At 46.7% G+C, this 134,490-nt stretch overlaps 1 protein-coding gene across 1 annotated transcript; it reads right to left on the reverse strand.

Moving 5' to 3' along the window:
* Positions 1–1,104: 1,104 nt before the first annotated feature.
* Positions 1,105–119,537, reverse strand: LOC144154934 (uncharacterized). The gene is made up of 15 exons (XM_077686070.1): positions 119,376–119,537; positions 116,918–117,064; positions 114,044–114,178; positions 91,285–91,413; positions 62,924–63,049; positions 58,299–58,369; positions 48,508–48,621; positions 46,127–46,261; positions 28,807–28,969; positions 18,612–18,869; positions 14,465–14,668; positions 13,608–13,754; positions 9,873–9,966; positions 3,077–3,291; positions 1,105–1,131 (listed from the first exon to the last, which is right to left on the reverse strand). The coding sequence occupies exons 1-15, from the start codon at positions 119,391–119,393 to the stop codon at positions 1,105–1,107; spliced, it is 1,983 nt and encodes a 660-aa protein (XP_077542196.1). The 5' UTR covers positions 119,394–119,537.
* Between the last annotated feature and the right edge of the window lie 14,953 nt (positions 119,538–134,490).

Consider the following 134,490-nt stretch of genomic DNA (forward strand, 5'->3'; position numbering starts at 1 on the left):
ACCAGATGTCTCGAAGCCAAAGACGACGCAGTTGTCTTCAAGGAAAACAAGTTTATTGGAGCGACTTGTGCGAACATGGTACTAAATGTAGCCTAGTGAGTTTACTAACTGAATCAGGTAATATGCACCACTACTTTCAGCAGGAATGTCCTAGCGAATAACATTCCCATTAGCTACATGGTTTTACTAAATGGCCCTGCATAACGTAGTAATACGCGCGACCTTAATATAGTGTCTACACACTAAACTTTTTTCCATACTTTCTGCCGAAAAGGGTGTAAAAATCTTGCTACCCGCGCACACCTTAAGATGGAACGTGTTTTATCTACAAAGGGTGTGAGGATGAAAATAGGATGTGCCTGTGATCACCCTAAAGTAAGGGGGGGAAGCAGCGCAGATACGCGGGACAATATGGATCGGCTAGGCACGCAGCACGACATAGAGACACATTAAACACGCACATATAACACTTAGACCATACATTGAGCAAGAAAACCAATAGTATGCTCGGGGAGAGCGAGTATAACTTAGTTAACTTAGAAGTAAATCTACTCTTCTTTCTTTTACAGCCAGCAGCAGAGGGTCCTTTTGATACAGTCGGTGGACTTGCAGGAAAAATAGAATATCTTAGCGATAATTTGGGATTATGCATTTTATTGTAAGCATACACAAGTCAGCGTGTTGATTTGCTAAAACGTTAAAATCGCGCAGTTGGAGGGACAAAAGTGCTTTTGTATGATGTTCAATAATAGATGGAATTTTGTTCCTAGCAATGAATGTTAATATAAAACAAGCAGGAATAACGAAGTTTAGTCTAGAATAGTGACGACAGCAGTGAGGATCCAGCCTAATTGGCAGAACCTACGCACCGTTCTCCGGGGTTGTAGATGGCTACTCTGACAATGTGACTGCATCACCCTCCTACATAGAGGGTGATGCAGTCACCCTCTATGTAGGAGGATGATGCAGGAGGATGATGCATAGAGGATGATGCAGTCATATAGAGGGTGATGCAGAAGCAGAAGTTGCAGCCATCCTCTTGGGAATCCGACTAGCGGATGGATCAAATCGAAGCACGACATCATTAAAGACTTTAAAATGGTATTAAACTGTTGGCTGCAGGCACAATACCTGCAGGCAGGACAACCGGGCACAACGCTTGGAGAGATCGAGGCAGCGACTAAGATTCACGCGAATTCACACACCATGCTCCTTGCGACCACGACTACCTTAATCCCCTCCCCGAAAAAAGTGAACGCCTCGTAATCCTACGCCTACGAAGACGATCTTCCGCCGTGCTACAAGGAGCCGAAGCATTGAAAACTCTGTGGAGAATACATAAACACAAGTATCTACAAATAAATGTTAGTCAAGATGTTGGGTGGGAACATCATACATTAACATAAAAGTATTCAAATATCCGGGAAACATCCACCCTCTTCTACGTAACCTAGGCTTGTACAAAAGTATGCTCATGCGAGAACAACTCGAACATTACATATTCCACTTTCATCAAAACATGGGAGGCAGCTTTCATCAGCTCTTGACCTCAAGATCAGCGCGAGCTGATCTGGAGGACAAGCTACTGGATCGATGGCCCTACACTTCAAGTTCCACTTTGAGGTCTCCAACATCTGGTTACCCTCTTTTCCAGACCCCCAGTATTTCTTGCGCAACAAAGATCTCTCTCTCTCTCTTCGCAATAAAACAAAAACATTGAATCCAGCACGGTCATTAGAGGATAAACACTTTGAAACACTGGCAAGGACACCTTCTCGCTCAAACTGACAAACATCCCTCAGCCGCAACTTTTCACGCCAACATTTTAAGCCATAGAAGCAAAGAGGGCCTAAGTCTCTCCTGGGGCATGGCGATAAAACATCCTTGCTGCTAGTCTTTCTGTTTGCGCTGACCTTTCCTCCTTGTGAACATAGATCGTAAATGCAGCAATTCCGTTCCGAAATGCTCCCTGGGAGTCGAAGTAACACTATCGCGTCGTACGCCTTAAGACCCAACGTAGATGCCATCTGCAACTTTTTTCAAGCTACGATTCTTCGCACTTATGAAGCATAGAGCTGCAAAGTTAACTGCAGTACTTCCGAGATGTGAAAAAGCGCGATAAAATATAGTTTATGAAGGACCATAACCAAAGTTGTGTCAAGGTGCTGAATACATTGGCTTTTACTTATTGAGACTAAGATTGGGGTTCTACTTTATATTATTCAAATGAGCAAAACAATTTTACCAGAAACGTGAAACAGTAAGTTGTTATAAGTTTGGTGATAAAAAACGATTTGTAAACAACACAAATATTCTGTAAAAAAGCTGATAACAGAAACGGGAGGTTCACAGATTTTTTGTGGAGGAAAACTGAACCTTTAATAAGACAACAATTCTGTAAAAAATCACAAAAGTAAAAACCGAAGACGGGGAATTGACATATATTTTCTGTAGGGAAGATAAGAAAATGCTTGTAAATGAGCACAAACAAGAAAAACAGAACACATAACTTTACAGAAAATTTCTGGAATTACTTTTTTCAAAAAAAAATTTACAGTGTACCTATAAAGCCGGTCACGGTACAAAATCATCTTGTGTACACAGAAGTAATGTGTTCTCAATTGATGCATTTGTCTTTTTATGTATCCTTCATTATATATTTCAGCGCATATACTATATTTATGTACTGTATATTTCAGTCGATTTGTGGCAGTGTGCAGTATGAATCAGCTTTAGGTGCAGTGCGTGAAAACGCTGTCGGCACGCCAATGTGTCGTGGCGCATCTTTTCAGACCAGAGAACATATGGTTGACGAGAGGTTATTGTTCAATGGCATTAATAAGGTTCTGGACAAGTCTATGACATAGTTAAAAAAACTTAAGAGGATTGCAGGTAATCCCGAGATATTGACGCTTCTGTATCGACAGGTTTATAGGAAAAATTTAGATTTGGAGTGCAGGTTAGTTCCAAGTGGCCAATAGGCGCTCAGGATGCCACATGCTATTGTTTCTTTTTTTTTCGCGAGGAGCCAGTGCACTTCAATCGTGCCAGACGTCTCCCTAGAAGTAAATCTTGCCTTTGTTTGGCGGAAGCCGCCGACAGTAGTCAGATCTCCCTGTATCGCAGCCAGAAAAGCCGTCTTTCCGCTGCCTACGAATCCCGTAACGCCAATCAAGGATCCCGGCTTCACGGAGAGGTTTACGTCACGCAGAACAGTATCTTTCTTTTCGGACCCAGGCATTTCTGGGGAGCTCCAGGCAAAGCTGCAGTCCTTCATCAGAATGGAGCCGTCTGTAAGAATAACCATGAAAGCTTGTGGACTGGGTCATGTGCAAGAGCCTCAACAGTCTTTATAGATAAAATTGAAACAATATACGGCAAAACGTTTCCTGAGTTCCACAGAGAGCAATCGTTGATATTGGGCTTGAGATGTGACACACTTTACCAATTTGTTGCGTACTTGAAGCTAAAAATATGTATGGAATACTCATAGGTGAAATTTTAACCTAACAGTGGTCAGTAAAATTTTGCGGAAGTAATACATAAAATTGAGCAAGTGTGAAATAAATAAAGAGCTGATAGTTTATTAGTTTTCAGTTATATGTATTTCATCATAACCAGGGGCATATCCCGTTTTTTATTAGGGGGGTCAGCTTCTATCAGTGATGATGATAATGGTGATGAGGAGGAGGAGCAGGAAAGAAGACTTTTTCATCTAACAACTTACCATCGTTCTACATACATTTTCAAAGTGACTTATAGATTGACTTGGCAGTCCTCGAAGTAGGTTATGAGAAAGTAGTCTTAGATGTCTGTTACCGGCCTTAACGCACCCTCCCACTTTTGTTAACGAGTTTCATGATTTTTCTTCCAACCCGCTATCCGAATCTCCCCATATTTCTGCTCGGTAATTTTAAATTTCCCAACATAACCTGGCACACCAATTTACCCTATTAGCCCCCTTACTTTGCTAGCTAAAAATTTCTGGACTTTTGCACAACATTATCATTCACCAAATTATCAAGCAACCGACCAGAACTACTCAGACACTGACAATATTTGTGACCCTGTATTAACCTCCACACTGGACCTAATATCAGCAATTACTTAGCTACCCGGTTTGAGCGACCATTCTTTATTAACGTTTATTATTGACATGCCACGTCCAAAAGTGGCAACATCAACCAAAATGATACGGAACTACAAGAAAGCGAAACTTTGAAGCTACCAATAACCATTTATGCGCTTTCTTAAAGGAGTACTGACACCAATTTTCGGCGTTAATATTATTGCACAGTTCGCTTCCTTTCCTCAACAGAATACCCTGGGTGAAATATGGGCGGCCTGCGACACGAAGAACATACTTCAATCGGATCTCATTTATCGCGCCGACGGAGCAGCACGTGGAGCGGCACCCAGCAAATGGACATCAGTGTGACATCATCCCGTGATAGCCAAAAGAAGTGACGTGACAGGACTCGTCAAAAACTCGTGACGTCACTTTACATACGCAACCCTGTGTGCGGCGAGCGGGCGCCGGCGCATTCACAAACGGGTGCACGTAGCCAGAGCTACAGGCATAACCGCTGCCCAGAAACGCATTGTTGACAAAAATAAAGTTCCACACACGGGAAAGGAAGCGATGATATAGCCCAGAATCGCAGTAGAAGTCGCCATCAGGACTTTTATTAAACGCGGTCATCGAATTTCCGCCGTAAGGGTAGGCCAGCATTTTCAGACAGGTCAGCCGTTCAGCTCCGGCGGCGGCGCGGTCGAAACAACGCCCCCACTGGCCTCCGCAGTGTTTTGATGTCCGCACAAAGCGGTGAGGTCATGCCGGGATTCTGTCATATGCGCCTTTCGGGATGAAAGCACGGGAATTTGAAACAGACGATTTTCAGGCCGTTCAATGCAAATAATTATTGCGCACTGAAGTATTTAAAATGCTGTTTCGGTTTCGCCAGACCATTAAGCATCGATAAAATCAATAAAAGTGGAACATACAATTTTCGTGTCAGTACTCCTTTAAAAAATTGTTGATGGATTTTGAAAAACAAAGCCTACAAAAAAACTGGGATTTATTGCAATTGCAAGCAAAGGTAAATGAGCCGAGATAAACATTCATTCCTACTTACATTGTCCTATCCAACCAAAAAGCGCTGTGGTGCAATGCTCGTTTAAAACAGTTATATAACAAACAGAAACGCTTTAAAAAATAAGCGAAGGAATTTTCCTTCCGTGTGCCCTGATCTTCATATGAAGCCCGCATGAGGCTTACGTAGCAGCAACAGAAAATGCGAGGAATAACTTTCTACAAAGAACGTTGCCATGCCCATTACAACAGACACAAAAAGTTTTGGCGCACTATGAATGCCAGTAGTAACGACTATTTTACACCGGTTGATTCTCATGGAACAAACAGCTATCCCCCCTCACCATTGCGGAGCAGCTATTAATGCCGCATGAACAAGAAAATCATGCCGAAACACGAATCCTCCCTTACCTGTCACCCCCCGTTACGGCTACGTTACAATTGCACCTACCATTATCGATCTGGGTGGCTCAGAGGAACTCATCAAATCACTGAAACTGTCCTCTGCTCCAGGTTGCGACGAAATGTGCCCAAAGGGTTCAACTAATACTTGTACCTACTCGTCAATTATACTAACAAAAAATTTTCAGCAAATCCTTGACAAGTGTATCCTTCCCGCTCAATTCAAAATCGGGAACGTGGTTACCGCTCAATTACAGGCCCATTTCACTTACCAGCATTCCGTGTAAAATCCTGGAGCACATTATTTTTTCGAATCTGAGTGAATTGCGTGAGTCACATTCGTTTTTTTATAAATCGCAGCATGCCTTCCGAAAGAAGTTTCGTGTTAAACGCTGCTAGTTTCCTTTACACATTAACATAACCTAATTTTCAACAACTCTTCCTTTTGTGATTGCTCTTTTTAGACCTTTCTAAAGCTTTCAAAAACGTTTATCGACAGTATTCTTATATAAACTGCGCGTGCTTATTAATGTGGATGACAATCTTTTAACGTGGCTAGAAGGTTTCATTACCAACTGCTCGCAGTTCATTTGAGTTAACAATTATGACTCAGAGCCAAGTGGTGTTCACTAAGGTGTTCCCCAGGGATCGGTGTTGGGTCCTCTTCTCCTGCTAATTTGCAATAATATTTCTTGCGTTTATTCCTACATTAATTTGTTCGCCGACGATTGTGTGATTTACAGACATATAATGTTTGTCAACGACGTCATATCATTAGAAGCCGATCTAAACGCTGCAACATCTTGATGTAAAATGTGGTGCATGCAACTAAACACTAACAAGTTCAAATACATGCATGTGTCCCGAACTACTCAAGAACTACCTTCGTACTCGATTATTAACTCCCACCTAGAAAATGTGTCAAGTTATAAATATCTTGGTCCTCACCACTGAGCTAATCTTACCTGGTACATTCCACCTGATTATGCTGTCAATAATGCTAACCCGAAATTCGAAAAACTTCGAAGTGACGTTTCCAAAGCACCTTTTTCATTTAAATTACTGCTTTACCAGACGCTGGTTCGGCTGAAGCTTGAATATGCAGCATCAATCTGGTATTCAAGCCAGATCAACCGAACCCAACAGCTTGGAATAGTTCAGAATAATACTATCCGATTATAACCGCACCGCCAGTGTCGCACGCATAAAATCGAGCCTTCATCTACCATCCCTGGTGTCTCGTAAGAAAGTTTGTCTCTGTCTTTCTCATAAAATATTCTATCACCTCGAACTATGTAGAAAATTAACCCTAGGGCCTCATTACATTTCTCTTCGCTTAGACCACACAGCTAAAGTCAGAACACCACATGCACAGACTAACGCCTCCTCTCAGTCAGTTTTCCCCGGACAGCCCGAGATTTGAACCACCATCCCGACTCTATTGCCTGTATAAAAAATACGATATTGTTCAAAAACGCCTTAGCTAACACTGCGTACTAAGAATGTTTTGTAGTTTACCTGCCTCTAGGTACTGCTTGATCGCGGGTTCGATTCCCGGCTGCGGCGGCCGCTTTTCTGATGGAGGCGAAAAGCAAAAACGCCCGTGTGTACGAGATTTCGGCGCACGATAAAGATCCCCAGGTGGTCAAAATTAATCCGGAGCCCTCCACTACGGCGCGCCTCATCGCCTGCGTTGCGTCGGCGCGTTAAACCCCACAATCAATCAATCAATCAATCAATCTAGGTACTGCTTATTATGATTATTTGCACATTTAACTTAGTTTACAGCTAACATTTTCCAATTAGGAATACTTTGTACTTCATATTCCCTCTAATGTCACGCAATATTGTTATTCTTGTTACTTGTGTCTCACCGACTTCTCTCAGTAATTACCTGAGGCCGTGAGGGCGCAACAAACAAACAAACAAGCAAATAAATAAATAAATAAATAAATAAATGCAAATACTGTCGTCACGTCAGCGCACACAAATTTAGAGAGATTTCTGATGTTTCTAACCTAGTTTGTTGTCGCTGCCCTCCTTTGTCAACAGATTAAGTCCGAAACATCGTCGAAAGAGTTGGCGTCACGATAAAAACACAGGCAGTAACGCACTCTTTTACGCCATCCGGAGGAACAGGCAGCTGCGATGATGACGCGCAGGGGCAACTTCCGTTCTAGCCCTTGTGCATACGCAGTAGAAATTCGGTAGCAAGAGGAGAGGGGTGTTATAATACCGGCATTTTCGTGCCCATGACCAACCATAGAAAACTAAGTAGAAGGTGAATGAATCAACAGATTTAGCAGTTTTCTATGTATGTATGTATGTATGTATGTATGTATGTATGTATGTATGTATGTATGTATGTATGAATGCATGTATGTATATGCATGTATGTATGTATAATATTGAAGTATAAAAGCATGATGACGGTTAATTGTGTGCCGGCCGATATTATCATGCTGAAGTTTGTATTCTAAGATTCTGCATGGCGGGAAATGATTGCTTTGCTGAAGATAGAGAGACCGTTAGTAGCGAGATAAACCATTATAGCTTTGGGTGGTAGTTATGATAATACTATATGATTACAATATTTATCATTGATAAAATTTGCAAACAGAACATCACGCATCAGCTGAAGTGTGAAGTAAGCGAACGTTGAATAATCGCAGTATATGTATGTAACGGTCTGCCAAGTGCAAAAACTGCGCTAGGTGAATAAGGTTTCAAGCAGTAATATCAATCTGGAGCCAATTAAGCACAGTTAAGGTAAATATGGACGGCGGGTAAATAAACTGCAACACACACATTTCTTGTCCCGTTGAGAACACCTTACGGTAATTGAAATTGAAAGCACGGCTTAGATATTTTTCGAAAGCAATTTTTGGTAGCGCAAAACTCGAACGAAAATGTTCCCTGCCCTAGTTCATGGAATTCACACCGGGGATGCTAGAAATGACCTCAGAAAAAATAAACAAAGCTCTCTGTCATAATAAATCGTGCAGTTCGGCTTGTGATAAGGAGAAAAACACCGCTAAAATTCGTCAGTCAAAGAGGGAATGAAAAACATCAGGGTAGCCTAAAGCTGCTCTAGTTGCGAGGTTGAAAGGCATATCAATCAGTTCTGACACATTGTCGCACAGTTAAACCTGGGTGTAACGAACCTCTACATAACGAATTCCTGTATTTAACTAAGTTTTACAATTCCCTATTACCAACCCCATTGAAACTCGTGTGTTCGCGACCGCTACGTAACGAAGTCGTTGCGACGGTTAACCTTGATGTAACCAATTTGCTACGCTGATGAGCCATTGTTTTCGGCACTTTTTGCGAAAAATCGGCGGGACAAATGCCCTAATCTAGCGCCCGCACCACAGACTACCGTACGTTTCCGCGTCTGCGTGCGGGGTCGGTTGGAGACTTTTAAGAATTTAGGCCCACCTGTCGGCGTGTAGTCACGCCTCTCCAGTGCTATCTGTGGTATCGGTTCGTCGGTGATGAGTTCTGCTGTCAGAAAACGAAAAAGTTTGTCTTTTCAACACAAGCTCCCAATTTTAAATGCCGCCTACGCCGGCGAGAAACGAGAACATCGCCTCCGGGTACAGTCAACAACTGTCTGAGGAAAAGATCATCAAGTTCGCGAAAAGGCCCCCTCTGAGAACAAGTTTGGTTCTTGAAACTCGTTATGGCACCAAAAAGTGTCAAAAGACAAGTGGTACTTAAGTTACGTTTCTGAATACGGGAGTAAGTGACCTCGCTTCTTTGCAGCGCTGTGCAGCGGCTAAGCTCGTGCGAAAGCAGCAGGCGCAAATCGCGCAGTTTCTCCCTGTGAAACAAATCCTTGAAGAGTGAGTTCACCTTCACTGACTTCCAGCATTCTGGTTTCATTCCTGCTTCCTTCACGCGATCCTAAACTCGAAACCTGTATGTAACGAAAACCTGCATGTAACGAGAAATTGCGAATTTTTGTCAACTTCGTTATATCCGGGAGCGACTTTATAAATGTCCGCATTATAAAAAGAGAGAACCAGGCGATGAGCGTACGTGTGCTTGGCAAACACGGATCAGTCTGTATGCCAGTTTTCAACGAATTTGCTTACAGTGTCCTAACTATTTTATTTTTTAATAAAAAACTGCGTGCTCCATGGGTTGTAAGGATCACTGCAGTTCATGAGTATCGTGCCGTTCTCCAGCGAGCGGCGCTACTAAAAACACAGAAAGGCAGTGAGGTGCCCCTTACGCAAGACGTCAGCGTAGACACCTTAATCCTTGCAGGTGAAATAATGTTCAAAGGGCCGGTTTTGTGTGTAAAGTTTCTCGCTTGCAGAACCGTTTTCCTGTGACTCTTGGGACATAATAACGTTCGTGTACAACTCACTTTTCAACTGGTCTTTGTCATCCGGAATTTCGCCATCGGTGTCCCTGTCCGGTTCGGTGCACGCTCGTGCAATCCGCTTCACTCCAAACGCCGCCTAAAGTAAAAAAAATGATTAGCAAAAATCAGCTTTCGGCAATGCACAATTCAGGGGCAAATTACAAAACGTCCGGAAAACTGAGCACATGATGCAAGTGGAGCTGAGCCCGCTACAAAAGCCGGGGCTTCACGAAAGTAGGCGGCCTACTCCTTTCAGCGATGTGTAAACGGACGAAGATCATTTATAAGACTCCAATATGGGATATTATGTTCCTAACAACCAACCGCGTAATTCGCAAGCCATTTTGGATAAAACCCAAAGAAATATGAGCTGCCGAACAATCCGCATTTTCCATTGTGCTTTGGCGCCCTCTGGTGGCACCGCCGAGAAGCGATATGGCAGGGGTGCAAGTGGGCTGCCACTGCAGCGGAAGGGGAATCGGGGCTGCATTGCTGGTGTTTATTTGTTTTACGTGAATTTTATAGCCAGGCTAAAGCTGCAAAAGGAATAACTATGCTGGCAGACGTACGTTTTAAACGTGGAAAACATCTGAAGAAGCCTGCGACGCTCGTTTCTATTGCAGCGGTTCCGCAAGTGTCAGTACCGGAGAGTGGCTATCTGAGGCTGTAGAAGCGATGTGACCAAGGCATTTTTTTTCTAGCTCTTAAAAGGGAACGGAGGGGGGGCATGGGCATCTGTAAGACAGCAGCAGAAAAGCAGGCCCTTCATGTGGCCTTTATATAAAAATCATTGTTTGAAGTTGATGCTGATATGTGGTCTTCAGCGATGCGAAACATTATACGTGGCTGCAGATTTATCCAATTCCGCCGTTCTTTTTTTCTCTCTTTCTGATCACAACGATCATAAATGCATGTGCGTTTGTGAGCGTTGTGATCGAAGCAAGCGAAGTCTAAAACAACCGATGTCCCGACGTATCTCAGAAAATTGCTTTTTATGGTGGATTTTATTCGTAACCGCACTTGTTCATCATAGTCGCACGATTACAGTTTTTTTCTTTAGAAGAACTGTCAGTTTGAAAAGTTGGTATTGGTTCGTTTCTTTTAAACAGCTCCAATATCACGGGCGAAAAAAGTGGGGCACAGGAACTACATTTCTACTGAAATCGCTAGCACCTCGTCATTTGGATGGATACATTTCCCAGCAGTGGAGGCCTGTACGCAGATTACAATGAGAAAAAAATGCATCACGTTCCACAAGCATTTTAGAACAAAAAAAAACCCGCCCGCATCTTCCCACGGGGGGAACTCGAGTAAATGCGTCGCAGAGTGGTGGGGGTATCGCGTGAATGTTGCGTAATTGGGTATGGTTTGGGAATGATTAATTGTTATTTCGTCTTTATTATTCTTATTTTTTGAATGAAGGAGAGGCGAAGGCAAGGAGTGTAAAGTTAAAGTCTGTCTTTATTGCTTGGTGCCGTCAAGCAAAGCGTCAAGTCAAGCGAAAGCCAAGCAAAGACGCCCTTGATTGAATTCCGAACGCGCGCTCCGCCACTTATATATACACCGCCTGCGTTCGAGGGAGAGGAGTACGGGGTAGAGACGCGCATGCGAACACTTCCGTACACAAGCGCGCGAACTTTCCACGCACCCACCACGCCGTTATCACGTGTACACGCCCTACCGCCGTTACTGTTCAGCGCGACGCAGCACACGGGTAGCTACGACGCATGCGCGCACAGACGCGCTCCCCCCGCACCGCCGCAGCTGTTGTTGAGAGCGACGGAGCGCACGGGATACACGCGCTCCTCCCGCACCGCCGCACCTGTTGTTGAGAGCGAGGAGGGTACGGGGGAGAGACGCGCACCTGCGCCTCGACGCGACGCGCATGCGCAGTGAGCTTGTGGACGGCGCCGACAACATCGACGAGTGACATCGCGAGCCTAAGAAATGCTCCGCAAAAAAAAAAAACGATCCCCAAGAGGATTCCAACCACCACATTTGATCGGGGCGGTGTTTCAGACGCTCTAACGACCGCCCTCGAATGCCGCGGACACAAAGCTGAGGCTTAGCTTATGTTTTTGCACCTCTCTGAAAAAGTTTTTTGATGTTATTGCTAGCACAGGAACTGATCATCATTCTATAAATAGCGATTGTCCGCTAAGGGTCTCTTGACCTCCCCCCACGAATACCTGATACTAATGGACTGCGCTTTTTATTGCCATGAAATACGATCGCAACGTTTAGCTCGCAATCAGATCGCGAGTCCACCCGTCGCAAAAAATGTTCTCTTCGTACTTTTGTTTCGCGCTTTATGACAGAAAGATTGGTTGATTTTGGTTCTTCGTTTCCTAGATTGAGTTGAGTAACTCTTCTTCTGGATTTAGCATGGCTTACATTTTCTACAAGCGTACCAAGCTGTGTACGCATATGGAGCTTCAGTTAAGCCAAGACAGCGAAGCGTCGCTAGCCACGAAATACGGATCGCACAGATAGTGTGAAGGTACGCTCGCTTCGTGGACTTGACGACGTTTATTACACTTTACGAACTAATAAAAATAGAGGCACATTCATCGCGGCCCGAATCTTCTCGGGATCTACTGGCCGCCTTGGTCAATGAACCTGTCGTACTAAGGCAACTTTCGGTCGGCTGGTGTGTTCGTATCGTCGTCGGAGTAATATAAAAAGGAGATCTCTGGATTTGGTGGGCCACCAGGTTGTCGTCACCGGTGATGTGAATGCCTGGTGTGAATGCGACGGGACATCATGCATGGTGCCGTAGTGGATAGCTCTTGATTTTTTTTACTCCCGTTTCGGGGTTGGCGAGTCGATAGAAACAGAAATTTCTGCCTTCATACTATGGTTTGCGCGACAGTTGCATTCGTAAAACGTAGTGCATTTTGTTTTCTTGATGGGCCGAATTCGTTCGCATTCTTTCACTACACGGGCTCAGTTACAGCCGCAGACAGCAGTGGGGTCACCGCGGAGCAGACCGGCCGACCCCTGCCAGGCTGTTTCTGGCCTCCTCCGCCAGGCCCAGGCGCACGCACATTAGCGTTGTGAAAGAGGCGGATTTCCTAGGGTGCGGTTAACTTCCGTACGGGCCGGCTTCTGGTATTTACGGTTGCGATACAAAGGCCTCGTAAGGCGAGCTTTTTTACGTGTACTTGGTATTAAGTGTTTCTATTGTAGGCTCATTATTTGGTTAGCATTACAACTAAATGCTATAAATCACCGCTCAAAACAATAATTGCACCGTTATTCATTGATGTGACAGCAAATGTTTCAGTAAAGGTAAGGAAATGGATTACCTCGTGCTTCCCGCATCCTGTCGCTCGAGGAATAATTCCTTCACAGCTGTACTCCCTTTTTTACACTAAGATAATTTATAACTTGATGAAGACGTCTTGAAAGATATAAATATAACAATAGACGATAAATATAAGTGTCAGGGGGAACAAAAAAATTCAGAAGAGTAGCTAGTACGTGACTGCAGAACTGTTTCAAAGTTATCCGTCCTAGGTACAACATTTTTTCGCCGAATATTGACCTGATGTGATGAATAGTTCGCTTGATCAATAGTTATTACTACTTCGTACATAGCTCCAGATAAGTCTTTGAACATGGTGTATTTAGCGTTAGTTATATAGCGCAAGTAGACTGCGCACTAAATCTGTTTGAATGGACTGAGCAAAAACATCCTTTTTGTTGTCGCAGTGACTAGGGAACCTAGTGACTCACCGAAATAAAACCTCTCATCGCAATCACTACCGTGGTAGTGGTAGGGTCCACAAGAGACAGCGCGTAGAGGCATGGAAAGGATAGCGAGGCTGTCAGAGTTGTTTCGGTGTAAAACCATGTCTGCGTTCCGAAGAGTATGAGGGTCATCTGAAAACGTATGAGAACGCAAAGATTCTTTGCAGGCATTGTTCGCTTAACATATCTGCATAAATGATATATGGTTTCTGCTGAGATAGCGAAAGAGAATGAAAACATTTTGGCGTTTTGGTCTACGATAACAAACGTTTTCTTAATGCCGATTTTAAAATGCGATTGCGGAGATAGTCGTGCAACGACAAGGGACAGAATATTCTGGGAAATATGTCGTTCGTTGCAAGTTCTATTCTGTGTCTATGATACAAGAAAAAAATGGTAATGTTGTGAATGAAACTGATAATACCAGCTATGCAGACATTAAAATACACTGTTCTCGGCATAAAATGTCAAACTGTTAAACAGGACTACGAGTGTGAAGACGGGCTAGTTCATTCATACTGATGGCAAAAAAAAAAAAACAGCGCAAATAAACTAAACAGAACACGAGAAGGAAACAAACACGGGCGCTGAAAGTGCGGACGCTGAATTCACAGGGCTGTGAAAAACAAATGGCTAGTGCAAATGAGCGAACTCTACGTGTACACTTCAAGCAAAGTTCACATAATCCGGTGCAAAATATACGTGCTATCTTTACATTTACGAAGTCTACAAGTTGTTTTTGTGCACTACCACTGCCAAGTGCACTACCGCATGGCATGTCCGGAAGTAAAAATACCACAAATGAGTACAGTATCGGTATTCCGGAGACATTTATCTTTTACCACCGAGCTTGAAGAGGAGAAGAGGGTGTCCATGAATCCGTCCAACAAGTTGGCTATGAACTGCTGGCTGATCTCACGGTGCCTGATTTCCGCAATGAAGCTTGTGAAGGGCTCTTCCCAAGCATAGAACTTGACCAGTCGTATGGAAGACAGTAAATCAGCCATCCTTTTCAAGCGCGCGTCACGAAGCTTCATAATCCTTGCCTAAAAATAAAAAAGAGAAATGATACCAAGCTGGTATTGTCTGAAGGCTCGAAACACTTTCCGACGAACATAGAATCAACCGTTACAGTCACATGATTATGGTGGGTCTAGTGAAGGGGGAATTTAGAGCAGACCACGCCTGTTATTCTAGATTACGGGGACTTCACGGGTTTTGTTTTTCTGTAACATTTTTAATCACGAAAAGTATTTACTGAATTCAGAAAAAGCAGTGCAGTACAAGCTGAGGTGACTTTAACGTAATGCTCCGGAGGAAATGCCGATATGTCGTGTGCCCGTACGCGGGAAGCTGTAAAACTAATCATTTAATTCAAAGCCTCTGGAAAAGTTCTCCAGCTCCTTTCTAGAGCTGGTGGCGGTTTTCTGGCCATGTGCGCTGCTGAGACCAAGGCCGCGGGTTCGATTCCCGACCGCGGCCGCCCCTTTTCTGATGGAGGCGAAAAGCAAAAACACCCTTGTGTTCGTGATTTCCGTTCACGGTAAAGGTCCCCAGGTGGTCAAAATTAATCCGGATCCCCCCACTACGGCGCGCTTCACCGCCTGTGTAGCGTCGGTGCGTTAAAACGTACAATCAATGAATCAATTTTATAGCCATGTAAAAAGGAAGTAAGTCAAAAGAGATAAGGTACTAACGTCGGTAGTATTTTGTTTCACATTTTGTAAGAAGGTACGTTTCCAGACGGTAGGGTCAAGCATGCTGGCGGCCTGAGGTAATTCGTTCTTTGTAACTGTAGGGAACCACCAGCAACAGTATACAAAGTGGCTTCTTTTTTTTTCTTTTTCTTCTCGTTTCTTGTCGTTGCGCGTACAGCAGAAAAAAAGCGTTTAGAAAAGGAAAAAGAAAGCCATCTGATGTGAGTGCTGCTTGGGGTCGAACACAGCCACCCACTGGTGAAGCAGCCGAGAAGGCTCCGAACCGTTGCGACCACTCCTAATAAGGCCCTTGGTTGGTTTATTTGTCTTTTCCTGAAGTTTAACCCAACCACACAGAGTTCTGTTGAAGCTATTCACTTTCTGTAGTCATTGAGTAATAGCGTACATGCTGTGGAGTAATTGCTGTCGGTAAACAGACGAGTCGGCACACACTTGGTGTAATTAAAGCTGACAGTTTGCTCAGCGTGAGCCCTAACCTGTTCGTGAGCGCTGACAAGTATTCATAGGTACGATTGTTGGGAAGTAAAAAAAAACGAGGTTAAAGTATCGAACTAAGAAGATAGTCCGTTTAACCCCCCCCCCCTTCCCATAAGCGAATGCCGCTAACGATAGCACAACAGAGCACCGCCTGCGCATTGGCAGCTGGCGCGGTCGAGGGGAGGAGCAGTGGGTTATTTCTAATAAAATGTGGCAACAATGCGAATACAACGCAAGTAACCAGCAGTGCTGTAGCGTCTTCGCCTTTTGCAAATATGCACGGGCGTACTCAACACGCATTGAAAACGCGGCGCAATGTATAGGTTTGCCTGGTATCATTCGAGCCGCGTTGGTCACAATATGTCACGTTCTATTGTAAACAGTAATTGGGTGTAGACACACTTTAGTAAGTGGTTTATTTTTACTTGTTACACCAGTAGAAGGAATTATTCAGTGGTTGTTAACATTTACACATGTTATATTGTAACGGCGTATTTTGGTTCAACACTTGCCGCTACGGTAGCATGCCGTTCGGAGGGAAAAAGTCGAGGCGTTGACGAAGTTTTAAAGTTAACTGGTTTAATTTACCGTTAACATTGATGTCATTTAGCACATAAGAATCAGAACGAATACACTGGTTACATAAATGAGAAAGACAGTCAATAGATCAAGAGTACTTAGCGGGACATGGCTGACTGGATCTCGGTCTCCCGGCGGGAGGGCACGACGACGAGCAGCAGAGTTTCTGAAGTGAGTCCTGGTCCAGGCCGCCCGCTGCGCCCCTCTCAATAGCCAGAGGGGCCGCGTTATATTCGCTTAAGCGGTCTGGTGGGGGATGTATTTGGGGAAAAGTGCATCCTGGAGAGTGCGGACGCTAGGGAACAAGGCTTTCTGCAGCCAATCGGGGAGACGGTTCTTAGCTCCAATCAGACATGTTCCCGCCAAAGTGAAAAGGAAGGAATCAAACACAGAAGACACCAAGTTCAAACTCGAAGGCGCCCGCTTGGAGAACCATGCGTGTAAAGAAAGTAGTTCAGACAAAACGCACTAAAGTAAACAAGGGAAAAACAGGAAGGTCGTCTGAAGAACACTGGGGACACGGAGCCCGAAGGCGAGCAGCGCACACGCCACAGGGGGAATGGAACGCCGCGGTAACACAAGCCGAGGCGATGGCTCGCCCCCTCAACAGCCGCGCTCTCGGTCGGTCAGCGCGCAGAGACCCACTCCTCATGCGCTTCTTGGAAAAAACGGGGCTAGGCGTCCGGAGAGGGATGTTACAGAAGAGAAAAAGCAAAGGAACCGGGGGCTTCGCGACAATATTGTTATAGTGGTGTTGTTATAGGTATTTTACATGTTACGTACCATGTGAATTTAAATAAGCCTGAACTATAGCAGTTTATGCAAAAAATCAATGCACTGTTTTGGATACGAGAGGAATGTTTTGTAGAATGAGACTCAATTTGTTTATCATCTGTGCTGCTTGTCGTGGACGACGCTTATTTTTAAAGGTTTGAGGAGAGTTCCTCTTGACAGTCTAATTTCTTGAAAACGTCGGCCACCTTTTGCATAAAATGGCACGACGCATGTGTGGCTCACCGAATCTCCCCAAATTTGCTGATCTGAAAAGGAACATCTTTGGGAAATACCTCATGTTTAGTGGCTGCGCGATGTTGTGCGGTTGGGTGCAAAACATTTTATTCCGCTGGATTCACGGGCGTGAACATGCACATTCCAGGCGAACTGCAGATATGATTTAGGATGCTCTCACCAGAGGTCTATATACCCACACTTTTCGGACTATTTGGCCGCAAAAACGGACAATGTCTGCTCCTCGGCTATCAAAAAATAGTCATCATCATCATCAGCAGCAGCAGCAGCAGCAGCAGCCTATCTACGCCCACTGCAGGGCAGAGGCCTCTCCCAGAAATTTCCAATTATCCCGGTCGTGTGCTAACCACGACCAATTTATTCCCCAAAAATTTCTTTATCTCATCTGCTCATCTAAATTTCTGACCATCCGTGCCACGCTTGCCTTCTCTAGGGATCCACTCTGTTATGCTTAATGACCAATGGTTTTCTTGCCTTCGCATTATATGCCCTGCCCACACCCATTTGTTCTATCTTAATTTCCACTAATTTCTACATTAACAAGCGTTTGTTCCCTGATCCAATCCGCTCTCGTCTTGCCCCTAATGTTACACTTATCATCGTCCATACACATTACACAAACTAGTGAACTGCGGTAAATATCGCTATAGTTGAAAAGACACTCGAAGGGAACAGTGCTTTAACGTCTGTTATCACCCCAACGATGAGCCATTTTTCCTGCCCTGAAGGAAAATAAAACCTCGAAAGACAATCCACAATTCTGAAAAAAAAATTTGGAAGTTCTGATTTTTTTCATTTGAAGCTATTTTCCCCAGGATACAGTTGTTATGTCAACTGTGGTACTAAGTGCAGCAGGAACGGCCATTTGATCTGCGGTCTCGTTCCCTGCGCTCCCAGAGTGACTTGGCACCCAGCACAAGGTCACTTTGAGGCCTAACGCAATAAAGACATAATTGTATTAATCAGAAGATTGGCTACATGTGTTTTAGAAGATTTGTGTGATGACAATGTCCGTGTAACTCTTAAGGAATCAGTATAGATTATCGACTGGGGAATTTTAGTTTCGAAGATATGGTTCACGACAAGGAGTATACCGTAAGCCTCGGCTGTGAAGACACTAGTATACACTAGTAGAAAGAGCTTCATCTCCGTCCAAAAGTATTGAACGAACGCACTGCACCCTCACCCAGAGCTTCGTCTGGAGCTTCACCCAGGGAAGGAATACCAGGAAGGGCACGAGCTGCCACGATGCACAGCACAGTGTTTTCAGGGCTCCGACGTGGGCGGATATCGAGTAAAGCACGAAGGGTATGCAGAGCATGCCAACAGCAATCTTGGGAGAGTTGCATGAAGAGGCAGGTATGATTGTGCAATCTACAGCGACCACTGAGACGAGGTATGCCGCAGGATTCTTGGACAGGGCAGAAGCACTCATGCGCGTCATCTGAAAGTAGAGGATGAAAGTATCAGATAAACACCGCGAAAGCATGCATAGTGAAGCAACGCTTTTGCTTTGAAATGTATGTTAGCATATTAGAAATGTATATTTGGCTTGCAGTAAAATTATTGTTTTGACAATTGTTAACTGCGCGGCGAGAACCGTCCTTACACATCGTGCGGCCATCCGATAAAATAGTATGCAAAATTCGGAAAGGTAGCTTACCAAAACCGTGCACTGTGCACCGCACAAAGATGATGTTAGAAGAAATTAATAATTCCTTTACTCCAATTCTTTACTCCCGGCAGAATAGTTATGTGCTTTGAAAGTCAGAGAGACGAAACCTTAATAAGCTGTGCGCCTGTCCGCGGCTTCTCCTCGCCACCGCCGACCGTTCTTTCACTACTGTTATCATCCTCGCCACCACCGACGCCACTTTCACAAGTTGCAGAACAGGCTGACAGCGGCGGTAGCGCCGTTGTCAGGTTATATCGGAGGATCAACAGAAGCACGAATGGGCTTAAAAACGACCGAAAGGTGCCGGCGCCGAACATGTAGCCGCCGGCGTTGCCGCCTCAAATGCAACCTCGCCGAGTAGCTGAGAATCTCTTCCCGTTGAAGAGAAACTTGCCCGGTTGAAACGGCGGCATCAGCACATAATTCTTTTAAACGTGGAAGCTTCATGGCTAAATGCGCCCTGTCAGATGTCCTCCGAAATCGAGCGATTTGGGTCCTGGTTGGTGTGGTACATAAAGAGGAGATGCTACGATCGGGAGAGAAATGGGAAGACAAGTGTTTGTCCGCTAGAGTAAAGATCGAAGACTTTCAGGCTTTAAGTCGCTATGCGAAGGATGTCTGTCGTTCGCATGGAAGAAGACAAGCGGGAATCGAAGAAGCGTCACCCCGTACACAAGCGGAAATGGGGGCAAAAACAACGGGAAGTCGCTGCCACCGCCGTTGCCGCCTCAAGTTCCACCCCGTCGAGTAGCTGTGAATTCCTCCCAGAAGAACAGCAACTTGTCGGCTTCGAAGGCTGACTTGAGCCAATATTAAGTTTCAGCTTCAAGGTCTTTCGGAGCGATATTTTCGACGCTGTGGTTGACTTCTAAGACGCGCGCATAACCAATATCGGTTTATGCTTGCATGTGTTGGGAGTAGAGGGTGGGAGAGAGACGTGCACGCACAGCTTTAGGTTTTATGCCCTTTCTGGTGACATGTCGTTTGTGCTGGCTCGAGGTAAAAACGTGGACATCAAGCGGCCCAATGCCACCTGTCCGGTGCCCTCAGTGGTCGAGCGGATTGGGTTGGTGTGTTATATAAACAGTAAGATGCCTACAACGCGGGAGTGAGTCAGACAGCTCCGAGTCTGTCCGATAGAATAGAGCTTGGGTCCTTACAAGTTTCATTTAGCTTATTTGCTAGTAAGTGCGCGGTATTCCAAATTATAACGAAAATATGTTTTGTTTCGCGCATTGCGTGGACTCTGTCCCTTTCTCACGTCATCCTTTCTCACAGAGTGGAAGGAAATTAATATTTTACTTCTAGGTTTACCTTCGTTGCACATCAATCGTGTTTTGCGACGTCGGTTATAATTCCTTGGGATCTACGTTCTCTATGCCGTAAAAGACGACAATGCATTCCGTGAGCCGTGTTCAACGTTATGAAGCTTTGATTATAAATTTTCTATATGACATGTTCTTTTCTGTAGTCTTGCTTAGAGTCATTCACCACTGCGTGAAAATTTGAATGTGCAGGAATCTCACAAAGTTGATATTCTCTCATTCAAAGAATGAAGGGCAACACCCTGCTCTACCTGTATTAACGCGATATTATAAATAAGGTTTCTATTAAAAACTTTGTGAACATCAAAAATATTGGCACGGCAAGCAATTCATCACGTTCAGGTTTTATTTCGCATTACTACAACCAATTAACAACACAAATATAAAAACGGCAGTTGTAGCCCTAAAACGCATCTCCACTAACATGAGACCTGAGGACAGGCAATATAAGTGTGTTCCCTGCGCCTTGGCATTTTTGCCCACGGAGATGAAACCGTTGGTGGGTAGAGGTATACAACTTTGCTGTAAAAGTCTCGTTTCTTCGAACGACGAAGCGTTCTATCGCGAGGCGTTGGAAAACGAGTGTCCGGGGTGTTCTTTTTGTACGCGTTTTTTGCCCAAAGAGAGGAAACGTTCCAGTGCGAGGCGTTGGAAAACGAGTGTCCCGGTGTCTGAGTACCGTGACCACATGAAACGACGACGACGACATCCCGAGCCCCTAAAAGACACAACGTGACTTCGTTGGCGAGTGTTTCTTGATCCAGTCATGTGCTACTTGTGGTAAAACCACCAAAATAAATACAAGAAACTATTCGCGCAGAAACAAGTCAGTAGCCCGCCACAGCAGCAGAAAATGAGTGAGCGGTATCGCCATTGTTCGATACCACGCCACGCAGAGCACTGCCGATTTTCGCCTTCTGTAGAACGAAGTCACTGTCTTGCGTCCCAGGGTTCACAAACTGCGGATGAGCATTCCCGAACAGGTCGAATTCCAATCACTTAACGTAGAATAAACTGTATTTTATGGCCGTGACCTCACTTGAGGTTTTCCTGCGTGGTGATCCCGCGTCGTCCCGCGAGCGCCACATCATTGCAGCGGTGGAAGGCAGTAAGTAACCCGTAACGGAAGCAAAAATTTCATAAGTGGCATCGCCATGGCTGCGCCTGTTCTACGCTCCTGCAAGCTTTGAGCACCATGTTTTCCAACATACGTAAGTGTTAAGATCAACAGTTGGACGGAAGACCATCTGGTCGAAAAAACAGATGACATCAAATAAGCACTGAGTCTTAACATGAAGCTTCATAAAACAAGGACGTTTTAGTTCCCTTAGGAAGCCTTGTTCTCAATATATGAGGGCAAAAGTGATGCGTTTAAGTAGCCTTCAAGATGTGACGTAGGCAACGTGCGTGCTCGTGTGGAAAGTTGCTGTCATTTCCATTAAATTTGGGCTGTGTGGTCTGGATTGTAAGGGATTCAAGATGAAGCCGTGAGGTCCATTTCTTTTCTTTTTCCCATTGATTCCCCGTTGGCCCAGGCTATTTCACAGCGGTTTGCTTCTGCGTGGTCACGCCAGAGCGTTAGGTGGTACGTTTTAAGTGCGAATGCACTTTATAAGCGACCCCAAACCATCCACCGCCGGCGGCGGCGGCGGCGGCGGCGTCGGCGTCCGCAGTGCTCCTCTATATTTAAAAAAGAAACAGCATCCGGCGCCAGGTTTCGATCCGAGGACTTTGCGGCCGCAGCGCGACGCTCTACCGACCAAGCCACGGAGGCGACGCTGATATCAGTGTTAGTGACGCGCCTTATATCTTTAACGCATTCAAACTACGTCGTCAGCGGCGTGCGTTGGCGACTCAGCGGCGTTATAGCGGCTTGATGGTGGGCGGTGGGCTGCGGGGCGGTGGGCGGTGGGCTCCGGGGTCCGAGCGCAAGCGCCGCAAGCGGGCCGACAACCGTGCATTCGCACTTTCACATTCTCCCCCTCGGGGAAATGCGGGGGAATTTTTTGTTTCTCACGTCGCACATTTGCTGCTTGGGTCTGCTGAAAATTGCCTGTCTCGCGACTTAGCTTCGATCGCAGTCTGCGCTGGGAATGAGTTAATGCATGGAATTTTTTTTTTCGGTAACTTATCCTAGAGGCTCACCTGGGAGTGCCTTTGCGCGTGCTGCGACCACTTGTAGGGAACAGCGCAACACACTTCCGCCACTGCGGTATCTTCATACACAAGGTACGTGACTTTGCCCAAAAAGATTTCGACTTTCCGGTGTCTTTTGACGTACACTCCCCATTCACGAGCATACCAACGGGCTTGACAGTTAACGAATGTTCAGACCTAGAAAGGGACGCAAATTTTCCCGAACTTACACCTCTTGATGTTCTGGGTATGCGGCGGCTCCTGTGGCTCTGCCTCGAGTGCATCTACTTCACGTTCGAGCGCTCTTTTTAAAGGCAAGTACACGGGACAGCGATAAGCGCTGCCGTATCGGTCAAGGCAGCAATCCTTACGATGGAGTGGCTTGAGCGATGCGGACTCAATTCGTTCGGTCCTGCGTTGAAAGCTTTTCTACCGTATGTAGAGGATTGCTTGGCCGTTATCGAGGAGGAGGCATTGACTGCATGCACAGCCCACCTGAACAGCAAGAATGAAGCAATCGTATTTAGCGTACAGGAAGAGCACTACGGCCAGCTGCATTCCTTGACTTCCTCACCAGGCGAGAAGGAAAACATGGTAAAAAGCGCACTAGACGGGGACAGAAGAAGAGACAGTGACACGGGACTAGCGCACGTCCCGTGTCACTATCTGTTCTTCTATCCCCGTCTAGTGCGTTTTTAGATGCAAAGCATCTCTTGCTCAGGGCTATGTCCGTCCGTCGGCGTCCGTCCGCACCTCTCCCCCTCTCCCCACCAGCTGTGCGATAACGCCGCTCTCCTCCTCTCCCTCTCTCCACGCCAGCTGTGCGATAGCCCGCGCGCTGCTCCTCCTCTTCTCCTACGCGCGCCGCTCCCTCAGTTGCTGCTTGTCCGATGAACTGAATGGACGCCAACAATTCTGTCAGCGAACTGGCGAAAGTGAAGCCGCTTCGAAACGCCAGTGTCGAGCAGCGGATCCCACACCGCGAGAAAGCGAAGCCGCTTCGGCACGCCAACGTCGCCAAGCCGATCGGGATGCGGTTCGCCAACGAGAAGCCGCTTCGAAATGCCAGCGTCGCCAAGCCGCTCGTCAACGGATCCGGATGCCGCTCGTCAACGCGACCGCGCCGCCGCGAAAGCTGCCGCGCGCGCGACGGGGGGGGGGGGGGGGGGGGGGGCGGAACTCCGGGATGCTTTGCATCACTACATAGTTTCCTTCGGGGGGATGGTGTAATTTTTTTACCATGTCGATATCGTATCACAAAGTAGCCCAATTTCTGCGTTCAGAAGGAAAACCTTGGCGTTCGGCGTATACATAAACAGCACCCATACGGGCCTCTACCTGCAGTTCAACTCTGTGAACCCTACCTTTCACAAGAGGTCTTCAACCGCCTCACTCTTCAGTCGTACGAACAGGGTTTGCAAGAAACGGGAAAACATCGCTGCCGACAACAGCACGTGCGTCGCGACCTCTCTGCTAGTAGTTACCCTTACTTGTTTGTACGGTCCGTGAAGCAGCACATAGCCCGCCCTCCACCGTCCGGCGACACGCCTCCCAAGAATCGTGCTCGGATACCGTATGTAGTACCTGGGATTATCGAGCACTTGGCACGTGTTCCACGCCCTTACATTGTACAGGCAGCGCGTGTGCCAACACAAAAGCTAAGGCACACCCTGCCGAACGTCAAGGACCTGCGGCCGAAATAAAAATTCCCTGGTCCCCCCCCCTCCCCCCCCCCTCCCCTTCCCTCCGCAGTCCCCTACGGAGACTGCGATCGAAGCTATACATATGGGCTCGACAGGCAATTTTCAGAAAGGACTCAAGCAGCGTATGTACGACGTACGACAGAAAATTTTATCACCTAACGCTGCGGCTGAACACGCAGAAGAAAGACGCCATAAAATAGACTGGATCAATGCGAAAATAATGGAAAAATAGAATACCTGGAGCTCACGGTTTTATCGTGAGTTCATGGCAATCCATACCACGGAGCGCACCCTTAATAGCAATGACGGCAACTTCCCACACGTGTACGCTCGTTGCCTACGTCCCATCTTGAAGGCAACATAACCGGATCCGTTTCACCCCTTCATTTCATTGTGAACAACCCGTAGGGAAGCTGTAATGTTGTTTTGATAAACTTTCATGGTCGGAGTCAGTTTTTAATTGCTGTCATACGTATGAGTTATCCAACTGGAAATTTTTGTCAAGTAATTTGCCTTATTTTCTGTTAAACCGAATCATTTACAGTTTTTATGCAATCAAAAATACACCCGACACGGGCCTGCACTGCCTGTACATAAAAAAGTCTACCGCACAGCGTTCCTTTTACACGACTGGCCTGTTCTAAGTCAAGTCCAATGAATGACAAATTTTCACCTTTACAATGATCGAGGAGGGGGGCAGTGCCTGCCGTGGTTTTGTGCTCCCGCCAAGTGACGTTGTGTGAGTGGTAGGTGGAGTGCATGTTGCCGTGGAGGAGAGAGGGATAGAGAACATCAATATACATGCGTGGCGGAAGGGGTGGGTACGTGTATCTTGAGGGAGGATAGGACGGCTCTTTCGGTATGAAGTAGGGCGAGGTGGTATGTTGGGCCTTCCGGTGGACATTTATAATTTTGGATGGTGTAATAAATGTACACGTGTGAAGTAGAGCAGCGGAAGCAGCACTTGGGGTTGCAGAAGCTTACAGCAGCATAATGTGTGTTGTATGGTCGCGGTAATGTGAGCGTTGAGAGGCCGACGACGAGGTACTCTTGGTAGCACGTGCGCCCAGGGTAAATAGGGAGGGCGTGTGTGTCCTTAAGTCGATGTGACTCACAATAGCCTCGTCCTCGCGCAGGGACATGCCGCACAAGTCGCGATATTTGGCCGGTGTGAGTCTCCAGTAGGTGGATGTTGTGCGGGTTAAGTCTGTTCTGTTGAACGTCCTCGTATTTTCAGCCGGTTTGCGAGGAGAATAGCAGAGCCCGACAAAGTAACTTGGAAGTGAGGAGTTAATTGCCTGGTGGATAGAAGGAGCCGTTATTTTTCGTAGAGGAGGATTGTCCTATTGCCGTTCCTCAAATTCGAGTTTGTTTTGTATATCAGCGTCGCTGCCTCGTGACACCCACACTGTATAATGCACTGTGTAGCGCAGATCATGAGCGCGCCTAGCGTCAGATCCTCCAGTTTCTGTGGGTACGGAAGGTCGAGGTAGTGCCTAGTCTGAGGCGGTGAAGCACCAGCGAGTACTTGTTCAGGGAGGCTTTCTTCGCCCTGAACGCCTCAATGAAGAGAGTCACCGTGTCGTAAAAGGCCCGAAGCTTTGCCAATATGCACAGAGCTATGCACAGGTTCCAAGGTGAGAAACGTTTCTGTGTTGTCAGCTTGGAAAAGATTGTTTCACGCGCACAGCTTCGTAGGAATTTTGACGGCACCGGCCTAATTATCGTCAATCAGTGTTATCATATCGATTAAGTTGTTCGCGGGATTCCTCAGATAGCATGACAAGTAGCTGCATTTATCGATGCATGGCAAAATAAAGCTCAAGTGCATTAGGCCCGTCATTTGGTTCCAGAAATCTTGCCTGTCGAGTCGGCCGCCCGAGAATTTTGGTACTTGGAACTTAGGCAGGGCGTAGAAACGGGTGTACTGAGGGATTCCACGTGGATGCGCAGGCATAAACTCTATGTGCGCCAACAAGGCCGAGTGCTGGGGCTTCCAAACGCACTGAGCTCGTTGCACAGCGCACACGCGTTCGAAGAGCGCATATCGCTGGCCGTATTCAATTGGGACCACGTTTGCGTCATAGTTGTTGGCAGACTCGCCCGAATAAGGCTGTGAAGCTCGTGCGTGTGAGCTGCTTCTCGAGGATAAGGTCGAGCACAGTATGGAGGTCGCGGTCGTTGCTGCGTGGTTCTGCAGAGGTTTCGACGGTTGAGGTGTTCCCGCAGGACTGCTGAACTCGGGACGTCTCCACGGCGAAGTTGATAGTACATAGTGTACGTCGGCGTACCCTGACCGCCAGGGGCGTCACAACAAACATTATGAAAAAAATTCAAAGCACCTTGCTTCTGGCTTCTGGGTGCCAAACAGCCAATTGCCTAAGTGGTTTTTGCGGATCAAAGCACGAAATGCGCTGCTCCGGCGTAATCCCGGTATAATACGTTGAAAGTACTTTCTATGATCATACTCCTGTGGTCTCTAGCTTTCTGTGCTTGCACAAGGGTACATTAAGCTGCAGGTTTTCTCCACCGTTAGACTCTGAGTCGGGCCTGCGTGCGGAAATCAGGGTGACTACATGCAGAGACGAACCCTTCCACAGCCGCATGACCACAGCTGCTTTTAAGCAGGTTCCAAAAATTTGGCCAGAGTTGGGACAAGGAATATATATGCATCCATTGGTAGAGAGTATCAGTAAATTTTTAATCTTATCTTAAGGCGCCCTTGTCATTATATATCAGGCTAGCACAGTAGTGGGTGCTACATAACGGTTGTCGTTACGGTCGTGCAGCAAACGAATGACCGCCCACCTAAATCTGTTTCACTTTATGGGTAGTTCGCCTCTACATAGTTGCAGCTTATTTCGTCAAAACGTTATTTAACTTGTACTTCATTGCAATTTATTTATGTGTTAAAATATTATACGGTAAGTGAGCGGCTGTAATTCACTATTTAGGAGTTATATAAAGCGATTGCAGCCCTCTATCTTTCGGTGCCATTGCGGCATTAAGCCTTTTAAGAATCCGCTAAATGATTAACGGAGTCTCTTCACTGACCCAGTAGAACGAATAGCTATGCATTTCAGAGTAATTCTGTGCATGCAAAGTGCCTATCCTTGGAAAGCCAGAAGTGCTTGTAATTTCGAAGTGTTTGCATAAATGCAGGAACATAAAGCACAAAATTGCTTAAAAATGTTAGTTGTACCATTTTATATAACTACAAAGCGTTATCCTATATCGGAAATACAGGAAACAAAGCAGCGAAATCTTGACGCCATTACATGGTTCAATCCGTGTGCATAAAACGATAGATAGATGAATACTAGGAAACAATCAAAAAGATTCACTTTTGTTTCTTTCCAGCTTACTTTTTGTTATATTTTTATACCTTTCATTTTAGCCTAACATTCTCTGAAAGTATGCGTTCTTGTTCTCTGCTTCACCCCTAACTACCACTAAACGCTAAAATGCGCCATTATGTGGGCATAGTGCATCATGCACAGATTCAATAGCATCTGTATATCCATTTACTGGAAAGGCGCTCTTTCAGGCCTCTAATTGTGGCCGTTTATAATAAAGAATGATACTCAACATTGAAAAGAGTAACGTAGTAATAACCGTGGAGATAATAATAATAAGAAGCCGTGGAGACAAAATGCAAGCTTGGGTAATTCGAAAGGCTGCCTCGTTAGAAACAGTGACACTGTTTCGCTCAAACAAATTCACTGAAATAAGCTACATAATTAGGAAAAAAGAGAATGGCCATGCGACCGACTAGCTCATTTCCCGCACTCGAACCTATGACGCATAATGGGCAGCTGTGCGAGTGGCTGCGGCCGGCAGAACAGAATGCGAATTAAACAGCGGTTATAAGCCTGCAGAAAAGAGCTGTTTGCGCTTAAATTTAATGTTTATTCTTTTTATTGCAGTAGTAATTACGGGGTAAACAATGGAAGTTACGAACGCACGCGTCAAGATACAAGCAGTGGTGCGAACTGCGCGCACTTTCCGGTTATAGCTGCACAGCCTTCTGGCGCGATGAACAAACGGCATTGTCTTCTGTGGCTCTGCTTGTCGAGCACACCCAGTGTTATATGAAACGAGTACTATCAACCGTAACAAAGAGTATCCAGGCGCAAATCCGGTAAAAAGCAAATCAAGGGTGGACAGCGGTATACAGCGGTATGGTAACGCCATCTCGAGTACTTAGAGCAAACAAAGCGCTCCGTCATTCGCGGATGCAATTGTCCGCATACTTACGTTAGCTTCAGTATTTGATCTGAATACGTCATCGCAGACGTCACGACACACTCGATTCAGCGAAGGAATCGAAATTATGGCTTAAATTGCTTAATATTTCAGCGAATAACGCATCGTTTGCTACCGGACAAGCGATGGGGGCATTACAAAACACCAAATCTTTCGAATAAAACAAACTTGTGTTTCGTCTGCATTGCCCCTTTAAAGCAGGAGTAAAAACTTGTGACTAAAATAGTTTTGTTCGCCAGTTCACGGCAACCGGGGTCCACTGTTTTGGCTTCATACCTTGGTAAAGATGGCGCCTACAGCCAAAGACTTCAGTCGTGAGGACATGACATATGAATAGACGGCCTCGACGCATCCGAGGAAGTACTCAAATGAACAGCTGGCCACAAACAACACCGTCAGCATAGATGCCTCTGTAGCACTTTTCGCTTGCAGTAGTTTCCTATAAGAATGGGAAACGTCGTTGTAAGGTCTCTGGGGCCCAATTACGCTGTTTTTTTTTGTCTGCCAACAATAAATGACTGATAATTCTGATGAAATATACGTACTCTAACATCAGAATACCACCCTCCCCCAAGGAAGCTTAGTGTTATAAAACTGATTTACGAACTTCCGTGAAGTCTAACAGGCATGAAGCTTCAGTACCCCACTGAGAGCGAGATTTAAGCCCTCCCCACTTTAAACGCACCCTTTGCATCTTTGTTGTTATCCTTTGAAATGTTCGGGGCCTGAAAAAAGACAGCCCTGAATCCTCTTTTGAACCATTGTAAAACACAGTACACACAAACAGCAATCTGTGTGCTTTCTGGTAAGGTAATCACTTGTCAAAGGCGCGACTGTACCCAGTGTATATGTTTTGCTAATGTCAGGGTTCACTAAAAATGCTGTTGGAAGAAGGTCGGAAGCCAAAAAACTGACACCGGCAGAGTAGCTCACATAAAGGAATAACAACGAATGTAGTGCGGAAAGTTAAGAAGTCAGTTAACTGAAGTAACCACTAGCATCACCTCTTCACCCAATCCTCAACATCTTTTGAAGTGTGTTTTTCCCACTAAGTTATGAGTACTGCAGGCTACAATGTAGGTCCAGACAGGAGGAAAAAAACAACAAAAACGACTAAGCAAATCGAGACTAGCACCGTCAGAGACAGCGCAGGAAGCACATCAAATACATTAGAATACATCAAAGTACATCACACAATGATGAAAAAGACCGCAAGGAGCTTCATCAGCAGACTCTAATTCTAAGCAAACAGGAAGAAACAGTCTATTTCTTGTAAGAGATTACCAGATTCAAAAGCACCTGGTGGCAGTAACTTCCGCTCTGAAACAGTGGGTGAGAAAATGCTGCATTTAAAAGCAGTTCTACGAGTGAAAATTGGTGTTATAACGCAATTATGACTGTGTTTTGTGATCCTGGTAGTCAAGGGTTTCAGAAGTTTTGGAAGAGCTATTTTCAACTTCCCAGTTATACAGTCATGTAAGAATGATAGTCGACTACTTTTCCTGTGAACTTCTACAGTAGGAATGTTATGAAGTTTCATCAATGGCGTCGGAGGATCACACCTCTTGAATTTAGAAAATTTATCTTACAGCCTTTCTCTGAATATTTTCTAGGTGTTGGGAATCTTTTTTATTGAAAACGTCCCGCACAACTGCGGCATATTCAGGTTTTGACCGTGTAAATACATTATATGCAAGCAGCTTTGTTAGTATTGGGCCTTTTTTCAATATTCGTTTTAGTAACCAAATCCTTTGTAGCACAGATTTTGAGATGTATGATATGTGCTCAGACAAGGTGAATTTATTTCTAAAGGTGACACAAATATTTCAATTTACTGTCTCATAAAACCCGGTTTTTATGCAGTAAGTGGGCCTGAATACCGGGTTATTTCTTTCTTGCAACACGAAGATGCATCGTTTTATCCTAATTTAGAACCATGCCCCTGTGCTCACAACACTCATTAATACCATCTAGCGATTTCTTTAGTGCAGTATGGCTATCTTCCAACAATATTCCTTATAAAATATACAATCGTCAGGAAACAACTTAAGGGTTACATCTTCAGGCACCACAACAACCAGGCCATTTGCGTAGATCAAAAACAGTAATCGTCCCAGCACACCTCTCGGAGTTACCCTGGAAGTTAGAGAAAGCACTTTCCATGTGAGGTTTTTTATTTCTACAAGCTGCTTCCCATTTCTACGTATCCACCGAGTAATAGGCAAATACAAGTCCAAGCAGTCAAGCTTGTAAACTACTTTCGCGTGAGTAACTTCATGGAATGCCTTGCTAAAATCCAGACATGACATGTCCTCCTGTCCAGACCACGACCGGCTTTATAGGTAGCGAACTGCCGTGAATGCGCGCCCTACTTGTGTAGCCAAAGGCGAAGATGGCCAGAGACTGCTCGAAAACGAGTGGATATCGTGTTTCACGGCTTTGCGTTACCAGAGTTGACACCCCTCTTTTCCGGAAGGCGCCGTTAAGTCGGGTGCACAATGGTTGCAAGCAACTGCGACTTGTGAATCGAGCACTCTACAGTGCGCACAGGGCTGGGCGAGCACAGGCCGCGGAGAAACTCCCCGCGGCGTTTTATGAGCCCACGAACGGGGCTGCACGCCGCTAATCAGAAGACGCGCCTTGACCGGAGTTTTCCGGGCTTCCGAGAAAGTGCAAAGGTTTCCGGGCGTTGTGTGGTGTTTGCGGATATTTGCTTTCCCGTTCGTCTTCGTGTCAAACACTTTTATTTCGTTGCAGATGTGGCGAAAAAGGCGCAGCCATGCGTCTTATTCTGCGTTCGGGCTCCAAAATGCGCCCACGTGCGTTTAGGGGCGGGTCGCAGCGTTATTTATGGCCTAAGAGAGAGCGACATCGCGCTAGGAAAAGACTGCACATGGACGTCGAAACTGTGTATTTCCAGACATCAAACGCCCCATATCTAGACACAAAACTAAGCGCCTATCCTCCGACGCGCAACCTGTTGAAAGCACTGTGAAAGGTAGCGCCGCCCCAAGTCAATCATGATAGACCGCACTACATAATTGTGCTCCTAAGCACCTGTTGCCTCCGTAAATTTGACAGGTGTCTTTTTGACCGGTTGTTTTTTGGAAGATCTGCAAACGACGAAGGTTTCTGCGGTGGAACTCTAACGGGCCACAATGTCGTTGTCCAAGCAGTCTACAAAACGCAAAGTGGAAGACGAGAAGAGGTGCTTTCAGGAGCGATGGGAACTTTCCTATTTCTTCACGGAATCAAGAGACAAGGTGTTGTGCTTAGTCTGCCACCAGACTGTGGCTGTGCCGAACGAGTACAATGTTCGACGCCACTTCATGTCTTGCCATCCCGAGAAGTATGGTGCTCTTACTGGCAACGTTCGCGAGCACACCGTAACTGAACTGAAGGCGGCGTTGGGAAAGCAGCAAAACCTGCTCAAAAAGGCGGCCAAAGCAAGCGACGAAACGGTAAGGGCAAGCTTCGTCATTTCTGAGCTTATCGCCAAATCATCCATGCCCTTCACTGAAGGTCAGTTCGTGAAGCAGTGCCTGCTCGGAGTCGCTGATGCTACCTGTCCCAGCATGAAAAAGACATTCTAAAAATAAGCCTCTCTCCAAACACAGTCGCCCAGAGAATTAACGAGATCAGTGGAGACATTGACAAAAGGATTAATCAACCGATGCCACGAGTTTGAAGCATTCTCTATTGCAGTTGATGAAAGCACTGACATTACAGACAACAATGTGCTATTTTTGTAAGGGGTGTCGACAAAAACCTGAACGTCACTGAGGAACTCCTGGACTTAATCCCAATGAAAGGCACGACCACAGGGGCGGATATTCTTTCTGTTCTCGAAAGAGTGGTCGAACACACTGGAGTACCGTGGGAAAAGTTGGTTTGTTTGGCTACAACGGTGCGCCTTCAATGGTGGGATGCAAGAGCGGGCTTGTTGGCCGATTGCGGACGAAACTCGCTGCACTCGGAATCACCAATCAATTTGCCGCGGTTCAGTGCATTTTGCACCAAGAAGCGCTGTGCGGCATGTCTCTGCAAATAAAAAGCGTCATGAAAATTGTGCTCAGCGCAGTAAACTTCATCAGTTCAAGAGCTCTTAACCACCGCCAATTTGTATCTCTTTTAGAAGCGGTTGGCAGCGAATATGGTGAACTTTGGTACCATACAGAGTTGCGATGGCTGAGTCGTGGAAGAGTTCTCAAACGATTTTTTGATCTCCGAGACGAAATTGACGCCTTCATGAAGAGAAGAACCGGGCCATTGTTGAGCTGTCAGACGAAACGTGGCTTCTCTCCCTTGCGTTCCTCACTGATATCACTAATCATTTGAACTGCCTCAACGTTAACCTTCAGGGAAAAAACAAACTGATCACAAAAATGCGTGACGACATTCAGGCCTTTCAATTCAAATTGCAGCTTTGGGAGAGACAGATGAGAATTCAGAAGTCTGATCATTTTCTACCCCTGAAGTCGCTGGAGAACGTGGGTAAACAATCATGTGATAACTTCGCTGACCTCCTCTATGATTTCCAAAGAGAATTCGAGGGACGCTTCCAAGACATCACTAGCCTCGCCGATGAATTCCGAATTTTTTCGTTGCCGTTTTGGGTGCGGGTGGATGACGCCGCGCCCGGGCTACAGATGGCACTTCTTGAGCTGCAGGCTAACACCCCGTTGAAGCAGACATTTCAGGACGTGGCTGTACCAGACTTCTACGGGTTTCTTGACGACGCAAGTTTCCCGGCGCTACGTAAACAGGCTGCCAGGATCATTGCCATGTTCGGAAGCACCTACTTGTGCGAACACCTGTTTTTCTTGCCGAAAGTGAACAAGTCAGCTCTCCGGTCGAGGATGACTGAGGAGCACCTGCGATCGACCATGAGGATCGTTTCCCCGCAAGAAGTTCTTGCGGACATTTCTTGTCTAGTCGCAGCCAAGCTTTGCCAGCCATCAAGCCAGCATGTTTAGAACAATAGCAGCTGTGTTGTTCTTCTCAAGGAATATAGTTTTGTGACTTTCCTAAATGATACTCGCAATATTTTCTCGTCTATTACTATTAATAACGCTTTATTCTAATAAGATACACAGACACAACTGCCTTCAAGCCTTTTTTTTTGCGATGCACCCAATGCGGTCACCATGTGTTCAAGCATAACTGTGGAACAAATATTTTATATTTCAGAATCGGCGTCCCCATTTTAGTCATCCTGTAGATCGGTATCGATATGTGTCTCAAATTCTGACGCCAATTCTATTCAGGAATGACCAAGCGTATGTACAACATGTGGGAAAGACGGGAAGACCTACTTGTTTCTTTCAAATGGCAGCGTTATCTCACATTTTGTTTACACCCTTCGTTTCAACCTTCTTGACTATCCCGGCCCTTGCGGGACTGAAATTTGTGACTACGGCCCGCTAACTCATGTGAGTTTGAGACCCCTGATTTAGATAGAGAAACTGGCAGGGAAAACAAGAAGAGGGCAGACGCAGAGGCGCAGAGGAGCAATAAAGCTTTTGAAACGCGCATACAGTCCGCGTGTTCTAAAAGTAGGGAGACAGAGAATTTCGCTGAGAGTTGCAAAAATGCCAAGCTTGTCTTTCACGTCGTAGGCCAGAGTAAGGACAGCCGGCAACTTCTGCAACCTTACGTAAGCGAGCTTGTAGTAAACAGTAAACCGTGTCAAGTACTGCGCTAATCCGAGGCGCAAGTAGACATGTTAGACTTGTCATACATCGAGCCGGATCAGTTTGACGAGACAGTGTTTGGGTGAAACAGGACGTAGCAGAACGGAGCGTGCTCCCATCGTTTGCTAGAGTGAGCATCGGAGGTCCGTTTGGTGAACTGGTCACCCGGGAGCCCGTTTCGACACGACTTATGTCCCAATTTCCGTACCTGTTCTCGAACAGGTCCGATCAGCTATTGCGTCAAAGGACCTCGTTTTTGAAGAGTTTGTAAAAACACCCGCTCAAGATCGTGCAGTGGAATTGTTGTAAATCGGCTTGCTTTGTTATCTCCCGCCGCCTGAGCCAGGCGTGTGACGTATCAATAACTCAGCGTCATGTCTTTCCTCGCCCTTTCTTCCTTCCCAACTCCCTCTCCCTTGCTATGCTTTAAATACTGTGTTCACGGACGAATAAATGGTTCAGTCACGGGGCGGCCTCTCTAGCATCCACCGTGGTCCCGCGTAATTCCCAACAACAGCGCCAAATCCTCCCCTAGTGGTACGTGGCGTCTGAAAAACGTTGCACTTGTCGTCATGGCAACGAGTGGCGAGGGGAGAAAGGAGGTTGGTGACGTTGCGGACGCTACTGACGTCATTTTTCCCGCGGCAGCCAGGCTGGGCCTCCGCGCGCCGGCCCCTGAAACCGACGCTCGCCCAACTTTCGCGCCTGCCGCCGGTCGCTGCCTCATGGGCCGCTCGGCAATGGCACCAGGCGCGAAAGTTGGACGAGCGGCGGCGATGACTCGAAATGGCCGCCGCCCATCGTTTGTTATGTGTGCAGTAACGTGTTTAATAATTGAACGAAGAAAACATGTAGGTAGTAGTATGTTTCCTGCTGTCGAATTGTTGTCTTTGTGGCGATATTAATTGGAGTGTTACACAAACATTCTTTTGCTTTGCGTTTATTCAAAATTCACATGAGGACGTCTTTGATTCGAAGTCATGAAAACACATGTACTACACTCATATAGTGCACATATATTTTGTGTACACAGTATTGGACTAAGCAAAAATATGACATATGCAAATTTAGGCATACAATATTGTACAATAGGGAAAAAAACGTGCTACATACACATTTACAATAACATGGTTACGCGGGCTAGTTGGTATTCTGAATTCATGGCTGTAACTTTTGAGCAACTTTAGACGGAGACAGATGCAGGTCTTCGTGTCCCTTTTTGTATCTGTGTCCGTCTAAAGTTGCGCAAAAGTTACAGCCATGAATACACATTTAGGTACACAATACTTGATTACGAAAGAAGAACTTCGAAAGTTCTAGACCGTACACAGATTTTTTTTTTCGCGCACACCTCGGCGGGAGAAGAAAAGAACTTGAAAGTTCCACTCAATGTATACTTATTCCTTGGGGTCACCTGGAGACAGGAATGTTCCTTAGACATTAAAAAAATTCATTTCAGTTCAGAGACACAATAATTGGGAACCTATAAGTTAAAAGAAAGCACGCACACGTATGATTCAAGCCCTGCCTTTCGGGCGAGATAACGAAAACTGTGAAAGAAAGCGTTGAGCCGCCCATTAACCTGCATACACTTCCGAAAAATCATGTCCACACCAACAAAATGCAGCCATAAAAACTGTTGCAACACAATGACCGCGCTGTAGACACTCATTGCTGAAATATATCTACGTACAAAAACAATGCGCAACCATGTGCACGTCGTAGAACATATAACAGAAATCGAACGCACCCGTCTTTTCTTTTAATGGCGCGTGAATTAACAGTCTGCTTACCGGGGGTGGGTGGGAAGGCGGGGGGGAGGGGGGAAGAAGACACCCAGAAAAAAAAGCTTTCTTGTATTGTAAGCTGCAGATATCGGCCAAGTTGTTGCAAGCTACCCCGTAGCTCGTGTCTGGGCAGTGCCTCTTATCTCATCCTGTCCGATACTGCATGAACATTCTAACTTCAGAACTATGGAACACCAAACCCACTCGCGATAAGATGACAAAACGCGGGCGCGCAGTTTAGATTGAAGAGCAAAACCGGCAATGCTACATGGGTTTATTTATTTATTTTTTTAATGAGCGAAACGCTTGCAATGGCGGCTGCAGACAACGCTTATATTTCGGTTTGGCCTTCCACTGCTTCATGTGAAAGTCGACTTGCATTGAACACCGCGGTGTTACGTCAGATTTTTCGGAGCACTGAAGCAACGCTTGGCAGTAGTTTCGCCGCAAATATACGTTTTGGAGCAAGACGGCGCAGGAAAAAAATGCTTAGGGCGCAGCACCTCCACGCCACCAATCGCTGTGGTAGTAGGTACGCCGTGAAAGGCAAGAAGCGCGTACAGTTGAGCTTGCCTTCTTTGTGAGCAAGTGCGTCGTGGTGATATTGGAAGGATTGAGGAGAGTCACCGGAAGAAACGTCCAATGAAGTCGCAAACCGTCCTCGACTTGGGGCCCAAACCTAGACTGATACCTCCTGCACGAAACAACAAAAAAATACCTTGATAAGTATACTGAATCAACGTTCCAGCAGTTACTAAGGCAATCAAAAAACGGCAATTCCACCACAAATTGATCTTGCGAGCAAGAGTGTGCGTGCCAAAGACGCGTCTTCTACTAAAACTTCGCGTACCTGCACAGTTGGGATATATTTGCAGATTAGTTTCCACTCCAAGACGAGTGACATGTCTCATTAACATGCGCGAATTATTTAAAAAAAAAGAGTGCAGTCGGTCGGCTTTTAAGGAATTCACTATAACTTGTACAAAGCTAATTTGCTTACCTGTCGTCTTTGGAGAAGGCGAGAAACTTGGCCGAACTGTACCGGCCTGTGTTGCTGCACCACAGAGCTGCGCAGGAGTGATAACGCTCCTTCCTCCGCTGCCACTGCCATAGAATACATTCGAATATATTTTATAATGCAGCAAAACTTTCAGCCCGTGGAGGCGTTTAGGCAACCCGCGCAACCCTTCGCACGCCGGATCGCTCACGCACGCACCGAACTGGCCCGCCGTGCGCGCCGACAGAAAGAAAAAAAAATATTGGCGCCGGTGAGCTGTTGCGCATGCGTGAGGAGGTGCGGAAGCGGTGACGGTGTGGAAAGAAAGAAATGCCGAGGGAAAGGGAAGGGCCACGCCGCAGCACCGTGCCGCTAGGATCGCCACAATTCCGGAAACCGAAACTAGCCAAAGTCGCCGACCAGTGGTTCAGTCCCCAGCGCTGTCTCGTCTCTCGTCCACGCACCGTGTGTACGCCGGCTATGTAACAGGAATCGGCCGCCGCCGGCTCACAGATAGCGGTCGCCGAGGTAGCGAAGGGTGTTGCCATTTTGTAACGGAACGGGATGACTAAAAGCAATGATGACGCATTAGCTCAGGCTCCCGAGAGAGGGCAGCACGACTCCACTGAGCATAACACCAAAACACTGTCGGCCTCGGTCTCAGCAGCCTCAGTAGAGGCTGGGTAGGCTTCTGATTCACGTAAGGGCTTCGAAGCGTCTAACGGCTCCAATGGGGTCATTTCCAAAAGGGGATTGGGGCAGTCCAAAGCGACGATGTTGCTACAGAGCACGACGTGCCCGTTTCACTCCCAGTTGATGCTCCCGACGACGGACCACGGTCGGCTCAGCTTGTAGGGATTCCGGCGTATAGTGTGGCTGAGCTGAATTTGGAAAGCGAGCGGCTGGTTCCTAGAAGAGAGAACGATAGCGCCTCTCGGTGTTTGCTTACCGAGGGTGTTGGTAGAAATGCGAGTGGCGACAAGAGAGCAACAGCGTTCGAGCACACATGCAGCGAGAGTTCCAGTGCGGGCGAGTCGAGTGCCAGTGCCGTAAGCTCGCGTGGCGCGGTGCCTCCGCGAAACTTGCCTCCAGAACGAATGCGGGTGCCTTGATCGAGCGGTGGAAAGTTGAAAGACGGGGGTGAAAAGACGGAGCGGTGGAAAGACGGGGACACCTAAAGGGCAATTCGAAAAAAGTTGCACATAACATGCACGTTTTCCTCTTAAGATGTACGAGGCCATAGCGTTACTGAAACACCCAGTGGGCGTTTTGGAACGGTATTGCTGTATTTATTATCTATGCTTCACGAGAACTGAAGGTCCGGAAAGAGGGAAAGACTAGCAGCAAGGGTTTTTAATCGCCTGGCCTAGGTGAGACAGAGACTCTGCGGTGCTTCGCTCAATATGTGAGAGTGGAAGGTATCGGCTGAGGGGTGTTGGTCAATTTCAGTGAAAAGGCGACAGTGTGAGGGTTTCTAAGTTATTATTCTCTAATGCCTTTGCCGGGCTGAATGTTTTTGCCTTTTTGCTAGGAGAGACAGAGATAGTGAAGATCTTTGTTCAGGAACACTTAATTAGGGTAAGAAAGGCGGTACAGAGATGGTAGGGATCTCAAGGTTGGAACTTGAAATCTAGGGTTCCAAATGCAGCCCCTCCTTTTTTTCACCTCCCAATCAGCTCACGTTGAACTTGACGGAAGAAGCTCGTCAAAGCTTCCTACCATGTCTCAACAGAACTGGAACACGTTATGTTTTAGTTCTCCAACAAGCATATCTTCGTCATAGCTAGATTGTCTGGAAGAGAGTGAACGTTTCCCCAAATTCAGCACAGTTTTAGTTTATTGTCTGATGCTATAATCAAACATCTTCCCCACGTAGAAGTGTAGATACGTGTGTTGGTGTATCCACCCCGGAGTTTAACATTTCTTCGGTACAGTGATCCCTTTTGGCACGGGAAGCATCATGTTTCTCGGCGTAGGATGAGGAGACATTTTGACGTTTTTCAGGAAGGGTAGCGTGGTAGTCGCAGCCGCAAGGACCCTTTATGGGGGTTCGCGCGGCTCTTGGGCGGTGCCTCCTTCGCTTCCAGACCCTTGTGTCCGGGTGTCCAGGGGACGTTAACTTTCTTCATGCTGGATGACAGTATACCACTGAAGCGTTTAGGTGTTATGCCTGCAGCCAACAGCCCAATGCCTTTGAGAGTGTGTAATGATGTTTACCCTTCTGTTCGACATTACCCGTAGTTGGATTGCCAAGAGGGTGGCTCTAAGTTCCGCTTCTTCGATCATGCAGGTAGGCGGGTTATCCAGTGACAAAGATTGTCACAGTCAACAACAACGACAATTGCGGCCTCGTACTTCTGTAAATACCGCAGTCGATGTATGCAGTGTTCTCATGATTTCATAGATTTCCTCGAATGAAATTCATCTTCCCATTTCGCCTGTCTTTGTGTAGGAATGTTTCCATGTGTTTGCTGGGCGACAGTTTTTATGCAGAGTCGCTCGATCGGTGACCTGTTCACTATGGCGTCTAGTCGTACCTTTTCCGGGGTGCCTCTCTTCCAGACAATGGCCCGTTCCCATTTTATTTTCCCAACCTGTCCCTTTGTGCTAGGTGAGAAGTTCCGTTGATCGTAAAACAATTTACGAATGCCACATTTATGACCCTTTTTCACCATTCTCAGTATTATCATCACCAACAGCAACATCACCAACAGCCTCTTTAGGTCCACTGCAGGATAAAGGCTTCTCGCATTGACTTTCGCCCGGTGTTGTCCTATGCTGCCCGTGTCCATTCTTTGCCCCACGAACTTTTTTATTTATTCCTTCCGTGGAGTTAATTACCTTCCCGTGCTTCCAGCCCCGCCTCTGCGTATTTGTTTTGTTACCCTGCAGGACTGCAGGTTGTCAGTTTGGCTCGCTATAAAAGTGGGAGATTCAAAGTGCCTTTTACGCGGTCCTGATCACGGTGTTGGGTTTCCTTCGATGCGGGTGAGTTTGTGGTACGGTAACCTCTGCAATATGTCGCTCAGAAGCAGTGGCTGTATGAGTCATAGTTTCTTTGTAGTCCCTCCGCTTCTATTGGTCATGTGCTTTATAATGTAAGCAATTGGTTAGATTGCTGAATTTTTTATTCGGAGTTCGACTTTTCCGCTTCTCTCTACAGCCATGCTGAGCATGTTTACGTGACTGTTGTCTCAGAGGACATTCGTACCTATTTTCTGGGTCATTTTAACTACAGTTCCTGTATATAGCTCCCCTAGGGGAGCAGAGTTGCGCGTCCACCCGCCATCTTGAGTTCCAGTCGTGCGGGAAAGCCACCCGTCTAGCATGCAGGAGCTGCAGCCGGGCCGCCGCGCCAGCGGCAGTGGCGAGGAGGAGTGGCCAGGAGCGGCGCGCACAAAAAAAAATACCCGCGCCTTCCTGCGAGGGGAACACGAGTAAATGCAGAGCATTGGGGCCTCAGTACTGATTGAAGGCAGTGTTGCTTCCATCGCTTCTTCCGTGATGCTGGAGTAGCAGACACGAGTAAACGTGGGCACGAGCGTCAACCAAGGAAGGAAGGAGCAACGCAGTGACTGAGACACGAGCGACCGCTAGCCGCTATATTTGCAGCGCGCGCAATACAGGGAGAGCAGTACGGGGGGGAGAGCGCGCATGCGCAAGCAGCGCGCGCCCTTCCACGACCCACCGCGCTGCTATCACGCACCTGTTAGGCCGAGACCGCGACGGAGCGAACGGGCTGACTACGACGCATGCGCGCGCCAGCTGCTGTTCAGAGAGAGGAGGGAAGGAGAGGCGCACCTGCTGCGGACGCGAAACTGTTGACACCGTCCGACGCAGGAACAGGCGAGGCTAAGAAATGCTCTGCATTTAAAAACTGGCGCACTATAGTCGGCTGGTCGGCTGCTTATCAGCTGAGCGGCCGCCGCTTCCTCCGCTTCTGCAACCAGCGATGCTCAGTGGAGCAGAACTGACTGAATACGGGGTCTTATGCGCACCACTTAAAGCGGGCTTTCCTGGCGAACTGGAACGCGCGGCATGTGGCAATCAGACGCGCAACTCTTGCGCTACGCGATATACAAGAACTCTAATTTTAACTTAGCTGTTGCGCCATCTGTCACTTTAGAAGCAAAGCTTCAGGCGAAAGCAGAACCGCGGGAATTTCGAAAAAAATCTTTGTAAATTCTTGTCATCACACGCTTTATACTGGGTTTTCTTTTAATTTATTTCGACTCACCAGCTATGCCCTTCCGGATTTTTGTAGAGACTGGCATTTATCTTTTGTGCCTCTTGTAGCTGGTGACCTAATGTCATGTCAACATCAGTTCCAGTGGAAAACAAGCTGTGGTGGCTCAGTGGGTTACGTTTTCACGGAGTCCGTAGACTGCACCTTTCTGTGGGATGCGTTACAAAGAACGTTAATGATGGGTCTACCCGTTTCACCAGAAGACATGCGGCTTCTTTATGCACCTAGCGACAACAGTGGGCCATATGACCTTATCATGGCTCTATAGGCTTGCATGCAATTCGGATATCAAGGGTAGTGGTGAGCCGCGCTGACCCACACGCCTTCACTGTGAGAAAATACTTTGCGCAAGGTATTAGATTGCTTTCTGAAGTGTATAAGTTGCAGACACAGATATGGAATTGTTACTTTGTCTAGAAGAACTGTGTGCGCATGATGCTTATTTTAAGTTTTCCCGTCAGCCGAAGTTCGGTCGTCGGTTTTTAATATACCCGTGGCATGTCTTGTGTGAAACCAAATGGTAATAAAGAAAAAAAGTGGTGGCTCAGTGGGAAAGGCGTTGTGCTGCTGAGCCCAAGGATGTGGGTTCGATTTCCGGCCATGGCGGCTCTTCTTGCGATGGAAGCAGAAAACAAAAACGCTCGGGTGACGAGATTGCCGCGCACGTTCGTGATTTTTAGGAGGTCGACAGTGATCCGGAGCCTTTGACTACGGCGCGCCTCATATCCCGTGTTGGTTCACCACCTCAATTACCCAAAATTTAAAATTTCTATCTTCCGCTCTAGATGTACCTTGTGGGATTGGATCAGTTGCGGAGACGGGTGGCGATCGTGTCTGCCGAGCATGATACCACCGATAAGGGCTAGAGCTTCACTGCGCAGACCTGGCAGATGCAGAAAGGCGCATCCTTTCTTTCGTCTACGCTTTCTTTCTTTCTTTCATCAATGTACTCCTTTGTACACTTCAGTTGCCGCTGCGCCATATCCGAGATTCAGGCGAGCCCTCGCCTCTCGCTGTCTCAGTCGTAGCTTCCTGGTGGCAGTGATTATGTATTTCCGCGGACGCTCGATAAACAGGGCTCATAGCGGATGGCTAGCAGCCACGGGAAAATTGAAAAAACTAGGCTAATAACGGTATCGCGTTAAAAGGGGAAAGCTCAGGGCAATGCCTAGAGCTCACATCGGAGCCCTCAATGCGAGCAGGCGCCAGTAGGCACCTGTCTTTCTCAACTGCTTTGTTTTTGCTGGTGTAGGTTTTCGCCCGTTACGACTGGATTTCTTCTTGTCTTAGAGATTTCCGTTGGCCTGAGATCTCAGCCTTTCAAATCTGTCCGCTTGCCTAAGGTGCTGCTGGGCTAAAAAATTACTTAGTGTCTTTATTTCGCTTCTTTTTGTCGCAGTAAAGGCCTGGTAGAGCTGCAGTGTGGATTTGTCTTCGCGCTCATTGGCAATGCGGTTGTATCTTCGGTATTGTTCTTTCGCTTTCCTGACCAAGCCACAGACCTTCATGGGAACTACTTTTTGTCCAGTGACCAACCCGGTGGTGCTCTAGCACAGCCTCTTCCGCAGTCACCTGGGACTATCACGGTGTCATTTGGACCAAGCCAGGAGTCCAGCGTCTGGCGAGCACTTCTTTTCAACAGCATCCCCCAGGACGACGGTTGATAAAAGTTATCAATCCGGATCTATAACCCCTGGCGGAGAAGCTGTTACGATTCAGCGCGCCGCTACCGCAGGCGCGTACGCTACATGTTTGCTGTAGTGCGGGAAAGCTTCGTGTGCAGGAGCAAAGCCCGGCCTCCTCAAACGAGCTACAACAACCGGGGTAGTGTTGAGACTAGACTATACGGACACATTTCGCTCACCGAAATCTCCTATCTCTCCTCCCTCAGACGCAATGTGCGCCGGCTATCATGAGACCGGGAAAGGGTGTTATTGCATGTCTGTACTTTGTTTGAGATGTGCGCAAAGCGCTGAAGGCAGAGGAATGGTTGCTGCTTCTGTGAATAAATTCCTCCTTTTAGCGGATCGGGTCAGTCAATATTGGGGGCTGAACTAAGAGTGCCGCTCTGCCCGTCGACTTTACGCAGTAATCGTCGCTGTTCAACTTGCCATGAAGTAAATCTTTTAGGTTTTGCTCCAGGCTCTTTGTAGTCAACGGCAAGGCATCTCTTCTGCTCGCCGCCCGCCCACCACGCTACCACTACTTGACGGTGGTGACAGAGCTCGTTACGGGTATGCCTTCGCCAATGGAACAGCGCCTACAGCATGAACAAACGAGGTCTGGGGACATTGGCGGCGCTCCCACCCACCACACCGGCCACGGGGTGTCTGCATTAGCCATCACTCGACACAGGGACGGATATTGTGGATTCACAAGGGCTAAAGCACGACCGCTTAACGTCAGCGTTATATAACTGAAATATAGCTTTTTTGCACGCCCGTAAAGTGCGAATGGCGCAGGTTGAGAATCGCTAACTTTTGAAGATGTGCGTTTTCAGCGAATCTCTTTTCCTGGAAACTCTCCCATTTAAGAAAACATGTCGTGTTGTCCAGTTGGAGTAAAAACAAGTTCCAGCCTTTGGTTTCCAGTTGAGTTGCAAAAGGTGCAAACTAACAATCTCTAATAGGGCCTGGTAGATGTCTACTATTCTACATATTTTCGTTTTGAATTGATAGTTTTGTGAATTTCGTGAAGCTGTAACACTAGCCTCTCAAAGCTTCCGATTTATGCCGGGTTCAGACTGTTGCCGCAACTGTCGTAATAAATTAAAAAATGACGTCATTTCAGTCTCAGCCAACCGGACTGCGTGACATGCCGTTTTTTTACGTCCCCAGATCACGATAGGGTATTTGCGTCGGTAGTCTGAACATACCCTCAGGGTGATGGGCATGTGTTACGAAGAAGGAAACAACAGCAAGGACAACAACTTTTGTTCCAGTGCTCATGACGTACTGGGATAGCACAGTTGGTCGAACACCGGAATGCTTCTGTAGCGATCCCCGGTTGTAATCCTATCACCTGACACGTGTTTTTTATTGATCTACTCTTTACAGCGGCTGTCACTTTCCTGGTTAACAAAAATAATGGCGCTTTTTCGCTGAATGGTTTTAGCATTGGTTCTCGCACTTAAAGGTTTTTTGTTAATATGCTTGGGAAGGCGTTTTAGACACATAGTTGAGGGAAGGAAAAACTGATTGAGGACGTTGGTACGCCAAAATTTTCACTGTACTTTGCTTGAATGATCTACACGGGCGGAATTGTTTTGCACTGGCTTTATTCTCGAGGGAGTAAGATTCTTGCGGCATCGGCAACGGTAAACCGTATGAAAGTACAGAAGACGGCACATTTTGCGCCCTATTTGTCGAGCTTGAAGAAAGAGGTTTCTTGTTAGCAATGCAATGCTTGAATCCGGTGGGTGTTGACGCAATATGAAGCCGGCGCTCTTGATTTACAAAAATTCAATTTTTTTTTTTTGGCCAAGTGCGATTGTCAAGGAACCCAGGTTATTTCAGCTTATTCAACTTTTCATCTTATGATGCACAAGTCTCACAGTGAGCTATCGCTCGGCCGCGCACACTGAGCAGTCGTGGGCTTATAAAGTGAGTTTGGAACGAGGAAGCATACAGCTTCAGGTTGGACGATGTATCCGTGAGGTTGCGCCAGCTTTGACGACGTTTGCCTTTTGGATACCCAGGTGCGTTCAAACCATACCGCTCCATGCCCCCCCCCCCCTCATCCCGTCCTTGGCATGGGCCTTGCAGTAGGCGTGTTGGTATCACTGATTCTGTTCTGTGTGCGGAAGAATTAGCGCCCCATTGATCGAAAAACCCGGCTTCTTCAGCGGCTTCGAAATTCCCAGTGTCTGCACGAGTTCTATAATACATACACGTAAAAAAACAGTGTGACCATGTTGATGCAGCCCCACGGCCCGGTAGCTGCTGAGCGTCTTACTTTCCAGAATATTCCACTCATTAGCAGCGAACGTGAGTGAGCCCAAATCTGGCTTCTAAATTTGTGCCAGGGGTCTTGTCGCTGCGATTGCCACACATAGAAAAGGATTGCGGTGTTGAACATCTGCCACCTTTCCCGATAGCCGATTAAATTTTATGCGGTTCTGCGGCAGCCGACAGCTTATGTTTCTTTTTCCTGTGGGGTATGAAATGCGGTAGTGGAGTTTATGTGTTCAACTTTTATACTGGTTTTCAGTTTATTTTGGTTCACGTGAGAAATTTTTTGCAATAATTTGTAGGCGCAGGATTTGACTTCCGAATAATTTGTCTATTGCCTTTCTTCTCCAGTTTGTGAAGAGAGAGAGAGAAACAACCTTTATTAGAGCCTGCTGTGAAGACGCGGCTAGTACGTCGCAATAGCTGAGCCCCTGCCAGGCCTGCTCACACAACCTCCGTGGAGGCGGCGCTTGCAGGCCGTTGGCGTTCGAGGCCAGCCATTGCTAGCTGGACAGCCTGGAGTTGGTCTTCGTAGTTTCCATTCTCCATGGCGTCCATGAATCTTGGCGGAATTGTAGTGTTTCTGGCTTCTTACGGGTGATTTTCACAATCCCATAGGATATGGGCCATGGTGGCTCTCTCTCTGTTGCATAGTGTACACATATCACTAACATAAACCTCTGGGCAGATGTGTTTGTCTACCACTGACTCCAGTTTGTGAAGCTGCACGCCGGAATTGAATCATCCTACACTGCCCTTTGGTGTAACAGTTTCTAAACTATGTTTTGAAGTGGAGATATCCGCTCCTAATCATTACTGCCAATTTTCTTTGCTATTATTGTGTCGACGATAAGTGACGCCATGCCGGCACGTAAATTCAGCAAATAGATGCTTAGACATATAAGAGAGCGACGATGGCTTACCCTAGCAAAGGAACCCTGATAATGAGGGAGGCATAGTAGGCTAAGTTTGATCCCAAGCATCCTAGAACATCCTTCCAAACCACGCGAAGAGCGCACCAACAAAAACAACCTTGTCCAGGGGCAGCCCTTGGCTTTCTGCAATAAAGAGAGAAGATAGGTTACGTGGAATTTGTGTCTGAGCACGCCAATTTTATTTGGGCCGGACTAATAAAAGGCGAACAGAACATGGATATCAGTACTCTGGCAAGCCAGCCGTCATAATTGTGGCCGTAAGCGTTGGTGTGCCTAAGCTATATGAACGACATTATCATTTCAACATATTCTTAACAACAAAACCAGTGTTTTCAAGCGAGTCTCGAACAAGCCTGAAAAACGGGAAAAACGTTCCAGTCGATTTTATTAAGCTCCATTTCGTGGAACGAATCGTATGGCCGCGGTTCACGTGAACATCAGCGAACAGAATACATTCATAAATATGCTGGGACCAACTTCCACGAAACAGCAAGAGGCAGCTCATCACCAGTAACGTTTGCAGCCATATAAAGCGATGAAGCGAGGCCCCCTTTCAGGGACGGCAATGTGCGAATTAACTAAGAAATTGCCACCTACCCCTAAAAGAACCTCGTTATGCTTCTGTACGTCAAGAAGACGGAGACAAGAGTTCGGAAAATTATCATAACTGGGGGCCCCAAAAATTTGTAACACGGAAGAATGGGACAAAAACACTGGTAGCCCAGCTGGCACATGTTTACTATAGAACAACATGTTGCTATTAGAATTCGATAGAGCATTTAGGTATGAGCAAATGCTCTCAAGCACCATTTCCTGATTCCGCCGCTTTGCATACGAATCCCTAAATATTAAACAGGCATCCTAGGCCCTGTCATTTAGCTTGGAATAATCACCGCGAAGGTAATGAGGCACAACATCATTGTGGAAAGGGTTTTCACTTCGCAAAAACAAGCAGGTATACGAGCTATAGCTTGTGGGGATCACCACTTTCACGCGAACCCCTTTCTGGCTAGCTTCCCATTGCGGCTGGCGTTGCACAATGCGCCTCGCTCCCGCAACGGGAACCATACGGGAGGGCGCCAGCGACCGGAGGGTTCGTTGTCGCCAGGGTGGAGGCGTTGACCCTTTTCCCGTATGCCTTACCGGAGAACCAGTTCTTACTCTCTACTAGCGCCACCAAATGGCGAGGTCTGGTGGGTTGTCGCGTGACGAGAGGACGGCCTCTTGTCTGGGGGGATGCGGTAGCGTGCGAGACGTTTCGGCGCGCTGGTCCGAACCTGGGGAACGCGCCACGAACGGACGCTCTCGTGCGAGCTCGGAGACTGCACCCACGCTCGCACGCGCGGCGCCCCGCTGCTCCGGTATTCAATCGGTGAGTGGAACCACCTCGATCTCTAGCGTTGTTTAATGCCTCGCTCCCAATGTTACCGTTATGGCCTACGATTAGTCTGTATGCAGTGTATTTGATTAGCACGTTGCAAAAAATGCTGCCATTGTTGTTTTGCCATTGTCGCCTCCTGCCTTTGTCTGTCTCCGCAAACAACGGACCCGTCCGCAGCCGGCGCTCGCAAGGCATATTTGTTGAGCGTGGATGGCTGCGGGGTGGGAAACAACTAGCGCGTGAAATGTAGAACCTCGCAAGCTCTTACATAAAAACGTTTTAAATTGGTTATATCTATGTCTCACACAGTCAATCCGTGAGGTGGTAACATATTAGGCACTGTGGCTGTTTAAATGTCAAAAATGTGTCACGATAAGTCATATTTTGTCATGCTGCTTATTAGAAACATCATGGAGCTTGCGTCTTGTTCTTATTATAAAAGGCAGCGTTAAAAAAAGCACTGACAATCAGAGCACTTCTAGTGGTTTTCTCACTGAATTGGCGCACGTCTAGCCTTGCGGTCGACAGAAAACAAGGCCGTTTAAAGTGCATTGCCGGCGGCTCATAGATTCTACACGTATTTTTAAATATCTATCTACTACACTTGTTTGTAACCTAAACCTCAGATTTGCCAGATGTTTATGGCATATGAAATTCAACATGTGAACGAACGAGTATGAATCAATACTTGAATTAGTATACGAACAGTAGGTAGGAACTGTACCCAGGTATAATTTTTGCATCTGAGACAAGGTGCCACCGAGCACTGCAGCTGGCGCATTATTGCTTTGGGCTGTTTGTCGCTCTTCCAACATGGTAGCCCCTGAGTACTGAACAATTTACACGCGCTGCTCATTATATGTTAGTGGGCTTCGTAACGTTGGCACTGCTGAGGAGCAACTTAAACTGTGGCAGCGACTTTGGAAAAAGAAAGATCACTGCCAACATAAACTACTAGAGCGCATGATTCCTGCTGCGTGCGCCTTACGTTTTTAGCAGCCTCCACAGCGCTTCATTCATTCGGTGGCATTGCATGGCTTCCCCAAGAATGGGCAAGTTGTTTCGAGTCACCTTCGAGTGCCACGCAGCATTCCATACGTGCCTGCACGGAACAAAATACATTCAATGAAGCGCTGTCTCACTGTCAACTGCTACGGTATTTCTCAGATTTCCGAGCAAAGCATTTGAGTTGTTTGGCGCCGACATACTCGTGGCTACTCACAGCTGCCGATTTATATGGCTGGGAACTGATTTCTGTCAGATTTTTATTACATTTCTATCGCCCGATTTCTATTACACCACCATCAAGCCTGTGATCAAGGAACACACCGTAGATGACTGCATTGAAAAGGACAATAAACAATTTAACCAAGCCAGCTTCGAATTGCCAGTTTTGTAAATCGAGTAGGTCGGATTTGGTGCTTGTAGGAAATTAGCTGAAGGGCCAGTTGTGACGAACAAATACATTTCTCGAGTGAAAAGAAGACGAGCAAGATGGAAGATGCCCACAGGGATGCAGATATATGCCTGAGCACGCCTCGATCACTCTTTCAGAAAAAACGTCACGCTTCTTACAAGGGTGCGTGCGCAATACAAAGCTTGGCGTTTCTAGCGTAGTGCGTAGCTGCGGCCGGAAACTTGTGTTTTGTTATCATTCTACCTTTCCCGTGTACAAAAAAATATTTTCAGTTGAAATTTAGCGTGTGCCCTTCCATCTTTCTTTGTCCTCATCTGATTTTTACGAGGGAAATGTATTGAAGTAATAACCATCTTGTCCAAATTTCTCCCTTAGGTACAAAACTTAAGGGTGGAGCACTGCTACTTGCTAAACATTCGATTCATGGCTAATTGGGATCATGCGGGCAGCGTATTCTCGGGGCTGATTATACAGTTAAAAGTCGCTACAACGAATGCTTCTACAACAAAAAAAGTCTGTATAACAAAGCAAGTCATACCGCCTGGCCAGAGTCCTCTGTTTCCTATGTACTATGAACCCCACTGCAGCGAACACTACTACAGCAAATTTGCCGGCTTCACGTAGAAATTCATGCGTTAGGAATCGCTGAATTGTTGCTTGGTAACGAATACGTCTAGCCTTACATGTGGTAATACGCCGCTGATAGGTGTACTGACGACCGTGAGTAATCCTGCTCGGCAACGGAGCTGCACTAATCGATGAACACGTGCAGTGCTTGTTGCGGAGCAGCATTGGTTGTAACGGTCGACGATTACGTCGTCTCGGTGGACGACCAGATCTTGGTTTTCTCTGACCTGGCAACTCACAACATGGTGGAGGCCATCATAGAGAAAAGGGATGGCACAAATGATCAGGCGAGCAGTGATGAAGAACTTGCAGAGGAGCCAAGCGTTATGACGTATACCAGCGAAGCGGTAGCAGCATTTCACGCGCTGCAGATATATAGCTGGTTTCTCCCTGGTCTCGCGCCGCAGCACTTCGTGAACCTCGAGAGTATCAGGTCGGCGCTCGTTGCGCATTGAGTATGGCACGCTAGTGTAGAGAAGAAAATCGTTGCCTTTTTTGCATATTACAGTTCAAATCTGATTATTGTTTCGTTCAGTGTGCTTATCCGCTTTGTAGAGGGTCAGTGAAATGCGCGACGCTTATAACGAAGTGACATGTACAACGAACAATTATCGCGGTCTCGCACGCTTCGTTCTATAAGCATGTGAATGTATATACACAGAACTATCTCGATACATATAAGCGGCCAAGCGGAACTACCGCTTTAACGGAACAATCGCCTCACAATAGGTCAGTTTTGTTTTACTGCAGGGTAAAAAATATGTTATCCTAACTCAATTTTTCGGACACCGAAAAAACGGAACCGGAAACAAACTCAAAATGACAAGTAGTACCCGCCGCTGTGGCGCAGTGGCTAAGGCGTTGCGCTGCTGAGCACGAGGTCGCGGGTTCGATTCCCGGCCGCTGCGGCCGCTTTTCTGATTGAGCCGAAAACCAAAAACGCCCATGTGCGCGATATTTCGGTGCACGTTAAAGGTCCCCAGGTCGCCTCATCGCCTACGTTGCGTCGGCGCGTTAAACCCTGCAATGAATCAAAAAGGCAAGTAGTTGGACAACCGCACCGAAAACCGACTCAACACCACATGTAGCTTCGCGAACGCAGTGGCATGGATGTACGTATCCAGGGACTCCGGAACCGGGGGGGGCAGGGGGGGCGGTCGCCCCCCCCAACATTTTTGCACAGGGGGCAGGGCCCCCCCACTTTTCGACCGCTTACTCTGAAATCAAATTTTTCACAAAACCTATAGTTAAGTGTTCAAACTGGCGGTTGTGTGGTCCAATGCTTTCCAAAAGTCTCTCTTTGCGAGCTTTGCGAGTCTCTCCCCAGGGTCCAGAGGCTCTCGCACTGCGCACTGCCGCGTGAGGTCGTTCTTCACAAACGACAGCAGTAAGTCAAAAACCCCCGGTGTCACCCTGTAAAACTTGAAAAAAAAAAAAGCGTGGTCGTCCTCCCGCATGAGCCGCATCTGAAAAATAAGGAAAAAAGATCTGTCTGGAGGGTGGGAGAAATGTGCGGCATCGTAAAATGCACCCCCTTTCAAAATGCAGAATGAGAATAGGTCTGCATAGCCGCCGGCCAAGTTTTTTTCCGGGCAAAGCAAGTGCGAAATGTAGGCGAGAAGATACTCATGCAAGGCAGAATTGGATGCATAAAAGGAAGTTTATACTAGTGCCGTCCAGTGGACCCCTTCCCGTTTCCTGGCAAAGAAAACCGGTCGGACCCAACAGCCCGGCAGATCACGTGTGACAAAGTCGCATATCCTTCGAACTGACGTTGTTGCTTCGAGCGTGCGACCATTAAAGAAATTCGCGTCTAAACACCTATCAGATGCATGGGCTTACAAATAACGAAGCACAGCAATCAAAATAATTGCGGAGGGGTGCAGCCCCAGGTGACGGCCCCCCTCAGCCCCAACCACGCTCAGCGCAAGGGACGCCAAAGCCACGCGTTTTCGTTTGTAAGGTGAATTCCTTGTACAGAAAACTGCAGTTTTCTGTACAAGGAATTAACGGAATTCAAGGAATTCAATGTGTGGTCGGGTAACAACATACATGAAAACAAATAAATATACTCCAACCAAATACCTCTTCAAAGCTTCATAGGTTCCCTTTATCAGAACTGACTAAATTTGGCCATGAACGGCAGTTATACAGAAAATGTTTCTTTTAAAAATTTTTTCTCCCCATGGCGCACCGAAGGTCGTGCGTGGCCTTGGAGGGGGAAGCACCAAGAAAACTACTATTCAGCTTTCCCCGACTTGGCCTGAGGAGAATGCCTCGAAATAACTTCTCTCGGTGTCAGTCACCTGCGCCCTTCCGAGGTATATGCGGTGGTCTTATGTTTCGCAGCGTTAAGCTAATGGGCTGCGCTGCTTGACATCAGAACGTCATTGTATGTCGGCGGAGTCATTCGGGGAAGTTTTGGGTTTCACCGCTGTAAATGGTATGGCATTGCCCAAAGGAATTTCGCAAATAACCCCTTTTTCTTATGGTTTTGTGGGCTGCAAGAAGGCCTTCCTTTTTGGGAATTCGGGATATCGTCTTGCTTTCCGCTTCGGCGTACACGTAAAGCAGACGCGGGGAGGTCGTCGGGAGATGGGCTTGCCTGGGCGTCATTTCGCTTTTCCCCGCTTCTTGTAATATGTTGTGCCCGTACTGACCGAGACCCGTCTGCGCCTGCGCGGGCGGAAGGGCGAGGAGGCGCGGGCATGGCGAAGGCAGGCCCGCGGAACTAATCCCCCAACCGCGACGAATGCCCTCCCTAATACCACACCTCGGCGACGCTACATGCCACCGGACATGCCCGGAAGGGAAACGCAAGGCTTCATCTCAGCGGGGAAAATTGGCGCGTCACGCTTTGGAGGGGGAAGCAAGGAAGCACTGGAGTAATTTGAGGCGGGGAAGAGAGGGACGCTTGTCATTGATTGCTGAAGAGCGCTGTGATATATTCTCCGAAGGGGACAGGTAATCTTCCCCTGTCTATGCAGCACTGCGTGAAGCACAAGCACACTGCAGCACAGGCACGGGCAGACTTCTACAATAAGTGGCCAATTAGCTCTCCCAAGCAGCAGAACAGTGATGGGTCAATGTATCCTGCAAATGGGTGCTTTAGCTGGAAGTGAGTCGAGCGCGGGCAAAATTCATGGAGATTTTGCGGAATAAGCACGCAATAAAAGATGCCCATGTTCGTTGTGTGTGTCACCCCTGAACCCCTCTCTCCCGTTTCTTACGAACCGGCAAGGGTGCCGTGCCCGTGTTGACTGTACCATGCGGTTCCCACATCCCCGTATGGCGGAACCCCTCCCGAGGACGGTTTTGCAGAAAGAGGCATTTTCATTCTTGCGATTGGGTAATTTTGTTTTGCTGCGTTTATCCCTAGCCTAAGAGTCTAGGGAACGGTGCTATAAAATGGCAGTGCCGAGGCTCTCCGGACGCAACAACGGCAATGTCTAAAAAACAGAAACGCCTCTCCGAGTTTTGGGAGAGCAACATCATTAAAGCGTCCACGTACAAGCGATGCCTCGACCTGTAAGTCAATTTCTTCAACTGATCTTACTTTACATTGTAACTGATGTCTTGTGTTGGCTGGCAATGTGCACAATTTTTCTGAAATATATGCATGTTGACTTCATGATGTTTACGCGAGTTCATAGTAATTTTGAAGTTCATTTATTTTGCCTCATTTTACTTGTTTCTATTCCACCACTTCCACATTCTTTTGTATAAATATTGCCATTTCCTCTTCGGAGAGACATCGCCTTTCCTAACAAACTATTTCAATGGCTTTGTTCGCGCTTTCGTTTTCGTACATGCATTTTGTATTTTTCCATGACATATCGCCCGTATACATTCTTTCACAACCTGTTTTACGATGTAAGAGGTTTTTCTCACACTTGTTTGTGTTGATGGTCATGTCTCGCCCTCAATTTTTAACTTTAATGTCGTATCTTTTTGTTACACATCGCATAGCATTGTATTTATTCTTTTACTTATCTTTTAAAAACTGCATTATTTTTGCCATTGCCCCACCACCTTCCCCTAGTGGCTTTTCCACATGAGCGGTGCCATGAATGTTTGAATTAGAACTTTACAATTCTTTTCTGAACGATCGCCATCTGCGGGAGATTACAACTGCGCACGGCAAAATACAACCACAATAATCAACGTCACTAGCATAAGAGACCCGAAACGCGCTTTATAAACCCCCGAGCGGACGGTTGAACCTTAGCCCCCCCCCCCGAAAAAAAATCCTGGCTACGCGCCTGTTCACAAGGTATATTGCGTCACATTTTTTTTTTGTCGCCAGTTTGATTATTAATGTGTTTGTAATGGCCCTTCGTATTTGTGCTTGGGCTGGCAGCAGGAAACAACTGTCCTGAAAGTCAACCAGATGACCATGCGAAAGGAGCAGCGAATATTGACGGTACGTCTTTGCGATGTTTTTTTTCTACCATGCTATTCATGTGCTTTTCATACTCTTTTGTGCGTGTCGCGCATTTTTAGCACTTCTCGCTATTTTTTTTCAACGCATTATAAAAACGACTCATACAGTGTGGATCGACTAATAATTATTTTTATCTCACTTGTTACAGAGACCCCAGAAATGGTGGCACCAGGTGGTGAGGCCCGCTCGGCAACAGACTTCAGTCAGGCAACCTCGAATTGCGGTGCCTGCGCTCCGATGGAAATGGCAAGCCACAACGACTCGCCCCCGCATGTTCGATCACTGCCGCCAAAGAGCTACAAATTCCCAAGCAACCACAGTGGAAGGTCCTGTAAATATGCATGGTTTGAGAAATTCACGTGGCTCTCGTACGACTACGAACGCGACGTCGTGTTTTGCCATTTATGTCAACTAGCCTTCAAGGAAACAGGAGAAAAAGACGTTGCAGCAGTGGAACAATGTTTTATTCGCAACGGGTTCAATAATTGGAAAAAGGGTATTGAAAAATGTCAGCGCCATGAGAAGAGCCAATTTCACTGCCTCTCCGCGAGCCGCCAACTGTCGAGAGAAAAGGGAATCCGTGTAGTGCAGTTGTTATCTCAACACAGCAGCAGACAGCAGGAGGAAGCCAGGCAGGCTCTCCGCAAAATAGTGAGTTCAGTGCGCTACCTATGCCGTACGGGACAAGCTTTGCAAGGGCAAACCAAGGATGACGGAAATCTTCTTGATCTGCTAGATGAACGATCACAAGACGTGCCTGCTTTGAAGAAATGGCTGGAGCAGCGAGATAAATGGCTCAGCAGCGGCATACAGAACGAGCTCATTGAAATCATGGCGCACACTGTGCAGCGGTACATCATCAAAGACATCAAATGCAGTCCATTTTATGGAATCATAGCTGACGGTACTACTGACGTAACAGGGAATGAGCAATTCACATTTTGTGCGCGTTGGGTAGACGGAATAACACTGGAAGTTCGCGAGGAATTTCTTGGCATGTACAATGCACCCGACAGCAGGGCTGAGACCTTGTATAAAGCCGTGAGGGACATGATTTTGCGTCTGGGCTTGGACTTCCATAACCTAAGGGGGCACTGTTTTGATGGGGCCGCGAACATGGCAGGCAGATTTACTGGCGTGCAGAAAAGGATTACCGAAGCGGAACCACGGTCAATATTTGTGCACTGCAGCAACCACTGCCTAGACGTAGCACTCCAGGAGGTAGCAAGGAACTGCGGTGTCGTCGGCGACGCCCTGAACATTGTAAAGGATGTTTCCAATGCAATCCTGGAATCGAAAAACAGGAAGACTGTTTATTCAAGCGTCGTACTTCCTCCGGGTAATGATGGCGGTGAGCAGGATTGTTCCGGGCCAAGCACCCTACTGTTACCACTGTGCCCAACGAGGTGGACAGTAAGAGTAAAATCAATGGAAAGGTTCGTTGAGAACTATGAAAGGGTGCAGGCGACTTTGAAGAAACTGCTAGAAGTTCAAAGCTCTCTAAGTGGCACAAGCAAGACAGCCATGAAGGGATATGAGAAGGTATTAAAGAAGTTCGAAACTTTACTAGGGATTAGCCTTTCTGTAGCACTGTTTGGCCCATGTGAGCAATTAGCGAGGATTCTTCAATGCCCAGTTTACCGCGCTGCAGGGCCAAAGAAGCAGCAGAAGTCCTTTGTGACCGCTTGGCAAAGTTACGGTCTGACGCATCATTTGACGTCCTACGGCAGCGCACAAACTCAAGGGCAAGGAGTTAGGTCTAAAGGAACCTAGTGTGCCTAGAGTTTCGCAGCCGCCCAGAAGGCTTCAGTTCACAGACAAGCCTCGGGAGCCTGCAGCGCTTGACACCAAGTCGTCATAGAGAAAAGAGTTTTTTGCCGCTATCGATCGTATTACCAACGAGATCCGACGGCGATTCGAACAGCCTGGCATGGAGCAGCTGATTGGCCTCGAGCGCATTTTCGCCGACGCTGCTGAAGGTCGATACTTCGCGGCAGACGACCTAAAGGATCTTTTAGGAGTACACGCTGCAGATTTTGACATCAGTAGGTTTTCAGCGCAACTCGTGCTTCTCTCAACGCCCCTGCGTGACGAGGGTCCGGCCGCAAGTGAACGCATTCTACAGATACTGCAGGGTAAGTCTGCAGATCTGCGAGAGATGATGGACCTGGTTGTGCGGTACCTGCAACTCGTGTTTTCTGTGCCTGCGTCAGCTGCTTCAAGAGAGCGATCTTTCAGTGCTCTGAGGCGAGTAAAAACATTTTTACGCAATTGAATGACGCAGAGGAGGCTGACGCACCTTCTTCTGCGACACGTGCACAAGAAGAGAGCTGCGGAACTGCAATTGGATGCCGTTATGAGAGAGCTTGTGTGTAGAACGGCAGAACGAACCTCAACCTTCGGCCGCCTTTGAGAGCCTCCCCTGCCCTGTCCCTCCCGTGCCAGCCATGAAGCTCGTCTATCAGCGCTAATAGCTTTGTAACTATAGTGTCTACTTTCTTGTTTATTGTAACATTTCTGGAGTTTCGCCCGTTCAAATTTACTTCACTGCAGGAGCGAATGCTGAAATATTAAAAAACATGTTTTTTCCAGCTTTCGAACCCGTTTCATCATTTGCGCAGTCTGCGCAAGCATTCCTTACTTCTGAAACAATTTTAAGTGTATACCAATGCAGAATAAACGAGTACACAAACATGTGAAATAAATACGAATAAATTTAAACAAAAAATAATAGACGTCAATAAAATTATACCAATTAATAAAATAATGAAATAAAAATATATAAAATGGCCAAATATGAGAAATAAAAAGAAAACAAAACATACAAAGCCGACAGATGAGATCAAGAAGCTTGCGGGTATAAATTGGTCCCAGTTATGGGAGAAGCGTTGCCCTGCAGTGGGCGTAGACAAGCTGATGATGATGATGATGATGAAAAATACGGCAGTACTTGCCCCCCCACTCCCAAAATAGTTCCGGAGTCCCTGTTAACTCCCCGGTCTCAGGCCCTGCCGGTTTCCGGTTTTCTCGCGCGTAACCCACACTGAACCCGCACTCTTGTTTCTATTCACGGCCTGGGTGCAGTTGTGCTCAGGTAGGTAGGTAGTTGTATTCAGACTTGGAACTCTCTTAGACAGTAAGGACCACTGACTTTGACTATCCGTTGACCCCTACGCTTGTGGAATGAGCGGTCCAAATGCCGAGAAAATCAGAATCTCTTCCCCCAAAAGGTTCCGAGATGTTTATCTGCACCATACAGAGCATGAGTAGCGTCACTAAAAAACGACGGCGAGGGGTAGAACAAGCAAATATAGAGTTGTTTTCCACTATCCAATTCATCGAAGATCGCACAGTATTTTACAGGCGGAATGGGTAATTCGCTCAGCCACACTTCGGAAGTGTGGCTGAGTACTTCTGGAAGTACTTCGCATAAATTACCCTACGTTGACTTTTGTGCAACGCCTTTGTGCCCTACAGTGCATTGCTTTCCTTATTACCAAGGTTTCGCATCACTCAGTACCAGTGGTATTCTCTTCGCAAATGTAATTCCTGATCAAGGTAACATGTTTTCCCGGTTCCTTGGAATATTCGTTAAAAGGGAACCCACTGTATTGAAATGAAGTCTTACCCGCCGCGGTAGCTCAGTGGCTAAGGCGTTGCGCTGCTGAGCACGAGGTCCGCTTTTCTGATATAGGCGAAAAGCGAAAACGGCCGTGACTACGAGACTTCGGCGCACGTTAAAGATCCCAGGTAGTCGAAATCAATCCGGAGCCCTCCACTACTGCGCGCCTCATCGCCTGCGTTACGTCGGCGGGTTAAACCCTTCAATCAATCAAATCAGAAATGAAGTCTTGAAATTTTTTCCAAACGTTTATCTTTCACGATGGCGTAAAGTCGCTACTTTTTAGTATAAGCTGGTAGTCGGAGAGCCATTAGCCAAAATTAGCAGCGGTTTATGTTACACGGCAAGGTATCAGCCCCACGCCTACTATTCGTTGTAGGCTTCCATCGGCTGAGCCAATATAAGGTTAAACGATGCAAACAAAAGCAAAAAACAAACACAACAGATCTGTCATGTATGGTGCCGTTTTGTTGCCCTTTCCGCCATTAATCTCTACTTGTGCAGTTTTCCTGGCTCACTAGTCTGACCTTACGATGATTATGATAAAAAGAAAAGGCTTATAAAGGACGTCAAAAAATATGAGTGGTAGATACGCAAACTCAGGAAGAGGAATTAAGAGGAAACCCATGAACATGCACTTGGTGACAATTAGAGCGGACCCTGGTATACCTTATTCCCGCTTTGCAGGCAAGCCTTTCAAGGACGGAATGCATATGATCGCTTTTCTTGCTGCTTGCCACCTGCGGAAAACAATGCATACACTATGATCAGTGAATAGTTTTACCCAGCACAGTCGGCGGCTCTCAATCTAAGATAAAGAATTCTTCTGGTAATATATTTGGACACAGACCGAAGATAGTGAGCTAATTTCAAGACATTTTTTTCGCGTGAACATTAATTCTTTATATCTCGAGAAACAGACAACAAGCGTATCCCGCTCTCACAAAATATCCGAGAAGAATAATTCATTCCCGTTAAGTCATTACTGGCACCAAAGTATTTTACGCTATGTCAGCGTGACGTTGTGTAAAACACTCGTGTGAGGTTTTTACTAAAGTAATTACCTTTCCGGAGCCAAATACAAACAAGGCACCCTAGAGCGCTTAACCGTTGAATAATGTTTGTGAGAAAGGTATGAGTACCTGTGCGCGTTTCGGTACCGAGCAAAATAATTAGGCTAATTTTTTGTTACTTGAGGATTTACAAAATACTAGAGCGTTCATTGCTCAAAGCGATGGAAATAAAAGTTTGTGCAAAATAGCGAGAGACATTCCCAAACCCTAACACGCAATCAGTAAATCATAAAGCGCTGGCTTTTGGTGTTACAGCAGTCCCAAAGGGAAAATTATTTAGGAGAGCCAAAGAGAGTCAAAGTCAAATCTAAGTCATTTTTTCATCCAGCACAACATGGTTTTCGTAAGACATTTTAATGCGAGACGCAACTTCTGCTATTCACTCACAAACTGCATAGTATTCTTGACCGTAGTTGTTTTGCTGATTGCATCTTTTTAGATTTTGCGAAAGCGTTCGATAAGGTTTCGCACCGATTACTCCTGCTTAAATTAAGAAATTTGGGTCTTGATACTAATACACTAAAATGGATTGAAAATTTTCTGACTTACTGCCGACAATTTGTAGTCGCTAACGAGACAACCTCTTCATTTGAGCCTGTGCTGTCGGGTGTCCCCCAAGGCACAGTATTAGGGCCACTACTTTTTCTCATCTATATTAATGATTTGCCAAACTGTATTTCTTCCCCAGTCCATTTATTCGCTGACGACTGGGTCCTTTTCCGTGAAATAATCACAATTAATGATACGCATGAGCTACAGGATGACATTAATGCTATCTCTTCCTGGTGTGGTAAGTGGCAGATGACCTTAAACGTAGACAAGTGCAAATCCATGCGAATCTGTCGTGCCGCTACTAACCCGTTTTTATATCACTTAAACGGCACCCCTCTGAAATCTGTTTCATCTTACAAATATTTAGGCCTTCATGTTACATCCGATGTATCATGGAAAGTTCACATCGAATTTATCGTCAACAAAGCTAACCGCATGCTTGGCTATTTAAAACGCAACTTTCATTCCTCCTCGTCGTCCGTAAAACTTCATTTTCACAAAAGCATCGTACGCTCGCATCTTGAATACGCATCATCCATATGGGATCCTTCCACGGAAACTATTCCTCATTTGCTGGAACTGGTTCAGAACAACTCGGCACGTTTTATTAACTCAAACTACCACCGAAAAAGCAGCGTAACCACAATGAAAAAAATTTGGGCCTTCCACTACTAAGTTCACTTCGCAAAATCACACGTCTCTAGCTGCCTCTTTCATAAAGTTTTTTTCCACGGCACTTTGCGAGATTGTTTAATCACTTCGCCATCATATGTATCATCGCGTCTGGATCACACGCGCAAAGTCGGCGTCATCAGTTGTATTACTAAGGCTTTTTTTTAATTCATTCATCCCGCGTACGTCCAATGACTGGAACCACCTTCTAAGAGACATTGTAGATATTAACGATGTGATTGTGTTTCGCTCTGCATTGTGTAGTGTTACTTGAATAAGTCTTGTTTTGTGCACGCGCAATTTTTTACGCGTGAAATGTATTTAAATTACTGAATTACTCCCGAAATGTATGTACGTGTACAAATTTGTATGTCTGTAGAAATGTGTTAAGTATTTTCTTCTACATTGCTCGAGCCAGCTTGGTAATTGTTTTTAAATACCTGCCTGTTTTCATGCTTTTTTCCCCTTAAACCCACTCCCCTCTGTAATGTATTACCCTGAGGGTACCAATAAATAAATTAATAAATGAATAAATACGCGTCTGCAGGTTTTATCGACCAACTTTAAAGGGACACTGAAGTCACTGGTAAACATTGCGGTATTACTCAAGGAAATTGTAGGCTGCAGTCCCAAGGACATGTTCTGTCCACTCTTGCGGCGTTTACGCGACTTTATTCAGTAGACAAATAAACTCGGAAATTCTGTCCTCCTTTTTGTATCCTTCTTGCCGATTTCCTGTGATGTTTCGTATGACATCAAAACAAAATGGCTTGGATTGACTGTGCTACTGCATGGTTCGCCGACCCTCCGACAGAATCAGTCGGCCAATTGTTTAGTCGGCTGGCCGCCGCGGGCAGTCGCAATTTCTTCGCTCACTTGGAACCAAGTCACGACACGTTTGTGCGTGGAAGGAGGTAGCTTTAGTTAGTTAGTTTGTGGACTATATCAAACTCCAAGTCCAAGTCACTCCACACAAGCGCACATGCGACGCTTCACTGACTGGTTCGCTACTAGGAATATCTAAGGCCAATTGAAGGCGGGAGGAGAGTCAGCGAAGTTAGTATAATCAACCGAAACTTTTACCTTACAGTGTAAAACCAAGGTGCGGGCAGCACTTTTCGCGCGGTCAGCAGCACAATCATACATCTGCGAACGCTTTTCGACCTAATGAATGCAGTCGCTGGAGACGAGATATTTCTGTAAATGTGGGGGACGCTTACGGCACCAATGCTATTCGAGAAATATGCATCTAAGCTGCTTGGAGTGCTAAACCTAAAAAAATTTAAACTGGCTATGCACTATATACTTTATATTTCTGCCTCGAGCGGCGCTTGCTTGGGGCCGAGTGATTTGGAGCACTAGGTGTATTGTTGTACGACTCTGAAGTTCGAATACCCGATGGCGCGTGTTTGTGGTTTCTTTCTTTTTTTTTTTGAAGTTCGTGTATTTGTTTTTGAGCAGTTTTCTATGCTGAATTCTCTATTTTTGCGCTGTACCGTTCATTTCCCGACGAGCGAATTCGGAGAACGCGTGCCGACTGACACTGACGCGCTGGCGAGTTCTCGTTGGCGTTGTGTTGCCATAAGCGCCGACTGCTTGCGGGCACAGTCCCGAATCAGCAGGCCCTTGTTCTGGTGCGAACACGGCACTTAAAATACAGGCACGAGCCATGCAAGCTCCAAAAGGACGGGAAACGCGCATCGCAATTTGACCGTCTCTGGTGATGTGGAGGGCGTTCAATCAGTGCGTACGCCTCGGCTTGCGATTTTTACGATTACAAGCCGTGCTGGTAGTCTTATCTGACGCATTTTACAGCCGACAACGTGGCAGAAGCCCGGTGTGCCGTTTACTGAGATATCCAGAATGCACAGCCAATGATAACGTCATATACCTAACAGGTTGCACAGAAACGAAACCGAAACTGATTTGAGATGTAGTCTTGGACATCGTCTAATCACGTAGCACTTTGTACGGACGTCACTGCGGCCACCGCGAACCGCGCATGGTAGTTTTTCTTCCAGGATTTATAAAACAAAAACCGCGTTATCGCCCGGATAAACAATGAAAAAGTGCACATGTGTTTATTTGAGCAAGTTTACGCAGAGCAGGCAAATACAGGAGCTTGACAAATTAACTTTAGTGTCTCTTTAAAGACAAAGCTTGAAATTGTATATTGTACCGATAATTGAAAGCAGAGATGGTATACATGAGCTTCTGTTGTGTAGGAGAGATGGTGTGCAGCTTTTTTGTTTGTGTACTACGCTTGTAATATTGCTTTTATCACCAAATCAGACCACATGTGTTGGTAGGGGAGCAGTTAAAATGAAAGTAAACAAATTGTGCAGGGACCATGGAGAAGCACAAAAGGAAAGCATAACAGAATAAGATAGACGTACTGGACTCAGAGCAGCTGTTTTTAAACAATGGTGTCGAGAAAATTTGGAACTTTAGACGGGAGTTTACTTTAATTTGTTCTTATTAGATCCCGTACCTCACGGCATTAGTGGAATTGTTTTAGTAGACGGATAACGCTTAATTAGCGATTTTTCGGTCAGTTATTTAAAATTAAGGGAGAAAAATCTTGCCTAACGCTCCGCACCATGAGTCACGTTACTAGAGATCATCCAGGAGCCCTCACGGCACATTGCAAAGTTAGCCTCGCATTTCTTAGCTGCAGTTCTTATTTCATTTACTGTGTTGCATTTCAAATCTGTTTAATAATGCAAAGCATTCTTCGAGAAAATACTGCGTAGCCACGTGGCCGTTGTTTTGTGTCCCCACTTGGCCATGCAATTTGGAACAGTGACGACAAAATCAATGTCGCCTTGTCCTTGCGTGTCCACGATGCCAGTTAGAGGGGTATTTGCTGTCTGTTGAACAAATTCCCATGCTTTGGATCGTATCACCACAAAATGGCGAGTTAGAGCTGCTATTACGGTCTACTTGCAGCCGATATGGACTATGGAACAGGCACGCTTGAACGGTGATTAAGTTCACCTTTTCATTATTCGTTGCGGCGGTGTCTTGCAATGCTGAGAAGAGAATGCTCCCGAAACCAGCAATGATAAAGCACATGGCCGACGTTATGAGCCAAGTGCCATTCGCAGCAAGACGGAGTGCGCTCTGAAAAAAAAGGACATCTAGGTAATGCAACTGTAAAGGCAATACGCCTTTGAAAACTGCTTATTTTTACTTTTAAAAAGCCCTAACTACATAAAGATCATTGGTTGCATGAGTGAGCATTTTTCTCTGCCACCCGCGGCAACTTTCGGCAGTACGGCTTCGACTTTCCGTTCGCCTGGTAAGAGACATGATTTAGTTTAATGGCATGGCACCTGATATAACGATCAAGAGGGCACTACAAAGGACTTTTTGGTTAGCGCGATTCCCGCTTTTAGGAGAAGTTCGTGGTGTGCTGTGGGTTACATAACAAGAGGCCGGAAGTCGAGCCTGCGACCTCTTGCTCAATATCCCTACATGTTTGTACCCCGACCCTAACACCGAGGCCTTCGAGTCATAAACCTCTTAAGTTGCGACTTCTGTAGGTATATCAGGGCGTATTGATGAGCGTGCATTTAAATATTTATTAACTTTCGCAAAACATTCAGGTGTTTTTTAAGTATCTCTACTGAAATTTGTATACATGTGCTGTGTCAATGATGAACAAATGCCGTCCTTGCAAACCACACGTTCTTATGTCACATGTATAGTAAATATAGGCAGTCATTTGTACCAAATGTGAACGAGGTGTACCATGGAGATTTAGGTTTGTTTCGGGATATTTCTCATTTTGGATGCATTTTTTCGCCCTAAAATTTTGGTGCCGGTAGGTCTCTGCATAGGTCGGCAGAACAGAAAGAACTCACTCAAACTCAATCACAATTTTTTTCATTCACGCTGTACTCAATCAAACTCAGACTCAAAAAGTTCGTCTGTTCACAAAATCACTCGTACTCACTCATCTAATTCTCATTTGTAATCGTACTCACTTGTACTCAAACTCATTTGTCCTCACGAGTATTCGTACTCAATCTGTACTCATGAGTACTGAATCTGTACTCATGAGTACTCACTCTGTACTCATGAGTACTCAATGAGTACTACTGCTCATGAGTAATACTCATGAGTACTACTCATTTTTCACTCATGAGTACTAGTCATTCTGCACTCATGAGTACTACTCATTCTGCACTCATGAGTACTAGTCATTCTGCACTCATGAGTACTCAATCTGTACTCATGAGTACTCAATTTGTATTACTCACGAATAATTAACTTATCTGCACTGTTAGCTAGGTCGTAGCTGGAATGAAAGACTAAGTAGAAAAAAATAAATTGTTTAATTGATTAGAAAAACACAGGTTACATATAAATCAGGACAGAGGAAGAAAACGTCTGACGCGGTGCACTGTCGTTGGGCGACTTACTGTGCGAAGGCAAGTACATGTGACAAAGCAAAACGGAACGTAAGCACTCGCGTTGCGTCTGGTGTCTCCTCTTGTTCTCAGGCCGGGTCGGGCTCAGGGGAGCTCGGGGGTTGTCGGTGCAGCCGTGGCCGTAAACTGCGTTTTTCTGCGTGTCTTCGGGTGGCAGCTTTTGTCGTCCGTTTTCTTGTTTGCACTACTGTTTGCACTACGGTACGCAGGAGTGCATATACTCAAGAGTGCAAGCACTCGCAAAAACAGTATTCATGAGTATTGTACTCATGAGTGCTGTGTGCTCATGAGTGATGTGTACTCATGAGTACTGTGTACTCATGAGTGCTGTGTACTCATGAGTGCTGTGTACTCATGAGTACTCATACTAATTAGTACTCAAACTCATGAGTACTCATACTCATGAATACTGTACTCATGAGTACTCATACTCATGAGTAGTGTACTCATGAGTACTGTACTCACGAGTAGTGGACTTACCCCTATACTCACTCGTCATCGTACTCACTATTTTTTTCTGGGTGTGTGATCACTCATCATCGTACTCACTCGTGAGTTTGAGTAGAAATGAGTACAAATGAGTGTACTCACGAGTGAGTACGCCGACCTATGGGTCTCTGTACGCAGTTCAGTGCTGCAGTGCAGCCGAACAGCAAGTGTGACGTAATGAGAGCTTTTCTAGGGGTGTTTACGGGACCTAAGTGACCACCGTATGGTATGATCTCCAATGAGGCTACATTTGAGGAGGCACCGTAGCAAGCTAGTACGTAAGAACCCGATCAATGAGCTAACAGTAAGGCGTAAAGTTGAATAATTCAGGATCGCGCTGCATAACCCATATTCTGCTCTTACCGAGGAAGCAGAGTTTACGACACAGGAAGCCAGCGACAATCTTACACGCATTATCACGGAGTGTGCAGTATAAGTCGGGGCCACGATGGCTAGACAGGATACTGGTAAACTTTCCCAGGAGACGAAAGATGTAATTAAGAAACGCCAAAGCATGTCGATCTCCACCGTAGTTGACAGAATAGAACTGGCGGAGTTTTCGAACTTAAAGGGGTGCTGAAATACCTTCCGCCGATGCATGGATCTACATGTAACCAAATAAGACAATGTATTAGCAATCTCCTCCCGCAAGAATTTTGTTAAAGCGATGAGTATTAGCTGAGAAATCGTAAATCAAAAACCGCGCATTATCGTCGCGCCGCGTTTCCTCCTCTTTTCAACTGTTGACGGCGCGCGAGCACTGCCTCCCATGATGCTGCGCTAGTCAGCGGTGACGTACTTCCGCATTACGCTCCTCCGACTGCCGTCTGCTACGGGCAAGTTTTGTTGACACCATGAATTCCGCACTCCGCTCAAGGATGGATAAGCGAACGAAAAATCTGGCCGCATGTGTGCGGTGGCCTGGCCTTGCCCTTTCGCGGTGTGCTTTGCTGCAGTGCAGCACGTGACTTTTAATCGGCGGCGAACTCGCAGCCGCTGGGGAGGATCTTGCGCTCGGTCCCTTTCATGCACCGCGCACTGTTTATCCAAAAAGCGCCGTATCAGATGTGGCCCCGCTGGTGCCGGGTCTTATTTTGCGGTGGTGGTAATTCCTGCCGGCGCCATGTGAAAAAGACATTTTAAGCCGATACAGAACCCGTGCACAAAACGCTTCAATCATGTGACCAGTTCAGCTTGGGGCGACGCGTGGTGGAGAGCGGCAACGTTGGCTAAACATGCTCCGGCGCGGCTCTGAGCTTTCTAGCGCTGGAGGGCTGGAGCGAGCGCCTTTCTTTGCGATCTCAAACATCGGTTGCCTTGGCAACAAGGCACAAACCGCCCCAGAGGTCAGTTACGGTTGCGTGATCCCGGTTCATCTTGGGGCCCCACCTCGCGGCATATGGGCACTGTAGGCATACTACTGACTCTCATTTGGAAGTGCGAGATGCGTTTGGCATTACAGGAGGCGATGGTGTGTGTGTTGTGGACGCCTTTGTTTCGCGATGAAATGCGACGTTGTGCTTCTGCGGGTGGATAGTGCTTCCCATGGCCTGGATTATCTTTCTCGAGCGACGTACGACTCAACCTCGCATGGGGTATGTGCAGTGTGCGTGGCTAAAAGCCATCTCGGCTTGCGCGCCAGAGTTAAGTGACTTGCTGTTCGTCCCCGCAAACCGCGCGCGAGGTGAGTGCCGAATTTACGAGGGGCAGGAGGAGGCAGCCCATCGTCTGTCAATTGTGGTTCAGACTTGCAACGCATGTTGTGACGTTGTGTTCGTTCGAAACGCATCTCTGGATTGTTTTGAAGTGGGAAAAAATGTATCCGTCAAACCTGGGCATTCGGCTCAGGGCGTTCTCTGCGATTGCACGAAAGAAGTGCCACGGGGCTTCAACGCTTTCTTTATGGGACGTACTCCGGTAAGAGAATATCCATGTCGTGTTATGGCCGTGTTGCATTCAATACGAACGGTTAAGCGTTTGTTTACACTTGTTTCGTTTGTTGTAAAATGTCCAAGCACCCCGGCACTACGCTGGCAGATCAGCCGGCGAGTCGACGCTGAGCAGACGACTCATCTCTTTGCCGGAAGTGCGTGAAAAAGCCGCCCAATAGCAGGATGTCTAGCTCATGACGAACATCGGGGAATCGATGATGTAGACATGTGAAGATGGCGGCGTCCAAAAACACGAAGGAAAGGGTGAGAAAAAAGCGACAAACTTTGCAACAAAAGTGTGAGCTTTCCGCTGCGCGTAAAAGAGTAATACTTGGCCCAGATGACCTTGACGACCCAATCTAACGATTGCGCTACTTCATTTAGTGTGCTCAAAATGCCTTTCAGGGCCCCTTTAATAAGCGTGAGACAGCTGACATATGGAAGTATAATATGGAGAGGATCGAATGTACTGTAAAGAACGGAGGTAGCCTGAAACCAGTGAGCAGGCGTTTAGGCGTAGGGAAAAATAATTTGTATTTACTTAAAGACAAGCAAGGCATCATCCTCATCATCATCATCATCATCATCATCACCAGCCTATCTACGCCCACTGCAGGGCAAAGGCCTCTCCCACTATTCTCCAATTATCTCGGTCCTGTGCCAACTGTGACCAATTTATCCCCGCAAACTTCTTCATCTCATCTGCCCATCTAATTTTCTGCTGCCCCCTGCAACGCTTGCCTTCCTTAGGGATCCACTCTGTTACCCTTAATGACCAGCGGTTATCTTGCCTTCGCATTACATGCCCTGCCCACGTCCATTTCTTCTTCTTAATTTCTACTAATATATCTTTAACACCAGTTTGCTCCCTGACCCACTCCGCTCTCTTCTTGTCCCTTAATGTTACACCTATCATTTTCCGCTCTATTGCCCGCTAAGTCGTTCTCAGTTTAAGTTGAACCTGAGTCGTTCTCAGTTTAAGTTAAGTTCCTGAGTCGTTCTCAGTTTAAGTTAAGGTTGGCAGCGCAGTTGCGGCGGGTGAACATCACCTAATCTTCGTGCTGCATATTTGCAGGCTGTCATCGCCGTGCCTTGATCTAGCGCCGTGGATTTGTCGCCAGCATCCCTGCCTGGCCCGCCACGTGACCCTTTCCTCAGCATCCCTTGCGGCTGCGCGGACGGCACGTGACCTCACCGAAGGAGACATAAAGGCGCATCAAGGCCCAAGATCGACAGTTGGCAGCGCAGTTGCGGCGGGTGAACATCACCTAATCTTCGTGCTGCATATTTGCAGGCTGTCATCGCCGTGCCTTGATCTAGCGCCGTGGATTTGTCGCCAGCATCCCTGCCTGGCCCGCCACGTGACCCTTTCCTCAGCATCCCTTGCGGCTGCGCGGACGGCACGTGACCTCACCGAAGGAGACATAAAGGCGCATCAAGGCCCAAGATCGACAGTTGGCAGCGCAGTTGCGGCGGGTGAACATCACCTAATCTTCGTGCTGCATATTTGCAGGCTGTCATCGCCGTGCCTTGATCTAGCGCCGTGGATTTGTCGCCGTGCATTTGTCGCCTGGCCCGCCACGTGACCCTTTCCTCAGCATCCCTTGCGGCTGCGCGGACGGCACGTGACCTCACCGAAGGAGACATAAAGGCGCATCAAGACCCAAGATCGACAGTTGGCAGCGCAGTTGCGGCGGGTGAACATCACCTAATCTTCGTGCTGCATATTTGCAGGTTAGTTGTTCGGTACTGTATAGTCTACTTCTTGGCCTTTCCCACGCCGCAACTGCTGCCCCATCAGAATTTTTGTGTGTACCTTGAATTGCAAAATGCCCACTAACGCGGAACTTGCTAAAAAAATTGAAGAGCTTGAGACGTTGGTTACAGACCTCGCTTCAAAATTTGAGGCGAAAACAATAGACAAAGATGTAGATGTTGATGAAGTCGCTGACTTGCAGGAGAGTGTAAAATTCATAAGCAAACAGTACGACGACATTGTGAAGGAACGGGATGAGTTGGTGGCGTCCAACAAGGCGCTCGTGGCGTCTAACAAGGAACTCGTGGCTAAAAATGCAGCGCTGGAAAAGCGTGTCGCTAACCTGGAACAGTACTCTCGACTCAATAATGTCGAAATCAAGGGCGTTCCAGTCACCAAAGGCGAAAACTGTGCAGCCATTTTGACAGCCATTGGGGACGCTATCGACTGTCCTATTTCTTCAGCTGACTTGGATGCCATTCACCGGGTCCCCACGAAATCTGACGATCTGAACATTATTGCCCGTTTTTGTTGCCGGGACAAGGAAAAATGATTTCGTCCGTAAAGCACGAAAAGCCCGTTTGAGGACCAATCAGATTGGCTTTTCTGGCGAGGAACACGAGCCGGTATACGTGAATGACCATCTGACGCACGAAAACAAGATACTGTTTGCTATGGCCCTCAAACTGAAGAAAGAACACTCTTGACAGTTCCTCTGGACTGACAATTGCCTTATCAAAGCTAGGAAAACATGCGATAGTAAAGTATACCGCATCTCGTCCGAGGCTGACCTGCGGATTTTCAGGTAAAGTGTTGAAGAATGTCATGTGCTTATCAAATCGAGATGTCTTTGGTGTCCGCGGGTGTCTGCAAAACTCTGCTCACCGACGATCACCGATCAGTCATTCATTTTAACACAAGAAGCCTCCCGAAAAACATTGATGGTATCACTAACTTTATTTCATCACTAAATCACTCTTTTTCGTTTATTTGTACTTCTGAAACGTGGCTCTGCGACAATGACTCTGATTTGTATGGTTTCCCATCTTATGTTCCTGAATACTGTCACCGCGAAAAGGGTAGTCATGGTGGTGCTGCCATTTTTGTTTCTTCTGGCATTGCGTACAGTCGCAGGCATGACCTTGCCATTGACGTCAGTAACTGCGAATCAGTTTGGATAGAGACCGACCATTCATTCATTCCAGATAGTGGCAAAAAATTCATTCTCGGCTGCATTTATCGGTCACCATCATCTTCGGTCACTGAATTTCTATTAGCTCTGGATCAAATTCTTAACAAATTATCCTTTGAAAAAAAAGATATCTTACTTGTGGGCGATATAAACATAAATTTATTAGATGAAACTTCCAATATGTATGCAGCTTATACCGATTGCTTTACTGGCTATGGCCTTGAGTCATTAATTACTTCTCCCACAAGATGCAGCATTCATGGGACAAACAGCTTATTAGATCATGCTCTATCAAATGTTACGCCACCCTCAGTCTCTGGTGTAGTTGAAGTTGACATTACCGATCATTTTCCCATTTTTGTTGCTTTCCTTGGTGAGGCCTCTCCAATGAAGTCCTCGTATTTTACAACGGTCTTTAATAAGAATAAGTTTGTTGACGCCATAATTTCCACTGACTGGTCTAACGTTAATTCATCATCTGATCCCGTCGAAGCAGTAACTGAATTCTGTAGCCTTTTCCTTGAAGCAGTTTTTGTCAGCTCGAGGAAAGTGAAGTGCAAAAAACAACATAACTTTCCTAGTAACCCTTGGATGACGAGTGCACTGTTAACTAGTTTAAGAAACAAAGAAAATTTGTATAAAAAAACTAAGAAAAAACCTTTCAACACAACTCTAGCGGAACGATATAAAAAATACTGTAACGTATTGAACAAACTATTGAAAGTGGCCAAGCAACGCTACTATAGCAATGCATTCGTGAATAACAAAAATAATCCCAAATATCAATGGAAGCTCTTGAACGAATTTTTGAAGCCGTCCTTTGCTCCTAAGACCATACCTAAAATTCGATTTAACAACGAAACATACAGTCAGCCTGGCCACATAGCCAACGCTTTTAGTGCCTACTTTTCATTATCTCACGTACATAAACAAGGAACGTATCAAATAGACTTGCCTCGTCCCACGCGTTCATTTTTTCTTTTTCCAGTAACGTCTGAAGAAGTATATCGAACAATCCGCAACTTAAAAAATACGAGTCCCGAATTAGACAATATCTGCGCACGTCATCTAAAAATAGTGGCGGACTTGATCTGCGTACCCATGAGCCATATAATTAATCTAATTTTCAAAACCGGCATTTTTCCCCCCCTGTTAAAACGCGCAAAGGTCATTCCGGTGTATAAAAAAGGTGATAAAACGGCAACTTCAAACTATCGACCTATTTCAATTCTTTCTTCCTTCAGCAAGATTATTGAGAAGTTGTTTGTTAAGCGTTTAACTAATTATTTAGATAATTTTAGCCTATTAAAACAATGTCAATTTGGTTTTCGTTCGGGAAGTTCTACTAGTCTAGCCTTACTTTCTTTAACTGATCACATTAAACATTCAATTGACACTGGTTACCTAGTTGGCTCAGTATTTCTGGACTTCACCAAAGCTTTTGATACCATAAATCATAGCATCTTATTTACAAAGCTTGAAAGCTTTGGAGTAACTGGCCCTACCTTAACACTTCTAAAAAACTATCTTTTAAACAGGGAATACGTTGTGTGCACTAACGGTGTATTTTCAGAATCAAAAACTATCAATCAAGGCGTGCCTCAGGGGTCGATACTTGGACCACTGCTGTTCATACTGTACACCAATGATCTTCCTAATTGCCTGAATTCATGCCATTGCGTTTTATATGCGGATGATACTACAATAACATCTTCTGACAAATCCATCGATGGCCTTACATATAAGTTAGACACTGATCTCGCGAACGTGGTTAATTGGTGCCGTAATAATTGCTTATATATTAATCCTGAAAAAACGAAGTACATGATCTTTAAAACTAGTCAAAGGCAAATACCCTCCGTTCCTGCTTTAACGCTTGATACCACTCTTATCGCTGCTTGTAACTCTGTGTCCTTTCTTGGCGTTTTACTGAACTCTAACCTAAAATTTAATTCTCATATCAACCATATCAAGAAAAAAACTGCATACGGTATTAGGGCCCTAATTAAAGCTCGTCCGTTTTTCTCACATGATGCGCTTTTATCACTTTACTTTTCTTTCATTCATAGTCATTTAAATTACGGGATCGTAGCATGGGGCAACACCTATCATTGTCATACATCGTCAGCACAACATATCCAAAATCAATCAATTCGCATTATCACCAGGAGCCATCCTCAGTCCAATTCCCAGGATTTATTGCGCCATTATAATGTGTTACCAATCAACAAGTTGTTTCAGTATAATTTAAGCATAATATTTTTTAAGTCTCTATGTTCCCAACTACATTTCAATTTTGTCGACCCAAAATTCTTAGTAAACCAGAACACCACCAGATTTGCCTCAAATAAAAATTTTCTGCTACCACGTGTTTTAACTAATTACGGCAAAATGACTTCAACTTTCACAGCCATATCAATTTGGAATAGTCTACCAGCTGCTGTTAAATCCACTAAATGCGTGTCTTCATTTAAATCATCCTTGAAAAACCATCCGTTGTCTTATTAATTGTGTTTCTATCGCTTATTCTTTTTCTTGTCTTTCCCATTGTATAATTGATATGACGACCTTGTACACCTACCTCGTGCTTTTTCTGCTTCTATGGTTTCCTCAAAATGTTGTAGTTCTTTTTATCTTGCAATTGCCATACATTTCCAGTTGAAATTTTTTCTACTATTGTTGTTTTGGATCATAATTGCTTGTCGCTGTTTATTGTTTGCTGCCTGAAATTTAATCAGTGATTACCCCTGTTATTAACTTATCGAGGGTCCCGGTACAGTCTTTGACTTTGGGACCCTTGTCTGTAAAATTTTGTACTGTTGTAACACTTGCCTACTGCATTTTAATAAACTTCTTCTTCCTCTTAGTGAGCCTCCAAGTTTCTGCCCCGTAGGTGAGTACCGGTAAGATGCAGCTGTCATACACTTTCTTCTTCAGCGACAATGGTAGGCTGCTATTCATTATCTGAGAATATCTGCCATATGCACCCCACCCCATTCTGATCCTTCTAATTATCTCTGCCTCATGGTTGGGATTTGGGGTCACAACTTGGCCTAAGTAGATATATTCGCTTACCACTTCCACTGCCTCGCCACCTATCTCAAACTGCTGTGCTGTCCCAACGTTATTGATCATTACTTTAGTTTTCTGCATATTAATTTTCAGGCCCACGGTTCTACTCTGTTCGCCCAGTGCGGAAAGCATGCTTTGCAATTCGTCCCCCGAGTTACTTAGCAAGGCAACGTCATCAGCAAATCTGAGGTTACTGAGGTACTCTCCATTAACCCTTACTCCCACCTGTTCCCAATCCAACGTTCTGAATACTTCTTCTAAACATGCTGTGAATAACATTGGAGAGATTGTGTCTCCTTGTCTTACACCCTTCCTTATAGGTATTTTACTGCTCTCCCTGTGGAGGATGATGGTAGCTGTAGACCCATTGTAGATGTCCTCTAGTATTCTTACATAGTGCTCATCTACCCCCTGGTTCCGTAATGCCTGAATGACTGCTAGGGTTTCGACCGAGTCAAATGCTAAATGCTTTCTCATAATCTATGAAGGCTATATATAGGGGTTCAGTATACTCAGCGCACTTCTCTATCACCTGATTGATCGTGTGAATATGGTCCATTGTTGAATAACCTTTACGGAACCCTGCTTGTTCTTTAGGTTGACTGAAATCTAAGGTTACAGAGGTTCGGTTAGCGATTACCTTGGTAAATACCTTGTAGACGACTGACAGTAAGCTGATCGGCCTGTAATTTTTCAAGTCCTTCATGTCGCCTTTCTTATGGATTAGGATGATGTTCGCGTTCTTCCAAGATTCCGGTACCATTGCGGTCATTAGGCATTGCGTATACAGGTTTGCCAGTTTTTCAAGTACAATTTCTCCGCCATCCTTCAAGAGGTCTGCTGTTATCTGATCCTCACCAGGTGCTTTGCCTCCTTTCATTTCTTTCAAAGCCTTCCTTACCTCTTCAGTCCTTACTGGCTGGATGTCTATCTCCTCTGAACTACTGTCTCGTTCGGCATTATCCTGTATGTCCCGGCTACTGCACAGATCCCTATAAAACTCCTCGGCCACTGTGAATATTTTATCCCTATTTGTGATGGCATTACCTTGCTTATCCTTAAGTGCATACATCTGATTTTTCCCCACGCCAAGACGTCTCTTCACTGCTTTCAGGCTACCTCCGTTCTTTACAGCGTATTCGATCCTCTCCATATTATACTTCCGTATGTCAGCTGTCTTACGCTTATTGATTAACTTGGAGAGCTCGGCTATTTCTATTCTGTCAGCTGCGGTAGAGATTCTCATGGTTTTCCGTTTCCTGATTAGATCTTTCGTCTCCTGTGAAAGCTTACCAGTATCCTGTCTAGCCATAGTGCCCCCGACTTCTACTGCACACTCCGTGATAACGCGTGTAAGGTTGTCGCTGGCTTCCTGTGTCGTAGGCTCGGCTTCCTCGTTAAGGGCGGAATATCGGTTCTGCAGCGCGATCCTGAATTCTTCTACTTTACGTCTTACTGTTAGCTCATTTATCGGCTTCTTTCGTACTAGCTTGTTGCGGTCCCTCCTCAAATCTAGCCTAATTCGAGATCTTACCACACGGTGGTCACTACACCTTACCCTTCCGAGCACTTCCACATCCTTTACGGCGCCAGGGTTATCGCATAATATGAAGTCGATTTCATTTTTGTGCTCCCCATTCTGGCTCCTCCAGGTCCACTTCCGACTCTCCCGTTTATAGAAGAAGGTATTCATTATGCGTAGGTTATTCCGTTCTGCAAACTCAACTAGTAGGTCCCCCCTGCTATTTCTACAGCCCAGACCATAGTTCCCAACTGTCTTGTCTCCAGCCTGATTCTTGCCTACTTTAGCATTGAAGTCCCCCATAACTACGGTATACTGTGTTTTTACTTTAGCCATTGCCGATTCCACATCTTCATAGAAGCGTTCCACTACTTGGTCGTCGTGGCTGGATGTGGGCGCGTAGCCCTGCACCACCTTGAGCTTGTACCTCTTATTGAGCCTAATTACAAGACCTGCTGCCATTTCGTTAATGCTATAGTATTCTTCTATGTTGCCAGCTATGCTTTTATTGACTAAACATCCCACTCCCAGTTCTCTTCTGTCCTCTAGACCACGGTAACATAGGACGTGTTCATCTTTCAGCACCGTAAGGGCTTCGCCTGCCCTCCTAACCTCGCTAAGCCCTATTACATCCCATTTAATGCCCTGTAATTCCTCGAACAACACCTCGACACTTGCTTCGCTAGATAAGGTTCGCGCGTTAAACGTTGCCAGGTTCAGATTCCATTGGCGGACAAACAAGGCAATGCCATCACAAATACGGATAAAATGGTCATAGTAGCCGAGGAGTTCTATAGAGATCTGTACAGTAGCCAGGACATCCAGGATAATGCCGAACGAGAAAGTAGTTCACAGGAGATAGACATTCCACCAGTAACGATAGAAGAAGTAAGGAAGGCTCTGAAAGAAATGAAAGGGGGCAAAGCACCCGGTGAAGGTCAGATAACAGCAGACCTCTTGAAGGATGGCGGGAAAATTGTGCTAATGAAACTGGCAAACCTGTACACGCAATGCCTAATGACCGCGAGTGTACCAGTATCTTGGAAGAACGCCAACATCATCCTAATCCATAAGAAAGGTGACATGAAGGACTTGAAAAATTACAGGCCGATGAGCTTACTGTCAGTCGTCTACAAGGTACTACCAAGGTAATCGCTAACAGAATTTCTGCCACCTTAGATTTCAGTCAACCTAAACAACAAGCAGGGTTTCGTAAAGGGTATTCAACAATGGACCATATTCACACGATACATCAGGTGATAGAGAAGTACGGGGAGTATACTGATCCCCTATATATTGCCGTTATAAACTATGAAAAAACATTTGACTCGGTCGAAACCTAAGCAGTCATTCAGGCATTACAGAACCAGGGAGTAGACGGGCATTATATAAGAATACTAGAGGATATTTACAATGGGTCTACAGCTACCATCATCCTCCATAGGGAGAGCAGTAAAATACCTATAAGGAAGGGTGTCAGACAAGGAGACACAATCTCTCCAATGTTATTCACAGCATGCTTACAAGAAGTATTCAGAACGTTGGATTGGGAACAGGTGGGAGTAAGGGTTAGTGGAAAAGACCTCAGTAACCTGAGATTTGCTGATGACGTTGCCTTGTTAAGTAACTCGGGGGACGAATTGCGAAGCATGCTTACCGCACTGGACGAACAGGGTAGAACTGTGGGCCTAAGAATTAATACGCAGAAAACTAAAGTAATGATCAATAACCTCGGCAAAGCACAGCGATTTGAGATAGGTTGCGAGGCAGTAGAAGTGGGAAGCGAATAGATCTACTTAGGCGAAGTTGCGACCCCGAATCCTAACCATGAGGCAAAGATAATTATAAGTATAAGAATGGGGTGGTGTTCTCAGACAATTCAGAAGGAATTCTCAGACAATGAATGGCAGCCTACCATTGTGCCTGATGAAGAAAGTGTATGACAGCTGCCTCTTACCGGTACTCACCTACGGGGCAGAAACTTGGAGGTTCACTAAGAGGGTCAAACAAAAATTGAGGACGACTCATCGCGTGCTTCAACGGAAGATGATAGGTGTAACATTACGGGACAAGAAAAGAGCGGAGTGGGTCAGGGAACAAACGCGTGTTAAGGACATATTAGTAAAAATTTATAAGAAGAAATGGACGTGGGCAGGGCATGTAATGCGAAGGCAAGATAACCGCTGGTCATTAAGAGTAGCAGAGTGGATCCCTAGAGAAGGCAAGCGTTGCAGGGGGCGGCAGAAAATTAGATGGGCAGATCAGATGAAGAAGTTTGTGGGGATAAATTGGTCACAGTTGGCACAGGACCGAGATAATTGGAGAATAATGGGAGAGGCCTTTGCCCTGCAGTGGGCGTAGATAGGCTGGTGATGATGATGATGACGGGACCTAAATCATGCCTGCATTTCGTCGCGTTAAGACACTCACCGTGATATCGCTAGTGTCGGTTCGTAAAATGAACTATGAACAAGACATACTAGAAACGCTCTACCGTATATTTTTGCTGCTATCAGTGCACCGGCGTCCACGGCCGGACAAGGGCCTTTTCCATCTTGGGAGGGTTCGGCTAAACAAGGGTGGTGACATGCTGTTTCTGGTGACTTAAGGATGTCTTGGCCTCAGCGAGCATTCCCAGTATGGTTGCACCTATCTATCGTGTCAACACTTCATCTGGTGATATTATTCATACCCGACAAGTAAGCACTAAGAATATGGCATGCTGTCAGTTTTGAGAACAGAGGTGCTTCGTAAAACCGCGCCTCCTCCTTTCTATCGAGGCTTGGTACTGAACAGTCACGTAAGACGGCTACCGCGTTTATCGGGTTGAGTTGCATATACCTCAAATCAAGCGACCTCCATTGCCGCAAAACCAAATGCGCGGAACAAGCATTCCTGACGCTGGCTATATTTGACACCAAAAATTAGCCTAAGTTGGGTCATGCAGTATTTAACAAATGGCTTTTTCGCGTAGCGGACAGAATAAATCTAGAATTTACGTATTCGTCAACACACGTGAAGGCGCACACAAACGTGTGAATGAGGACACGCAGCCATGCAGGAAACTGTGGACCGTAGGAGGCCCAGAGATAAGGGAACCAAACACGAATAGCTGTGGTACAAACTCTGGGGGTATTGGCTACAGCTGCCTCTTCTGAAGCCACTCGAACCGAGTAATGCTCCTCACTCGAGCTCAAGGTGAATAACAATTACATGGTTGTGGTTCAGTCATATCCCTGATTATTTGCATCACTTTGAAATCTCCAGCTTCATATGACTAGCGAAAGCGGTTCTCTGTATTAAAAAAACTTCCTTCGCAACCCGATAAGCATGCTTGAAAAAAACCACGCTGGAGAGAAGTTGGAAGTAAACTGGGAGAGTGTAGTAGGCTTTATCTCGCTCGTAGCAGAGCGGACGCACAGCGAGCTACTGCGTGAAGCACAAATGAAGCGATAAAGACGAGCAGGAGCGGGAGTGTTTCGGGCTGAACAGGGTCAACGAGCCAATGGCAAACACAGACCGCACCTTACTTCGAAATGAGTAGGCCATGTGTCATGCGTATTTCCGAGGAGAAGGGACATTACGCTCTGCGACGTCGGGAGCGGAAACGGGGGCGAACGAAAATGCCACAAATAGACAACGTACAATGAAAAAAAGTTGCAGGGGACATCTACGTGTAGCTCTTAAGATGCATGAGGCGATAGCGTTACTTCGGCTTGGGGCCCTATTCTCGACTGCACAAATTGCCGGCAATTCAGGCAATTTTCCGGAAGTTTTTTCTGATTGGCTTTTAATTTTGGGCACGTGCTTCCGGTTGACAAAGCGGTTGTGTGTGCTGTCGTCATTTTGACGTTTCATGTCGTCTACGGACACCAGTTCTAAAGTTTGCCTTATATCTCGTTACTAAAGGCGCATAATTCTTGGCCGGCAATGAAAAACCCGACTAAATGCAGCGGACATGACAACGTAAGCCTGTCTTTGCTATTCAACAACAATACTGCTTGTATTACACACTCCCTCTGTGATTGGCTGAGAAGGCATGACGTAATTTAAACAGTTGGCGGGAACGATTACGTCATGCATTGGCAACTTCAGCCTGCGTAAAAGTCACGTAATGCTACGTAACAGCTTGAAAAATGGCGGCTGTTTTTGTCGCAAAATACAAGCAAAATAGGGCAAAAAATTGCCCCGGCTTACGGCGCTGCGAAATGTGCGGCAATTTGCAGCAGGCGCAGTTTCGCATGCGCGCTGTTTAAAGCATGTTTCCTACCGAAACAAATTATAGTTTCAACTGCTTCCAAGTAAGCGATCATGGAACATACAAATAACATGCAGTATTTTGCTTTTATGTTTGGCAATAAAATAAAAATTATTTGTTTGCCGTAACCGCAACATAAAAGGGCAGTACAAGCCTCTCCATGACAAAGAGAACCCAATGCATGGCATTTGTCCATACTTGTCCTAGTCAGCTGTTGGGTCACATGATCGAACTCAAGAGAAAAATAACAAAGAAAAGTGACTATTTGGTTCATTACAGCGGTGATTGCAGTCGAGCTTGACGAATGAATGAATTGGCGAAATTGGTGCGCTCCGCAGTTATCAGGCGTAGCGCTTCGCTGCTCTTATGTGTCATAGAAGCGATGGTCGCCGCCGTCTTTTTCTGTGATCACGCCATGAACTTGTAATATAGCAGCAGACGATGGCGTGGCAGCGGTGGCGGCAGGGAAGGTGATAACGCAACAAAGCTTGCATTGAAGCAGACAGCCCAGCTATGTTAATAAAAGCGAATGAAAGGAATAAATAGACACAGTAAAAAAATTGTGTGATGTTCTTTAGCTCGACATCCGCCTTTCGCTCGCTTTTGGATCAACGTTACTCGATCGCCTTGTGGTGTTGTCGCCAAATTTGACCTCCAGAAATGTGTTTTTCTCGTCAGCCTTAGCTACCGTCTTAATTTTTATAGTACATGCCAAGTGTTTCTATATCTTTCTTGCACAATATTTGATACCTATGTAGCGATTTTTATGAGTGACTCGTCAAATTACACTGCATGGCGTCATAGCTATAGGTGCAGCACGTCACTGATTGCTTACGTCGTGCTTACGCAAAAAAAAACATTGGCGAAATGCCGGCAATTTGTGCAGTCGAGAATAGGGCCCTTGGAGGGAGCCTTTTATATTGTAGTTCCTTCATTTACCATTTATGCATTTCAAGATCTGCAATTCACCGACGAGAGCTGCAGTAGCTGGACGATTTTCAATCACTCCAGCACAGAGAAGAAAGATGTCATGTACGGTTGTGTGGCGTTGGATTTGGGCATGAAAGGTTGCGGTTGCGGAGTGTTAGTCAGTTTGAGCAAGAAGATTGCAGTGTCAGTGTTTCAGTGTTTATTCTCTAGCGTGGCGGCCAGACAGAACTTTTTTTCATCAGACACACGCGCAGAGAGAAAGACAGATTGAGAGAGCTTTAATTAGTAAGATTTAATGAACGTTTGGGAACTGGATAAAGATTAGGTGGACTCCAAGGGTTGAACCCGAAGTCCAGAGCCTCAGCATCAATTGATGCTGATCTTGAGGCGACAAGCTGGCCAGGCCAGTCTCGTATGTATCGATGTAAGTGTAGTATCTAATGTTTGAATTGTTCACCCCTGCGCTTCAAAATGACCAGGTTGCATTAAGATATTGGGTGCGTCCCCGCATCTAGCAGGCTCTTCTGGCAGAAGACCGAACTTCTGCGGTAAACCTTGCAGTGGGCGGCTGGCTCCAGTTCGACTGGCTTGGCGGCTTGCATAGGTCGTAGGGAGCATAACAGGTGCGTACCCCGCCCCTCACCAGATGTCACGAATCCAAAGACGACGCAGTTGTCTTCAAGAAAAACGAGTTCGTTGGAGCGAACTTGTGCCCCCTAAACACTCAAAGAATATACAGGCGGTACCCGCCACGGAGGCTCAGTGGCTAAGGCGCTCTGCTGCTGAGCACAAGGACGCGGGTTCGATTCCCGGCCACGGCGGCCGCTTTTCTGGTGGAGGCGAAAAGCAGAAACGCCCGTGTGTTCGAGATTTCGGCGCACGTTAAAGATCCCCAGGTGGTCAAAATGAATCCGGAGCCCTCATCGCCTGTGAAGCGTCGGCGCGTTAAACCCCGCAATGAAATGAATATACAGGCGCCGAAGCACCAGGCAACAAAGTGACGTGCGCAGGCGAGCGTGAGAGAGTCGAATGCCGCGGCGTTTGCTCTGCGGACATTTATCTCTCGGCGCGAGGGTTTCTCGAGCAGTCGAATTGCATCGAGAACACTGTACACTCTAAACTTTTTTTCCACCCATATACTCCCTAGAGGTTCTTTTTCGCCTGTCCTCTAGTGATCCTCCTTGTAGGAGTTTTTTTACTACATGGAACAGGGAGGTTTTGTTTACCTCCTCAAAACAGGGTGTTTTTAGGTGATAGAAAGGAGGTAGTTAGGGAGTGTTAAGAAATGTTAGGGAGAATTTAAGGAGATCAAAATGGAGTATTCTTTACTTCCTCAAGGCGTTTTTAAGTGATGTTTATGGACTTTTTAGGCGGTTAAATAGGAGCCTATTATGGCTCCCTTGGGAAGTACTTAAGTTATTTTAGGGGCGTTTTGAGGAGGTTCAAGGGAAGCATTCACTTCTTTTGCATGGAGTTTTACGTTTTGTAGGCCTCGCGAGGGGAGTTTTTAGGAGGTTCAAGGGAAGCATATATTTCTTTTGAATGGAGTTTTGCAAAGTTGGGGCGGTTTTGTAGGCCTTCCGAAAGGAGTTTTTTCAAGACCACAAGGGAGAGTTTCTATAGTTCATCTCATAAGCTACATGCAGCACTGTGGAGGCTACATTGTTATCAATAGTGCGCCCACTGAGGGCGCCTAATCCGCCGTGAAGGGGGTCCTGAAAGGACACTCCCTTCTCCCCTCTCGGCAAGTGGCACCGCACGGCCCCGGCGCCTTTTGTCGCTTCCTTCGCGGTGAGTTAGGCGGCCTGAGGGGGACATCAATGTAGCCTCCACAGTGCTGCATGTAGGTTGTGAGATGAACTATAGTTCCCTGCGGGAGTACTGATTTCACACGGTTTTTCTCGGTTTCAGGTTTATTTCAAACGAACTTTCGCATACAAGTTTACATGGTACATGTTGTACACGAGGAGGCTCTGAAATAAAAACTTAGGGCGACCTCCTATAAGAAAGCAAAATTGGTAAATTGCTAAAAACACGTTAGTTAGGAATGGAAGACAGCAATAGAATGCTAGTTGAACAAACCGTAGAATTAATATTACTACAAGAACTGGAAATACGCGAAAAACAAAGATAGGCGCAAACACAACCACATGGTAAGTGACATCATTATATAATACTAGAGGATTGAGAACGCGTGAGTACTTATCAGTACGCATCAGTACTCAGTACACAAAGTGAAAAAAATGGTTGCAGTGGTTTAAAACAACAAAACATTTCTTCAATTGGTGGTGAAATGAGCGAGAGCTGTGTAACGATTTGATATTGAAAGGTAACGAGCATTTTGTAGATGGTAAAGGCACAAAAGATAAATGATGTAGCAGACAGACAGCAATGAGATGGCTATGGATAAATGAGTAATATAAAGAACGAGAAATATGCTGCGGAAAATACTAGTGCGTTTTGATAAAGACACAAATGCGCCAAGAAAAGTGACCCAGTCTGAGGGGTTAATTGCAAGGATATAGAACAGAATGGGTGGTATCACGACAGCTTCTTCAGAGTGAGAAGAAAAAGCCATGTAATTCGTGTTTTTCCGATAATTTTGAGTTGATTCATTTGGCACCAGTTGCCAACATTATTTAGATAATTGTTTCAAGTTATACTAGTTGGTTAATATTATTGCTTCAGTAAAAGATAGCTGTATTATCAGCATACAGAAGGGCCCATGAAATATCCCCTGTTCCGTAAAAAAAAAAGAAAACGTCAGAAACATAATACGAAATTCTACTACTACTATCCAATGATTACAGGATTGAAAACAAATAAAATATTGGTGAGGGATATTGATGCGATAAAAGTTAATTAGTTCTAAATCCTTCACACGTGGTTTGGTGCTGGCAACGTCCAAAAAGGCATGTTCCACAAACGTTAGAGCTCTGTGTGCCTTCTTGGGATATTGAATGTTGAAAACCCAGAACGATGCAAACAGACTACACAGTCCTCCCAGTAAAGATGATGCAGTCAAGACACTCTGGCCATCGATGCGGAGGCTAATTTCCCCGTTCGCGGAATGCAGGCAGGGAGTCAAAGGAACATCTACCTGAAAAAGCAAAAAAGAAAAAAAAATGCCCCACATGTAAAATTCAAAACAGACACTATGGTTAAATGAACTTAATAATTCGGTACAGTAATAAAATTGTTATGCCAGGTTCCCTGCGAAGATTCAGCATTTAAATTAGGAATGCAAAGGCTTCATAAAACCAAGTGCCAGTACATTAACCATCGTGGCTTTGCAGCAATAAAAAAGATATTACTTCCGCACAATATACTCGAGCACAACCTTAAATGACAGTGAAGTTAAAATGCAAGTCTCTCTAGGTTGATAGATTAGCTCACGGAGAACACTATTATACCCCTCTTACACCTGGCATTTTTTTTTAAATAAGGTTGAAACTAGCAAAAACACGTTTTCACCGGAAGGGCTTAAGTGGCCTGACGCGCACAACTTCTTTCTTGGCTGCCGCTGGATGGTGCTACTCGTCCATACTTGGGGTGGCAGTACCGCTTTCCAAGGGAGCATGCGAGCTACGCATGAGAAAATCGTTCGACGCCAAAACTTGCGGGGCCTCAAAAGGCCAATGTTTTTCTTCAGTGAAGCGTAAATACTGATCACAGGTCCAATGGAGAAACATTTTGCTTAGTGGTCTCGAACGGCAAATGACAGGGGAGTTTGGGGAAGCATGAGCGATTTGACCGGAACTGACCAAACTGCTTGGTACGTGGTAATGTTGTATTCAGTTGTTTGTATACTGCTATTAATCACCGCTGCTTCACTTGCTTCCGGTTTATCCTGATGCAAACAGCGACTGCAGTCGTGTTTGCGTCACGTTTGATGAGCAGTTGAACAGCGATTTCTCAGCACTTAAGGCATCTTGGCACTAAATCAATGCTGAAATGGCTATGCGGAGGTCCGACTTGCTGGTTGTCTTCAATGACCCTTTAACAACAAGTTACCCTTATGCCTCATCACTGCAACCGATTGTTCCTCCGTGTGGTGCAAAGTGTGTTACTGTGATTATTTTCAACGTGAAACGAACCGTTTCTGTGATTTGTAGGACTGATTCTCTATTAATTACTGCAGTGACAACAAGCTATGAAAGAAAATCCCGCCATCTCCACGAAGTGAATGATGATGAGAGGGGCGAATCTAAAATGCTTATCAGCAGACAATGTGACGCATTAAGTGCAAGCTGCTTTCATAGTGTGTGCATTGACATTAGGATATGGCCCCCTGGCAGAATGATGCGCTGCGCGAGATTTTGCCGTACCTAAAAGGACAGGCAACTCATTTTTACGGAGTATAGGATCTGTAAAAGGGTTGCGAGTTGGGCGAGTTGGTAATTATGCATTGCGAAAAATAAACTGCGCGCAAATTAACGAGGACAAGAACACATGAAGACGGCACAAGCGCACACTCGCAACTAGTTTATTATTGCACAATTCAAAGCTTTATATGCCCAAGCGCCCAATTGCCGCGCCCCCAATGCGTCACAGTTCTCGGCGCACTCAGCCGAAAATACTAAAAAACCGTAACAACAAAACCACAAAACGAACTTTGAGGCGCACGAAAGGCGAAAAATCAGCAAAGATAACCGCATCATACATGGATTAAGACCCCCCTCCCACCCCCAACACGCATTACCAGAAGAAGCACCGAAATAGCGCTCAATGTGCGTCTAAATATGCGACTTCTCGATTAAGCAGGGCGATAGAGGGATGACTGATACATTCGGAACCAGCTTTTCTGATGCGGCTGGCTTCTACAATTTCTCGCGTTTGCTGGTTCTTATGTCGCAAAAGGATGGCTGTGCGCTCAAACACAGGGACACAATCAGGTCTGCATGCGCGGTAATGAGAAGATAAGAGGCTCAGGTCACGTTGAAAAATGAAAAAAAAAAAATATACGGTACTTTTAGACGTCGTACGCTCGAGTTTGTGACAACGTACCCGTGTGCGGCTCTGTCCTGAAGTTCGGAGAAATGCAGGCGGGTTGTGTTATATTTCTCGTCTTGCATTACGCTTTCTTTTATATATTAGCGCCCTCTTTCCCGATCTCTCTACCTTCCTTCCCGCTTCCGTCTGACTGCGCTGATTTTCGCCAGCACGAAGTAACCGTCACGTTGCTTTGAAACGACGCCGCGCGCGACAAACGATTTTATCTCGAATGCCCTGTTACAAACCGGCCTACAAATGAATGCGAACGCATACCCCAAAACCCACAAACTAGTAAAATAATACGAGTGTGCGCTTTTTTCTTTGCCCGTGCGTGTACGAGCTGTGAGCGGCACGGGTACCCGGGTACTTCGCTGTTAACCCTATCCAAACGTTTGACAAACGCATCGACTGATGAAAGACCACTTACCAGCGAGCTGTCCACACCTGTCGCCGTATCCAAATGCTGTTTGCGGCCGTTCCTCGTGTGACAGGGGCACATGAAAATCTTTCCACCAAATGGCACTACTAGTCCTTCACAAATAAGAAAAAACGACGGCCCAAGGCGAGGCTTGAAGCTCCGGCCGCGCCGAGTCACCGGCCGCGCTGCGTTGATGCACAGAGGTTGTTTACATCCGGGCAGCCAGTCGTGCCGCCAGGGCAAGTTGAGTCGCTGCAGTCGGGTGCGTTGGCGCGCTGGCACGAGAATTTAAATCGTATATGTATGCGCAAGCAAGCGAAGCAGATGAACATTGCAATTGTTTGCAACGGCGAGAACTGCCTCTTCGTTAGCAGCAGTGTTTGACAACACCTATCGCCAAAATAAACAGATTGAGACAACACGGCCGTGCTCTCTGCCTGTGATCGCGCTGGTTGAAGCATCTATACGGGTATACGTACGGTATTGGTTTTGTAGCTGCGTGCAACGGTCGCGTCCTGCTCACTCGTTCTAATTAGCATTAGGCCACGGTTGAAGTGCTGGTGCACGGAGACAACAGAAGACTAACATGGCGACCGCCCGCTTGAGATGATTACCTCAGATAGGGCGTTTATTGTGGACGTGGTAGTATACAAGGAACGGAACGCCATCTCACAAATGGTGTTAAGTAGTTCTAAATCCTCCCTTTTGCTACCCGGATGGGCAACGGTACTACCATGGAGGTTCGTCCACTTCTTTAGATCATGCCTAGGGAGTACATTTTTTGCTATAGGTACTTTTCAGGGCACATTACTTGATTAAAACTCCATTTCCGGCTAGTTTGCGTTTACAGTGTAGATCAAAGAAGATTATTCTAGGCTGGTGACGTTAGTTCGAAACATTCTCCGTATCAAAGGAGAAACACCTGCGGCATGAAGAATGGAACATGCGGTTCACTTGCCCCACGGATAACACAGATAACATAGCCCGGCGCAGCCTAGCTGCAAAAACAAAGCATACATATAATCCAAAACATGGTTCGGGGCAATATCTGTGGTTGCGTCAGCGTGTGCCATCGATTCCGGCCGTGTCTCAACATGCAGTTGCCGCGTTTCTGGCCGCAAAGTAGTTTTTTAATCTCTGTTAATTTACTTTCTTATTTCAATAGTTGTAAAGCCTATCAACCTAAAGTTTTGGTTTCCAAATTTTGTCTTTTATTTTCGGAGGTGCCCGCACAGCTATACAAGCGGCTGTGCCGGTGCTCTATTTTGTGCATGGTACAAGGGGTGGTTTAGGAAATTTTTGTGAAATTGCTTGCCATTGTCGTATTTTCAGCGCATAAACCGCATATGACTTACTTTGATGAGCGGAGATATTTTTTAACGTACTTTGCGATAGCATTTTGCGTATAAACCGCGTCTATAGTTAGTGTTGGACTCTAGGTAGTGAAATGGCTTGTCTGCGCGTTTGTGTTTTAGCTGCTTTCTATGCCTAAACCAAGGAGTGAGACAGCGCCGAAGGAATTGTCGCATGGCGTAGGGGAACATGTTGCAATGGAGGGGGGGGGGTATCGGGGATGGCTGGGTCATTGTTGTCTTTAAATCTTGCCAGGATGATAAAACAGATCATAGCTTTTTTTGCACAAGTCGTGCCTACGGGTTGTCCGGCGGCGGTGGCTACTGCTGTCGCACAAACAGTGCGCTTTCGCGGCCTAGCTTGCATGTTGCGTTCCCCAAAACATCTCTCTCTACAGAAAAGTGAAGTCCATGTAGGAATTCTTTCAACTACCTCGCAATTCGTACACGGTGTATTGAGGAGATACTCCAGTGGCACGGACGGGCGATGCAAGAACTGCACTAAAGGAGCCCACCCTCAGGTAGCTGACGCGTACGGGATAGCGCCCGTGTGCAGGCAATACCAACCTTTCTTCAGGCAGCACTTGTGGGGTCAGATTATTCTAGAATCTTGAGATCCTCGACCATGAAGTGGGAGTCACATACCTCACGCGGACTTACTCACCGAGCTGCGCTAGTGTGTACCACTGAGGCCCTGAGAATCAGTGAACCATGCTCCCATACCCTAAAAGAGCAAGGCGGTCACCTAAGAAACAATGGCGGACAACTTAGCCGCTTTCCCAGTGCTTGACCCGTACTTTCACGAAGAGACATACAGCTCTGTGGGTACCGACAGCAGAACTGCCCGCGCCATCGCAAAACACTGGCTTCCGGAGAAACACCCGCCGCGGTGGCTCAGTGGCTAAGGCGTTGCGCTGCTGAGCACGAGGTCGCGGGTTCGATTCCCGGCCGCGCCGGCCGCTTTTCTGATGGAGGCGAAAAGCAAAAACACCCGTGTGTACGAGATTTCGGCGCACGTTAAAGATCCCCAGGTGGTCAAAATTAATCCGGAGCCCTCCACTACGGCGCACCTCATCGCCTGCGTTGCGTCGGCGCGTTAAACCTCTCAATCATCATCGTTTTCGGAGAAACAGTTTATCGCAGATGGCCACCAGCCCTCTCCAACGTAAACTGTTACCGCGAAAGAGAGCGCCCATAACAAGTGTCGGGCTTGTGCTGGTCTTGTCATAGGGCTGGTTCGTTTGGACGGTAATACCGACAGCATGTGCAGCGAGAAAAGAAATACCGACCGCCTGCCGCGAAGAAGGGCCGCTGCGTTTCGTCGTGGCCAATAGAAAGATAGGAGCGGGAATAATCCAGAGGCGACGCAGGACATCCGCTCGTCTACGCAGTCGCAGCATACGGAGGACCAGTGTTAGCTGCCTGTAGGTCTCAGGAAAACATTTGCTGCTCGGCGCCACTGAGCTATGTGCACTCGGTAGGTAACTGCTCTTAAGCATCGGTGAACACACGCTTGACGGTATCTAAATCGTCGATGAAATTTTGAAAATTGCCGGAGATGAAGTATCTAGTAGGCTCGCCATGAAAGCATTGAGGGTAATTGCGGGCTTGGCCTAAGGGCAGGAAGAAGTGAGATGCAGGCTTCCTTTAATAGAAGAATAAGCACGCAGTGTTTTCTTTGCCGGCTCGGACTATAGAATTCGGTTATACAGGGCAGAGGTGTCTTGTTGAAGGAGATCAATGTGCTGGATGTAGGGAGAAGTGACTAGAAGGATGGGGCACTGCCTCATTTATTTCATTTCGCCTGTGCACCCATGCACTGTTTTAGCTGCCGGAGACAACTAAGCCCGGAAGTTTACCGCAGAAAGCCAGAGTGGGTCGCCAGGATAGTTGATGAGCTTGACATTTCCAAGCGACTGGCAAAATTTTTTGAGGATCCGGTGATTAGAGTCCAGTTCTGTCGGAAATTTTACTCCCCCTTGGGTATGACTTCACTGTAAGAGCTGGCCTGAGAGTTGAGCTTGTTCGTGAGAGAGAAACTGAGAACGATCCGCCTTTTTAATTTACCCCAAGGGCACCACATGCGCACAAAAATGAAGCTCCTGCACAGTCTACTGGATGAGATGATGACTACCTTCGGGGTGAAACCATTACGAAGCCGCTCGCCCTCCACTGGAATCGTATAGCTGGGAAAAAGGCTTAGTGCGGCTGCGCGTTCACTGCCGAAATTTGGGATGCCGTGGCCCCTTCTTAGGTATTGTGTTTGTCAGACACCAGCTGGGTATGGCTGTAGTAACCATTATGTACAATACTTGCTATACGAATGCCGGAGGCTAACATTGAGAGAACGGAACTTACTGGCTACCGCGGGCTTTTTTAAAATTTATCGACTCCAGTTTGGCTTGTTGAACGCTACAAGCGCGCTGATACGGTGGATGGACATTATAGTGGGCGGACGCGGTGTATATAACTAAAGTATGCCATATAGACAACCTGGTGAACTCTTCTGAGATATTTCAGGAGGTCCTGGTTCATTTTAACTGGGTTGTTCGACGAGTGAAAAAGGCCGGTTTTACAATCAACTCAAAGAAAGTGCTGCTGGCGTCATCGAGGGTGGATTTCTGGCAGGTTATCATTGGTAACAGAACTTTGAGACCAACCGATGCTAAACACGAGGGCGGCTTTTGCTATCCGCGATCCCTACAAGAGAAAAACTTGCAAACGCTCTGTAGCCTGATCCCTGAAACTTGATTATTGGTAAAACCTCTCATTGCTACACCAATTTTTTTTTCAGACTTGTGCCGAGCATTGCTCAGTCGGGGAAGACAAAGGTATCCCCTCACAGTTGAAGCAGCAGCCCTCAAACGGCGAATCGCGACTTCACGTGCAAATCTGCTGCAGCAAATAAAGGAGTACAACAACTTGAATGCGGGTTTATCTAGCTTGCTTTCGCGAAAAGTGCGGCTGTAAGTGCGGCTGGATGCTACACGCAAACAACCCATTGTAATCGCAGTACGCGGCAAACCACCGACAGCGGCATTTGGCACCTGAGCTCATTACTAGGAAAAACCTCAACATGCGCTCGGGAAGGAAGCTGAGAAGTATAACAAAGGCTGCATTTGGCTTGTACACAGGGTTTATGACCTAGTGCCAGAAAGACTAAACCCTTACCGTAAAGCTGCGCACTATGTCACCCCACCATTCCTGCATAAATGGGAAGGCCCTTACCAAATCACTACACAGGCAACTAAACTGCCGAAAGAGAGGCAGTCGATCAACAGTTAAAAACTGGTGATTTTACTGTTCATAGCTGGTTTTAAAGCTAAGCACGGTCTCACAGGTGCTTGGGAACAGATGATAGCGAAACATGAAAAAGGTCTTCCCCTTTAAATGGCCGAACGGCCGGTGATTGTGTTTCTGCCGAGCGCTATGACATGAGAGCACGGTACGGCCTACCAGCCCTGAGTGTAACAAGCTTCACCCCGAAGCTACCTCATAGTTTGTTCTACGGTGTCATCACTTCGGTGGTGATAATGTTACCTACGTGCAGTCCAATGTGCACCACAGGGATCGACATGACGGCCTGATGGCGAAGTATTGCGCCAGAGCATTCCAGATTAGCCTGGGTTCATGACGGAAGAGGCCATTGCGATTTTTTTCGCGGACAACTCCGGCCCCGTATGCGAAGCAGTCACTCGAAAGTTAAAACTTGCGTGCCCTGTGCCCATAAGGGATCTCAAGGCCTATTACTCTTACACGTGTAGTGTCAAAAGTGATAGAACTCCAAACGCAACGTCCTCATTCAAATAACACAACGGCGGTGGAGATTCTTCGCACCCATGGCTACGACGTGAGGGCTAGGCGGTGTCTACCATACATGGCTCTGGCGTGGTTCGACCCCAGTTATAACTTCATGGTACAACTGTAGATTGTTTGCCTCATCTTCATGCACTCCATTGAAACCGGCGAAATTCCAGACGATTGGAAGATAGACCGAATAGTTGCGATCTTCAAAACAGGGGGACGAACCGATCCAGCAAACTACCGACCAATTTCTCTGACTAGAATTCCCTGTAAATCACTGGAACACATTATATCTTCAAATATCGCGACTTACCTTGAATCAATAAATTTCTTCTATAATCACCAGCAGGGTTTCCGGAAGCACTTCTCATGAGAGACCCAATTAGCTGAATTTATCCACGACCTACTACAAAGCAAGGATGATAACCTTCAGGTTTATCCCATATTTCTAGATTTTTCCAATGCTTTTGATCGCGTACCTTATAATCTATTACTTTGCAAACTTCGTTCACTTGGTATTCCACCGAATAATGTCTCCTGCGTTGAACACTTCCTCACTAACCGTAAGCAATTCACCTTTGCTAATAATCATAACTCCTCTTTAACCCATCAGCTGCCGCATCAACTGCCCATCAACTGCCGCAACTATGCATTTTGTTGCAAGAGCCTGAGCCGGGAAAGTCGAAATGCAGTCGTAGCCTGAAGAGAGTGTTCTCGCGGCCGGACCCGTGCCCCATGTGCGAGGAGCGAGAGCTGTAAAAATCGCGCATACGCCCTCTTGCTCGTCCTTCCCCCCCCGCTCCCCCTCCTCCCCCACCCAAAAAAATAACGATTCTCTTGGCAATCTTCTTCAGCTGAGCCGACAGCCGCAACTTCGCAATGATCTCGTACAAGAGTAGCTCATTCGAGTACAGCTGAACTACAACAGCTTATTTTTATGCGGATTACGTATTGTTCGCATAAATATTTGGCTCTGTATTCAAGCAAACGAAAGCAAAGAGACGTAAAGAAAAATTTGTGGAGTCAGCATACAAATGGAGAGCGGGTGCTGTGACCCACAATGTTACAATCGAAATTACTGGTGCACAAGCACTAGTAAGCTCACATGAGATATAACGCTCAACGGCATTATCTAGGGTATATTTGTACATACCCTAGCATATTTGTAACTCAGCATATTTGTAACTGAGAAAATATACTTACAGGTTCACCAGTGACCAAAAACAGGTCCATGATCAGGGCAACGATGTGGAGGCAGTGGGATCCACATATTAAAAAGGGACTTTCTTCATGACGCCATCGTGTGTAGATTGATGATATCACGGCGCTTACCTGAAAGTAGATGCGGAACGTGTAAACCGCAAATCGAATGCAAAGGGCAGGGTTCATGTTTGCTGGACACACTTAGGCGTGATGTGCTTAAATCGTGTTCAAGGATCTGTTACTTCTTTAGGAAACAGCCTCACGGGTGCCAAAGCTACTTTCCAAATTCAATCGAATGATCGTGAAGCATGCACAGAAGCCTTGACAGGTGGGCTGTGTGCAACCGTGATTAAGAAGTCATTTTTCTGTGCGGCGAAAAAAATTGGAGTTGGTATATTCTTGTCAGGAAAATTCCAAGTGGTGGATACATTTATTCGAACACATGCTTGAACTAAGGCCTGCACAGACACGTACCGACTCATATGTGCGCATATACACTGACGTCGACAATGTGTGGGTATGCCTGTCTGTATACGCTTCAGCAAGCCCTGCTCCACACATGTTTGGTTCAGGTATCATCACCTTCGCGCTTCTCATAGCTGGTCTCCTTCCTGATCTACCGTTTTGAAGTAATTTTCATTCGGCGCCTTCACTGATGGTCAACCCTTTTGGTAGATTTGGCTCTCGGCGCTGAACATGTGTATTCAGGGTTGTGGTAAGCGGGGGGAGGAGGCGAAATTCCAGGGGAGATTACCAGCCTCTTCACTTATATGAATGGGAGGACAACAGTGATGATGTTTTTTTGGATGACGGGCCGTACACAAACATTGAGGAATCCGAAATTGGGACTGGCACGCACAAAATCCAATGCAGGGCAGTCATAATCAACCTGAGCCTATTTATGTGCACCCATAGACGAAGGCCCCTCTTATAGACTTCGGACTGCTGATATCCTTTGCTGTCGAAATGCATCCTTTGCTGAAGATATTTTCTTAAATATATCTCCCAACGACCTACCTGTCTCTATCTTTGCAGCATTTATGGTATCCCAGCGTTTGAGTGGTTGCACTTATCCACTTTGCATGCGCAGCCGAACTTCACAATTTTCTTAGTAATTTTTGTTAGAATGTAATTTACCAGAGTCTGCTCAGCAATAAAAGGCGCTCGTTTGCTATTCCCAGGCGTTGCTTCCGGTTTCCCCTTTCCATGGCTTGTTTATCCGGCTTGTTTCCCTCCATTAACGCTAAGTGATTAATGAAAGACTAGCACTGCTTTTAAGCTTATGATAACACTGCGCCTAATTATTCCACGTGGTTTCAACGGGGCGTGCGAACATCTCAAAGAAAGCTTTTCGTTTATCCACCTCTTCAAGCGTTCGATAGCAATGCACAGGCGATTTTTTCTCGATGCCTCTTCAACAATGATTAAGATTTCTTAAAATTAACTTATACTTGGTGACATAATGATCTGAACACACTTCCCGAAGCATTCTTTCCCCGATTCAAGGAACCGAGCGATGTCATACAAAAATCCAAGTGCTGCAATATCTCTATTTAATCTAATTTATTTCTTCGTCCAAACAACTTTCATAAATGCCCCTTGCGACATGCTCGAAATGTTTTCTAAGGCGGTATTTCCTTTCGGAATCACTTTTGCACAGTTATTTGCCGATATTCTTATGAGCGGGTATTGTGGATGCATATATAAGCGCTTTCTCTCTTGCGTCGTTTGTGGGTCCTTCCATCATTAAGGGGGGGGGGGGGGGGCACTGAATAAAACGCTGTTTCGTAATCTATAAATGGTGTGTTGAGAGGTTCATTACAGTATTTAATATCAAATCACTGGCCCAGCAATGGAAGGGGCGTTCCAAAACGAGAAAATACTACTCCGACGCCTTACAGTTTTTTCGCAGAATTTTGACCTTGCTAGCGGACAGCTAATTCCAGCTGATAGTGCACCCTGACTACATATTACTTATATCCATGCTGACTACAGAGTCCTTCAATGCTTTACTGGTCACGAAACTTCGGCGCTCGCTTGATATAGGGACCGTGCGCGCCACTACATGCGCCACCGCCGCACGAAGGTCATCCTGCCGCCGCGCGTGCGGCGTATTGGCCAGCTCTTGGCGTGCAAACGCTCGCTGCTTTTGGTGCCAGCGCGCTGATTAAGTGTTTTTTTTTTTGTAGTAATTAGCGATGAATAGTACAGTTAGTGTTTATCACCTGCCTTCAATGGGGTTTTATTCTTCGAAGTAAGTTACCGTAGACTTCGGCCGCGAACGGCAACGGCTTCTGTGTGCTCTGGCACAAGCGCTGCAGCGTCGTGTTTACGGGTTTTAAATCTATATTGCTTCTTTTCTTAAAGCAAAGTTGTAAATACCACACATACGGTAGCTGCGTAGTCACAGACCGCTGTGGGCCTTCCCCGCACGGGGCACCTTGAGTATTCATGGTGACGGTGTTGGCGACACCGCGGACCCCGAGCCCCCAACATAAACTGTAACCTACCGTGGTGATGTGTTTAAAGGTGAAGGGTAGAAGCCTCAAACGGTGGCCGTCGGAGCCCAGGTCAAGCTCCGGCGGATGGGCTCCCTGTCTGTTTACCAGGCAGGGAGCTCCGGGACCTCTCTCGGTATCAGGGTAACCCGAGCGAAGAAAGTACCCCCGTCCCCTGCTTTTATACTATAGCTTATGGTATTATCTAAACCCCCCAAACCAAATGATCGGGTCCTCAAAAGGGCCCGCACCGAAGTAACTTCCAAACCTCTTCTGAACATTGACCTCCGAAGCAATGACATCTTTCCTCGCTTCCTCATTATGCAATCTCGTGACAAAGAAACCCCTGTAAGTGGAAAATCAGTCTTCCTTGTTGCAAAGTTTCTTGAAAGTGTTGCTGGAAAAAACTACAAGGCGAAAAAACTTACTTCTGGTGATGTGCTCATTGAAGTCAGCCACAAAGAGCAGGCCAATAAGCTCCTTCAACAAACTAACATCGATGGTCTAGAAATTACGATCACACCTCACAGAACCTTAAACTCTTCTCAAGGCGTCATCTCCGAACTCGATCTAATCAACGAAACCGAAACCGACATCCTTGAAGGACTGCGTGACCAAGGGGTCACAGCAGTCCGGCGCATCACAATACGACGAGATAGCAAAGAGATTAAAACAAAGCACGTAATTTTGACCTTTGACAGAACCCCACTACCAGAATTCGTGACGGCAGGTTACTTGCGATGTCCCACGCGCCCGTATGTGCCAAACCCACGCCGCTGCTACAAATGCCAGCGGTATGGGCACGGTACAAACTCTTGCCGGGGGAGACCAAAATGTGCAAAGTGTGGTCAACCTGACCATCTCACAGACAACTGCGACGCAAGCAACTTCACCTGCCCTAACTGCCATGGACCTCACGCAGCATATTCACGATCGTGTGAAACTTTCAAACAAGAAAAACAAATCATCACATTGAAGGTCAATGAAAACATCAGCTTTCCGGAGGCCCGGAAGAGGTTTGCACTCTTCAGCTCCGGAAGGTACGCCGACGCTGCTCGCCGGGGGGCGGAGCGGCGCCTGGTTTCGGCGGCGACGCAATACAGCTCAGCTGACTTGCTCCCGCCTCCGCCCCCCACGAGGCTGCCTGTGGCAGCCGCCCCGGTCACCACGCCACTTGCTGGACCGGCAGTGGTTGAGGTGGCCACTCATGCTGATGGGAGCGTAGTCGCTCCTGTTCCTGCCTCACAGGTCTCGAGCACACCCGAGAGCCCTGTGGAAATGGACACGGAGGAAACCACACCCTCTCCAAATCTCGCCCCACCACCTGTCCCGCGCGTGGCGCCCACTACGCCCTCGGCAGTGGTGGTTGAAGAGAAAACCGCCCTAAAGGGTGCTACATCCAGGTCCAGGGAGCCCAGTCTGTCGGGCACACCCAGGACATCTGGAGATGAGATGGACGTCGGGCCGTATCTGCCTGCATCGCAGCGCAAAGAACGGCCTTCGACGTCCAAGCCAACAGACAGGCCCAAAAAGCCCCTCCCAAGAGTACAAGCCCCGAGAGATAACACATGAATACACACTCATACACAACTCCAGTTGCTCTTAAATGGCTATAATGGGAAGACAAAATATCATCCAATGGAACTGTAGAGGCCTTCTTAAAAATCTTGATGATGTATACGAGTTACTCCATGCTAACCAAACAAGTGTCATGTGCATACAAGAAACACATTTAAACAGAAAACATGCCAACTTCCTCAACAATTATCTGGTTTTCAGAAAGGACAGAGTTGGGTGCCCAACCTCTTCTGGTGGTGTGGCTATAATCGCACAAAAATCCTTAGCATGTCATCCGGTCATTCTGAGCACTAACCTCGAGGCTGTTGCCATCCGAACGATAATCTTTCACAGGCTAGTAACAATATGCTCCATATACATCCCTCCTGATCATCGGCTAACAAGTTCTGATTTCGAAACTCTGATAGATCAGTTACCTGAACCTTATCTACTATTAGGTGACCTGAATGCACACAACTCACTCTGGGGCTCTTCTCGAACAGATGCGCGGGGGCGCCTCATTGAAAGGTTCTTAACATCATCAGGAGCATGCCTATTTAACAAGAAACAGCCTACATACCATAACATAGCACACAACACTTATTCACACCTAGACTTAGCTATCGGCTCAGCAGTTCTCTTCCCTTCCCTAGAATGGGAGGTGGACACCAACCCGTATGGTAGTGACCACTTCCCTACCTCCCTGTCATATATAGGCCGAAACAGTTCCGCTTCCCACAAGAAGTTCAATGAAGTGAGAGCTAACTGGAACACATTCACAGAAACATCTAAACTACACCACACATCCATAACACACCTACACATAGAGGAAGCAACCCAACTGGTCACGGCGCACATTCTTGACGCCGCTGAAAAGTCCATTCCCCAGGTCTCCAGTGCCCCACGCAACCAAAGGAGGCCCTGGTGGAACCAGGACTGTAGGAAGGCACGAGAGGCCCAGAACAAGGCGTGGGGTATCCTTCGTCGATACCCTACTTCAGATAACCTGATATCTTTCAAACGAGCGAAGGCCCGGGGGAAGCGCGTGCGCCGTGAGGCTAAGAGGGAGAGTTGGCGTGCCTTCCTCACATCCATAAACTCGTACACTGACACCCACAAAGTCTGGACAAGAATACGGAAACTTAAAGCGCAACAGACACACAGCCTGCCCCTGGTTAGCCCAACAGGAGACACGCTCGAAGACCAGGCTAACACACTCGCACAACATTTCCAACACGTGTCCAGTTCTGCACATTACACAAACACTTTCCTGAAACATAAAACGGCCGCTGAAAAGAAGCCATTATGTGATAACAACAGATCAGCCACTTCATATAACTCCGAGTTCTCGCTTCATGAACTAAGGGCTGCTCTGAGCGGCTGTAAGCCTTCAGCTCCGGGCCCAGACAACATAACATATACAATGATACAACACCTGCACACAGACACTCTTGTTACACTCCTTCACCTATACAACAAAATATGGCTCTCGGGGCACATCCCGAGGTCTTGGAGGGAGGCTATAGTTATTGCTTTTCTGAAGGAGGGGAAGGACCCATCCTCCCCCGCCAGTTATCGCCCTATCGCCCTGACAAGCTGCCTGTGTAAGCTTCTCGAGAAGATGATTAACAGAAGGCTTGTGTACTTTTTGGAGTACAACGGACTTCTCGAGAGCTGCCAGGCAGGCTTCAGGGCAGGTCGATCTACAAATGATCAACTCGTTGCCTTAGAATCCTACATCAAAGATGCATTTATTCATAAACAGTATTGTATGACAGTATTTTTCGATATTGAAAAAGCGTATGATACTGCATGGCGCTATGGAATTCTTACCGACCTTAAGTCTTTTGGTGTGTCAGGCAACATGTTAAATACGCTTGCAAGTTACATGTCAGAAAGAACTTTTCGTGTGAGAGTGGGCAATACATATTCTCGAGCTCACGTTCAGGAAAACGGTGTGCCTCAAGGGGGTGTTTTGAGCTGCACGCTGTTTATTATAAAAATGAACTCTCTTGGGAAAGGCTTGCCACCAACCATTTCTTACTCTCTTTATGTAGATGATGTTCAAATCTCCTTCAAATCCTGTAATCTGTCGGTTTGCGAGAGGCAAGTCCAGCTTGGGGTCAACAAAGTCGCTGACTGGGCAGACAGGAATGGATTTAAGCTGAATCCAGAAAAGTGTACTTCTCTTCTATTTTCAAGGAGGCGAGGGATTCATGCTGATCCTGATATTAAGCTTAAAGGTGTCTCAATCCCTCTCAAAAAGAAACACAAATTTTTAGGCGTGGTACTTGATGAAAAACTGACATTCATTCCGCATATAAAACAGCTGAAACAGAAATGCCTGAAAACCATGAATATCCTGAAGGTACTCTCGCATTGCTCCTACGGAGCGGACAAACAAATACTCCTCCGCGTTTTTACCAGCCTTATTGGCTCACGGTTGGACTACGGGAGTGTCGTCTATGGGTCCGCCTGTAAAACTGCTCTGAAAATGTTGGACCCAGTCCTGCACTTGGGTCTCCGTCTTGCATCTGGAGCTTTCCGGACGAGTCCCATTGAAAGCCTGTATGCAGAGTGTGATAGGTGGAGCCTTGAACACCAGCGTTCTTACACTTCCTTGCTGTATGCTATTAAGGCGACTTCTGTAAAAAATCACCCATGTAGCTTTATCATAAACAACATTTCATCCGATCCGTTGTTTGCAGCACGGCCGTCGATACCCGTTCCTTTCTCTATACGAGTGAGAGCCCTCGCTGAGGAACTAGGGATTTCATTTGAGGAGAGCATAAAGTCTTCCATTGCTGACCTCGTTTCGCCTTGGGAGAGGTCAGCAATTTCGTGTGATATTTCTTTCAAACACATCGACAAACGAAATGCGCCCAGAGAACTTATACTACAGCACTTCCTACAGTTACAACACAAATACCCGCACACCGCCTTCTACACCGATGCTTCAAAGTCTTCTTCGGCCGTCGCATGTGCTGCATATGGCCCCAACTTTACCAGTACGAAGACATTACACAGAAATAGCAGCATTTTTACGGCAGAAGCGCATGGTATCCTATTAGCAGTACAACACATTACACAAACCAGAACAGAACACTCCATTATCTTTACAGACTCTCTAAGTGTGGTAACAGCCTTGCATTGCTTCAGACCTACGAAAAACATTGTGCTCCAGCATCTAATTAAAGCTCTAACATTTGCTGATCACGCAAAACTAAAAATAATTGTTTGCTGGGTTCCAGGTCACAGTGGCATTCGGGGGAACGAAATTGCTGACCAGGGTGCCGCTGTGGCTGCTCTCCGCAGTAGCATAGATGTACCGTGTGTTCCCTACCTCGACCTGAAGCCACTGGTACGGACAGCCTTGCGCAAATCTTGGCAGGAAACATGGGACACACAAACAGACAACAAACTCTACACTATAAAGCCACACCTAGGTAGATACATAACAGACAAACAAGACAGACACACGGAAGTAGCCTTAGCCAGGCTACGGATAGGCCACACTTATGTAACACATTCACACTTGCTCACTGGGTCTCAGAGACCCGTGTGCAGCAGGTGTGGAGAAGGCCTATCCGTAGTTCACATACTAATCACATGCAAGGCACTCCACACCACACGACGCAAACACTTTCCGGAAATCTACAGACAACAAATCCCACTCCACCCATCGTACTTCTTAGGCGATGAACCAATGTTTACAGTCAAACGTGTTTTTAAGTATCTATCAGAAGTTCAATTTCTGAAACTCATATCATATCATGCATAATCACAACCTGGCCCTATACACCAGCCATCTCCATTGTCTTTGTTTTTACCTCTGTTGCTATTCAATTTTAGTATACACATTTAATCTGTTGTAGCTAACCATCTGTTTTTGGCGCTCTTTGCCCCAGCTGGCCTTGCGCCATTAAAATGCAACCATCATCATCAGACCGCTGTGGGCCTATCGATAATACAATAAAAAACTGAAAGAAACCAAGTACGCGTCGCTCAGACTACGCTTAATGAATCCGTTGATTGCTCTGGAATGCACAGAACGCTAAAAGAGATATCCCAATAGTATTGTCGTTTCGATGAGTGGGTACATACTTGAGAACATCTAAAAACGCTGCAGAAACGCAATCAAAGCACGAAGAGATATATGTTGCGTTATGTGTCTTTCTGCTTCCACGTGCGCTTTGCAATCCTTGCAAAAACAGGCAGAGACAAAAGAACAATGAAACTGATTTTATCACACGCAACAAAAAATTTCGATGTTACGAAGGGAGACAAAAGAGCGTGGTCCAGCGTACAAAACATTATTTTTTCGCGCTGCGATGTGCAGCACACGGAGGAAACAGAATATTGCCACGTAGCCCAGAACGACGCAGAGCTTTTCTGAACGCAGCGAGCTAGCGATCTCCTGCACTACAAAAGACTAGAATGAAACACAAACGTCGAAGAAGCAGTCCGCAGTGTGACGTGAACAGATTAACGTCGATAAAGCGAATTGCGCGGCGTTTGCTATGCATGCATTACTCTTGGAACGTTATTAATTTCAAATCCATGGAAACAGGATCGAGAACATTGTCGAAGAAACAAAAATCAAGTTAGTGACAAGGTGGCACCCTTTCCATATCAAACAATATTGCCCGTACGTCAAAAAGAGCAAACGGGCGCTCCGGTTGAAAAGCCAGATAAGAAACCGGAATCGGCCACGCGCGGTTACAAAACAAACAAAACGAACCCTAAGGGATAATTCGCTAATTCGCGGAAATATGAAAAGTAAAAGCACAAGGACGTCCCAAAGCTTTTTTTACACGCGAGCCTGAGCGCAAGGTTATACAACTTTGCAAATAGGTGATGAAGCATCGCTACAACCTGACTGATATGACAAAAATCCGTCTTTAAGTTAGCCTTGTACAATTCTAGCTCCACGATACTCTCAGAAGGGTACATTGCTTTTTCCATTCTCACACACAGTGCATTTCCACACACTGTCGTACACTTATAATCGAAGCTGAAATCTCCCGTTGCTTGCCTGGGAATAGCGCCCCTCCATTTCTCACACAGCTGCCCGTCGCTCGGTCAACAGAACAAGGAAATATTTTCTGTGGTATCGTTGTACAAGGAACGACATCGTGGGTCGCAACACATGTTCGGCATCGTCGTTGCACTACTTAAGTCGCATCACAAGAGCGCGATATGCACGTTACATTTTTTTCCCGCACAAAACAAACACAACACGTCGCGGCTCCGCCGTTTGAGCCAGCGCGACGCCGCCCGAGGAGTGACCTCAGTGAGAGGGTGGCGCCACCGCGCGGCGGCCAAACGCAGCATATCAAGCTCTCCCATTGAGTTACGGAGCAGTTTCGCGACCAGTAAAGCATTGAAGGACTCTGCTACAAGACACACGCGGCACCACCGCCCAAGGTCACTAGCACCCTACCATGCGAATACTGATACCTTCAAGTTATCATTTTTCCCACGTACCGTAGCTGAGTGGAATTCCCTTACGGAGCCATACTCGTTAGCTTCTGTATATCCCTGTTTTTTTAGATTTGCGTCTTAGTATTGGCAATTTGAATGCAATGTCCGCTGTTGCATTCTTCGTCCTTTTTGGTTTTTTTTATCGTCTTGTGATATTGAAGCGCTCGTCCTGCCGGGACCACAAGGGTGGTCTGCAGTATCTATAAACAAAAATAAATGAAATAAAAAATAGTAAGCATGCTGTAGTTGTTATAACTGCATATTCTGCTGCACCAGAAGCAATATTTTCTCCTTTCTGCTGGGCCAGCAAAGGAAATCTGATTGAGTCCGGCATTGTTTATGTAAAATTAAACGTCCGGCAATAAAATTAAATTATATGACGTGTGGTCAGGCGTACCTTATTTTTTAACCAGTTACTTAAACACTTTCCCCCGACATTTTTCTCAAACGCCATGCTTAGTCTGCCCGCACAAAAAATTGTAGATCCTCCCAAATAGAAATTGTGAACTAGAGCAGAAGAATCTGTTCCGGCGTCTCGCGGACGCACCTGCACACCTAACTATTTTGCTCTGGAAGCCTTAGTTATTAGTTAGTATGGTTGTTAAGGGTGATTTTATGAAAAAATGGCTTTTTCATATAAAAAATATCAAGGGTAAATAAAAATACCTTTGCGGTGTATGTATACATGTGCAGAAAATCCGAACACAGTTTATGAAAAAGCGGACGTATTTTTGTAGGCTCTCTATGAAAGAAGCATGATTCATTAAAAACGCTTTTGTAGTCCAAAAAAAGAACGCCTATGAATTGGGAATACAATTATTTTGTGCAAACGAACCTCGATAACAAATCAGGGGAGCACATAAAGCTGCCGTTGAAATCAAAGCTATAATTAAATGGGCACCCAGGAACATTTAAAGATAATTTCAATTCTTGTGCATACTGCGATACTCAGAAGCGGTAAATGGTACAACTTCCAGAGGAGACAACACAACAGGGGCGCTATTCCAGAAGGCCCGAGTTCCGCCTACTCCCGAGTTTGCAGATGCTCGGCTTATGAAAGTAGAGATAGTAGAGCATTCGATACACCCCGAGCGACACCGCCGGAATCGCGCGTAGCATACCTGACATATTCAGCGCGCTGTATTGGGACCGCTTACGTTGATAAAGTACGGCTTGTGCTATCTTCCGCATGCAGCACCATCTGAAATCATCTGCAATACTCATTCCCTAGCATAAACTACATACCCCACTGCTACTTTAATATCTCCAGCCTGGCTGTTGGCCACGCCCGGCACGGGGCGGTCCGTTTTTCTCGGTGTTTTGTTCTTCCACTGAATTGTGTTTGCTACTTGGCTTGAGGGTAGTCCCAGTACCGCTCTGCGCAAGCACAAACCAAGTAATCAAAGGGGTCCACTGTAGCGAACGGAACGCGCCGTGCTCCCGACCATTAAATATGGCTTTTGTTTACAGCTTGGTTCAGTGTTCACGGCGGGCGCTTACCAGAAATCGTCCCGTGTCAAGAGCGTTTTTGAGCATTGGCGAGTGCGTTTTAGACGTTGAAGTTGTGTGATTTGTTATCGACTGTGTTTTCACGGTGTATGAAGAAGGCTCCCGTGGTAATATCGTGTCGTCTTGGCCTCTCCCATCGCCTTGTACTACAGTGAACTTCAGTTCGGACCGAACACCCGCGCGACTGTGGCACCATTGGCTGACGGTGGCCTGGGGACTTCATTTTTGTTTTGTGCTAAGTTCTTGTCGCTGCTGGCAGGCACCAAATGACGACTTCGTGGCTTCACTTCACGACTTCAAGTGGACACCATGAGTGGGTGTGGCTTCGCTTGTTACGCCGCGCACACGAATCGGCTGGGTGTGTTTGATTGAAATTAGAACTCGGAGGAAACTCGGGCATCGTTTTGCACGGCCGAGTTGATCTCGGGACGCCCGTGGTGGCCGCTGCTGCGGCGTGGTATCGTAGCAGCCATATTTCTACCCCCACAGGTCTTCCAACGAAGGAGAAATTTCGAGCTCGTTTTTAGCTCTCGGAAAGTGTTGTGCATTGCTTGTGCAGTCGTCTGGCGACAGACCCCAGTTTGCGACGACTTAGAGACGGCTTTCGCTCCATGACCGTGCGCTGCGGTTTTACGCGACGGGCATCTTCTACAGAAGCGTTGGTGGCGACCGCACCATCGACCGCCACCAGTCGACCGTCAACCGGTGTGTGCGCAATACGATCATCGGATACGTGTTTCCAAGACCTCGTGTTTCTTTTAGGTGATTTGCCGGACGTGGCTTCCGCAGGTTCCTATCGTGCGTCTATACGTCTGCAGCCGGAGCGTATGCTTCAGTTATCGACTGCTCGCAGAACAGTTTCGAACGAAGCGTTGCATGAATGTGCGTTTTGTTTGTCATCAGCGCGGCAGACTGACTCCCTCGATAGATTGCGTGACGCTCATTACTTGTGAAACGGTTACTGGCACGACAGCTGATACGTACTACTTATACTGTCAAGGAGACAGTCGACGCACCTATAGCCGGTTGAGGTGGTTTATCCGACGGGGTGAAGCCGATAGGAACGCAGGGCCGAGCGTTGAGATAACCAAGCTCGTTTCTCGCGCATACACTTTATGGGGTTCGTGTTCTTTCCCTGACACGTCTTTGGCGCATACTCTCGCGTCTGCATAGGACATAATCTTACCTTCCTCTTCCACATGGTTGATGCTGGTACGGCGCATACCTCGATAGCTTGATGGCTTGCTGCATATGTAATGAACGATGCCGGCCTATTGTCGGAGGCGCTCTTTACACATTTCAACGAGTTTTGTTCAGCGTCACCGTCGTATGGCAGGACGAAGAGCATAGAAAGCGAATAAAGAGGACAGCTAAGAATTAAAGCAACCACGTGACGTCAGAGGGAGCGTAAGCGGGAGTGGGAAGGGCGCGAAAGAAGACAGGGCTATGAGTGGATTGAACTCTGTGAAAAAAAAAAACGACTCTAAACAGCTTGTTCGAACAAAAGCGGTGGAGAGCAAAATAAAATAAAGCAAACAAACCTGAAAAGTCGTTTCTTGTTGCTATTCCACCCTTCGTAACACATGGCCACTTGGGTGATGGGCCCGCAATTGGGAGCTTTTAGGAACTAACGTGCCCGGTTCGCAAAACTTATAACACTGTAAATTTGAAAAGTAACAGTTGTAGATTATTGACTCCAAAGTGAAGCCCGAACGTGATGTCACGGGAGTAGCACAGGTGCACGCCACCCTCGCAAACCCCGATTCTAGGGAGGCTGTGGCGTGTTCCACTCTGCTTGCACACCACGACGAACAAATGAAATAGAAGAAACTGGCGCAAACACATAATAGCAGAAAAGAAGCCGTTTAAATTAATCCGTGCCAAAAGACAAAGAAACAAAACCAAGAAAAAAGACAGAAGTACAATGAATTCGAAAAGAAGTTGCTAATACGTATCGCCAGGCTTTCGCCCTGAAAACACGTAGGCAGACTGTACCGCGCCGAGGAAAGTTTGTGTGACAAAGCGGAGCCCCGCACGGGGCATCTTGAGTATTCATGGTGACGGTGAGCAGCGACACCGCGGACCCCGAGCTGCCATACATAAGCAGTGTCCAACCGTGGCGAGGTGTTTAAAGGTGAAGGGTAGAAGCCGTAAACGGTGGCCGTCGGAGCCTTTGTCAAACTCCGGCCGATGGGCTCCCTGCCTGTCTACCAGGCAGGGAGCTCAGGGACCTCTTTGACTACCAGGGTAAGATCAAAGGAGAAAGTACCCCCGTCTCCCTGCTTTTATACTATGCCGTATGGTATTTTCAAACCCCCCCCCCCCAACCGTGATCGGCCCCCTAAAAGGGGACGCACGGAAGTATCTTTTCCTTCTTTGCCTTCTATCTCGCTCCCAAAGCCAGATAACTATCCTCGTTTTTTGATAATTGAATCTGTGGACAAATCGAAGCCAGTTTCCTCTCAATCTGTATTTCTTGTTTCTAAATACCTCGAAGGTATCATCGGCAAAACATACGACGCCAAAAAGCTCAGAACTGGTGAAGTGCTAGTTGAAGTAAAAACTCAGCAGCAATCCCCAATCCTGAAACAAACCCGCATGGCAGATCTGGAGATCAGGGTCACACCCCACCGCAACCTCAACAGTTGTCAAGGTGTGATCTCTGAGGCAGATCTCATGTCCGAGACCGAGGCCGACCTTTTGGAAGGCTTAAGGGATCAGGGCGTCACGGCTGTAAAGCGCATATCAATACGCCGCGATGACAAACAGGTAGCAACTAGACACATTATCTTGACCTTCGATCGATCCACCCTTCCTGAATCCATAAATGCTGGTTACATACATTGTTCTGTCCGCCCATACATCCCGAACCAACGGCGCTGGTTCAAGTGCCAACGAACCGGTTCGGGCATGGCACAAACTCCTGCCGCGGCCGCCTTACCTGTGCAAAATGCGGCCAATATGACCACCCATCCGAAAACTGCAACACCCAGAGTTTCACCTGTGCCAACTGCCAGGGGCCCCACGCAGCATGGTCCCGCACTTGCAAGAAATTTAAGCAGGAAAAACAAATCATAAATATCAAGGTCACAGAGAACATCACCTTCCCAGAGGCGCGGAAGAGGTTCGCCTCTTTCCCTCTGGGGAGGTATGCCGACGCAGCTCGCCGCGGGGCAGAGCGGCGTCTGGTTTTGGCGGGGACCCAGTACCGCGAGTAAGACTTGGTCCCGCCCCAGCCCCCCCCCCCCCCCTGGGTTGCCCCGGGCAGCCCAACCAGCCTCCGCACCTCACGCTGGGCCAGCAGCGGCTGTGGTAGCATCCACGTCCGGTGGGAGTGATGCTGCATCCTCCACTTCCGCTCCACCGTCCCAAACCATATGCGAGGGCACAGAGATGGAGATAGGGGAGCCAGCGGCAGCTCCCACCTGCACCGCACCGCCTGCGCCATCTGAGGAGTTTTTGAAACCCTCGTCGGTTGCGGACAAAGAAAAGCGTGCCACAAAGGGTCCGCGGTCCAAGGAGCCTGATGCCTCAGGTGCTCCGAGGACATCCGAGGATGAAATGGACGTCGAACCATTCTTGTCTGCGGTGCACCGCAAGGAACGCGTCCCGACGCCAAAGCCTCCCGACAAGCCAAAAAAGGCGCGAGTCACAGCCCCGAGTGAGTGAGTGAACAACTTTAACGGAGCTTCAAATAAAGAATGGTGCGCGCAGGCACCAGATGGGGTGCTTCCCTATTCGCGGGACCCATATGTGTCCAGTAATTCTTCTCCTCGAGCCACCAGCTGTTGCTGAATGGCGAGGTCAGAGCTGGACAGTAAGGTCTCCCATCGCTCGAGCGGGTTGGAATTGGGCGAGGGGGGAAGGGTGTAGGGGGGTGTCTTGAGTTTTTTGCACTCCCCAATAATGTGCGCGAGAGTGCCGTCTCCCCGGCAGAATGGACATGTGTTGTCGTGTTCTGCAGGGTACATTTTGTGCGGAAGCGCCGGGTGTGCGAGCGACCCTGCCTGTAAGCGGCGCAATATCGTCTGCTGCCGTCTGCTTAGTTGCTTGTGTGGCTTCGGAAGCCTCGTTCTACTTTCTTTGTATAGGCGGACGATCTCCTTATAACACGTGACGGGGTGTGGTTGCTCTTCCTCGGCCCGGATGGCTAGTTCTCGGGCATAGTGGTCGGCGGTGACGTTGCCTTCCACGAGCGAGTGAGCCGGGACCCACACGAGCTCGGTGACTCGTCCCGGTGTTGTGGGATGTCTCTCGAGTATAGTTGCTGCCGCAGAGGAGACGATCCCCTTCCGATAGCTTGCGTACGCTTTCTTGGAGTCGGTAACCACCGTGCTGACCTCCGGCATGGCTAGGGCCAGCGCTATGGCTACCTCTTCTGCCACGGTCGGGTCCGTAGTCTTCACCGACACGCAGGTCTTCAGCTCGTGGATGTCCATTGCGGCCACCACGGCCTTTGTTCCGTATTTTGGGAGTGAGGCGTCCACGTACCGGACCTGGGGGTCCTCTAACAGCTTCCGGGCCAGGGCTTTGGCCCGCGCCGTCCGCCTGCCTTCGTGCCGTTCCACTGTCATGTTGCGCGGTAATGGTTTGGTTGTGATGGAGTCTCGCCATCCCTGAGGGAGTGGTGCCTCTTCCGTCTGTGGTTCAACCTGCCATTCTATCATGTGTAGGACGGCTCTTCCGTGTTCTGTCCTGCTCAGACGAACTCTCTGGTTGGACAAGTGTGCTTCGATGAGTTCGTGCGTGGTGTTGAGGGTGCCCATTTCCATCAATCTTTTCGTTGACGAGTACATTTGGCTTTCGTTGACGAGTACATCTTGGTGGCTTTACGCATCGCCGTGTCCAGCGCTTCCCTGTCCGCCTTCGTTAGCCGGAGGTACGGGGCAGAGTAGGTTACGCGGGACACAACGACCGCCTGCACTAGCCGCAGTGCGTCTTCTTCTTTCAGACCGCGGTTGCGCTTCGCAACTCTACGTATCATGCTTGCGATCTGTTCAGTCGAGTGCTTGATCTTGGTGACGGCGGCCGAGGCTTTTCCGTCTCCCCTGAGTAACAGGCCCAGGATCCGAATCTGTTCAGTCGGTATGATTTGCGTGCCGTCGATGGTTACGGTTACGTTCGGGGGTGCTTGCTTCTTTGGCCTGCCCGGTTGGACGATGAGTAGTTCTGACTTCTGCGGGGCGCAGCTGAGGCCGCATGACTTGGCATATCCGTGGACAGTCTCCGCCGCTCTCTGCAGCACTCCTTCTACCCAGGCGTCAGAGCCCGCGCGGTTGGTCCACACCGTGATGTCACCGGCGTATAATGCGTGGCTCACACCGTCTATTCGCTCGAGTAACGAGGGTAGGGGAAGGAGTGCCAGGTTGAACAGCAGAGGCGACAGGACAGACCCCTGAGGGGTTCCCCTGTCCCCGAGCTCCACGGGTTCTGACATCTCCTTGCCAATCCTGATCATTGCCGTTCTTTTGGTCAGGAAGTCTTTGATGTAGCCGAACGTACGCCGGCCGCATCCCCTCCTTCCTAGATTTTCCAGCACGGCCGCGTGCGACACGTTATCGAACGCCCCTTTCAGATCTAGGGCCAGTATCGCTCGCGGTGCTGTCTTCGTTGCTTCATTCACCACCAATTCACTGAGCTGGACCATCAAGTCTTGCGTGCTTAGATGTTGTTTGAAGCCGTGCATCGTGGCCGGCATCTGTCCCATCTTATCTACATGAACTTGCAGCCTCTTGAACACCATGCGCTCGACTACCTTCCCGACGCAGGAGGTCAGCGATATCGGACGCATGTTTTCGATTTTGAGCGGTTTGCCGGGCTTCGGTATGAACCTGACTTCGGCCGTTTTCCATTCGGGCGGTAGCCGCGACTTCTCCCAGGCCTTGTTGATGTGACCCAGCAGTTCTCTTGCCGCCGCATTGCTCATGTTACCGAGCAATTTGTAGGTAATCGTGTCCGTACCAGGAGCACTCCTCTTGTTACCTTCGTCTATTGCGGACCAAAGCTCAGCCGTCGTGAAAGGTTCGTCGAGGTCCGGGTTCTCCGGCCCCGCATACTCGTCAGGAATCGGATACTGGCCTTTCTCTGTTTTGAAGTACGCCCGTTGCAGGTCGTTGACCAGGCGCTGTCCATCCCCGTTGTAGGCGTTCAGTGTCTTGATCAAATTGCGATTGCCGGCCGTCTTTCTGCTCAGCGGGTCGATGAGATGTCTCAGGAGACACCACGTCTTCCGCGCCGACAGCTTGCCCTGCAGGCCATCACATACGCTGAGCCAGTTTTCGCGGCATAGCTTGCTCGCGTACTCGGCTATTTCCTTATTCAACCTCGCTATTCTTTTTACTAACTTCATATTGTGACGCTGCCGTTTCCACCTTCGCGTGAGCGAGTGGCGCGCCGCCCACATGTGCGCGAGGCAGGCGTCCACGAAGGGCGTTTGCGCAGTCGTCACAATTTCCTTAGTGAACTTGTCGAGCGTTGTCGAAGAGAAAGCAAATGAAGAAGAAGACTCGGACACCGAAGAAGGCCGCAACGAAAGAAGCAACCAAACGTACGCCGAGTGGGCCCGCGAGCAAAAGACAACGCTCGACAAGTTCACAGCCCCGAAAGACGACACATAAACAAACACACAAACTCCAGTAGCTCACACACTAAATAATGAGAAGAGAAAACATAATTCAATGGAACTGTAGAGGCCTTCTTAAAAATCTTGACGATGTATACGAAATACTGCATGCTAATCAGCCAAGTGTAATGTGTGTTCAGGAAACACATTTGAATTCCAATCACACAAATTTCTTGAATAGTTACATGGTCTTCAGAAAGGACAGGGATGGCTGCACACACTCTTCTGGCGCTGTGGCCATAATTGCCCGGAAATCCTTAGCCTGCCACCCTGTCACTCTGAACACTGTCCTTGAGGCAGTAGCAATTCGAACAATATTATTTAATAGGTTGATTACGGTATGCTCCATATATATTCCTCCTGATATTGCATTTTCGAGCTCTGACTTCGAGGCGTTGGTTGACCAGCTGCCCGAACCATACATCTTAATGGTCGCAATTCTCTATGGGGCTCTTCTCGTACGGATGCCCGGGGTCGCCTGATAGAGAGGTTTCTTGCATCCTCGGGAGCATGCCTTTTCAACAATAAACAGCCTACATGCCATAACATAGGACACAACACATACTCATATCTTGACTTGGCTATTGGTTCTGCAGTTCTCTTTCCTCTTCTCGAGTGGGGTGTGGGCACTGACCCATATGGCAGTGACCACTTCCCCACCTCACTAACATACATAGGTAAAGGCCCATGCAGTCCATCTTCCCATAATAGGTTCAATGAAGCACGAGCTAACTGGAATACATTTACAGAAACATCTAAACTACACCACACATCCATAGGACACCTACACGTTGAAGAAGCTACCCAACTGCTCACGGCGCACATCCTCGACGCCGCCGAGAAGTCCATTCCCCACGCCTCTGGTGCCCCGCGCAACCAGTGGAGGCCGTGGTGGAATGAGGACTGTAGGCGGGCGCGAGAGGCCCAGAAGAAGGCGTGGGGTATCCTTCGTCGGTACCCCACGTCGGAAAACCTCCTCTTGTTCAAACGGGCCAAGGCGTTAGGAAAATGCGTGCGCCATGAGGCAAAACGAGAGCGTTGGCGTACATTTATAACATCAATACACTCCTACACAGACACACGGAAAGTATGGACACGAATACGTAAACTCAAGGGACAACAAACACACAGCCTGCCTCTGGTCAGCACTACAGCGGACAACTCGAAGACCAGGCTGACACACTCGCACAACACTTCCAACACGTTTCTAGTTCAGCACACTACACAAACACTTTCATGGAACACAAACAAATGGCCGAAAAGAAGCCTATACTAGATAACAATTGGTCAACATCTTCTTATAGCTCAGAGTTTTCACTGCATGAGCTGAGGGCTGCTTTGAGCACGTGTAAACCCTCAGCTCCAGGCCCAGACAACATCACATACACAATGATACAACACCTGCACGCAGACACTCTTCTAACACTCTTACACCTATATAACACGATATGGCTTTCGGGGCACATTCCAAATTCTTTGAAGGAGGCTATAGTTATAGCTTTCCTGAAGGAGGGAAAGGACCCGTCGTCCCCCTCAAGTTACCGTCCTGTTGCCCTGACGAGGTGCCTGTGCAAGCTCTTCGAGAAGATGATAAATCGCACGCTCGTGTACTTCCTTGAGTACAGCGGTCTTCTCGAGAGCAGCCAGGCAGGCTTCAGGGTGGGGCGATCGACGAACAATCAACTGGTAGCTCTTGACTCGTACATCAAGGATGCCTCGCGAATAAGCAGTATTGTTTACCTATGTTTTTCGACCTTGAGAAGGCATACGACACCGCTTGGCGCTATGGGATACTTGGTGACCTCAAGTCATTCAGTGTTTCGGGTAACATGTTGAACACTCTTGTTAGTTACTTGTCAGACAGAACGTTCTGAGTAAGAGTGGGTTGTGCCCTCTCAAAGGTTCACGTGCAAGAAAATGGCGTGCCACAAGGTGGCGTGGTGAGCTGCACTCTCTTCATAGTAAAAATGAACTCTCTTGGTAAGGCACTGCCACCTACAATCTCTTATTCCATATATGTAGATGACGTCCAGATATCCTATAAATCATGCAATATGTCAATCTGCGACGTCAAGTCCAGCTTGGTGTAAAGAAACTTGCCGACTGGGCAGACAAGAATGGTTTTAAATTGAATCCTGTAGAAAGCTCCTGTGTTGTGTTCTCCAGGAAGCGCGGGGTCCATATGGACCCAGACATTACTCTTAATGGCGTGTCGCTTCCTGTGAACAAGGAGCACAAGTTTTTAGGTGTGGTGTTTGACCACAAACTCTCATTCATTCCCCACATCAAGGAACTTAAGCATAACTGTCTCACAACAATGAATGTCCTTAAGATTCTCTCCCACCAATCCTATGGTTCCGATAAAGAACTCCTGCTGCGCTTGTATACTGTTTTGGTTGGGGCTCGTTCGGACTATGGCAGTGTGGTGTATGGGTCGGCGAGTAAAACAGCGTTACGCATGCTTGACGCAGTGCTACACTTGGGGCTTCGTCTCGCCTCGGGTGCTTTTCGCACTAGCCCTGTCGAGAGTCTGTATGTCGAGTGTGATAAATGGAGCCTTGAGAACCAACGAACGTACATGGACTTGCTTTCTGCTTTTAACATTTCATCACTGAATAATCATCCTTTTTATCCTGTCTTTAACGATACACCAACATCTCTGCTATTTGTAAATCGCCCATCCGTTCCTCTGCCCTTTTCACTTAGAGTGAGAGAGCGAGCCTCGGATCTCAGTGCTTCGTTTTTAGATGTGTACAGGTCATCCTTTTCAAACATTGTACCGCCTTGGCAAGTTCGCCCTGTGTCGTGCGATCTTTCTTTTATGAAACTTGACAAAAATCGGGTACCACGAGCTGCAATACTGCAGCACTTTCTGTCTTTGCAGTTTAAATACACATGTGCAGAATTTTATAGTGACGTTTCTAAAACCTCCAGTATGGTGTCGTGCGCTGCTCATGGTCCAAATTTCAATGCAGCCAGAACCATGAGCGTGCACACAACAATTTTTTCAGCAGAAGCGTACGAAATTTTACTGATTGTACGACACATTCTTGAAAACCAAATTCCCAATTCCATCATCTATGCAGATTCTTTGAGTGTTGTTCGCGCACTGTCATCGCACAAGCCCTCCAAAAACCACATAGGTAATCTTATATTCAACACTATTATGTCCGTGTATGCACAAAAGCATGAGCTGCTCCTCTGCTGGGTCCCAGGACACGCAGGGATCGCTGGGAACGAGTTGGCAGACGAGAGGGCCGCCGCTGCTGCACTCAGGAACACTGTGGACATAACAACGATACCGTATACAGACCTCAAGCCACACATAAGGCAACACTTGCGCAGAACATGGCAAACACACTCGAATGAACAGACAGACAACAAACTACATGTACTAAAGCCACACTTGGGACTCTACACAGCTGACTCACACAACAGACACACGGAAGTCGCCTTGGGTAGGCAGCGGATAGGGCACACCCATGCAACGCACTCGTATCTGCTGACGGGATCTTCTAGACCCCAGTGCAGCAGATGCGGAGAGGCCCTATCCGTATTGCATATACTAATCACATGCAAGGCACTTCATACAACACGACACATACACTTCAGAGAACTCTACAGACAACAGATACCCCTACATCCATCGCTGTTTCTAGGTGACGATGGCATGGTTTCCATGAAACGTGTGTTTGAGTATTTGTCAGACGTTAAGTTTTTAAACCTCATTTCCTATCACGCATAATCAAATCTGGCCCTATACACCAGCCATCACCATTGCCGTTAATTGATTTTAATTTTGTTCTGGCTTTAGTAGCCACTATTTTTTAAGATACTTTTGTTTGGCGCTCTTTGCCCCAGCTGGCCATGCGCAAACAAACTCCAACCATCATCATTATCGTGACAAAGTGGAGGCTTTCGATAACGTATTACGAGCAGGAACTGTTTTGTATGTGGCGCGCTTCTATCACCCGCTTTCTTTTTTTGCCAGTCGGCCATAGTCACGTGATTGCACTGTCTGCCCCCGATGGCTGAAATTACTTCTTAGGACGAAAAATATCAAACAAAAAGCTCATATGAACGCCTGGAATAAAAAATAAATTAACTTTCTAGGGAAATACAGGTTAAAAAAGTAAAAGTACAATAAAATAAAGTAGTTGGATTTGCTTGCCCCCAGTAGCCACCAGTCCAGCAACGGAACGAGAGAATGCCCTGAAAGATGTGCCACGCCCGAGTCGCGCATCCTTGGTGTGCGCTGCCCTGGACCGATTATGTCACCTCAATAATCAGCAAATAGCATGAATCGCATTTTCAAAGCGTTTTAAATATTATCATGAGCTTATTATTATCACCACAGCTCCGCCTTGCCCGAGTTTCGTTTAAACTCGGGCCTACTGGAATAGCACCCCAGGTTTATATACTTGGTCTTTCTATAAAGACGTTCGAAATGCTGCCAACTTATTTCATGCAAAGTAGGCCTGCCCTATCATCTGGCCTCCAGTAAACACCCCCACAAATAAGTTCCGGCTAATGGAGGCAGCTGTGGCCAGCTCTACCTCTGGGAGTCAGAGCGACTTTATTCTTCGAGACCGGATAGCAGAAGAAGAGTGCTAAGGCCTGGAAAGAAGGCAGCACCCCTAAGGCCATCGCAAAGCCTCTTTCTGAAGAAGCATTTTCTCTGTCTCTCTCTATGAAGACGACTTTGTAGTTGCGGCGATAACATTCAATTTGCGTTAATGTTTCAGTAGACTTCGTGCTTTTAGTCCGGTCTCAAAATGTGTAGTCACAGCCCTTGTTCTCCGTATTTTTCAAGTATAATTGTTATCACCTTTGATAGTGAACAGGAGCTCGAAATATGTGAAAATACTTGCGGTCAATGTTTACGTAAAACACTTGGTAGTAGGGAACCCTTAGAAAATGGGCGAGAAATTTGAATTTTCTTTCTGATTGTTTTATAAATATCAGAAACAAGAACACATTGCTTGGGTGGATTCGCGGATCCCTATTTCAGAGGAAGACAAAACACTTGCCTCCAGTTCTGTCGTGCTTTTATGTAAGAAACGGCGTTAGAAAGCGTATAAACACTCACCAAGGCAAACGGGAAAACGCAAAGGCCGAAAAACTGTGCTGTATTTATAATACTTGGGACGTTTTCGTATTGCATTTCCTCCTTTAAGTGCAGTGCCTTCCAAGCACATAGAGAGCTTGTAATAATATTGCAAATCTGAAATAAATAACAAAAATGTATGTCGGTAGAGGGAAAGCTCCATGCCATCAATAAGCGTAGCTGGGAATTCTGACAAAAAATGTTGGTCTGTGTTGCTACTGTCTTGTAGGGGACAAGGGTCATTTCGATTATGTCATTTCGAACGAAAGTGGCTTTATTCACAGGTATACAGAAATGTTGATCAAGGGCACTGTTTACGTCTGTTTGGAGCGTTGCTCTTTCGACTCCGTCATTCGCTCCAAGCTAGAAGTAAATCACATGTGGAAAAACTTCTTACGACTAGGCCCTGAATATCAGGTGTATTTACGCACCTAAACTATACCAACTTACGGTACGTATCTGCGGCGTTTTTCTCAATTCCGCTGTAAAAAGGTGATTTTATATCGACCGGTTGGAAAGGGATTCAGCGATACGTTGATGTAGTGAGAATGTTATGCACAGTAATATTTATTAACTAATAGAGCCTAAAGGACCCCAGAGAAACATTTCTCCTTGATTCCTGACCATTCATGGTTTCAAATCTTTATGAATTATTGAAGTGGGCCCAGTTTTTGGAGAACCGCTGTTAGGTACGTTTACACTGGAGACTGACTGCGAGACAGCAGTATAATTCAGATATTGTAGGAGCGACAAAAAAAGGTCTACATGGTGGCCCTCGGAATGGCAAATAAACACTTCACAGAAAAGAACAAAAAAGACAGGTCCACAAGAATATGTTTAGGCACCTTCGCCTTGTTTCACAAAATTGCTGGCATATGTGCGGCAAAATTTTAACACTTATGCCTGTAATAGTCGGGAAAACGTAAAAGGAGAATTTTTGTAAGTGTAATAGTTCAGCTGCTCGTATAAGTTAGCGCGCACGAGGTACAGGCTTTCTGGTATTTGAAGTAATTGTGAAGTAATACCTGCAGGGGGTAGTTACGGTCTATGTGTTTAGCGATTACATGCTTAGACGGCTTACTTGTACGGCACCCCATGGGGCTTACAGTTACGACGCAATCAGTTTGACACAACCATTTCTGCAAATTCAAAATAAGGCTTATGAAATAAAATACAGATTCAAATACTGTGAGAAGCATTCTTACGAACCAAACATTTGGCCTTGTCAGACGATACCCCAATGTAGAAACTTCGAATTTTTTCAGGTCTGTTAAAAATTCCAGTGGACACAAATGTTTATTGATTGCAATCAACAAGTCATATGCACACACAAAAAAAAGTCTGATATTGTCACCCTCAGAAAAGATCGCGATGCCTCCAGTTTTTGTTTGGGTGTAGTTTCAATACTCAGATTCCACTTTGTTGCAGTACGACAACAACGGGCACGTGAAATACACATCATATACGGCGCTAAGCGGTAGCTTTATGAATTGCAAAGAAATAGATGAGGCCAACCTTAGAAACTGCGACAAAACTGGAAGCAGAATCGGCATAGGTCGCGTTAACGTTTTCTTTATGTGTGTTTAAGGGTGCAAAGCTACATGATGCGTTAGAACTGCCTGAGGATATTAATGCTATATTAACGCTACTTTCAGAAAACAGACGCCCATCTCCGACGGACTTTGCATCTGCTTAAGTTCCGAAATCAAAGAAATCGCGTTACCACGGAAGTAAGTACAAGTGGTAACGTAAATTAACTTGGTTTCTTCCCATTGTTTCCGATGGCGTTGTAATGCGGAGATGGTTAGGGAGCTAACTGGAATCTTGTTACGAGTCCTTCCTTATGCTCGTAAAAACCAGAGCGACTGTAGGGTGCATTTCTTGACGACACCCCCGACCACTACATTTATAGAACTTTTTAGCATCAGCCACATCTCAGCGCAGAGCTAATTGAGGCTGCTATAAACGCAAACCCGTATTTTACATTAGCGGCGATTTTATACCCTTTTGTGCTTATTTCACATTTTAACTTGAATTGTTAATTGCGGACCACGCAAACAACTAACAGTGATTATCCTTCGGGAGTTTGATTTTGAGAACCACTAATATAAATCGTAACGTGTACCGCTGTCGCCAGATGTGTAATTGACTTAGTGGACAATAAGTGCGCTGCAATGAGGCTTTCATAAGGACAAAAGAAATCAATAGCTTACAGCAGGTTATATGATGTGAAGGCTCAGTGATCGACACCGCTATTCGCCATGAAGAGAAAGACATTATGATTTTGGGATGTGTGCATCTTAGCGAAAATGTGAAAGTCTTCTTTTAGGGCGGCGATTCGGCGCCAGCCAATCAGAATACACCATTTTTCAGAGGCCAACAAAATCTATCTTGGTTCCGAGGTTATCAAACCGGCTTGAATGAAAATTAGTCATTGTTAAGTGATGCCATGGCGGAGTCTGTAGGGAGAATTGTTGATAGTTTCTTACTCTCACTTTTATTTTGCTCATTACATGTGGCATAATTTTAAACGAAGCACAGAATGATAAAAAATTTTAAACACTCGAGCATCACTTTTTTCTTCAACCCATGGTTACTACGAATAACAAAGTGTAGGCAAGGAACTACATAGAAAATATTATTTACGACTAATTTTGGGTATGAAGCGATGGTAGCACGTTTCTGTAAAAAATTATGACAGACATTCGGGGAAACTTATTCAAATGATTTTGGCAACGAACATTCTATGTGAGCAAGCGACCCTTAAGGAAGCGGTGGAGCTTAGTAGTGCAGATGTTATAGAAATCGACATTCACTGCAAAAACGTAATTAGGAAGAAAAAAAGTCGCAACCTACCACATATGCCGCATCTAGCAGCGTCGTGGAGGGAGTTTTTTGGCGTCTCTTGATTGTGTTGTCATTTATTCCCACAAAACTTATGAACATACAAACTGCAGAAGCCCACTTCAGCACACAAGACACCATTGCGGCAAGCATTTCCGCCTGAAACGAAATGATCTTATGAGCTACTGAAATCTGTCTGTGGTAGATGCTTCGCGAAGACAAATTTTCAGAAGATCGTGAGCCCTCGTCGCCCAGTAGGGCCTGCGTTTTATTGTGAAATAAAAAAACGTCAAAGCAGCGTAAAGTATAAAAAGGGCAGAAGTATTTTCCACTTTCGCTATACGCTCCAAGCCTCAGTTTAAAGACGTTAATTTAAAAATACGCTAGGCTTAGGCTGTCTAGATTGCCGTGGTTTTGAACGAATCTTGCCGCCGTCTAATGTTATCAAGGACGGGACGGGAACAACATACTAACGATATAGGCATGATAGGCAACGCATACTACTTTTAGCGTGATGAGTGTTTCAGTTCAGCAGTGGATTAAGGGAATTCTTTAGGCGTAAAAGTTGACACTAATATAGCCAGTAATGCAGCGTGCTACAATATTTTACTGAAGAATTTTTATTGCCGTAACATCCCGGTTATAACTGGGCTTACAAAGGCTTGTACCCCAAAAAACATCCTTAGGAGAAATATTTCTTTGAGCGAGGCCTTAATAAATTTAATCTCACGGCCGTAGTGTTACCGTTAGAGAATACATCAGTAAGTGCGAGCTTGGTTTGTCGCAACTAAAACATCCACCACATGGAGAGAAGGAATTATAATGTGATATAGTCTCACATGTTGGTGCTGTTCCTGACATAACACTGAAGGTTGAGTTTGCACTATAGTGCTGAATTTATGCGAGATCAGAGTTTTTGAAAACAAGGAGCAGAAAACACGGCCCAGAAAAGCTTTCTTTGTTTACATTTTGTGGAAATGCAGGTTGTCACACGGTGGCAGTTTTCGATATTTTCCGTCTTTTCTTATTCTTTGGTTTTCCAAAATTACATTGCACCAAGTAGTTCCATTTACGCTATTATAACGATTATAGGTGTCATTTTCGCCAAATCTGCATTTTAGTGGAAATACAGGGCGTTACACGGTTCGCCATTTTCGCTATTTTTTCTCTTCCCCTTATTTTTTAGCTTTTCAAAATTCTGTTCAACCAAATATTTATATTTACGCAATTATCACGATTATAGCTGTTGCTTCCACCAAATCAGCATTTTTGTTGAAATGCAGGGTGTTACATAGCCGTGGCTTTGAGGGAAGTCGGCAGAGAATGCTCCGCTTTAAAATTGCTTCTGGCCAGGTATGCCTCAAATTCAAAACAGATAAAGCGTAGCAACGACAAGTGGGGCAGAAGTCTTGTGGCCTTTTCCTCTATGTATAAGAAGTCGAATTAAAGAAGCATTGTTCCGTTGCTCGACGCATGGAGCAGGTCTGTGGATTCGGGCGAACACAGTAAGCGTTAGCAAGTGCTACTCAACTGCGCTTGTCGGTGTAAAGAAAGTTCACCTTAAAGGAGTACTGACACGAAATTTTTATGTTACGTTTTTTTCGCTGCTATGCGTGCCTACCAGCCCACTAATCATAGAATGACAGATTAGACGGCCGAGCGCAGCGTAAACATTCATTTACGGCGTCGTTTATTCGTGCCAGTTTCGGTTTCGACTGAAAAACGCCGAGCGGCCGCCATGACAGCATGTATAACATGACGTCACCATTCTTGCCGTATCGCTGCCTCTCTGGAAGCGCGCGCGAGCGAGCGCACGCGCGCGCCCAGACCGGCCGAGGTTTTCGCCGTCCCCACAGGCCCGGGCAGCATGACGTCAGTCCCAAAACAATGACGTGTACACACGCCCGAGCAGCGCGCGCCAACCACAGCCAGCGCGTCGGCTTCGTCACGGGAGCCCCGACGTCGGCAGTTTGGGGCACGTAGCAGATGATGTCACGTCGGCCCGCTCTGGGCTTTCTCGTGCGGGCGAAGATTAAAATGGATTTTAAATATGTTTCGCTGAACGGTTGCTGTTGAAACTTGCTGGGAGATATCTCCTGATAAAAAGGAAGCGTTTTACATAGTTATCTCAGCTTTGAAATTTCGTGTCAGTACTCCTTTAAGAATAAAAAAGGCCGAAGTTGCATCTCGCGCTGGATTTGGAGAGTACTGCATACATTTGTCGCGCTCTTGTCAGTAAAGGAGACCACAAAGACTACTGCGATAACAAAGCCATCGTATACCGTTAAGACTGAGAATTCTCTACAGAAATAGCTGGCATTTTTATAATACATTTTCTTCTAGCCGCACCCGGAGGTTTGAACCCTGTGTCCTGTATTGGTAACACTAACAGTGCACTCGAAAAAAGAACGGCAGTGCTAGCCTTGAGGGTGTTCTTAGAAAAACCACCAGTGAGGAATGGAGCACCTACCTCTGGTGGCAAGCCCATCTTTGAATTGCGTGTCTTCAAATTCGCCGACCCCGTAGAATAAGTGCGTGAATCCTTTTCCTAGAAGCCCTAGGGTTGACTGGCTTTGGATGAATAAAAGTAAGTACGTCTTCGAATTCCTCACCCACGCTTGCAACATGCGAAGCTATGCTGCGTCTATAGCATACTCATAAAATATTTTTCCTAGCGGTTGGCGCTGCTACGGAACGTTACCCGAAAACAAGGGATACAGGTGTTCCCCAAAGGCGAAGTGCGTTTGAGAATATTTTTTGTTCCAAAGAGAAACAGAGCGCAGCAGTATACCCCGGTTTAGTTCCGCCTATTGGGCACACGAACTAGCAGTAAAAAATCAAACTGGCGAAACACCTGTTGCAGTAGCCGTCTATTCTGGAAAGGTTGGCAAGTACCGCAGAACAGAGAAAATTTATAGCTTCCCAATGGATCTTTGTACAGTATCTATATGGTTTTGTAGGACGTAGCTTGGTTGGCCTTGTTTTTATATATTTTATTGATCTGAGGCGACTGACCGCCTTGAATATACAGGGTGATCAAAGTTCAGTCGACAGGTTTTTTTTAAAAATAGGCGCTTAGATTTACGCGAAGACCACCTCTACAGTTCGGTTATGCGCCCAGGGGAACACATAATTAGGAGGTAATTATTGATTTAGGTGACCTAATTACTAAATTTGATTAATTAACTTTTTAGTGGCTGCAGTAACAAGGCATGCTTGTATTGGAAAGTTAGACGCAATCGTATTTCTACGCAGTTTCAGTTGCCAGAACTCTTCTAGCGCATCCGTAGTCCGAGATATCAAACGGCGAAGTTTAATTGCCGTTCGCATGATTACGCATGCTAGAAGTCAAGAACGGCACATAGCTCCTCCCTTTTGTTCTCTGTTTCGATAGCGGTTCCGAGTACTGCAGATTGCGATTACGCCAGCCAAGAATGAATCGGTGCCAGTTATCACTTTTTCTTGTGCCTCCACCCCTTTGTCGAACCAAACACCGTACACAGCAGGCACGTCACAGAAGGGAGGAGCTTTGCGCCGGTGAAGACTGTCTTGCATGCGTAATCATGTGAACGGCAATAAACTTCCCCGTTTGATATCACGGACTACGGATGCGCTAGAAGAAATCTGCCAATTTAAACTGCATAGAAACATAATTGCGTCTAAAATTTCCAAGACCAACATGCTTGGTTACTGTAACCACTAAAAAGTTAACTAATCAATTTTAGTTAATTACGCCTCCGAAATCAATAATTACCTCCTTTTTATGTGTCCCCCTGAGCGCATAACGTCACTGTAGAGGTCGTCTTCGCGTAAATATAAGCGCCTATTTTTTAAAAAACCTGTCGACTTAACTTTAATCACCCTGTATATAATTCACACATACTTCTGAGGCATTGTGTGAAGGTGATAGTAGTGATTAGGGCCCTTGTCGAACAGAAGAAACCGGCTCAACATTTTTCTACATGTCACCGCAGAGGTCAATGGCATCATGGTCGATGCCTATAAGTGACAAAATCGAAATTTCTCTTCATGTATTGCGGGTGAAAGAGTCGTAGTAGTTTAAATTACAAAGCAAGAAATTGTTTATTTGAAATTTGAAACTTACACTCCGTCATATCAAACCTAGGATGCTATCCGCGACTAACGCAATTTAAATTTAACTTTACAGTGAGTATTAAGAGTTGTGTGGGTGCAAGAGGTAGCAAAAAACACAGCTGCCTAAAGTAGTATTAAGAGTTGTGTGGGTGCAAGAGGTAACAAAAAACACAGCTGCCTAAAGTATATAAGCACAGTTTACAAAATAACGTGATCAAGCAACCGTGCGAGAAGCCAATGCATCATGAAAAAAGATCGAAACAATAATAAAAAATAAACTGCGCGTTTGCTTGCTTTATTGTAATTATTGTCAACTTACATTATGGTTTTGCTGCCCCTTCCATGTACCAAACTATCGCCTCTCTGCCTGGTACCACTCCTGTTGTTCTTTACCCATCCAACCCCCCACGCCATGAATGTGATTGAGCTTTGTTCAATTCAATAAAATTAATCTGTGCTGGCCCCCTTCGCACCCAACCTGGTGGGCCAGTTGTTTCTGTTCTGATTGGAACAGGTCGAGCGGACCGGTTTTGTTTATTCTTTAATTTCATCTAGGCTCTCTACTAAGCCATTTGTGTCGCCTTGATGTTTTATTGCTATTTTAAAAAAAAAACAATGCAATGTGTATTCTGGAGAACATTTACTGGCACGTTTGCTTAGGTACTTCAATTTCGCTTAAATATACAAGGTCATCTTAAGCCGTACCAGCAGTTATACTAGTTTGGGTTTGTCGTGCCTGTGCATACTTCGTGTTCAAGCATGTTTAAGGCAGAGGCCTTCACTTCCTCATCCTGCAAAAAAATGCCGTTGTGGAAGTTGTACGCTCAATAAAAAGGCCGCCGCAGTAAAGTGTAAATAAAAAACGTGCGGAGCCATCTATGTTTTTATCCTAAGATGTAAGACGCGATAGCGATACTTCGACCCCCACAGAGTGTTTTGGCACGCATTCGCGGCATTTCCGATCAATGCTTCATGAGCACTAAAAGTCATCGAAGAGAGAGAGAGATTAGGAACGAGGGTTTTCAGTCGACCTGGCCCAGGAAAGACAAAGGCTCTCTGCACTTCTCTGGATTAAACTGTGAGCGTGAAAGTTTGTAGATGCGAGGTGTTGGTCTGTTCGTGCGAGGAGGCGTCAGCGTCAGTGTTTAAAAATGTTACTTCTGCGAACTCTAGGCCGTGCTGAACGATTTTGCTTTTTACCAATACATAGAGTGAGATAGACAGAAAGCGATAGAGTGATGATCTTTGTTCAAGAAGAAATAGTTGTGGTTAGGAAAGCGGGGTAAAGAGGTGACTGGGAGCTCAAGGGTTGAACCTGAAACCTCCTTTCCTTGCCCTCTCAATCCGTTCGCGCTGACCTTCAGCTAAGGAGCTGGTGAAAGCTGTCTCCCATGGAGTAGAATATGTGGAAGGAGTGGAATATGTTATGCTTGAGTTGTTCTCCACTGACCATACCCTTGAACGTGGCGAGGATACGCCCAAGAGAGTGGATATTTTCCCGGTTTTACCAGAGTTCATGTATGACCTTTCTACCGAACACCTTAACGCACAGAGATTTGCAGATACTTGCCTAGGTTTTTCATCCACAGAGTTTGTGATTATTCAGCATTGAGACCTCGTTGTATCGTGGGGGATAGACCCTGTTTCAAGGCATACGACGAGGAGGAAGAATAAATGTTTATTTTATGAGTGGTGGTGCTGCTGTGTCAACACTAGCCCGATGGGAGGCGTCCCTAGTCTGGAATGTCGTGGCCTTGGTATGCAGTCCAGGCTCTCTTTACCAGTATGCGCTGGGTCATAGGATCCGGACTTTTAAGGAAGGCCACCCATTGCTCGAAAGAGCGGGAAGGTTTGGGAGTAGATTTGGGGGTTGTCGACACTCCCATATTTAATGGTATGTGGTGTAGGATAAGGAACAAAAATCACAGGTGGCTGAGTATAGGGTCGGCTCCACATTCCGAGTTACCTAGGCATATGATGAGGATTCCTTCTTGACGTTTTCCCAGGAGGGCAGTGTTTTAGTCGTGGCCACAAGGAGCAAGGTATGTAAGTTCGTGTGCCTCTTGTCTTGGTCAGTGCGTCGTTCTCTTACAGACCATTGTGTCCGGGTGTCTGGGTGAGGTTGTTGAGTTTTTGCATTGTGAATGGGAATATCTTACCGAAGCCCTTGGGCATTCTGCCTGCACAAAACAGTATCATGTTTTTGAGAGTGTGCAATAATGTTATGCTTCCGTCTGATACTTTTGCTATTAGGAGTGCCGAGAGGATGGCTCCAACTCCCATTCTTTCTTCCTGTATGTTGGAGGGTCATGCAGTCTCAAGTACTTCCAGAGTAGTCAACAACGACAATTGCAGCCTCGTGCTTTCGTACATCCCAGAGTCGCTGTGTTCTTTGGCCTCATGATTTTGGAACTTTCCCCAATGAACTTCAGCGTGCCATATCGCCTCTTCCTGTGTTCAACTGGAAGCATAGTTTTAGTACGGGAGAATTTGTATACGTTGTCGCTGGAATGGTGACTGTCTATCATGACGTCCAGTAGTTTCTTTGCAAACGGGGGGTGCCTGTCTTTTATACGATGCCCGCACTCCGAAATCAAAAAATGAGCCTAATAACGCTCTCGCGTTAAAACAGTATTTACCAACCTGTGTAGGCAGCAAAGAGCAGATAAGGCAAGCGTCCTTTCACCGCCGCCGCCGCCGCCGCCGCCGCCGGTGTGTCCAGTTGTAAGTTCGACACCGCAAATCAGACGACACTTTTACTAGGTCGGTGACGTCAATTGTGAGGCAGCTCCGTAGCCATTACAGGAGCTTTTGAACTCGTTTGGAGGGTGAAGAAAATGGCGTTGGAAGAGCACTTTCAAAAAGCGCCGTTTTGAAAATCAGCAGCAGGCTAGGGTGACCCGACCAGGCACAAACTGTAATGCACTGTTTCTACAAAAGTCGGGAACCAACCTTGGTAGGCAGCAAACAAAGAGCAGACAAAGGATTATCATATGTATATAGGTTACAAGATCCATAGATCATCATAAGTATATAGGATCAAAAACATACGTCACCGTAAAATCATATGAAGAAGCGGCGCCAGTTTGGGGATATATAACTTTAGCCGCAAACACTTTTCTACGGCCGGCTAAATATAGCTGTATGGCCACGAGCCCAAGTCTCGGAGCCATATATAACCATGTAGCTGTCAAGGTAGCCTTCATGGCTGCGTGTCCTTTGGAACAGACACTTTTACCGTCTGATCAATGCTGTCAAAAGGTCAAAAGTGTGTACGAAAATTGTCATACATTGCTGTATAGCTAGCTGCACGAGCTTGTATGGCTGCGGCTCTTTAGGATAAGGGCAAACGCTTTGCTACAGCTGGCAGAAGACAGCTTATTGGTCGCACGTTTTTAAGCTCACAGCTAAACACAAGTCTATAGCCAGCCAAGAAGCTTTAGTTTCGGCTAGTTTATGAAACTCAAGACTTATTTCTTTAGCTGGTAAAAGTAGCCTGAATGCCTTTGTGTCTTTAGCTTAGACACAATACGCCTCGAGCTTTGCGATCGCTGCGCCGCCTGCCGCCGCTTCTCCGCGGCGCTTACGGGATGTTCGCTGCGCAGCTGATAGTACTCATGCAGTGTTTTGGTTCTCTTTCGCTTCTTTTGCCTTTCCGCGCCCTAAACATTTTGTGATGGTGATATCTGTAAGCAAATAGTACGTTTAGGGCACTTTAAAAAACAGCTGCATCCTGGTTAGAGTTGTTAGAGTGCTCGAACGCCAATAACAGCTAACCGGAGAGGCGTTCGCGCTTCTTTGCCGCTCTTACGGGCGTCGGCGACGGCAGCGGCATATCACCACTGTCACCTCCGAATATCTCAGGCGCAAGTGAATTCTATTGACGTCTCGTTGAGACCTGAAATTGGCACAGTGAGAGGTTGGTTTCGTTTTGCAGCGCGAACAATGAATTCGGCCTTGTTTTGAATGTATACGTCGTACAAAAATATCATTCGGGGTGGTGATTACCTAATACCTGACAATAACTTGTGCCTTTTATATAAATAGAGGCCACGCGACCATGTTAAGTATATTCCAAGTCTGTGGTTAATTAAATATTTGCGCACTCCCGCCTGATAGCAAGGACCAAGGAGAGTTAATGAAACCACGGAAAATAAATGGTCTGCCAAGTGCGGAAGCAATGCAATAGCTCGTGCGGGAATGAAAAAACCCGGTGCAGCTTCGCAAATCCTACGTTCATCTTACATTAAGCAAGGTTGAACTCACTAGACCAACTAGATGCGAAATGCACTGATATTTTCCAATACAGGGAGAGCGAGGAGGGGGCACTTAGATATCGTTGTGTACAAATGCGGAGCCAAATCAAGGAAAGGCCGTTTTAGTAAATCACACACAAGCTGCGCGCTAACCTTTATTTTGTTTTTCGACTTTAATGAACTGCTGATGACTCGGCGGACACATTTTTTTGAAGTATACAGTAAGAAAGTTCACAAGCGATACAAGGCGTCGTTGGAAAAGTGTGGTATCTGATAAGGCCCTCTGATTTCACTTGTGTGCTAAATTCTGCAGGCTCCCTGTGTCATATGATGATGTTTCGAAGAAGCGTTCAGTGATGGCCGCGGATATAAGCGGAGTATATATGCAACCGATGACAGTTTGGGGAAGCTCACCTCGCGACAAGCGACCCAACCGTAAATCCTTTGTGCTGACTCTCGCGTGTAATTTTGCATTATCCACCGTACTTATTGCGTAGAATGTCCGTGAAATTTATGCCACATTCGTTTGTTCAGGGTAGTGATCAATATCCGAGATATGAAACGTAACTGGCGGGCTGTCAGGAAGGAGTGCTCCGCTAGATTATGAAAGCACACGAAACCAATTTACATCGCGGTGTGAAACCATAGCATGAACATCTGAACGAACGCTGCTTATGGGAGTACTGTTAGTAAATTTCAGGGCAGTGGAATTACAATCAGCTCCATGCATATATCCCGGTTTCGTGACGCCGGATTTTGACACACACCCGGCGCTTCTGCGGACCAAATGTACCACAGTAAGATCGCGTCAGAAGCATTTACACTCTCGTAAATACACCACATTTGCGAACAGAGTGACTGCTCCACATAAATATGTATTTCCAACGCATAGAAACGGAAAATATCAGTCGCGAACGTGCCTCAAAAGCAACGGCGACAGTGGTGAGCGGGCAGGCGACTCCCGCGACTGCTTTCGAAACGGGCCGCTAGGGGGATTTCAGTGGCGCCCCTACAGGCAGCGCTCGAGGCGCATAGCATGTTCTATAGCAGTTTAAAGAGAAATATGTCGTTAGAATTTGTAGCCTGCCTCATATAAAGTCCTTGTAAGCAGGGATTCCCTTATATATTATATGGTTGCCGATACGCACCAACGAGCGGCTTATGTCACCAGAATATTTTGTGGGACATTGTCAGGAATTCCGCAGGCCACTCGTTTTTTTTTACACGACAGTTTCTCAATTTTAAAAAGCCTTGTTTTTACCGACCGTTATAATTATTTTTGCCGGGCTCCCCTTTTTCAATGTAGACAAAATCCGACATATTCCGCAACGCGTAAAATTTTACTGTCTAGGAGCAGAAACAGCTGGGAATATCTTAAAACTCTACTGGCGACTTTTTTACGAGAATAACGCTGTTCTTTCTTGGGATCAGTTTAGAGCCCACGTTACGAGTGTGTGGAACTCATCGTACTTAATAAAGCCCCACGTTACACCGTAGTTAACCTAAATTGACCGCCGAAAGCGTAAAAATTCGTACCTTCTGCTCTCTGAAGATTCTTCATAGTTGTTAGGTTACGAAAGCCCGAATTTTTTATGTCTGTCTGTCTGTTTCTTCATTCAACCAACCGTACATAAAAAGTTAAAAAAATTCTCCCTTGTAATCGATCTCTCTTTAGTATTTTAAAGGCGACCGCCCGCCAATACTTATTTGCTGCAACGTCGCATTTGCATCGCTTCTTCGATTTTGTTTATTTTTTTATTTACGCGAGTAACCTCACCCGCTGATTTTTATGCTACACCGTGAACGCATGTGTTTGAGACTTTCGTTTACGTCAGCAAGCGGACTGGCAAGCGCCACAGTTTCTCTTGAATTAGGGTTCAGCACGGCTGGTATGCATCTGGTCTAGTCACGTGCCATCACGTTCAGGTGTCACGCGGCACCCATTATTCTACAGCTTTTACGTTTAAAATTTATGGTTTCGTGGATTTTTTGAAGCGCGCACATTGCCTCTCTAAGCTCCTGATTCTTCACCAAACCTCCAAATCTCTGTGGACCACGAAGAAAGGAACAGGGGCAACTTTTGTTCTGCGCAGGTCACGTGCGGAAATATCACATGTGTGTGCTCGCCCTAATTTGGATTTGGATGTCCTTTCCCTAATTTTGGTGCATTCTATTGTAAACTCGACTATGTATTGGATTTGTACAATGGTTATATTTCAGCGTATTCTCCAATGCAATAAAGAAAAAAGAGATAGCATACTTGGTAGAGCACTGGGCTGCTACTGTGCGCTCATGGGCTCAATTCGTACGGGACAACGCGCCTTTTCTGTTATTACCGCGATAGCGTTATTAGGGTCATTTTTCGATTACGCCGTGGCTGCTAGCCGTCCTCTATCAGCCGTGCTCATCAGGCGTCCACGGAAATACGTCACCACTGTCACACGGAAGCTACGACTGAGGCAGCAAGATTCGACGGCTCCGCTGAACCTGCAGTTTGGCGCAACTTCAGCTAAAGTTTGGAAAGGAGGGCAACGATGCAACGGCAGATACGAAATAAAGGACACGCGTTTTCGGCAGGTGCCATGGCTGCGCGGTGGAGTTTGTTCTATGCCGATTCGGTGCTAGAATACTCGGCAGACACGATCGCCAGCTGTGCCGGCAACTTACGTCACCACACCAAAGCGTGTTTCCACCAGAAGATCAAAAAATATAAATATCCGGTAATTCATCCGCCGAAGCTACACGTAGGAGACGAGGCGTGCCGTAGTGGAAGTCTCCGGACTAATTTACACCACCGAGGGACTTTAACGTGCGCTGAAATCTCCGCACAATGGTTTTATTGTGAAAAAATTCCCCGCATTTCCCCGAGGGGAAGAATGTGAAAGTGCGAATGCACGAGTTGAATTTGCGCGGTTCGGTAATGTTCGCGAAAGAGAGATCACACACACACACACAACTACAAAGAAAGAAAGATGCATTTATTCACAGACGCCTATTTGTGTTGTCGTTGTACTTGATTGCTAGAGCGGATCTCAGCTTTGAAATTTCGTGTCAGTACTCCTTTAAGCAGGTGCATTAGCCCTTCTCACGCCCGATTCTTGGCCAATCCCCCACGTGGGTATGTGCCATGTCAGCGGCCAGGCAGCGCGCGCCCATCTCCCCCCGTTGCCAAGGAAGACGAGGAGATTCCTGGCCAATCCCCCGCGTGGGTATGTGCCATGTCAGCGGCCAGGCTGCGCGCGCCCATCTCCACGTGCGCGGACATCGCCAGTGGACGCAGGTTCAGGGTCGCTTAAGAAGTGCATTGCACTTAAAACAGGCGCCGCGGCCCAGAATCAAACCCACGTCCTTCGGCTCAGCAGCGCAAACCCTTACCCACTGAGCCACCGCGCCGTGCTTTCGGCCGGACCATATGCTGGCACCAACATTGGGTGACCTGACTAAAATAGGGGGAAAATAATGAACGCTAGTCTCTCAGAAATTAAGGAAGGCATATATTTTAAGCAGAAAAAATCTAAAATAAAGCCAACTATATATATTATAATCACATAAGTTACAAAATACTTTGCAATACTCCCACGGCACCGCCTCTGATGCAAGCTCGGTTTGCCAAACAAAAAATGCGCCACGCGGCCTAGATAGAAATCACCATAAAAAAAGTACGGATGTCTTCCAAGAGAACAGTCATGTAAGAGTGCTCATTGTGGCTCTGGAGACAAGCGGTGTTGCCAAACCCAGAACCGCCAAAAAAATCTATGACCAATTAACCAATTTTTAACCCCTAAACAAAACGCTCAACCAAAAGAAAAGAGAAGAAAAAGAGAAGATGAACCGGTAAGACTCAAGCAGCCACTGATCATGAGGCGGATATTCCAGACCTTACCGTGCCACAAATTTACCCGCACTAAAGAAAGTGATAGGAACAATATCATCAGGACGGCATATGAGGCAGTCCTCAACCTCGCAATTTTGATAGTAAGGCAAACTAACAACGGCTGGAGCACCAGGGTAACAGAGTGGACATGCATTGACGGGTCTAGAAAGAGGGGAATGCCATTTTCACGATGGACGGATAAAATATTATTCGGAGCAAAAAAAATGGACTCGGGAAGAGCAGGAGAGGAGTGGGTGGAGGTCAATGGAAGAGGTCTTCACCTTGCAGTTGTCCTAAATAGGATGTTTAGCAATAATGACGACGGATATGTCCTTAACTTGGGTCTTCCTAACGCATTTCAAGAAATTGGAGAATTGATTGAGTGTAGGGTTTAACGCGCCGACGCAACGCAGGCGATGAGGCGCGCCGTACTGTAGGGCTCCTGATTAATTTGACCACCTGGGGATCCTTCACGTGCGCCGAAATCGCGTACACACGGGCGTTTTTGCTTTTCGCCTCCATCAGAAAAGCGGCCGCCGTGGCCGGGAATCGAACCCGCGACCTCGTGCTCAGCAGCGCAACGCCTCAGCAACTGAGCCACCGCGGCGGGTAAGAAATCCGAGAAACCACTCCGTGAGCACCAAGAGAGTGGATGGCAAAACAAACTCTGGGGGAGGGGCATCGTATAGCGTCCCCTCCCGTTTGAAAAGAAACTACTGCACGTCATGGTAGACCAGTCACCATTCCAATGACTACGTATACAAACTCTCCCGTACTAAAACTGCATCCAGTTGTACACAGGAAGAGGCGATATAGCAGGGTGAAGTTCATTCGGGGAAAGTTCCAAAATCATGAGGCCAAAGTATACACCGACTCTGGGATGTACGAAAGCACGAGGCTGAAATTGTCGTTGTTGACTACTCTGGGAATACTTGAGACTGCAGGACCCTGCAACCAACAGGAAGAAAAAAGGGGAAGATGGAGCGATCCTCTCGGCAATCCGAATAGCTGAAGTATCAAATGGAAGCGTAACATCGCTACACACTCTCAAAAAACATAATACTGTTTTGTGCAGGTGGAATGCCTAAGGGCTTCGGTAAGATATTCCCATTCACAATGCAAAAATTTAACAACCTCACCCGGACACCCGGACACAATGGTCTGGAAGAGAACGACGCACTGACCAAGACAAGAGGCACACGAACTTACATACTGTGCTCCTTGTGACCACGCCTACCACACTGCCCTCCTGGGAAAACGTCAAGAAGGAATCCTCATCATATGCCTAGGTAACTCGGAATGTGGAGCCGACCCTATACCCAGCCACCTGTGATTTTTGTTCCTTATCCTACACCACATACCATCAAATATGGGAGTGTCGGCAAACCCCAGGTCTACGCCCAAACTTTCACCCTCTTTCGAGCAATGGGTTGCCTGCCTTAAAAGTCCGGACCCTGGGGCCCAGCGTATACTGGTGAAGAGAGCCTGGACTGCATTACAAGGCCACGAAATCCCGGACTAGGGACGCCCCCCACCGGGCGCATGCCGACACAGCAGCACCAGCGCTCGTAAAATAAACATTTATTCCTCCTCCTCCTAGGTCTTGGAACATGGTCTTTCCCCCTGGCTACAACGAGGTCTCAATGCTGAAGAATCACAAACTCTGTGGATGAAAAACCTACACAAGTATCTGCAAATCTGTGTGCGTAAAGGTGTTCGGTAGAAATATGATACATGAACTCTGCTAAAACCGGGCAAACATCCACTCTCTTGGGCGTATCCTAGCCACGTTCAAGGGTATGGTCAGGGGAGAACAACTCAAGCGAAGCATATTCCACTCCTCCGAGACATAGGAGACAGCTCGTTACGTCAAGGTCAGCTAAAGCTGATTGAGAGGGCAAGGGAAGTAGGTTCTGTATCTGGTGCCCTACTCTTCAGGTTCCACCCTTGAGCTCCCTGTCATCTCTTTACCCCGCTTTCCTAACCACAACTAATTCTTCTATAAAAAAGATCGTCACTCTTTCACTGTGTCTGTCTATCTCCCTCTATGTATTTGTAAAAAGCAAAAATTGTTCAACCCGGCCTAGAGATCACAGAATTAACATTTTCACATACTGACGCTGACGCCTCCTCGCACGAACAGACCAACACCCAGTGCCGGATTAGGAAACTTTGGGGCCCGTGACTACTGCGTCCTTGGGGCCCTAATGATGATAATGATTCGGCTTTATAAGGCCTAAATTTTCGAAGCCCACGTTATGCTCTCTGATCAGTGATAACATACGTAATTTTACACTTTCCGGATGCGTAGTATTATATAACGGAAATGTGAAAGCGTACTACTAACACCTGGCTTCTGAACACATGGGCACGCACGCATACTAGGAAAAATGAAAAATTAAAGGGGCCCTGAAAGGCATTTTGAGCACACTAAATGAACTAGCGCAACTGTTAGACTGGGTCGTCAACGTCCTCTGTGCCAAGTATTACTCTTTTACGCGCAGCGGAAAGCTCGCACTTTTGTTGCAAAGTTTGTCGTTTTTTTCTCACCCTTCCCTTCGTGTTTTTGGACGCCGCCATCTTCACATGTCTACATCATCGATTCCCAGATGTTCGTCATAAGCTAAACATCCTGCTATTGGGCGGCTTTTTCACGCACTTCCGGCAAAGAGATGAGTCGTCTGCTCAGCGTCGGCTCGCCGGCTGATCTGCCAGCGGAGTGCCGGAGTGCTTGGGCATTTTACGACAAACGAAACAAGTGTAAAACAAACGCTTAACCGTTTGTATTGAATGCAACACGGCCATAACACGACATGGATATTCTGTTACCTGAGTACGTTCCATAAAGAAAGCGTTGAAGCCCCGTGGCACTTCTTTCGTGCAATCGCAGAGAACGCCCTCAGCCGAATGCCCGGGTTTGACACATACATTTTATTCCACTTCAAAACAATCCAGAGATGCGTTTCTAACGAACACAACGTCACAACATGCGTTGAAAGTCTGAACCACGATTGACAGAGGATGGGTTGCTCCTGCCCGTCGTAAATTCTGTACTCACCTCGCGCGCGGTTTGCGGGGACGAACAGCAAGTCACTTAACTCTGGCGCACAAGCCGATGGCTTTTAGCCACGTACACTGCACATACCCCATGCGAGGTTGAGTCGTACGTCGCTTGAGAAAGATAATCCAGACCATGGGAAGCACTATCCACCCGCAGAAGCACAACGTCGCATTTCATCGCGAAACAAAGGCGTCCACAACACACACACCATCGCCTCCTGTAATGCCAAACGCATCTCGCACTTCCCAATGGGAGTGAGTGGTACGCCTGCAGTGCCCACATGTCGCGAAGTGGGGCCCCAAGCTGAACCGGGATCACGCAACCGTAACTGACTTCTGGAGCGGTTTGTGCCTTGTTGCCAAGGCAACCGATGTTTGAGATTGTCAAAGAAATGGCGCTCGCTCCAGCGCTAGAAAGCTCAGAGCCGCGACGGAGCATGTTTTGCCAACGTTGCCGCTCTCCACCACGCGTCGCCCCAAGCTGAACTGGTTACATGATTGAAGCGTTTTGTGCGCGGGTTCTGTATCGGTTTAATATGACTTTTTCACATGCCGCCGGCAGAAATTACCACCGCCGCAAAATAAGACCCGGCACCAGCGGGGCCACATCTGATACGGCGCTTTTTGGATAAACAGTGCGCGGTGCATCAAGGGAACGAGCGCACGAACCTCCCCGTGCGGCTGCGAGTTCGCCGCCTATAAAAAGTCATGTGCCGCCATCAACGTACACCGCGAAAGGGCAAGGCCAGGCCGCCGCATACATGCGGCCAGATTTTTCGTTCGCTTTTCCAGCCTTGAGCGGAGTGCGGGATTCATGGTGTCAACAAAGCTTGCCCGTAGCAGACGACAGTCTGAGCAGCACAATAGCGGAAGTACGTCACCGTTGCGGAGCGCAGCATCATGGGAGGCAAGGCTCGCGCGCCGTCAACAGCGGAGAGTAAAGGCACATTCCCACTGGCGATGCGCCTCGTCGCGCGACTAAAAGCGACGTCGCAAAGCGACGAGCCGGCCGTCGCTTTTCGGCGTTTTGCGACGGCGGAGCCGATCGCTCTCGGTCCGAATTCCCTCGTCGCGCGACGGCCCCGCAAAACCGGTAAGCCAATCATGGCCGCAGAGTAGGCTGACGTAGCCGGAAACGAAACGTTTCTTTACATCCGGTATGCAAACGCTGCGGGCGGGCGAGGATGAGCCGCCGCCGCCACCGCCGCTGGCTCGCTCGGCTGGCTCGGCCAGGCGCATGGCCTGCTAACGCTGTACCCGCCGGGTCGGGCCGGCAAGCAACTTCCCGTGTGCATCGGTTCTTTGGTCAGTGGCTTCAGCGTGCGCGTGCACTAATCAACGAATAGCGTGGAACTCATCAGTGTGGAGAAGCGTGTATGGATTGTAAATAGAGCTAGGTGGACAGCGAGACGGTAGGTTGACTTGCAGCCTCTTCGTCTATCGGCGACTGGTAAACACGCGTAGAGTTCGGAGGCGTCAGAACGTTGCGCATGTGAAAAGAAGCGACATTTGTGGGCCGTGATGCGGGTGTTGTGGCGTGAAAGCAAGCGTGTGCATTTCTTCGTGCAATAATATGTTGAAAAGAGCATTCGTGAGTTTGTTATTTTCTGCTCCCGCAACCCGCAAATGCTTTCGGCATTGCTCCAGGTTAGTAGCATGTGTTTTAGTTTGATTTCTACCTGCTTTTGTCGCGTATTCTTTGACTTCGCATGGTTGACGCACCAACGAGGTCGTATGTACAAGTCGGGAAGCAGCTGCGCTGAACGCAGTCGCATCATCGCTCATCGCAAGTGCGAACACCACCTCAACGCCTCATCGCGCGACGCGCGCCGTCGCGCGACGAGACAAATCGCCAGTGGGAATGTGCCTTAAGTCGAAAGGAGGAGGCAACGCGGAGCGACGATAATGCGCGGTTTTTGATTTACGATTTCTCAGCTAATACTCATCGCTTTAACATAATTCTACGGGAGGAGATTGCAAATACATTGCTTTATTTGGGTACATGTACATCCATGCATCGGCGGAAGGTATTTCAGGACCACTTTAAGTACTACTGGCCACGCTGTACTGCCAATCGCAACATTGCAACCACCATGGGCAGAGGTATCGTGATGGAAGCGATGAAAAACGCTGCCGACGAGACCCGGCGGGCATATTTACCCGATCTCGGTAAGATCGAGTCCCTTACAACAAACCGCAGTAGACCACCTAGAGTTTTTTCGACGTCACGTGCCAGAAAAAAAAATCAGGGGCCTTCCATTCTGCTAAGAAGGATGACCCTCGAAGCAGGAAGCAGCCGA

Source organism: Haemaphysalis longicornis, unplaced genomic scaffold (assembly GCF_048455015.1).
Source record: "Haemaphysalis longicornis isolate Haplotype H1 unplaced genomic scaffold, Haemaphysalis longicornis Haplotype H1 scaffold_1, whole genome shotgun sequence".
In the NCBI taxonomy this organism is placed as follows: Eukaryota; Metazoa; Arthropoda; class Arachnida; order Ixodida; family Ixodidae; genus Haemaphysalis; species Haemaphysalis longicornis.

What these genes read in the sequence shown, in the direction of transcription:
- LOC144154934 (XM_077686070.1), bottom strand. An exon ending in TTTTGGTCACTGGTGAACCT is followed by an intron (nt 63,050 to 91,284) that starts GTAAGTATATTT and finishes CTTTTTTTTCAG; the next exon opens with AGCGCACTCCGTCTTGCTGC. An exon ending in CTGTGGAGGCTGCTAAAAAC is followed by an intron (nt 46,262 to 48,507) that starts GTAAGGCGCACG and finishes TCTTTATTGCAG; the next exon opens with AAAGCCAAGGGCTGCCCCTG.